The sequence below is a fragment of the Colius striatus genome, chromosome 9, assembly GCF_028858725.1.
Source record: "Colius striatus isolate bColStr4 chromosome 9, bColStr4.1.hap1, whole genome shotgun sequence".
Classification (NCBI taxonomy): domain Eukaryota; kingdom Metazoa; phylum Chordata; class Aves; order Coliiformes; family Coliidae; genus Colius; species Colius striatus.
In genome coordinates, this window is record NC_084767.1 from 19,757,085 (window position 1) to 19,901,263 (window position 144,179).

At 43.7% G+C, this 144,179-nt stretch overlaps 2 protein-coding genes and 2 long non-coding RNA genes across 8 annotated transcripts in view; 1 reads left to right on the forward strand and 3 right to left on the reverse strand.

Annotated features, from left to right (window-relative positions):
* The window catches only part of YIPF5 (Yip1 domain family member 5), a 7,601-nt gene extending 2,923 nt beyond the window's left edge, over positions 1-4,678 (reverse strand). The window contains exons 1-4 of one of the 3 annotated variants that reach the window (XM_062002696.1): positions 4,587-4,678; positions 4,171-4,281; positions 2,274-2,446; positions 884-1,029 (exon numbers count right to left, since the gene is read on the reverse strand). In XM_062002696.1, coding sequence (XP_061858680.1) covers positions 884-1,029; positions 2,274-2,446; positions 4,171-4,271 — 420 coding nt within the window. In that variant the 5' untranslated portion in view covers positions 4,272-4,281; positions 4,587-4,678. The other 2 variants (XM_062002697.1, XM_062002698.1) reach the window with 2 other exon arrangements.
* A 9,785-nt stretch (positions 4,679-14,463) lies between these two features.
* KCTD16 (potassium channel tetramerization domain containing 16) lies at positions 14,464-91,752 on the forward strand. The gene is made up of 2 exons (XM_010196567.2): positions 14,464-15,295; positions 91,301-91,752. Exons 1-2 carry the CDS (start codon positions 14,464-14,466, stop codon positions 91,750-91,752), a joined length of 1,284 nt encoding a protein of 427 aa, XP_010194869.2.
* Positions 91,753-123,732: 31,980 nt separating this feature from the next.
* On the reverse strand, positions 123,733-128,659 carry LOC133626047 (uncharacterized). Its single transcript, XR_009819246.1, has 2 exons — positions 124,893-128,659; positions 123,733-124,426 (listed from the first exon to the last, which is right to left on the reverse strand). It is a non-coding gene; the product is annotated as an uncharacterized LOC133626047 (long non-coding RNA).
* An 8,673-nt stretch (positions 128,660-137,332) lies between these two features.
* Positions 137,333-141,224, reverse strand: LOC133626046 (uncharacterized). Of its 3 annotated transcripts, none has more exons than XR_009819245.1 (4): positions 140,971-141,156; positions 140,500-140,699; positions 138,470-138,606; positions 137,333-137,869 (listed from the first exon to the last, which is right to left on the reverse strand). It is a non-coding gene; the product is annotated as an uncharacterized LOC133626046 (long non-coding RNA). The 3 variants fall into 3 exon arrangements; XR_009819244.1 differs by lacking the exon at positions 137,333-137,869 and adding an exon at positions 141,166-141,224 and having other exon boundaries at positions 137,974-138,606; positions 140,971-141,094; XR_009819243.1 differs by lacking the exon at positions 137,333-137,869 and having other exon boundaries at positions 137,974-138,606.
* Between the last annotated feature and the right edge of the window lie 2,955 nt (positions 141,225-144,179).

The following is a 144,179-nucleotide window of genomic DNA, read 5'->3' on the forward strand; positions in this document are numbered from 1 at the left end:
TGAGCAACGTGAAATTTTAGTGCCTGAAGATATTTAGAGGAAAAAAGATTAAAAATATTGAAGCTCTTGGTGGCAAAGACTGTCTGCTGCTAGTCTGTCATGTCATAATTGACACTTTTGAGTCATTACAGAACAATTTTGTTTCAATTAAGCTCAACTAAAGAAATCACCAGGCTTCAACAGCTGTTGATCTTTTAAGAAGTATGAACAATGTGAAAGCAGGTTGACTTTAGAAGTGTTTTACCAGACCAACTCTTGATACTGAAAGTCGCACCTAATGTGATTTCATAAGAGCTACTACACTTTACACATGAATTCTCAGTATCTTTGTCTCCTGAATATCAAGTGCACGGAGCACAGAAATACAATGAAACAAAACAGAGAAATAGACTAAAATACTAAAAATCACAAGAATAAAAAAAAAATCAACTCTTAAATGAAGAAATAAAATAAATATTAAAATATTTAATATGGCCATTGTCCTGATTCCTGACAAGACACAAGGTAACAGAGATGATGCAAAAACACAAGGTATGATTCTGAAAGCAGAACATATCAGTCTAGACAAAAGATCCAAACTGATAACAATCTGGGAACATGGGTCACACCCATTCCTGCAACAAAAGACAGACATATTCCTCAAAAGCAAAGTATGTAAAGAAATAACTACCATCCAAAAACCAAGCAAAAAGATTTGTCAGACTCCACTGGAGGGAAGTGGCAGTGAACATAGTCACTTCAGTCAGTCATGTGTGTAGCCCAGCTCCTCTTCCTTCAGGCCAAGAAGTCATTTCCAATAAATTTGCAGGCAACTTGGCTTTTTTCCCAATGTTTCCAAGAATATTAATACACAAACAGTAGTATTTTGCAGTCAGTATCTTACCAGTAACAGTGTGGCTCCAAAAGCCAGACAGAAGACCATTGGTCCTGCCAAATCGGTTTCATTCATGATGCTGCCATCTGCTACTTTTAACGGGTGTAGCACTGTTAGTGTCTTCTGCCAGATGTGGTCAAAATTGATCCCCAATTCTACAAATTACAAGAAAAAAAATATGCAGATTGACTTCATTTTATCCCTTCCTGTCACCACCATTTGTTTCACTCTTAGTCTTTTCTGTTTCTGCACTTTTAAATGTCCTCTGGACATAATCCTATGGAGACAAGAGAGCTGAGCCATTGCATCTTTCCTCAAGCTGCAGTATGCTGCTTCCACAGACTCAAACGCTCAGATTGACAAGGTGGTTTCTAAAGGGCCAAGAAAGAGTGTAACCACAGTATTCCGGGTCAGTCAGAATGTTCCTTTAGCCCAGTGCCCTGCCCTTGCTGTAAGTGGCCAAAAGCAGATACATACAAAAGGGTTCAAGCACAGAACATGCAGATACCCCAAGTCTCCAGTGATTAGTGAATCAAGGATTTCTAATTCAAAGTAGTTTCTCTGTATTTAATGGAACTTCTCTTTCATAAACCAGCCACTGAGATCACAAAAAAACCCCAATCCATTCTTTTAATACTCAGTGTCTCATGACAAGGAAATTCACAGCTCAAGACAGGTATGATTTCAAGTCTCCATCCATACAGTTTGACCACAGTTGTGCATCAAAACCTAGTTCTGAACACAGCTCCTGTTGGCCCACCGCAGGCCCTGGAATGCATCTATACAAAACAAGTATGGTTTTTTCTAAGAATTCAAAAAAAGCACAGCAGGGTGGAAGGTGTCACAGATGATAAATACCTGTCTCTAACAACAAATAGTAAAGGTTCCTTCAGTTGTCTGGTCCTGAACAATGATGGATATAAGCTGGAAATTGAAACCATCAATCCAGGCGCTAACTATGTATCTGTTCAGGCACTCTGCACAGGCTGTGCGCTACACAGCCATTTCTGCAGTGCTTAGCATTCCTCATTAGCAACAAAAGATATCAGTGCCAATCAAAGAATTGGCTGAAACTTTTCCAAAAGGTGGGAAATTCTAAGAATTATTTGGAACACCAAAAATATTCAGTGTTTTGTCATGGGTGACATATGAAGTCAAGTTATCCATTTAATTGACTAGGTTTTCCACAGAAGAGCTGGTGCTAAGTAATAAAGCACAAATTTAAAACTGTAATCATAAGAACATGTATTTCATAAACCAAAATACACTTAAACAAATAAAATCATGATAATTTCAAATTCACATGTACTTTCAGAAGTAGGGAATACACACCCCACTACTCAATTTATCTCCAGAGTCGGAAAAGTTTTCGATTTTGGCCATAAATCATAAGTTATACCTTCTAATAAAGGAGGCTCATCCTCAAAATTAGTCCCATAGAAAGACTGTGCTGAAGTTGGAGTGTATGCCTGTGTTGGCTGGTAGATTTGCCCTGTGTAAGGCTGTTGCTGCTGCATCATGTCCGGAGAGATAAATCCACTTTGTTGAGAATAGTCATAGCCTTCATATTGCCTACAAAGAATGAAATTGCATTATGGACAGATACAGACCTTTATTTAAACATCTCCTGGCAGAAGTAAAGCTTTTTTTCAGCACATAATTTGCAGTAAAAAATCCTCCCTTCTTTTTTTTAAAAAAGCCATCTGAGATGAAGTCCTTTCAGGCGTACAGACACACTTGTCAATTCAAATCCTTATAAACAGTACACTGTTACGATAAATAAGTGCGATACACAATAGTATTGCTGTTTGGTTTGAAGTCAGAGGCCTGGAGAAATGAGGGTTATCCACTGATTCAATTACTGCTACAGGCCCTAGACCTATAAAAGAGTTGGACAATTTTACATCTCCAACTTATTCAAGTATTGTCCATTAATTACTACTGGTATCTCATTTGATACCAGCTATTAATATGCTATAAAGGACATCAATTTGCTATAAAGGACGTTTATTTGCGCAGCCGCTATTAGAGAACAAAGTCACTCATATTATCACTTTTGTTAACCTCAACGTTTTAAAAATGAGCTTAGTTTAAAATGAAGCTGTTTTTCTCTTCCCTTGGGCATCATGCACATCAGGAAGCCTTATGACATAAAAGAAGGAACTATGATACATATATTAAACACATATGACACCTACCTACAGGATATGCAGGGGAAAAAGCAAGTGACTTTTCAGTTTCTATTTCACATATTCTCAATTATTTACTAACAACTCAATTTATACTGCCTTTAGAATACTTTCCATTATAGATTTTACATATATAAATATAAAAAAAAAATCAAAGCTATCCTGTGTTCCTAAACAAATTCATTAAGTTACTTGACACTAATCATTTCCAAGTATGATTAGAAAGACTTTAGTAAACATCTCCAAAATATTTAATGACAGAAATATACGTATAAAGACAGAAAACTCTCAATTCTTCCTCTTTCCTTGTGTTGAGTCCGAACTCAACCCAGTACTGTAATCCTTGTCAGGATGCAAAACAGGGATTGACTCCCTCCATCTACTGCAGGGATCACACAGGTCACAAGACTGACCACTCAGCCTGAGGGTAGATCTTCACATTAGACTCTCAAAGGCCCACTTGAGTCATGTCCACCCACTACACTTCCCTGCTAAAATCCAGGAACCACCACTGACATCACAGGCTCATTTATCTGACACCATCTTTGTTACTCCCTGAGCTGGGTATGGACTTACAGAACAATAGTATCTGTTTTCTCAAAGATACTATCCTATAATCCTATAATTCTATATATCCTATAATCAGGATTACCCATACAACCTTTCTTTCAGTTTTATAATCTTTGCTTTAAAATGTAGACGGCAGAGTATTTGACGCTCAACTGCTTCGTACAGGATACAAGTGATGTTCTTCATAAATTAGAGCAACAGAACTGTATTGACAAGCAACACCAGCTGGCTGAAATGGCAATCCTTTTCTGAACAAACTGACTACCCCAGAAGCATCTTCCCTCAAGCTAGGCACCCAAGGAAGAGTGACTGAACAGCTGTATATAAGGCACAACGTTACAGTTAGAATCACAAAATTGTTTTGGTTGGAAAAGATCATCCAACCATTAACCTCGCACTGGCAGGCCCACCTCTAAACCATGTCCCTCAGCATTTCATCTACAAGCCTTTTCAATATCTCCAGGGATGAGGACTCCACCACCTCCCTGGGCAGCCTGTGTCTAACAACAGTTCATGAGGAGAGCATGCACGAGTTACTTGCTGTAGGGTCTTCCACTGTAATCATAGGACTGTGTCTGGTCATCGATGCTGTAACTCGTCTGGTAGAAGTCTGTGCTGAAGTTGTCGAACCCGGACATCTCAAAGTGTCTGAAAGAGAAAAGCAGTGTTTGTCGAGCTCTCCACAACCAGTCCGACAGGCAGAGCCCCGCAAACCGCGCCGCCCTGTCCGCTCGCTGCCGCGCGGAGCCGGGACACTCGGCCGTGCCTCAGGGCCGCCGCGGGCTCCTCAGGCCCCGCCGCCGTCCCGGGAGCTCCCCTCCCACCCTCAGCCCCGCCGTCTTCACGCAGGCCGACTGCGGCCGCGCGACGCACCGATCCCTCCGGCTGCCGGCCTAACTCCTTCCCTCCCCGCAGGGAAGCCGCAGGAGCACGGTCCGGGGACACAAACCCACCTACGACCGCCCCGGGCCCGGCCCCACACCCGCCGCCGCGGCCCCTGCGACGTGTCACCCAGCGGCGCGAGCGCTTCCGGGGCCAACGGGGCCGCGCCTGCGCACAGCGCGCGCGGCGGAGCGCCGCCACCGGGCACGCGCGGGCCCCGGCCCGGCCCGACGCCCAGGGGTTGGCGCGCGTGCGCGGGAGGCGCGGCGGCGGTGCGCGGGCGCAGGGCAGGGTGGCGGCCAGCGGGGGCTGGCGGCAGTGGCTGCGGCTCGGTGCTTGTGCCACGCCGCTGCGGAGTTCGGTGGCTTCGCAGTCGTCCCGCGGGAGGGCTCAGTCACCCTCTCAGCGCTGCGGGCCGCCCGGTGGTCACGTAATCGCCGCGAGGCGGAAGCTGGCCTTTTTCCCTGTTACTGAGCTACAGCTGAGGCTTCGAAGCTTTGTGACTTCTGTCTCTCATTGTTTTGCCTAAAATCTGAAGAAAGAGCAGTTCGTTGGCGTTTAAATACATGTGAAGAATAAACTTAATGACCATATTTCACTGGGCATTAAAGTGTTAGTCGTGAGTGCCTCCTTTTACTGCTTTGCCTTGTGATCCGTGCTGAGTCACATACCCTCACAGTGAAATGGGAAGAGCCTTCTGTGGTGAAGCTGAAGTGCACCCACCGGGTAACCGCTGATTGTTACTTATTTTTACTACTCTATCCTGGTGCAGCCACCAATGGCATGTAACAAAATTAGTTGTGGTTTTAAATCTATCAATATCACCCTGTCTAGGGAAATCCAGTCAGCAAATCCTGCTGTGGACATGTAGAGCAGATAGGATTATGTAGATACATCACAGAAAAACTGACCATTTCCTCAGGAGGCACAGAAATGGAGAAAGACAGGGCTCAGATGACAGCAGTAGCAGTTGCGTTGTCGTTTCTGTGTTTGCAGTTAGTCCTTTATCAGGCTGGAAGGGCTGATGAATTCCTTGGGTACAAGTGGAGCAGGAGCCCAGAAGTGATGCCTACTCTAGTGGCTGAGGCCCATGCTGCAGCCTCATGCCCAGGCTCGGTCCAGCTTACCCCTGTGTCTGCCTCCCATACCACAGCGTCTTCAGAGGACCATACAGGCCATCAGGATGTGCAGCACTGCATCCCTGGTGAATAATGTACTTTATTGTAATGTCGCTTGCTGAAGTAAAGCACAAAGGCTATCATCATGCCTGTGGCACCTGCCACGGTCCCTGTCTTTGTTTATGCTCAGCAGTGTCATCTGCTTTCAACTGTATGCAAAATTTTGGATTCACTACAGTTTATGTCCACAGGGAACATCAAAAAGTTTAAAGTAAGAGTTTAGTATTTGAGGTGACAGAGGAATTTATTACTAAGCAATTTTTTAATTATCAGTTGTCCTCTTTCTTTCCAGGACTTTTTTTTCCCCTATTATTCATGAAAAAAAAGGTATTATGAGCTCTTATGTATGTGGAGCAGAGTAGAGATAAAATGCTGTTTATGTGATTCACATAGAACTCATGTTGACATCAGGAAAGTAAGACAATAAACTTTGGCCCTAGAGATATTATTTTGCATAATGTTCATTTAAGGTGGTGGTGTGGGTTTGTTTTTTTTTTCTCCTCAAGGCCACAGCTTAGTTACACAAAGTGGTTTTGTCTGCAAGTTTAGCACCTTGCCCTGTGATCTGTCTAATCTAAAGGGAACAGGGTGTGCTCTGTTCTCCTGCATGGATGGAAGAGTTCATGTGAAATTGCAGGTGCTGCAGAAAATGGAGTAGGTCCTGCTGCTGCTGAGTGAAAAGTAAATAATTGCTGGCATTGCATAGTAGACCTTCATACCCTTTCACATGACTACATTAAATAAAATTAATATTTTCCTGAGGCCAGACAAAGAATTTTGCTAGAGCCATGAACCTTCTTGTCTTTATCAAAATACCAGTTGTTAGCCTGTCCATCACAAATAAGCTGCAGGAGCTAGGACTACCGTGGAACTGAGAAAAAAGATGTCTGGGACTGTGAAGACACTTTGTGTGAAGAAGCACCTTTCCTTCACAGTCCTTTGCTATTCACTCTGTTTATCCCTCAAGTTTCATCAGTTTGTTTCCTGTTTTTCATGTAGGGGCAGGGGAAAGGCTGTGCTCAGACTATTGACTAGAATCTGTTTAGCTGGCTAAGCTCCTGGCATTGAGTGCAGGAAGAAGTGAGTGTGCCTTCCTGATTCAAGTGGGCTTTGTGGTGGACAGAGTTGGGGAAAACCCCAGCTGAGGTAGTTCAGCTGGAGCTTCCAAATGAAATTAATCCTTATTGCCGCTTCAATGTTGTTGCTGAGTAATGGTAATGAGGTTTAGAGACAGCTGTGCACATATAAGCAGTTGCAATCCCATGCCTGATGTACCCTAACTCCTTATACACATGCTAGAACCAAAGGCTTGCTGCTTGAGCACACACATGCTTCTGCACACTGCTTCTGCAAGTGGGAGTCTCTGTTCTGAGTATGTTTTTCTTTGTTTTTTTAATTCATTTTGGCTCGGGAAACGATTACAGTTATTTTGCTACAAACTCTCGTGTATGTAATCTTCCTGTAGTGAGATTACTGTATTTAAATTACAGTCCTGTAACAAGCCTCTCCAGCAAAACCTATCTTGTGCACTAAACACGGTATCTCCTGAGTACAGCCTCCCAGAAAATATGCATATTTGTAGAACGGCATGAAATAGGGTGGTGGAATTACAGCCACAGACAATAGAGATCAGTAACTGTGGTATAAGCTGCTTCTTGCAGACTTATACTTTAGGTAAATTAGTGTTTGAAGACTGAGAAGATCCCAGCTTTAATGAAAGACCTGTAGAGTGTGAAGGCTACATGTGATGTTGATGACTTAGTGCCACTTTGCTGAACTATGTGACTTTGTTGCAGTTCACTGGACAGTAAAATTAGACCCAAATCCCAGGCAGTGAGCTGTGTAATTGGGCTCTGCTGGTGAAATTCTCTGGCTAGAAATCTATTTGAATTTGCTTAGATTATTAGAACTTAGTGACAGCTGAGGTTGAGCTTTCATTAATTAGTTCTCCCTGCCCTAGGCATCTCAAGATTGTTTTAGGGTATCAGTTGTTTCAGCTTTACAGGACAAATTCATTCTCATCTGTAGTGGTGTGTGGTTTGATACAGGCAGTGGACTCAAGGGAAGGCAAGGCATTGCGGCTACACAACTGCTTCCTTCCTGCATGACTTTTAAGGGGCATTAGACCAAGAGCCTATCTGAGTGTTCCTAGAGGTACAACTTTATAAGGCACTAAATGCTCCCCAGCAACCACCATTCCTTTCTTGAGAAACCAGTTCCAGCTGCCCCCTGTAGTTGTCTGGACAGGGCATCTGGCTTTGCAAGAGGCTTTGAAATGGTTCCAAGACGGGAAGAGTAAAGATACTTGTGAAATTAGTACTTGGGTTATTTAGTGCTGATGCCATAATAATGCTTCTCAGTGCAGACTGTACATTGTACATTTTTTAGCTGTAACATAAAAAACACACTATAATTACACCAGTGTTAGTAACTGGATAATTCGAACCAGACTGAGAATAAAAGTATTAATCAAACAACTTTGGAAATGTTGGGAGAAGGAAAAAGGGAGGAGGGGAAGTAGACTGCTGAAGTAGGCTTTACTATGGCAGAACTTGTAAGAGAGAAAGAAAATCTCTTACAGAAGGGTGACTGAAACCAATGACTTTTGTTTGAGTTTATTCCTGGGGTGCTGATGTGAGTCTACATGAGGTCTCAGTCTGCCTGTACAGTCTGGGTCCAGTGCAGTATAAGAGACAGGATTATCTGTGGAGTGGATTGCTTTGTTGAACAGCATCCATGAAATTGTAAAGGAACTGTCAAGTGTTGGATATATCAATTCTTGGTCAAAATGTTCTCTGGTGTGCGACAATTTTTATCTAAATCAGTGGAACATTATTTCCCCTTTCCATCAGTTTTTGGAAACCTGTAACCTTGTGTGGTACATTTGCTTTGGATTTGATGTTTTTATAGCTTTGGTGTTTTACACTTCCTTTACAGAAGGTGCATACCATTTTCTTTGCAGGAGCTGTGCTCACACTCTGTTACATGATGGAAAAAAAATGTTATCACGTGTCTTCTGTTTGAATTGTCTGCCTTGCACCTTGCCTATGCTCATGTGCTGAGGAGATGTGAAAGCTGCTCTTCCCCTTGCCTTTTTTGATGAAAATACATTATGCACTTGAGTTATGAATAAAAGATCAAGGATAAATCTCTATAATGTTTTACTATGTACTTGCTAATAAACTCTATGAAACTCACACTTTTTTGCTAGCAGATCCTTTTCTTAGGGAGATTCTGCCATTTAGTGGGTTTTTCATGCTTTTTCTTCCAAGTGAAAGATTTGTTAGGGTTTCTTATTCCCACCTACAAGTGGATTTCAGCAGATGAAATCCAGAGATTTTCACTGTGTAATTCATGCTGCTGGATCAGTAGCTAATGTGTTATTTTAGGTCAGTTTCTTGGCAACTCAGTTTCTAGAAATACCTGAATGTTGTGAAGACTACTCTGCTCTAGGAATGTTACACCTGTTTTAGAAAAGTATCTGGGTACAAGATCTGTAACTTTGCAAGAGCCTGGAAGTTATTCCTGATAGGGCTCTATTACAGTTCTTTGCTAACGATTGAGGCTGGAAGTCTTCTCTGGGAGCATTAGCATCAGCCAACAGGATGTGGTGTCTGCTTTGCAGGAAAAGCACTGTCTTTTTAAGTTGCTCTGACAATAAGCCAGAATCAAGACTGTAGGAACATAACGGAAGATTGGTGAGGAGGACTGTAAACATGCTCAAGTCACCTGCAGCTGGAGTGTCGAAAAACATTGATATCAACAATACTAATTGTTGCTTAGCCCTGTGTACTTGGCAAGTAGAACATCCTTGTTTAGATAACGTAGGCCTGTGATGGACCCAGAGGCACCTATCAGACATTTTCAAGATTCCTGCCTTGCTGTGGTAAAGATCAAAGCACAGTGGAAAACTACACCTAAAAACCAATCCCTTAGAGGTGAAAGCAGCAGGTTTCAAGTCTTTGCCTTTTGGCTTTGCTGCTGGCAGGACTGAGCTCCATGGCGCTTCATCCTTTCTCACATACCTCTGCCTGTAGGCTGTTTTAGAGAACCTCTGTATCGTGAGGTAATGAGAATGAATTTGCTTTTGGCATTTTATGCAGTTCTGTGGTTGTTCCTGCACCCTGCCATTGTAAGCTCACACAGGGACCAATGCTTCTGCTGAAACCAGACAACTCTCTCTTCACCATGCCACCCTTCTCAGCAACTGTACTCTTCTCTGTAGCTTGAAGGAGATGTGCCCTGTCAAAATGTTGCATTATCCCGTTATTTAGATTTGAGGCTGCTGAGGAGCACTGAATGTTACAGGATATGTGGCTGAAGGATCCTTAGGTGGCACCTTGAAGTCATTGCTGAATCAAAGCATAAGCCTAGAACTGGAAGTACTTTCTTCCTTTTTTTTTTTTTTTAAACTATTGTGTGTAAAAATCACCCAGAGTGATGAAAGTTCCCATGTGGCTTTTTAGCTGAAATCTTTTCCCCCCTCCCCAGATTTACTCCTTCAGTTTCTGCTGGAAATTATTGCCACTTCTCTGAGCACCTTGAAGTTCTGCACAGTGTTGCTAAATGCTGATAGCAGCTTTTACATTTCTCATTATGTGTGGGTGTCTTCATTCGTATTTATAGCTTATGTTTTCCCACTGCACGGTGTAAGGTAGTGTGTACATATACCTCTGCTACTACAGACCTAGCTGTATGCTGCCCTTTCTTTCTAACATTCATTGCTGCTTCTTTTAAGACACTTGTTTTTTTAGAATCCACAGAAGTTGATGAAGTCAGTTGTCCCATGATTTCCTGAAAGCATGAATACTAGTTTAGCGCTTTGTCATAAGGAATGACCTCAGACTTGTGACTGATGTCACACCGTTGGTATATCAGATGTAAGCATAGCTCTGCTGTGACTCTTGGAACATACGCTCGAAGCTTGGGCTAAATTTTCCTCTAGCTGTATGGAAGGTTATGTAGGCATCTATTCAAAGTAGAACATGTTTCAACCTCCTCCCTTTGACAGATACCGCTTTTCCATCACAGTTGTAGCTGTTCTCCATATAAACTCTGTTGGTTTTGCAGCTGAATAGGTGAAAGCCTCAGCATAGTCCTGACCCATATTTTACATTTAGGTCACCTGTGTATTTGGCCCAGATTCTCAAGTTTCACTCCTCTCAGGCTGCATCTTGACAGATTTGACCAGTGGCTTATATTCAGCTGGGAAACATTCTGTGATGCTCTTACCACTAAGGTAATTTCAACAGGGGAAATTGTGTTACAGTAAAATGATTGGGGCATCCTGTGTAAAGAAATAACGGCTGGTGTTGAATTTCTTTCATTTATTTTTTGAAAAGTGCAGATACATTTCCAAAGGTGTTGTGATTATAATTGTAAGGGTTTTGTTCTTTTCAAAGGGCAATTCTGATTATAGTTTTTCAGACTTAGAGCTTGAATATCTCTATTCACTAATCACCTGGTGTCCATGTCAAAGGAATCACAATTTTTTGTAAGGCTCTTGTGTCACCACACCATTCACCAAGAACCATCACATCGGACTTACTATGTTGTCTCCACATGGGCCCCAAAACTTCTACCTGGATGATCTTTTTCCCCCTGCCTTGGTGGTTTGGATTTTAATCATACTGTGTGATCCCAACCAGTTGAGGTGCTTGTTTGAACAAGATCAGCTTTTACTGGGAAAGGTGAATTGATTCTTCAAGTCCTACCAAAGAAGGCATCACTGGTTTTATGAAAATGGATTTAAATATTATTACAGCATATTAACTAACATTAATAACTAAAATATTTGAAAAAGCTGATGCAATGCTGCTTGCTTTGAGCAGGGGCAGCACTAATAAGCTTAAATCCCAAAGGAAGCTATCATTTCATCTGGCTGGTAGATGTTAAAACCCCTATGCATTGACTGTACAAGACTCTTAAAGTAACAAAGACATTTAAGTTAGTTCTCACATCGCACCTTCATATCCTCCTTGTAAGGGTTATAGAGCACTTGGCAAGTCCTGTTTCAGCCAGCCTATCAGAATTGCAGGGGAAAATGAACGACATGTTGTCTTCAGTTTCTGAGACGCAATAAGCACTCTATGTGGCACCGAGATCGGATGGTCTGAAAATCAGAAATCAAATCCAGAAGTAAGAGACAGAACCTTGCTCAGGAGTCCAGCAGTTTCTTCAGAATTAGTGAATTAAGGTAAAAATTGTGGGTTTGATTAAGTGTTCACCTCTCAGATTTTAATTTGAAAAGTACATCTCTAAGTCTGCAAATTAATGTTTTTCTGCCTTAGCCTTGAAAATTGTACTTTTTACATTAGCATGTTGTTTTGTCTTTGTTGTTGTTTTTTAATTATAAACATTTTCAGAAGAATCTTGCTGAAGCACATACAAGTGTAGTCAGCAAAAACTATCTGTGCATGATGACTTCTTCACACAAAGGCTGCACTCTAAAGCTATGCTTTCACGTTTTAGTTAATGTTTGAGCAAAAGGCTTTATTTATTATAAAGGGTTTATCATGCTGAGTGACCTGTTTCTGCTCAGAGCCGATGTGTGCTGGGCATACAGCTGGACTTCCCTGATGCCGTTGCACGGCCAGTTGCGAACCTGCCGGCAGCGCGCTCGGTGGTCGCGGCTTGGTGCGCTGTTTCATCAGCTTCATAGCTTGATTTCCGCGGACGCGTTGTGCCGCATCTAATTTAACCCGAAGCATGAGCTTGGCGTCAGGCGGAGTGGAGCGGGCCGGGATGTCCGGCTGAGCAGCTCGGAGCCCGCAGGCAGCAGCGACTGCAGGCTGCGCTCTGAGTCCCAGTTTCTCTAGAGTAGTTCATCTCCTTTCCCGCAGCGCTCTTCCAGGTGCGAGCAGCGGGCACCAGCGGGGACGCTCCTGCGCCATCATCGCCGCCGACGCGAGGTGGCGGTGCCGGCGCGCCCACAGCCGCGGGCATCGCGGGGCGGGCGCGGAGCCACGGTCGTTCCCTCCCCCCCTCTCCCCGCCCGTTAAGGACACGGCAAATAAAGTAGGTGCGGGGCCGCTTCTGCCACGCCGAGCCTTCGCTGGGCTCCCACCTCCTCCCTCCAGCGTCCCGCGGCAGTGGCGGATCACCTTCCTGCTGGCTTCTGGCCTTTCTGGGTCGCTGCTGGGGAGATGAGGAGTGCCAGCAGCGTGCCAAAAACACGGTCCTGCCTGAAAGCCACGGGCGGGCGTGCCGGGAGCCCTCACCCGCCGGGCGCTCACAAACTGCCCGCCTGCCTCGCCGGCTGAAACCACCGCCGTGTCTGCGCGGAGCCGGGAAAGGCACGTTTCGGCGACGGGCGGGCAGGGGACGGGCGCTGCCGGCTGGAGGGGGACGGAGAGGAAAGGAGCGGGGCGGAACTTTACCCGAACTCGAGCGGCGCCGGCGGCAGCAGCTCCCGGCCCCGGTCCCGGCAGCGGCGCCGGCGCTGCGGCGCCTGCCCCTGCGCTGGCCGTGGTGCCGGCGGTGCTGGCTCTGTCCACGGTGCTGGCGCTCGCGCTGGCCACGGCGCCGGCCACCGCGCTAGCTCGGTTCTGGCGCGGGGCGCGGACGCCCATCCCGGCCTGACTCCTTTAAGATGATGCAATCGGCATCGCCCTCCACGCTCTTGTCCCCGCGCCGCTGAGTAGAGCAGCGCAGCGCGACTTAGGGACGCGGGAACGGCCCCACGACCCGGCCCGACGCAGCGGGGCGGGGCGGAGAGGAGCGAGAGCGGCCCCGCAGCGCCCCGGCCCCCACGGGGACATGGGCGCGCCGCCGGCCGCGCCACCCGGGTGGCTGCCGCCGCGGAAGCCGCCGGAGCCCGCCAGCCCTTAGCGCAGGCTGCGGGGTTTCTGCAAGTCATCTGAGCCAGCCGAAACGCGCGCCCCGCGCTCCCCTGCCCCTCGCGCCGAGCTCGGCCCGATTTGTTGTGGGTTTTTGTTTGTTTGTTTGTTTGTTTGTTTTTTCTGATCCCCCATCGTGCTGTATGTGTTGGTTTCTCTCGTCACCTGCCACGGTTAACTTTACTGCCACTCAGTTTAACTCTTGAGATCAACATGGATGTTGCTAAGAGCACTTTTCTTGCCTTTGCTGTCCCTTACTGGGATCGGATTTCATACTGACTGGACTCTGTGTGCCTGTATGTGTGCTCGGAGTGTCTTGAGATTTTGCTTTCCTTTACAAGAGCTATGCATTAATTGTAACCAAGGTAAGACTCGTTGTTCTTGTTCCCTCATGTGCATGTCTAAATCAGATGTTTCTTTAAAGATGAAGTATGTATTTTCTTTTAAGCACTGGAGTCGTATGCAGTCCTTCCATTGGTTAGTAGTTGTGAAAACGAAGCATAGAACTTGGAAAAAATTGGACTTATTTAGCAGGAGATCAGGCTTTTTAAGCTGATCTGCTTTTCTCTGTTGCAGCTTCTGTGATGCTTAAAAGAATAATTTGTATCTTTTGTTTTCCCTTTTCACAGACCTGTGAATGACCATAGGCTTGGCTTGACCTTGATTTGGATGGCTTTTTGGAAGATCTAATGATGTGATTGCATTTCATGAAGTGATTGCTCTCCAGCCTCTACGGTTTAGGGTTTAAGCCACATCTGCCGCTCTATCACTTGTGGACAATTCAGATTAATTGTAAACCAACATTTTGGCTGATTTTCTTTCTTTGCTTCCCCTTTCCCCCATTTCTCCTTATTGTTGGGAGCCTTATTCCACTCTTCATTGTGACTGATAGTCCTACTGTTTTGTGCTGCTGATTTCTGTTTTAAAGTACAATGGCTCTAAGTGGAAACTGCAGGACTTACCTTCCTCCTCGAGAGCAGGGGACTGGGCTACACTCTTTCCCGGAGGTAGTGGAGCTGAATGTGGGCGGACAGGTTTACTTCACTCGCCACTCCACCTTGGTTGGCACCCCTCACTCCCTGCTGTGGAAAATGTTCACCCCAAAGAGAGACACAGCCAACGATCTGGCCAAGGACTCCAAGGGAAGATTCTTCATTGACAGAGATGGTTTCCTTTTCCGCTATATTTTAGACTATCTCAGGGATAAGCAGGTGGTTCTGCCTGACCACTTCCCAGAGAAGGGAAGGCTCAAGAGAGAGGCCGAGTACTTCCAGCTCCCAGACTTGGTCAAACTCCTGACTCCTGATGATAACAAGCAAAGCCCCGATGATTATTGCCACAGTGACTATGAAGAGGTCTCCCAAGGCAGTGACACGAGAATATGCCCACCCTCATCACTCCTGCCACCAGATCGGAAGTGGGGATTCATTACCATTGGGTACCGGGGTTCATGTACTATTGGCAGGGAGAGCCAAGCAGATGCCAAATTCAGGAGGGTACCAAGGATTTTGGTTTGTGGAAGGATTGCTCTGGTCAAAGAGGTCTTTGGAGAAAGTTTAAATGAAAGCAGAGACCCAGACAGGGCTCCAGAAAGGTATACCTCCAGGTTTTATCTCAAGTTCAAGCACCTGGAGAGGGCTTTCGACATGTTGTCTGAGTGTGGATTCCACATGGTGGCCTGTAACTCCTCAGTGACAGCTTCCTTTGTCAACCAGTACACAGATGACAAGGTCTGGTCCAGCTACACTGAATATGTCTTCTACCGTAAGTATGAGACATTTCTGAGGGAAATGTAACTACCTGTTTTAAGCTGCTGTCTTCCATTGACTGTACAATTCTCAAGGCACAAAGAGTGCAAATGTCCTTGTGTCTGTCATGGACTCAGGCTTTATTTAGATTGGGGCAGGGTGGGAGGGGGGAGCAGTATGCTTCGGTTTAAGCTTTCCAAATGTAAAGGAAGGCTGAACTCAATGGCATGGTCTTGGCTAGGTGGCAGCACAGACTGCCAAAAACCCCCCATCCCTATGGCTGAAGGATGCTGTGGTCTCCGACTGGGTAGATCAGCCGTCCGACTGCCTCACACGCTTCCCGAGTACATGTGGGATGCAATATAAGCTTTGCAAACACACTGCAGATTTAATTACAGAAAATCTTCAAATGGGATTCAATTTACAATGGTAATAGCTGCTTGATAATAGTCAAGCACAGTCAGCCAAGCCATCTGTCAACAAACCTGACACACTTACACACAGGGAAGGGAAAACAAAATCTTGTCCCCCTGGCTGCTTTTCAACAGGAGGTCTTCTCAAAGCCAGCAATTTGCTCTGAAAGGAGGGCTCAGAGCAGAGAGGCAAGTTGCTGTGCCCTGTTATGCAACATGCCTATGAAAAACAAACTATCCTCATAATGAGAAGTATCTGCCCTGCTTACCGCAATCACATCCGATCACATACTGTTGTGGTAATTTTAGCTGATAGCTCTAGCAGGCTCATTAACTTTCTAAGTTGATATTCAGGTAGAGACACTGTTACCAATGGTAACACGAGGGTAATTTTGATTCTATAATTCTCTATCAGAAAATCATTCCACAACTGCGGTGCTTAAGTATTTGAGAGGTTCATGAGGCTGTTTTCCTCCATTTTCATTCCAAGAGAGTGAAGGATGGAACATTTCCTCAGTGCATTTGTAGAAATGGACTTCAGACAGCTGCTGCTTTGGCCAGTGGGGTTTAGAGAAGATTTGCCAGCAGACCTACTGCACTGCGTGCAGTTCTTAGTTAGCAGGCTTAGTAGCATGGAGAACTGACAAAAGTTTTCAATGAAAGATATATCAGGAAGTGAATAGTTTGTGTGTAATACTGGATTCAGCGCCATCTACTCTTGTGTCTGGACTAAACAGGCAGTCAGCCCTAATCTGCTTATGCAATGATGCTTAAGTTAGCATCGTGAAAAGCCATCTGTAGTTTTGACATGCAAAGATTTACTTAAAATTAGTTTTCTAGATGGATTTCTTAGCAAAATTCTGAGGTCATGAATCTACTTACATTCTATCGGGGATGGGTGATTTCTATTATTAGGCTTCTTCTGTTTGAAATCACGATGTTTCATACAAGTAATAGGAAGACAATTAATATAATTAAAGGAATGGATTGGAATAAATTGTGTTTGCATTTATATTTAAAATCAGGGGGGAAAAGTTCCTCATGGGCACAAAGGTTTGCTAATTTGCTAAATGAAGAGAGGATGAACTTAAATTTTGCATGAATTAGCAAAGTCAGACTCTCGGTTTTCATATAACTCAAATTTTTACCTTCAATGAGTGCTCATTGCTTCCATATCGTTACAGATAGTGTTAGGTACCAAGAAAAGTACCTTAGAAATTTTGGAGAGCAGAAGTCTGTAGCAGGTGTGACAAAATCTTCTCTCACCAGTGCAGGGACAGTCCAATCCAACTAATGTTCCTGGAAAGTTCAGCAGGCTTTGCATTTGGATCATGTTAGTTTTGTGGATTTTTGACATTGATGCAGTTTTAGAGATGGATTTTTTCAAAGTGTCCTTCTTTAGTTAAAAGTGAAAACAATGTCAAATCACTGTCTTTTCTCTCAATCTGATTCATTTGGTTACATTTTGTGCAATTTGCTGCTTGCTGTGACAGAGCTGCTCGTGAGCTGCAGAGGTTCTCTGGCCAAGTGCCTGGGGTCTGGCTGCAGCCACTCAACCTGAAAGCAGGCACAGTATCTACAGAACTGACATGAAGCAAAAGAATCTAATTTCCAAATTTTTCAAAATAATTTCATTTGCAACTTTGAGGACCAATAAAAGTGACATCTGGGTTTCTAGTGGAACATTACGACTTGTCTGCAGCTGCTTAGCCATAATTATTTAATTAGAAGCTGCCAACTGTGTCTATATAAGCATTAATTCATCAAGCTCTTTTGATCAGGTTAATGGGCCTAAACATGGGAGGTGTCTAACACAACAAGTTAGGCAGATACAGAGGTGGTCTTTGTAAAGCTGTTTGGTAGCTCCTGTGAAACACAGTTAGAGGGACCCTTCAGAGCTGAGAAAGGATGATTACTTCCAAAGGAGAAAGAATAGAGGCAGGAATATTTTTTTGATACACCAAATACATTGTATGCTCCAAATATTATTCAGAAGGCAAATGCCTGTGATTGGCATGAAGATAAAAGGCATTCTTCACGTGCAAATCCTTTTGAAAGTAGATCAGGTCAACCAAAGGGTGACGTAAGCTGTGCAGCTACTCACATGGGTACAGTGTGTGCTGTTAACAGAATTGCACAATGAATATTGTATGACGTTTTCTCCCCTTGTTCAAATTTAGGTCCTATTAAGGGTAATGGGAGATTCGTGTTCTCTGTGGAGGAGGTTTTCCCGAAATGCAGGGTACACAAAAAACATCCACTACAGCAAACCTGCAGCTGTTTTGTTGAGTAGGTGGCAGGATGGGCTGCAAAGCCAGCACTCAGGATGACAATGCAATCATTGGAGTGCAGCTGTGCTCCACTCTAGTTTCAAGTAGACTGATGCAAAGGAGGTTTTGGAGACAGGTTGTGTGGATATGTTAGGGTCATAATTAAAGAGTTCTTTGAAATACAGCTCCTGCATGTTGAGTAGATAGGAGTCACAGCCTGACTCTTGCTTATTGGTGGAGCAGGACTTGAGGAAACACAGTGAGGTTCTGCTCATGCGTTTTCTTTCCTTCAGTTTCTCTTATGTCAAATATATTTGCTTAAATTTCATACTGATTGTGTGGATTTCTGATGTGAACCATTTTGTGGGTTCTGCTCTGCCCCCTACCTCCACCGCCCCCACCCTGTTTTGGTGATCTTAAAGAAGAACCTCATCTCCAATTACTCTCATTTTTTAAGAGTGTGATAGCCTATGCTTGGATCTTCATTTTTTACATGTTTTCAACCTTTAAGATGGAATGAATAAAAAATGTGCAATTGAACATCTGGTAAATGTTGTGGTGGTGGGGGGGTGTTAAAGCATATGGGTTGTCTCAACCTTTTGTATCCTGGCCCCATTCCTGACTTCGCAGTGGCAGCAGCACACTCTTTTTCACCACCTCCTATAACCTACAAACCAGCTCTTTTTGCCTTGTTCCAATCTTGCTGCATTGCCAGGACTGTGAGTGACAGTCCTGCATGTAGATGTTGCAGTTGCCAGAAGAGCAAAATAACAGGTTGGAAACAGAGAAAGCTTTAGCTTCAGAGAACAGATCAGCAACAAGGCAAGATGTGTGCATGTGTCTGCTGAGCAGCTGGGGACCGAGAGACATGACAGTGGGGTGGAATGGGGCAAACTGCCTGGCAGGCCTTGTCTGCATATTGCTATTGTCCCCAAAGCCGTCTTGCCACATCCATTCTCTCTGAGCTAGTCAATATTTGACTGCAATAGGTTCTCAGAACTGTTCACAGTACAGAGGAGAGATCTTTGCTCTAATATATCACATCAAACTCTTTACTCTTACTCTTGTGGTTGCCTTCACAACTGTGGGTTGCACTAAGGAGCGCAGTTGGCACCACAATGAGCAGTTTGCCCTCTGCTCAGCTGGAGCAATAAAATGAGGGGAGAGGAGAGCTACTAAGCAAAAAGGAACAAATATAAAAGTACTACAGAAGGATGAAAAGGAGAGAAAATTCACACACAATCTGGAGAAAAAAAAAAACGTAGGGAAAAGATGCAGGTACTGACAACTACACCAAGACACAGTGAAGGAGAATTTGTTAGATATGTCAAGCCTTCCCTTTAACCCAAATGTTTTCTCGCAACAAGCAAGTGGGGAGGGATTGACAAATGCTACTTCAAGTTCACTAGCAGAAAAGAATAGAGGAATTTAGACAGATGGCTGTCCTTGCCCTTCCTAAGGCTGTATTTCAAAGTGTGGGCAAGAATCAGCCACTTGACATTTGCACACATGGAGCACCTCAAGCGCCTGTAGATGTTCAAAGGAAACTGTGAAACGGTCCTGGCGCTGTAGCTCTTAAAGACCCAGATTAATTAACAAGGATTTTACTCCTGAAGAACATGGGCTGCCTCCACTCACTCTAAGGACAGTTGTAAATTTTGACCTTCTCACTCTTTCAAGAAGATGCTGATTGGATGTGCTTTTCACTTGCTGGGTAGGAGGCTGATGTGCAGAGATGTTTGTGAAGCCGATTTCAGATTATCCTAGTATAAACAGATGAATCCTCTGGGGTGGGGTTGTGCAGGAGGGAAGAGAAATGACAAGTGGTACCCTCCACAAGTGTGCTCTGATGGCCATTTGTTGGACATGTATCTCTGGGATAATCGTTGTGTCTTTTATACAAGATGATCCACTTAGGATTAATGCAGTCATCTGTAGCCCATCACTTTGTAGGCATGAACAGAGCTAAAAGGTCCCATACTGATGTTCATACCACTGACTCATAAAGGAATTGTGTGGTAGAAGTCTGACTGACAAAACTGAATGGTCTTGCACAGTGACACGTACAGCTGTGCTGTGTAATGGTTAAATGTAGATGAAGAATACCACCTATTTTCCTCTCTCTTTGAACTAATACTGTCAAATGTTTTAGTAGTTGGTTCTGTCTGATTTTAAAGCAGTGAAGGTCAAAATGACCCAGAAGATAACAAAATAAAGGCTAATTCAATGAATAAAGCAAGCTTCCTTTCCTGTTGACAGGAGATGCTTCTGTTTCCAGGTAATTATTGTCATTGTCAATGACTCTGGTCCATCTTGCCAAACAAAACTCCCTCTCACAAGGATGCTCATCTGCAGGTGGGGGGGCTGTAATCAGCCAAATGTTAGAATATTCATGTCAGAAGGACCTTGCTCTGAGCTTTTTTGCCAGATTTGAGTGACAGCTGATTTTTATCCAGTTTCACATGACAGACTGAAAAGCCTACAGAGTGTTTTATTAGTGTTATTCTAAAGATGAAAAATGCTATTATTTATTGGAAAGCAATAATGTCAAATCTGATTGTTAGATTAGTCTAAGAATCTCCAACTCACTGGATAACTGAAGCAAAACTTGTTAAAAAAAATTTGGTTGGATGGAGGACTTGGAGTTCATTCTAATGATGTATGTTGGAGAATGGCTTTTGGGTACTGGTCTTTGTCTCTACCCAGTTTTCACAGCATAGAAAGTTATTTCATAGCCCTTTGGGTATGATCTTCATCGGCTTGAATGTCTGAGATAGTTGTTTAACATGACTGTACATATCTATTACTTTCCTGCTCCAAAATACCACTTGGTGATGCAAATCGTCCTCCTGTCACTTGCAAAACAGCTAGATAGGTTTCTGGACAGGGAAAATACTTATCCCTCTGTCCTGTGTCTGTGGGGTTTGTGATCTCAGGAGATAAAACTGGCACCGCACAAAGAAGTTGTTGAGTGGGTTTTGATCTGGTGTTTGTATCTTCTCTCTCTTTCAAAGCTGTCAGGGTGACTGTGTGTGCCTTGTGCTGTGTAGGAAGGCAACGGAAATGTTGGCACAGGGTTTGGTGAAGCAGAGGCCTGGCCTTAGGCACAGGCTGCCACCGTGTCCTCACTGCACCTGACCACCATTTCTGCTGCAGCAGGACAACATGTATGAACTGGAGGCAGAACATCACCTGTGAAGCTTGCATTGCTGCTACTGCACTATGATCCCAAAGGAGACTGTAATGACTAAAGGAATAGCCAAGGAAGACTGACATTTAGTGAAAAAAAAACCCCAACAAAACTCAAACAAAAAAATCAATGTATTTTAAACTGCAATCTAGAGATGGATGTTTCCCAGGAACAACACATGAGGTCCCACAGCACCATTTCAGTAGTCTGACTGATCCAAAGAGGGTTTTGCTGTCATAATAGTGTGTCAGTAAGATCTTCCCCCACTGGTGTGCTGGAAGGTGTGGGAACAGGGAACAGCCAGCCTGCTGCCCTGGGATGGCAGCGTTGTGGGTGGGAGAGGCCCAGTGTCCCTGGGCTGATCTCTGTGGAGCGGCATGGAATGGCTCCCACCGGCCGGTTTTCTGCAGCAGCGTTATTCAGCCTGGCGAGGTCTGGCCTTTTTTAAAATTTGCTGAAGTGTAGTTGTGGTTCTTATGAAAACAAAATCTGAAGGAGCAAAGGAGCATAAATAAGAAAACATAACACAGATATTTGCCATTCAATGAGTATCAGCAACATATTGTACACACAGACAAACACTTCTTTGCAGCAGGTTGGTTTTTTTTTTTTCTTTCCAGACATCCTGGATTTGTTTAAAATCATAATCACAACATTTTCTCAGTTTCTTCTCTTTTTTTTTTTCAGCTTTTCAAGTTCAAGGCTAACATACAGTAAATATGGAGACAAGAAGCAAAATCTAAATTAGATCCTTGCAAAGTGCAAGAGTAACCTTTTGTGAAACTTGCTCAAAACCAGATTTTTTTTAAAGGAAGAAAATAGACTGAAGTGAGTTAGTCTTGATGACTAGAGTTGCTTAACTTGTCACTAAAACCTAATGATGAATGAGCTGTCCAGGCCAGAGGATCCTGCTTAATTGATTTCCCCCTGTGACTTTCAAAAGACATGCTCAAATTAACACTGGAATACAGTAAAACCATACTGCCGTTATTGTGACTCCTAAGTGCTTAAGGACATTGGAGCTCAAGCTTTAAATCTGATGCTGTAAAGGGAGTGTGTTATTGTGATGATTTGGGAAGCACTGAACACCTTCAGTGCCTCTTATGTCCACAAAGATCCAGGTCTGAATATGAATATGCAGTAGAAGAGCTTAGTGCACAGGATAGCATCTCCCTTCACTGGTCAGTTGTAGGAGGCTGGTGTTTATTTTTGTGCTAATGGCCCTTCCCAAGAGCTTTGGGCTTTTCTTTTGTGATGAATGTGCCTTGGTTTTATCTCTGCTAGTAGTATCTGAGTAAATAAAACAGAGAAGGAACAGCAGTATCCTGGGCATCAGACTACTGTGTAGGCTGTTTTCCTTAGTTTTCCCAAATTAGCTTGTTATATTAGTTTTCTAGTAACATCTAAAAGAAAGTGAGAAGTCTAGAATTGTGAGAATACTTTTTACGTTTTAATAGCTGTGTATAAGCTTTGTTGAAATACCTATAAATACAAACTGTCCAATTAGAGTGTGATCCCATTGACCTTTTCCCATTGACTATCAGTCATGTAAAATCCCTTTCCATCCATAAGCCAAGTGTTGGTGTGAGCACTCTGCAGCTCTAGTAACCAGTTGGACTTAGGAGGCTGGTTCATAAATCATTAGCGTTAAAAATTTTCCAGTGCTGCTTCTGAATCTGCTAACAAAGTGATTAGCAATTTATAAGAGTTCATTGATTAGCTGCTAAGGCAGCTGAAAAACTTCTACTGAAAATACAATGAAGAAAACCTTTGGCCATTGTGGTTTGCAATCCGTCCCGACAACCTTGAAAACAAACCCCTTGAAGTCCACATGTGAAAATCTCTGTAGTTGCTCTCCAGACACAGAGCTCTGGAGTTCGTTGGAAAAAGACTATAAAATCACCACACCTTTAATCTAAAAGAGGAAAATGGACCCAAGGTTTGGTGTGCATGTATAAAAGAACAGAATTACACTGAAGGAAGCAGCAGCCTGAGGGATGTACTCAGCCTTGCTCCAAGCTCGGATTGCAGGTGGGAGCAGAGATCTGACGCTGCTGTTCCAGCATTAGTCCTTGGCCAGGGCCTGAAAGCCAAATTTCAAGAAAAAAATACCTCTCTGCATATTTTGGAGGAGACTTGTTTCGAGGTTTCAGATTGAATTTCCATCAAACTGAATCAGAGTATGTTTTTACACCAGAATTAAATCAGGTTGAAATAGAACCTGGTAGAACATGCTGATTTTGACTGAATTTTGCACTTTAAATATGCTCAGAGCCAAAAACTCGGCACAAAGCTTGAGTGAACAAAAAGCATGCCATCAGAGGGATTGAAAAACAATGTTTATTTGGATTCTTGCAAAGGGAATTTTACGGAATTTTTCTAAGCTAAGGGTTTTTACTGGGAGTGTGGAGGTCCAACATTTTGTCCCACAAAGGACCAGAAGGATTGCAGAGGCTGATCCCATGACTGGGGAGTGAAGATAGCTTTTTTGCAAATTTACGGTTTGCATACTCATGTGAAAAGGTGCTTACTGATCATTAATTACACTAAATATAACACCTATATCAATAATAGATGCTTTCATATAAAATTGCAACATTTTTCTCTTGCAATGTCATCGCCTTAGTGCGGTATCATATGGCAAATGAACACAGGCTCGGTATCAGAGCAGAAGACTGAGGTTTCTGAAAAAATGAAGATACTGCACTGGAGATCTAAAATCTCCTTGCTTATAACATCCAAAAATCAATACAGACAAATTTGATGAGTTGCTGATTATAAGTATGTTGTCTTTGATTTGCTCTCTTAGTTTTCAGGTGATCATCAAAATCAGTGCAGGGAGCTGGTCCTCAAGAGGGTGCCTGGTTCTTTTTGCTTGGTGTAGCGTAATTGTGGGGGGAAAATAATTACCGCTGTCTTCTTTCAGAATAAAAGAGGGAATTCTGTTTCTGAATTAAGGGCCTAATAGTGATCAGTAGTAATATAATTAGAATGCATAAATAATACTATTTATTATATTTATTACCATTATTTTTAATATTTCTTGTTAGTGTTATATTTATAGACAGGAGACTAATATGAAGAGCTCAGGTTAATGACAAGAGTTCTGCTGAGCCCAGCAGAGCTGCACCAGCTACCATAGGTGAAGATCTGACCAAACATTGGTACAGTGTGTTGCCCCTGTGCTGCTTCTTACCCTGACAAAAGTGTATGCTCACATGTGATTTGATTGACTAGAAAGGTTTGCTATGGAAGTTATCTTATTATTTGACATAGCAGATATATTTAATTAACTTTTCTAAGTACAGACATGCTTTCTTGAGAGGTCACTATAGGAGACATATTGCTGACAATTGTTTCAAAGTTGAGTTCCTTTTGTCTCCTTAGTTTAATTGTGACCTGCTATAACCTGGGCATTTTTCTCTGATTTACCTCTTTGTCATTCCTGCCAGTACTGGATAGAACAACTGTCTCTTAGTCCTGTCATCACCTTATAATCCACAAGACTTGTCAGTTAGTGAGGTTTTGTACCCATGCCTCGATTAAATTCTTTCACTTCCTTGGACATTGTTTAACCTAAACCACATGCAGCCCCAGGGTGTCTTTCCTTGGTGAAGCCTCAATTATCAAGATGAAAAAGCATGTGTTTCCTAGCCAGGGGAAGAGTAGTTTCTATGTATTCTTGATTTCATTCTTTTGTGAGCATTCAAGAGAACAAATCCTCTATTCTCTCAAGTCAATGCACTTATATTATGTGAGGATTAAATAATTCTCTTCCTTTAATTCAGAGTCTGCAGATAGAAAGCTGATCTGCCTTACTTTAAGTAGACAAAGAATATTTAAATAAGGATGCTGATAAAAATACTTTCACCAGTAAAGATTTGATTAAAGAATCTGTTGCTTTCAAGAGTCTTGCAGGTGAAGGTAGATGTCAAAAGATATCATTTCTTGCAGAGGGATTGAAAAGTTTGTTAAAGTTTGGTCTGTGTGAAGAATTCCCACAACTTAGCGACATCTCCACTGCCTGGGAGAGACCAGGCTCCTCCCCACAGGTTCACTGTGCTCCTGTGCTGCAGGCCGTATGAGGGCTTTTAACTAAGGCCAGTTCAAGTGGTGCTTGTGATTTCAGAAATCCATTGAGCATTTTCATTTGTTATTGTAAAGATGAACATTTAGTAGCCATAGTATTTCTTCTGTGCACTGTTTTTTATATCCTTCATTATATAAATAAATATAACATCCCTCCCAGGAGGATAGTATCATCACCCTATTTGCACTTAAAATAGAAATGGATGTCATAACTAGATGTTTTTTTCTGGTTTACATCTGTTAGTTGGTTTAGATTTTGGGTTGGGGTTTTTTTTTGGCTTTCAGAATGGCCAATGAATAAAAATTGTATTGAGCCTACTTCCCATTATAAAGATAAAATAAAATTTCCCAGGTATGGGACTCGGCAGCCCATGGTAATCTGCCAGATCTGTTGGAGGTCATTAATGGGGAGAATCAAACCATGCTCTAACTTCCACTCTTTAAATCTTCAATATATTTGACTTGGACCTAGGAAGCATCAGTATTTATTAAGATTTTCAGAGTTTAAGAAGTCAGAAACACTTTTCCTGTGCCGAAACTCAAAAGACTGGAGAAGATAATCCATTTGAAACTCTTAATAATTGCATCCATTCTTCTTCAGCAGAAGCCCATGTGTTTCCAGTCAGGCTGCTCCAAAGCAGGTGGCACATGAGCAGCCAAATCCTGTTCACATAGGCAGGATGACTGACTCCTCTGCCTTTTCCCAGGAATCTCTGCACCTTCTTTGATTTGAACAGAGAAGCCATGTGTTTCAGACCTCCTGTCTGAGGCTGCACTTTTCCCTGGCCATGTTTCCCATCCTCTCTGACTGGGTGTTGCACACCATACCATGCCCAAATGAATTTACTGCAGCAGCACAGAGGTCTGAGTTGGTGTATTCCAAATCCAGCAACAACAGAACAAGTCTGGATGCAAACCGGTGAAAGCCACGGCTCCCACAGCATTTGAAGCTGCTGGCAGTGAACTGAATTTTGTTCATTTGTACATTTCTTTTCCAACTTTTGCTAGTGGTTTTGGTTACAAATGGCATCGTACTTGAAGTACATCTAAACACAGTAATAGATTTTCTTTGCAAGAAGACAGTCAAGCTACCAGACGGTGAAAGAAGCACTAACCCTCCCACAAACCATTTGGGAAGCAGCCTCTCTACTGCGCACCTGCTAATGAAAATGCAGCAGAAACCAATCATTTTCTGGATGAAAGCTAAAAGCTACATGGCAGATAGTAAATAAATAATTGCAGGGAAACGTTGCACATAATTTCTTGGGGAACAGAACTTAATTAAATTTTGTGAACATGCCTACGTAGTTCCATTGATCAGGAAAGTGGATGTGTGCTATGTCTTAAAGATTTACTCACTTGATGGTGTTTTGCCTTCCTCCCCTCCCTCAGTTTCATTCACTTTATATCCTGCAGCAATAAGGGAACACATTTTTTGTTTCCTTTCTTGAAGAAATTGATCCTAGGAAACACAGGACATGATGTATGGTTTGCAACTCTACAATATTGCTAAGCAAAAAAAAAAAGAAATCTGAAGAGGGCTGGCCAGAGATTATACTAATTTCCATTTCAACATTGATTTTTTTTTTTCCCACTAGTACCAATAAAAAAATATGCAAAGGCTTTCATCAGCCTCTCTAGTAATAATTACTTAAAAGATGGTACAAAACTTGCCAGGCTAATTTTTTTAGACACTTCTCAAGATATTTTTTTTGCCATTGAATCCAAACTCATCCCAGAGCTCCCAGTACTAACCACTCTGGATCTTGCTGGGATCTCATCATCTCCTCAATCATCCATCACAGCAATAGACAGAAGTCATGGAAGTGACTGCAACTGGTGCTGGCAGAAGTGAGGAAGGACCAGACAGTCTAACCAACCTCTGTAGCCCAACAGTGGGCATTGGGGTAGTGTCAGGGGACTTGAATCTCATCATGATGGATCTCTGTTTGTGAAGGGCCACTTTTCTCAAACACACTGCTGCTGTTGAGGACAAAATATATGCCATAAGAAGCCAGAGATTTTTTTTTTTCTGTTTGTTTTTCATTCTTCAGATGTCCTATCCCAACTGCCTGTTTATGTCAGGCTGTGAGAGCAGCTCCCAGAGTGCCACTGATGGCCTGGGCCTGTTTTCCCTACCCCAGGGTGGGCAGCAAGCGCATAGATTCATTTTGCTCCAAGTTGGCTGCTTTTTGTTCCCCATCTCATTAAAGTATGGCAGCAAGTTGTTTGGTAAATGAAGAGGCTGCTGTCCTTGCTAGTATAATTGTGATTTGGCATGTCGGTACAGTATTAAAATTCCAATTGAACAGATGGTGTCAGGATTTTAACTTATGCTTATGAGATGCAGATGGTCCAAGGAGTGAACTTGTACACTAGTTATTTTTATTTTGAATGGGTTAAGAACAAATTACTTTTTGACTATTGTTATTCTTGCTCTACTTGTCATTTTTTCTTACCCTGTGCATGTGTGTGTGCATGTATGTGTCCGTGCACATGTGCAAGCTTTCTTTTTCTCGTGACTTTAAATTGAAGATTGCCCTATTTCTGCCTAAATCTTAATCTCCTTCTTTATTTACTGTTCCCTTCCCAATGGCCCTTTTATTTCCCCTTAGACCTGTTACTGACCTCCTAAGAGAGAGAGGGAAAGGGCCTGCTGGTAGGATTGCAGACTGTGGCTCTGGAGAGGTGCTGGTGCTCTCTGCCCAGCCCAACCTATGCCTACCACAGAGTACTGATTTTCCTGCAAAGATATCAGCCTTTTGCGTTAAGTACCTGCATACGTTTTCTGTGTTGTTTCTCCTGCCCCATGTCACATAGTCAGGAGAAGGACTTGTGAGCATATGTTTCAGCTAAGTCTCTTATATGTGAGCTTTGATTCTCCTTTGGCTTCGTGTCTGCCGAGGGCTGCAGTTGATAGCATCTTCTCAGAGGGGTGAGGTTGTTGATCTTCCTTCTCGGCAGGGGTGTTTGCTATGTGCAGCTGGTGACAGGGAAGCTTGTGCCAGCCTGTGGTGTTGATGTTTAATTTAGAGCCCAATCCAGAAGGGAGAAGAGTCCTAGTGCCTCCCTCATGAGAAACAAGCTGTAGGTACTTGAGATTTTTAATCTGGGGAAAACAATGTTTCCCAAGGGTTAAATCATTGAATAGGTGTCTACTCAGCTTACTCCTAACCAGGGGACCTGTTTCTTAGGTCTGATTGTGATCAAGCAACTGAATAAGCAAAAATAAATCTTATGCTGCTACCTGTGCTTGATGCATTTCACATGTACATCCTGGCAATATCAGCTGGAGGGAAGGTTTCCATGGAAGACGATACAAACATATGGTATAAGGGCAAAGACGCCAGTTGCAGGTGGAGGTATAATCAGGTTCATTTATTCCTCCCTCGTGCCTGCTGCCATTACTCATTCCTCTCGCATGCAAATGCACAAATCTCCCTACTGCTTGTTAAAGCCCACAGTGTTTTATAATACACTGTTCCCATCCTTAAAACACAGTGGGTCTGAGAGCACAGCTCTAATGGGATGGAGGTACTTTGCTGTGTCTGGGACCCAGTACCCAGGCATCCCATCTCTTCATGCCCCAACTCGGGGCCCTTGGTTGCAATTTTTTTTCTGCTTCATGGGAAACTCATGGAGGATGTGAAAGGCTTTGCTGTCAGCTGAGCTGCAGGGTGTGTCAGGGCCTGGCTGGGCTCTGGCTGGTGTGCTGCAGGGACACCTGTGAAGCCTATGGGGCAAGAGTGCTGTTGGAATCCATCTCCAAATGCTGTGAGATGTCTTGTCCCCAGGGAGCTGGCATGTGTCCTCTTATTGGGGCAACTGTGTTGATGCAGAAAGGGCTTTTGGGATTCCCTGGAGCACAGAGAATTGTGCCCTCCCACCTATTTCTGATAATTAGTATTTTCCGTAATTATCCTGGATAAGATGACATTGACCGAGAAGCCTGTGCCCTAGCCAGAGGTGTTTGAGCTAACTTGGTTTTCCTCAGAGCAGCTGGGGAGGGCAGGTTGTGTGCAGCACCAGGGCTGCCCGGCACCACGCTGGTGACCACTGGGACTGCCCGACACCACACGTGCATCAGCCTCTCCTCTGCTCGGATGCTTAAGTACTAATGGGATGAGTGAGGATGAGTAATGAGTATTTCGTGGGAAAACATTATAACATTGTATACGAGAGCAACTGTCTCCATCGCATCCTCACAGCTGCCTCCTTGCTTTAGACAATGCATTTTTTCTCTCTGGTTACCTGGTGGGGAGCGAGGCAGTGACAAGGAAAGGAGTGCACTGATCCAGGCTGCCACCTTCTCCCTCACAACCACAAATATTTAAAAATTTGTGTTGCTGCCTCTGAATGAGGGGATTACAGAGCTCTGAAATATTAACTTCCTGCACTTTATGCTCTCTTTGAAACATTATTTTCAAAACCAAGAGCCCCTTTGGTCTATGGGATGAGGAAGGGTCTCCCTCTGCCGCTGGAGTTCATGGCGGTGGTGACTCCATCCTCAGAGGGGATCTGCAGACTGGTCCTGGCCGCAGGGAGCAGATTGTGGCTTTACACCATCCCTTTACCCCGCTGAGAACCCTGGGGACCATCACCTGCAGCACATCCCCGTGGGACTGAGTGTTGGTGGATACTCTGCCATGGGTGTTTGCTGCCACCCGCTCTTCTCCATGTGGGTGAAGCTGTTACTAAGCTGTCTGCTGGCACAGCTTGGTACCAAGTTGCTTCCTCCTCACTAACAATGTCTCATGTCCCCTCAGCACGCATGTACCACTCCCCTGCCCGCTCCTGGCCAGCCGTGTCTGCAGGATTATCATCCCACGCAGATCTTCCCACACTTTGTTCCACCTACATCTCGATGGTGATCAAACCAGGCCTTGAAATCAGTGTCAATACATCTGCTTGTGTTACACAGCCATAAACCCAAATCTGAACTCCAAGTATCCACTGTGTTGTTTGGTGACATAAAACATTGCCTTGCTGAGAGAGAAATTTTCCTGTACCCACTTGACTCTGCCAGATTTCTCCACTACATGGAGAAACCCAGAAAAAAAAATCAATGATGAAAACAATTGCAAGTTCTATGGCCTGATTTTCAAGATACTCCAAGAAGAGAAAAGTGAAATTGAATAAGTAAGGTATTAGCTAGAATGTGTTTGCTCAGCTGTAGTGATGACTTTCGTCACATGCTGTAGTGTTTTTTTGTTTGCAGATGCAGCTTTTACAGGGCCGTGGCTATAGGACAGATTAAGTATTGTTTGAAAAAATGATCAGAGATTTTGTTTGCAATCATGCCGTAGCTCTTCTCTAAATATTGGAAGCATTTTAAATTGTTTTATATTGATAATGGCATAGTAATGCTTTCTCTTGCTTGTACAGATTGTCAGTGTTTTAATGCGCTTATTCCCAAGGGGTGAAGTAACTGAAGAGACAATATTAAATCTTAAAGAATGTTTCCATAGTGGATGTCATATTTCCTTTAAAATGGCTTTGCATAAGGTTATCAGGTATTTGATTGTTTGTGTCTCCTACCGCTTATGTAAAGTGTGTTCATGGCTAGAGCATGGTTATCAATTTTCTGACTGCAATGCTGCAAGTCCAGATGCATAAATATGCATGACCTGAGTTAGGGATATCTCAAGAGCCTGTTTCAGGGAAGGCAGTTCCCACTATGTCCTGTTCATGGGGTGGGAGGTGTGTGCTGAAAGAGGAGTACCCTGACCTCCTCCATGCCCTTCTGCACTCATCTCCTCCCCTTTCCCTGGCAGATTCTGTGAGTGCCTGTTCCCAGCCCTGCTAGGGCAGAGGGGAGGCAGTCTGGGCCTGTGAACCTTTGCAGACACAATGTTTTCAATCCAGAGCATTTTATTTTACCCCCATCTAAAAATGCAAACCAGGGGATACTTGTATGTATGTTGGATTGCCTGTCATAATTTGCTCCCTCATCTTCTCCACTAACTTGGCGTGCAGTGACACAGCCACTTTGGAAAGACAGGTCAGCTTTGATAAATTCATAAAGACACCGTTTGCCAAAAGCTGTTTGCCTGTACACGAGTCACATTTTTACTGAGCTGTTCTGAACACGTCCACCTGGATATCACCTCCTGCAGAACAATCCCCTTCTGCAGGACAGGGACGTGTCCCATACGTCCCCAGAGGAGACTGAATTCATCTGATGAGCCTGTGCTGACCGGCCCTTTGAGCTGATGTGTACTACCCACAGGGTCCTGAGGAAAAGTACATGAACCCCTTTGTGACTGTGGGATCAGAAGGCATGCTGTGCTTATTCACTAGCATTGCTAAAATTATTTCAGTGAGACCTTTACATTATTTCCAGCCTTTGTAGCTGAAGTTGTGTTTGGTGTATATTGCACATTCAGCCAAATAGTGTGTGCGTTTATTTCATCAGAAATACAGAGCTACTTCTACAGCAGGGAAGAGTTTGTCTGTGCTTGGAACTGTTGTTTAAATATAGGATGATACAAAACCTGTCTTGTCACCATTTTTGTTCCTCAACAACATATTACTGGGCATTAAAGACTCTCCAGTGTGCTTTCTCTAAGAATGCATCACTGGCTACAGAAATAGGAAATATGGAAATAAGATACGGATTAACAGATCTTTAAAACAGTTCAGAAGGATAACTTTCATCTGATACCTCTGTTGGATTTACTGACACTAGTGAGCCATGTGCCCCTATCATTGGGGTAACAGCCTTTTTCTCCTGCGTGATTTACCTTAGCAAAGCAGAAAAAGAGCTAGTGCCTGGGCTTATAAACCCGGTGGCTTGTGAAGCAGCTGCATTGACTTTGACATCATTAAAAAGCCCTCTCCAGTAACCCAGTCCTCAGATGTACCTTACAGGTAGTTCCTGCCACCCAGGGGCGACACTTGCACTGATATAAAACCAAATTCCCCCAAGCTCAGAAACACCTTGGACAGGTGAATGAGGACAGGTGAATGAGGACACACGTGAGCTGTCAAAAAATGCTCAGAAGAACAACAAGTGTTTTCAGTTTTGATGTGTATGTGATATTCTGTTTATGTTTATTGCAATGAAGAATATGATAAAAATCCTAAATAATCAGTATTTCATCTGATCAAAACCTGGCTTATTTGTTAATTTTTATTGATTCTCTGATCTGTGGTGAGAAAATAATTGGCTTAAGCAGCAGAAGCCTATTCCATTTAAAACCGATGACAGCTTTGTTCAGTGGAAGCAGTAGGTGACCCCGTATAGAGTAAACAAACAAAGATTCTTACTTATGTACCAATTATGTGTTAGATAATTTAAACTCTGAAGTATCCAGCTTGCTTTTCACTAATTATTGTGCTGTCTCCTTGCATATGTCTCCACTTGGCTAATTGCAGTTTTTAAACTTTTGATTGCAGTGTAGAATAGCGGCAGGTTTGCAACGCTGTGAGTTGCATGCCCTACAAGGACAGCATCCATGTTCAAGAGCAGCATCTGTATGTGTGTGTATACGTTTAAGTTGCAAATATCTCTGTTGTGCACAGGGTGGGAATGTTCTGTATTTTAGAGGAGGCAGAGAAGACTGGTTCTAAGTCCCTTAGTTCCTCTTTAAGTTAAGAAGGCACTCGCTCTTGCGCCAGTGGTGGGCACAGGAGCAGCTGCTGAGGCGAGGATGGAACAGACTGAGTCACTGGGTACAAGTGAAGTTATGTGAACTGAACAGAGCGTTGTCAGGGAATGAGTCGCCTGCTAAAAATAAGTGTCTTCATTTCCTGGAGTCATTTATTTTTGATAAATGCCTCAGCATTGCATTTGTTTAGCAGCAGGACAGCATTCCTGTATTTCTTTGGCACTGTCTTAGCTGCAAGTAATTTATAAGGCCTAAAAAAAGTTAATTTAATCTTATGATGGTTTCTATGCTCCTCTCCACTTGTTGCTGGTGAGGAGCTTGTCTTCATCTATATATTGGAAACAGTCCCTACAACTGCCCATAGCCCAATGTTTTCCATTTGGCCCAGCTGTGGTTTGAAGTCAAGCACGTTTATCTGCAGGGGTTGAGGTCTGGAGGGGTGATAGAGTGCTGGTGAGGTGTGTGTTGGAATGTGCAAGGAAAGGGTGATGGAAAGTCAGGAAGTGGAGCTGGAATGTGGACTTATCAGCTTCTTTGATTATTTATGCACACATTTTTGGACTAGTTTATATCACACATAAACCAGAGAATATTTTTTCAAAGGCTAGATTCTATGTCAGTTCTTAAAATCTAGAAACATAAAAGCTAACCTAATAAAACTTTAAACTTCTATGTGCGATTTAACTATAGGATGAGATGAGTTATTCTGCATGTTGAATATATTTGGTGCTTAAGTGAGAATATAAAGAACCTGAGCAGTGTAGAAGCCTTATTTTCTGTTAAGATAATCTGCGGGCATGCACAAATGTTTCATAAGAAAGCCCAAGCTAAAGGAACGATTTCCTTAGTGCTATTACAGATGGAAGAAAGAGCTTGTTTTCACATCAGCTTAGAGATTTGCTCTGCTTAGGAATGAGTATAGGATAAGGCCAATGATCAGAAACAGAGATTCTTTCCTTAGCGCTTAAAATAATTCTGCTAGTAATGCTTAATGTAACAAAGATATGTGCTAGTATCCTACTGACTTGTGGAAAAATGTCAGCTAGGGATGTCAAAACATCTGTGCAGTCACCAGGTGGTCCTTCAAATGTAATGGGCAACTACAGTTTTCTTTTGAAGGCTGTAGGACAGGGACTGTGGTGTGAGCCTGTGCCTTTGCAGTGGAAGGCTTGGCTAAGCAAGTGGACTGCAGCGCTGGGGAGGAGACTGTTCTTGGGCTCTGCCTCAGCATAGTGGTTCTGTTTGACTGGAGAGAACTGGGGGTGGGGGGGTATCTTCCTGATTGGGGTTTTTTTTTTTTGTCTTAGCTCATCTTTGTAGTTTTTGTGAAGACTTATTTTCATTATCAGAAACTTTGCTTGGCCTCTCTGCTTCCTTTTCCCAATGGTCTGAAGAATATAAGAGTCACTGGACTGATTAGAGGGGAGGAGTGTTGCCTTATAACCTGAAGGCATAAATGTAGCAGTACAGTTTAGACACTACAACATGCACTAAAGAGATAGGGAGAGTCACAAAGAGGTTAAAATATTCTTTTTATTGCGAACAAGAAAGAAAACACACTTGTTTATCTTCACTTTTGAAGCAGAGGACAAGCTGCTTGTTCCTTAACTTGCAGAATGCATCAAGTCAGACATTACCCAGCTGAATGATTTTTAAAGCTCTAGCAAGCTGTGAGCTCCAGCAAACAGCCCTTTAGAGCTCCCCATCACTCTGTGAGTGTTTGCACCCAGACTCAGGCTTCATCAAAGTGCTATTGGTCATGACAAGGGCTGAGACAGTGGTAGTTTGCTCTTCAGCCTTCTCTGCACTGGCCTGGGCCTCACCACTGCTTCTCCAGCTCTCCTGGCATTCCCTGTAAACCACACCTTCAGTAAGACTTTTTCTTTTCTAAACAAAGTCCAACAAGGCTGGGCTGAAAAGTAGTTTTGTTAGAACTGTACGTAGCAATTCGGCACTCTTGTTCCCTCCTCAAATGTGAACATCACTCAGATAACACTATTCACATGAAAAGATTTCTTGAAATTCTTTAAGTGCACATTAAAATGCAAATTGTTCTTCTTATTAAAGATTGCTGGAATCTCTCTGACAACACATTTAAATGCAAATCACTGAAACATAGACTCAGTATTAAAATCCAAACAATTATTTGATCCACATGCTGAAATTAAAATGGGACCACTTTATATGTCTCCATAAAACCGGAGTCATTTTAGCAGCATATGGGAGGCAGATCTGCATGGAGCTGGTCCTGCCTTTTGGGAGCAAAAGGGGCAGAATAGGATCCGTTGCCTATGCAATGCTGTGCCAGGTGCTGTGTCCATGGGTCATTGATCTCGCGTGTCACACCATGGGGAAGTCACAGGGTCAGAGACAAAAGTTTTTGACAGGGTTCTGGACTAGTGGATTGAAAGTGCCCAACTGGAATTTATAATAAAGTGTCCCTGATGGCACCAAGTCCTCTTTTTTGTCCAGCTTGAAAGTGAAAATCTGCATGTGAAGAGCAAAAGCAGAGCACTTGAGCTCTGCCTGTGCCGATTAGAGCTCATCAATATCCAGGAAATACAAGTGGGAGCATGTGAGGCAGCAGAACAGACTATTAAAATACCCTTAATAAGTAAGAAGCTACAGCTAGATTTTTGAAATTTCCCCCAAATTATGCAGTCTGAGGTTAAAGCTCTACCCTCAACCAAACTGATGGTAATTATTTGATGGAGTTTTAATGGGTGTTCTCTGAGGCCAGCTCTAAAAGCTCCTGGTGTTATCAGATGCAGCTCAGCTGAATGCCTCTGATCTGGGTTATTTTAAAGTATGATAATCCATTAGGAACAACAGACTTTAAATATCTTTAAAACTGAATGAGTTTTGGTTTTTTTTTTTCTTTTGCTCTGCTGTGCTTATGAAGTTCCTTCAGAAAGAGTTGAGAGGAGCAAAAGGTGTGTTTCCATCACTCTTTCTTTTTTTTTTCTTCTCTCTGAATTTATTTAGCTGCTTCCCCTTAGGTTTGGTTTTCACTGTTAAGTAACTTGGAGCAGGGGAGCATGTGCAAGTGCCTTCTCAAAACGCCTAAGATATCTGGGGTTGGTTGTGGTTGCAAAGTGCTGTCTACTACACTAAGGAAGGTGTTTGTGGGGCTTTTCTTCCTCCTACTTTCACTCCTTAGACTGTCCACTTAGAGTATTACAGTTTTGTCTGAAAATGTTACATCTTATTTTAAGACAATGTTGTTTGGAGGACACTGATGATATTAAGGTATGCCAGGAATTTGGGACCAATATACCTGGGGAAAATGCTGCCTGAAGTGCAGGCTTCAGCAAAGCTCTGAGTGTGTGGGCTGAAGGGTACGGTGGGGCAGAACCAGCCCAGCTGTGGGGTGGATGGTGATACAGCCCCTTGCTGGGCTGTATGCTGCTGGGTGTTTAAGGCTGCATCCTCAGAGTGAGCATAGCAAGCACAATGCAGTGAAACCCTGGTGAAGCGGGGCCGTGCCTTGAGGGTCACTGAATGTCTGCAGAACAGCCAGGAAAGCAGCACATCTCTATCCACACCTCTTGCAGCCAGCCCTGGTATTTTCCTTGCTAGTCTTCCAAATGCATATTTGCTTGAGCTTGGATAACCCTGGGAGTGTGATGCCTATACCCCAGTGTTCCCTGTAGCCTGCTGCAAAGAGAGGTCCATGTGTGGAGCCTGCTTCTGCTCGCTGATGGACTCCATGCCAAGCTGGTGGCAAATGAGTCCCTTAGACCTTGGCGAAAATGGACAATGTGATGGAAGGAAGAGCATAACAGTTAAAATGTATGAGGAGTCAGAACAAAGGGGCAGATAGAAATGCTCACATTTCTCCTTGTGAATTAAGGTCTGATTGCAAGGTCTGATGCAACCTCTGTCTTATAAGCTCATTGCTCTTGGTTTGCTCAAAACTCTGTTATTAACTGTTGCTGGACGATGCGTGAGTGTGGTGTTGCTGTGTGTGTTCCTGCATCAGCAACAGCTCATAACCTGGATGCTGTGACTTCTCACTTGGTACTTGCTGTCCAGCTCCTTGGCTGGAGTAGCATATTCCCAGAGCAGATGTACAAAGCATGGATGTCAAACGGAGATTAAAAATTAATCATCTTTCATCATGGATTTGCTAAACATGCAGGTTTCATGGATGTTTTCATCAGCACTGGTCATGGCACGTGAAGGGTCTTTGTGAAAGGAACAGAAGTGCATTGAGTCTGGAGCTGATTATTCACCAATAGGTTGACTTATTTGCATTATTCGGCTTTAGACAGTCTAAAGGGAGAGGAGACAGTGCAGGATTGCTTCTGTCTTAATTGGTCGTGTCAGATTTTATTAGTGGCCGATGTGTAGCTGACATCTGAAGCTTCTCCAAAAGAAAAGGGCAATTCTTTTCTCTCATGAGTTGGATATCCCACAAACAAGCTTTTCCAACACCAAGGCTCTATTTTTTTGAGGTATTTTTATTTGACGGATCTGAAGCTCTGCTTTTGTTTGGCTCTTGTGTGTTATTTCATGTGCTAATAAGGGTTTTTTAACTTGACTCTGTCACTCAAATGCTTCTTGATGATGATAAGCAAAACTAAGCTATTTTACTGCTCAGTGTGTATCATCAGTGAATTTTAATTTTAAAGGGAAAAATGTGGGAGTTTTACCATGTTTTAAGTACGGTTATTTAGAAAAACCCAGGATATTGATGTTGGACAGATAATCTTCTAAGTAAAACTGAATCCAAATTACAACATGAATCTGGTTGTTCCCCTTCCTCCATATACTATTTGTGTTACATGAAAATAAATGTCATGCCCAAGTAATGTTGAGTGATACACAAGGACAAAATGTACTGTAGTTAGTATCTATCAGTATTTGTGAAAGAGGAAGAATGGGAAACATTTCAGCTTGTGATATTCATGGGTTACTTGCCTCTGCCTCACCCTTTATTGCAAATATTTCTGTGTTGGGGAAAATTGAAAATCAGATCATAAACTGTAAAGGACAGAAAATGAATTTTATATGTAAGTGGCTGTGAGCCTCAGGGAAAGGGCAAAAATTATAGGGTATAGAGAGAAATTCCGTTTCTTACATGTGAAACCAAAGTAACCTCATCTGTTTGGATGCAGATTGACCCCTGTGTAGCTCAAAGAGGGGGCAGCAGGTGTGTGGAGGTTGTGCTGGGGTGTGTGGGGAAGCACTTGGTGAGACACAGCGGTTCAAAGTGGTGCAGCCTGCTGTCTGCCTTGGCCTTGCTTGGCATCGGTGCTCATGGCGAGGCAAGCACAAGCCAGACCTGTCTCCATTCGTGCTTGTTTGTCTCAAAGTGAAGAAGGCAGGTACCAACTTCTCCCACATCTCACCCTCACAAGAAGATGGTTCATCTTCAGTGTGAGATTTGGGGGTGATGGGGACAGATCCCTCCTTTCCTCTGCGGCTGGGCTGAGGAGACCAGGACTGTTAATCTCCTCTTTATAACATGATGGATCAAGCCGTTTTCTTCATTCCACTATGTTTTGAAGTGATGTACTGCTCCATGGGCCTTCATTTACAGCACAGGTCCATATTTTCCAGTGACATATACCACAGAAGTGCCTAACTGTGTTTTTAACTTTCTTAGCCAGTGAGAAAGAATAGCTGCTGCCACTGACTGCAGGCAATGAAATCCCTGACATGTGCTCTTTATTATGGGCTTAAGAAGCCTGGAAAATCGGGGAATAGGCAATCCCTCAACATAATACATGTTAGCTGCAGTGTATAGTACAAATTGTATTGGAAAACTGTGTTATTCTTGAGCTATTTGTCCGTGGGTTTTGTTACTAAGTTAGTGCTTTCTCATTCAGAAAGAGACAGAAATGCAAAGTACGTGGCTGCAGTGGGTGCTTAAATTCATGTGGAGAACATCTGGTTTACACTGTGAGACAATTGTTTAACTTTTTTCTTCTCCCCATTCAGACCCCCATATTCTGTATCAGTACTGGAAATGTCTTTTGATGATATTGGGAATTCATAGAAATTCCTAGAAACGGTCACCTTTTGGGGTGCTGCCACTGGACTAGCTCAGCACCCTCCCTTTGAGCATCACCACCTGCCTGAACCCACCCAGAGCAGTGATGGGGGGCGAGCGAGACTCTACAAGATGAGGAGAGCTCTGTCACGGATACAGTCATGCGCTGCTTTATGGGCTTAACATTCAGTTTCTCATCCTCTCAGACTACATTTCTCAGGCTCCTTTTCAAGTGCTGCTTAAGCATTTCTCATTACTTTCCCTGTAAGTGTGCTAGCTGGCTGCGGAGGCAGATGCCATGCACATCGATCAGCGCTTCCCGGACGGGGCTGTGGCGGTGCTGAGGCCTGTGGCGCCCGTCCCTTCGCGGGGGGGAGTGGGGCTGTGCTGGCCTGGGGAGCCAGACCCTGCACCCTGCTCCTGAAGCTGGAGCACAGGCCTCCAAGCCACTTGCTGCAGCATTTTGGATAGATCTTTTTAATGCCTTTGATTTATCCTTTAAAAAAAAATTTAAAAAAACCATATAAAGGAAAACTGAAATTCAAAGTGACGAGCTCCACTGACATGAAAGGTCCCTGAAAGCCAGCCAGAGGCTGGCCTCTGGGAACACCACATGTTGTATACCGTGTAGGGTTTTTTGGTTGGTTTGGGGTATTTTTTTTGTCCTCTTCCTGTGATCTTTTTGGTCTCAAAGCCATCTCTGCATGCGCCTGTTTTCCCCTCCTAGTTGACTTGCTCTTGCTTTCCTTTATGTTGCAGTGGAGGATATTTCAATTTTGCTGTTGCATTTGCACTCTCAGCTTGACTCAGCTCAGGAAACTGCTCTCCTCTGGCTTTATTTGAGATTTCTGCAGGAGAGAAAAAACCCAACAACAAACAATCAGTGACCACTTCCATCTGCCCCACTTCCCCCACTTCCTTACCAGGGTAGAAAAGGCATTTTTCCTAACAGGAATCACTCAGGCTGTTTGACCTGCCCTGGGAAATACTGCCCAAACACAGTTACTCTAATGATCCCGGAGCAGCAGTCAGTATTTAACAGTAGCTCTTTAAATCTGTTTTCTGGGTTCTGAGGAGAATTCCTAAAGAAACAGTTTGTAGGAAATGTATTGGAAAATTAACTTCATGTTCATCAACACATCATTAACGGTTTTCTCACCCTAACAATACAAAATGTCTGTGATTGTTTCCATCTTGGAAAAAGGTGAAGGCGGGCACCAGGCAATATGTTCTCTCATCGTTTACTTATGGCAGGGCTGTTCCCAGAGGGCTGCAGCCTCCTAATGAGTGGGGACAGCAGAGAAAAAGGCATCTGGTGCATTTATGAGCCTGTTTACAACATGGATTCCAAAAACACTCAGCATTGGAAAGGATATTTTTTTTTCCATTTTTTTACAAGAAAGAGGCATCATTCATGAATTCCTTTTGCCATTCTCAGCTTTCCTTCTTTCTCCTTTCTGTTTCCTCAGCCGTCCAGTGCAGCTCATGATATCCTCCTGTGTTTCCTGGCATCGCTTTTCATTCTATGTCAGTCTTCTTTGCAGCACAAAGAACTCTTTTTTTTTTTTTTTTTTCCTTTTTGGATGCTGATCTCTGAATGTATGGTTAATGAAAGATGCCAAAGCTTAGTTGTCCTTGTTCTTGCATGGAATAAACGTGAAGACAAGCTCCCACACACATGCACACAAATTTTGATGAGTTTAAAGTGAGTTGTCTTAGAGTCTGTGATTCTCTCCATTGCTTCCTATGAATAGTGACAACCAGAATTATCTGTTAATTTGGCTGGTGGTCCCCAGAGTGAAACTGCTGAAGTCTGGCAGTCTGGATATTCTCAGGAATAAACACAAGATGTGGAGCTCCCTTTCCAAGACAGGTCACTGCTTTTAGGTGTCAGTATGACGCTGTTCCCCAGTAGCCTTGGGAGGGTCACCCTTCATCTTCCCGTGAGGATCTCTGGAAAGATTACCACGAACCTTGTTTCAGGTGCGAGAAGAAAGGTAAAACAGCAAGTTGCAATGGTGAGGAAGAGGAGGAAGAGAAAAGGTTTACAGGGTGAAATGCCACCTAGGGGCATGACCTTTCCTGGGATCTTCTGGTACCATGTGAACAGCAGGAAGGAAAAACAGCCAAAAATAATTGTGAATGATTTTGTTTAGAAATAGGAGAGAGATTGCATCTTTAATTGTTGAGGTGAAGAACTGGTAAGATGTGGATATAGCAAGAACATGGGAACACAGGGAGACCCACGTCCCAGAGTGTGAATCTGAGTTACTCATGCAATCAAAATTGTCGACCACAGTGATGGAGAAAAAATGTGTGGTGAGTATGGTGAGAGAGAGTGACCTCTTTGGTGTTCACTGACCCTGAAGGACAGACCTCCCCAAAGCTGGGAAGGACAGAGGCTGAAACTGGGGTCTGAACTGAAGAAGTGTCTGGAGCTGAAAGATGCATCTGTGAATCATCAGCACAGAACTGTTAATTAAAGACGTGTTGGTGGATGAAATTATGCAGAAACAAATGAAAAGCAAAGACAAATGAGGCAGTTTGCTGAGAACTGCAAAGAAAAGTAATGAAGGTGTTGAAGAGAATTCTCCAAATGACAGGCTGGAGGAAGGATTTCATGTAAATAGCTGGAGTTGAGAGGATAGGAGCTGTCTGAACCTGTGTTGGAAGAGATGACAGGCATTCAGCCTCTCCTGGGGGCACTAGGGGGGTCAGGAGAGACTCTAGCAAATTGTAGTGGCCAGGACTGAGACTGATAGGTTAGGTGGAAATAAAAGAAGGAGCATCTCACAGTTGAGACAACATCTGTAAGCAGTGCTTTTAATGACCTTTGAGAAGCAGTCAAAAGGTATGTGAGGTGACAGAGGCATTGTTCACTCAACAATGAGTTTGCCAGTCCAGTGGCAGTGGAGAAATGGATTTGTGTTGGAAAACTGATAAGAACAAAAGAGGTGGTATAGGGCTTCAGGTGGATGCCTTCAGTCTGGACATCTAACTGGCTGGCAATGCCATCCATAGGGCTGAGCGGAGCAGCTGCTGTGGACCACACACTCGTCTGTATACAAACCGCGCTTTCCCTTCTGGGTGAACACTGCTAAGTAATCTCCTGTTTCACTTGTTCTGACATTAAAAGGGAACAACAATAGGGTAAAAATTTTTGAGCAGCAATTGCCTTTCTGATGATAATGCTGGCAGCTCCCTACCACCTTCCAATTACAGTGTCTGTGCATCTTCCCTTTGCCTCAGTTCCTGCAGCTGCATGCCTAGAATGAGATCTGCAATGCCAGTCGCCAGCTTTTAATTTGTTGCCATTTCCCCTTGCCTCTTGGGAAAGTGAGTGTGAAAGGGAGTTTGTCGTGGATGAGGAAATCTGTTTTCATTAGTGGTTACCAGCGTTGTTTCCTCTGCCTGCAAACAGCCACATGCTGTGAGTGACACTGCCGAGAGCCCATGCACATGTGTTTCATCTGCTGCCAGCCTTCATGGATTTATTTTTCAGTCCCTTTGCTCCCCCAAGCACCATTCCCTGCAGAGACAGTGCGGGAGAGGACAGCAGGTCCTCAGCAAGTTTTTAATAATGTCCGATACTTTCTGTAATCAGACTTTCCACAGGCTGTCCTAGGGTTGTGCTCTCCTAAATACATGCAGCACTGGCCTGGCTTTGTTTGCAGTCTGTGTTTGGTGCTTGATGGTGTGAGCTACCTTGGCAGCATCCATTGCTCCTCAGTAACACTGAGGGGTACATGCATGGTCTGTGAGGAAATGGCTTTGCCAGATACACTTGAAAAATGCCGTCTGTGGCAGGTCAATGTGCGTTTCATGGACTTGGGGCCCCTGCTGTCCCCCAGGCTCAGGCACTGTGGCAGAGACAGAAGTGCCTGCACCTTGTCTTGCCTGGCATCCCCAAGGACAGGCTGCAGGCATTGTGTTACATCTTAGCTCAGAAATGACGTCTTGAATAAGTCCGGGTCAATACAATCAAGATGAATATGGTCTCAGTTTAACAGCTGTGGAACTGCCTTTCCTTTTATTTCTGTAAATGGTGGATGTCAGGAGGTTGGGGCATCCCTTTTTTCTATAGTAGCTAGCAACAGGACAAAGGGTAATGGGATGAAGCTGGAACACAAAAAGCCCCATTTAAATGTAAGAAAAAACTATTTCACTGTTCAGGTGAGGGAGCCCTGGCACAGGCTGCCCAGAGGGGTTGTGGAGTCTCCTTCCTTGGAGGTCTTCAAGACTTGACTGGAGATGTTCCTGTGCAACCTGATCTAGGTGGTCCTGCTTCTGCAGGGGGATTGGACTAGATGATCTCTAAAGATCCCTCCCAACCCCTACCATTCTATGAAAAAAATGTTCAGGACAAATGGATCTTAAAAAATTAAATCAATAGCTGTTAGTTGTTATTCTAGAAAAGCCTCAAGCAGCACTGTAGACCTGATGCTTAAAAAGATTTTGAGGATGTCAACAGATTTATAATAATGCCTCTTAAATTTTAGGGTCACCTTTTGCATGCATAGCACCCAGCCCTTTGATTCCCTCCTTTGCTTGCATTTTTCAGTTCCTTGAATCCTGACTCTGAACAGGGTCAGGGTGTGCTTCATGGCCTGGCACCCCCATGGTGCAACATTTACCCTAGAAATGCAGAGCCAGGCAAGCACTGATGCAAGCCTTTGTAAAACACAGACTGAAACCCTGACAGTGTTACAAGTTCACACCTAGAAACATCAGTTTCGTATTTGCAGCCAACCCCATTTTCACCATGTGGGCACTGCGCTTTCCCTTGGTCCCACAAATCTGTTGCTGCATTAGTTTCAAATGGATTGTCTTGCCCTGGTGCAGGCAGATGGACAGAGTGAGTTACCCACTATTCACCTCTCCCCAGCACTAGTTGTTTTCTAGATGTGTGTTGTTAATAAGATTTAAAATTGAGTAATTAAATAATAACCATATAATTCATATCCATATGAATAAATTCCTCCGAAACAGGAATATTGTGATAATGTAAATAATTTAGCACTTGCTTGTTTATGCAGCTCAGAACAAATGATCCACGATAACTAGAGTTGCCTGTGAAGAGACTGTGCAAATGCAGGTATAACAGATGAGGAAAAAGACTAGAACAGATAATCTGTGGAATAAGAGAGCGGGGAGTTTGAGCCCTGAATCTGCACCCATGCAGACAGTCATTCTGGTAGTAGATGACCCTGGGGAAAGCCTTTAGCTTTAAGTGGAGCTGAGCTGCCAGTCATCAGTAATTGCATTTCAAGATCTAGAAGCATATTCTGGACAAATTGCACTAATGCCTTCAAGGGGAATGACTTCATCTTCATAGAATCATGGGATCATAGAATGGTAGGGGACCTGTGCAGCTAACAGGCAGCTCTCACCAGAATGGGAGTGTTGTGTGCAGGGTGGTCCATGCACAGTGCATGTGCCTGGCACATTTTCAGGGTGGCTGCAGGTCCTGAAGGCACCAGTGGTACTCAAAGTCCTCAATGTGCCTGGAGATGCCCCATTGGGCAAAGGAGCTCATTATAGTGTGTAGTTATTGCATTTATGTTTATGGACGCCATAATTATACACACAGGCTCTCACACAGATCAGTGATGATCTAGCCCTAAAATGAGAATAGGTTTTCTAAAACATATTTTCTGTTTAAAATGAGGTCATTTCATTCTGGTCCCTGCTTGTGGAAAGTGGTGTGATATACATGCTAAGTGTGAATGATGTACATAATATATTGCCTATGGGAAACACTGCAGGTTATGGCAATGCTGGGATGTATGTGTGAGAGCTGAAAGATGCGCAACAGATATAGGAATGTACTTTGTTGAGTGTAATTAATCCCAGGATAATGCAAGTATATGCATATCGTGGGATTCTCAGCTCCTCTGCTTGGAGGTCTCTGCCTCAGGACGAGGGTTGCACCATTATGCTGCTGTTCCTGCACTCATTACCCACTCATTGCAAGGAGCCCAATTGTGCCATCTCTTTGGCCTGCCTGTTCTCCATAAAGTCACTTTACTGAGATCATATTTCAGCCTGTGATTTATCTGACACCTAGACTAGGTGTTTTGAAGGCTGCAGTTCTGCATGTGAAGACATTTCCAGAACATCTGCAGTTATGTCTCCCAATTTCCACCAGCCTTTTAGCATTTCATTTTTATGGGTGCTCTTCCTGCATGCAAAGGGAAAATAATCTGCTTTTAGGGAAAGAAGAAAGGATGGAGGACCTGGGAGGCAGCAGGGACTTCCACGGGCTGAATGCAAATGCTTCTTTTTCACAGCCCAGTCATTTGGAGGCAGCAAATCCCCTGTGAACCACTGAGCTCCACCAGTACACACCTTCAGTTCCCCCCTGGATATCTGAATGCTTTTTCTGAGTAAAAGACAGCAGCTTTGTACTTCTCCCAGTGTGTTTCATGATGTGGCAAGTTGTCAGCACCACCCCTTGTCCAGTCTACATCTACTGACTCCGCTTTATCTCAATTTTCACTGCAAAACAGAACTTGTGAGGGGGCTGGAGTCACTAGGGAATGATGAACAGTGCCTGAGACTGGTGTGTGCTGCTGAGAGCATTTAGTGGGCCTAGAAAGCTCTCATCTGGAGGCTGCATCAGAAGCTGGGGCAGGGAAGAAGGAGATGTGTGCAAATCGCCCCACAAGCCAAAAAAATCAGATAAAAGCAGCCTTTCAGGAAGGGCTGGGTATGATTTTTGTGGTCAGCATTCACTTATCGCTTTCATCCACCCACCTGTTCTATTGCAGAGATGCTTGCTTGTATCCCCTTAAGTGTTGATATGGATTTATATTTGCACAGGTAAAATCAGAAGTACTTTAAAAGCTGCGTTTAAGTTATATCCGGATGATCAGACACAGTTGCCAGCAGTGTACTTTCTGCTGCTGGGGATTTGAGAGGCTTCCCATCAGCATTGCCCAGGGTCTCCAAACTCCCAGTTTGCTTTTGCTCCAAGTTCTTTTTGGAGCAAAACCAAAACGGTCCATTTACAAATACTTGAGCAGTAAAAACCAGGAGCTAAGGAACTGGAAATGTGAGGTTGTGTTGAGAGCCTGCTCTGAGACTCCAGGTCACTGCACTAATGGTGATGAGCCTGTGAACTCTTCTGCAAGCCCTTGCTGAGTAAGATAGCAGGAAAAGTATATTAAAGTTGAATTATTCTCCTTTTTTTTTTTTTTTTTTTACTTTAATGAGAGCTGGCATGGCCAGGCTGTGCACCTGCTCTCCCTGGAGAGCTGGAAAAGTAGGGGTTTAGGTTTAGTTTCTGTTTATCTTTGAATGCACATTGGTAAATATTTATCCTTTTGGAGGGTCCAAGTCATTCGGGGTGCAATTTTAGGGTCTGAATTCACTATTGACTCAAGCCAATGTGGTAGCACTGATTTTGGAGGAATTTGGTCTGGGCTCTTGAGCTCTGGCTAGGAGGCAGCTGCCAGTACAGGATACCGTGTCTCAGCCTCTTGGTCCTTCATATCATCCCATATGTATGAAGGCTGTATGGATGGTTCTTAGCTTGTCCTACAGTATTTGCCCATGACAGACGGAAAAAAAGCTTGAGGCCTGGATTAAACTTTGAGCAAATACTGGATACCTTCAGATACAGACCCTCAACTTGTTTCATCATTGGCAGCAGGGCTGGATGTGGAGAACTGTCTCTGAGCTGGGGTTTGCTAATCTGAGGAGAGTGTGTTGAGGAGTGCAGGCATTCAGGAGCTAAGGAATGTGCCTGGTATCCATGGTGAGCTCACTGAGCTGCCCATCAGTCCAAGGGCACCCAGCAGCATCTGCCCACTACCCTGGAGCTGATTTTGGGTGGGTACAGCCCCGTGAGGGATGCAGAGGAAGCCCATCCACCCTTCACTCCTGACACCTGCACTCAGAAATGATTTATCTTCTTGTTTTGCGGCGTTTCCTTTCTGAAGAAGCTTCAGTGAAGCGTATCCTAAGATAGCAGCAATCCTTTCTGCTGGGCACTGCAGTGCCGACAGCTGATAGCAGCCCAGCTCCTACCGGCTCCGCTTCGCTGCTTCCTAATGAGCAAAACAAATGGGATGTGGGCACACGCCTGTGTGGAGGAGCAAATGCATAAGAGCAGGCATAAGGGACCCTGAGTGTGTGTTGCTGTATCCAGGCTCGTGCGTCTGTTGGTCTCTTACACTGGAGTTATTGCTCTGCCTATCTAGTTCTGCATACATGTTTTTTCAGAGTGCCAATTACAGTATAAATAATTATTTGATTACACAATTTTTGCTAACTGCTTTGTTCTCTATCTTGTCATTGATTGCTCAGGAGCGTTTCAGGGTGAAATAATTGCATGTTCAGGGAATTTGCTTAGAAGCTGGTAATTATTAATTTCCTCATCAATTCATTTTCCATGTGCATTTGCTGCATGATGGGCTCTGAGAGCAGCAGGTCACGACTGAGAGAGGATAATGGAGATCACAGGCCACTTCTTCCCTAACGCAGAGTCCAATTACAGATAGTGACTTTCCTGCTGCCTCTGAGGAAGGATGCTGACATTTGCTTTGTTTTACTGCAATTACATCATTGTCGTTCCAGTCAGCCTAATCATTTCTTGGTCTTAGCTAATTTTCCGTATATTTCCTGTGCCTTTTCAACTGTATGGTTATGTAATGTAATTATCTTGTATCTTTTATTTGATGACCCTGTTTCATTAGTAACAATGTGCTAATTATTCTGGATTTGTGTGTTGATAATTGCTTCATATTATGATAGTAGTTTAAAGATCATGAATAATACGTAGCACCTCATCTTGGGAGCTGTTATTAACTTGTACTGTAGCCCATTGAGGAATTTAAACTTAGTTTAAAGCTCCCTGAGTTGAGGTAATGTATAGGTGTGATGAATGCGATAAAATCCTCATCTGCACACGCCTCTAGGCTTCACTGCGAATGCTCAATTACTCTTTCCAACAATTAGACCCATCACTGTGACACAAAAGATCTAGTTTCTTAGGTCTCTTAAAAATACAGCAATGAACCTTTCACAGCCGGGTGTGGGACAAGTGCAACAGGGGAGACCAGAGGCTCTGTCCGGGCCTCAACACTGTGTTTTGCTGAAACTTTATGCCATTCTAGAAAACAACAAGGCTGCCCTTACTTCTTTTTTATTTTCATTGAGGTCTTTATCCAAAGAGCACTGAAGTCAACCGGCCTTGAAGAAGACAGTTAGGCTGTTTGTGCGTAGAAAGCAATTCATCATGGTGGAGTGGGGTTACCAAGGGAGAAATCTGTCACGTGGGGTCAGGTCCTTGGCATTTTGTACTTCAGAAGCAGGTTCCTGATGAGAGAGAGAACTAAGTTTCTCCTGATAAGCATCAAGAGATTGTTCTCATGACAATGTATTGCCACAAATTTTCTAATGGTTACTCTGACTGTCAAATGGAGCAAAGAAAAGTTGCACAACAAAATTTATTTACTACATTTTGTGCTTATAACCAAAATTCTGAATTTCACTAAATTTGGATTTAAAAGCTAGCTAAGTCAGTGCCATTGTTGTTTATATTTACTTTCTTCTTGGATGCACTGGTTAGCAAACACTGTGACTGAATTTCCATAACTGTTAGGATTAATTTAAATTTTAAAGAAAGGCCATTGTAATGAAAACATTTTAGAGGAAGATAAATAGTTCTGCTAATGACTGGGAGAAACACATGGCTTCTGGAGCAGAACTGCTAATGGTGCTTTTGAGGGCAGGTACAAGTTGTCTTTTTTCTCATAGGCACTGGTAGAATTGGCTATTCATGGGGACTAGTTTCTATTAGAAGTTTGTCAATGCACTGCTGAAACATGGAATTTTATGTGCTCATTTTATACACCTAAATCCTTTGGTTTTCAAGTTGCACAAATGCAGGAATTGTGAAACATCGTCTTCACAGCTTGTGCCGACTCTGGGCCACAGCGGTGCCTTGTGGCTACTAGTCCCGTGGGAAAGGGCAGGTTTCCTTGGAAAATTGCTTTGGTGTCCCACTAGATTTACAACTTTGTACTTGTGTTCTTTTTCTTTTAGACGAAGATCAGTACCTCTACTTCTGAAAGATATATGGGCAAACACTTACATTCTTTCTCTGGTGTTTCACACAAGTTTGGAAAGACTAAACAAAATCTGACAATAGGAGATGAAGCAATTATGAAAATGTATGTATAATTGTTGAATAAATAGCAGTGGAGGAACATGCTTTGCAATGTGTTCTGTAACAAATAGGAAACAAATAATTGTTTGAGAAGAATTTAATTAACCCAAATGAATTTTGTTAAGCAGGCATTAAACGTTTTACTCAGAGTATACACTGTCTTGTTTTTTCACTTATGTGAAAATGTTCCTTGTGATATTTGTACATACTGCCTTGTTTTTTTATTAACTTCAGAGTTTTCATTAGCTACCTGTAATTAAATATTTATGATACAGTACATTGACATTTCTATAAAATACTGAAAGCAGGAAGGAAATATGTTTTCAGGAAATAGAGAATCAGGTTAATGCAGGTGTAGAGCTCAGTGTAACTCTGGAGGGGGTTGGTTTTGTGCCCCATGAGGATAAGTGGGAGTTGGTGTTCAGCAGCATTATGTTCTGCTCTGTCCAACATTTATATTCGAGCTGAGGACTCTGACCAGCACTGAGGCTGGGACCAACTGGCTCATGACAACACAAGCAGCAGCTACCAGGAAGGGCCAACGGTAGCGCTATTTCACAGCAGCAAACTTGTCTGATGGGATTCTGCTGCTTTTCCTAAATTTATGCCTTCCATCAGGATGTGTGCTAGTTAGTCATGAGTAGTGTAGTGTTTGGCATTTGTCCTCGTAAATCAAGTTGTCAGCATTTGTAATGCAGATTGGTAAAGTAAACATGAAACACTTGTATGGTAGACCTCATAGGACCAGAAAATTTGGGAGGTTTAGTTAGATTTAATTAGTGACATGAAATAGTCTTTGCCAGACCCTCTCCTTGCAGAACCCTGTCTATCTTCCTCGGACACGTTAGCTAACCCAACACAGTCCTATCAGAAGAGTTTCCTTTAGCTGAGGCTCCTATCTCTGAGTCCACATGTTAGTTAGAAAAGGGATTGTTTGGCAAAAAGTGAATCTTCATACATTATTTTGCAAGGCTTCCCAAGAAAAGTATCGAGCCTCTAGCACACTGCAGCGACCTGCCACAGGGGATCTGGGGCCTTGCCATGTGCTGTGCTGACAGCACAGCTTTCATTTACTCCTGCACTGTACCATGTCAGGCAGCACACCTCTCCCAGTGAGGCAGAAACAGTACTGTAACTTTTAGATAATAATTTTTTTAGTTCAAAGGCATAAGTGTGAATTTCTGAGAACAAAGGAAGATTCATCAGAGACCCAAGTAAGATGCATTTTTTCCTTTTTGTTATCGATTTCATTAAGGCTGTGTCAAATGCAGTTGATATTACATAAGGCAAAGAATTTGAAAAACAATTTTGACTTGTTGACTTAAAAAAAAAAGCTGGATCTGTTTAGGAAAAAGTTCAGTAGCTTTTACAGCAAGGGATTTTTCTTTTTAAGCATTTTTTTCTTTTTAAGTAACGCATTTTTGTTTAAATAGAGGAAAGAAATCTGGATGGCATTAGCAGCTGTATAAATTAGTTTAACTTCATTGACTTCCACAGAAGTAAACCAATTCATCTCTGCTGAGAATCTGGTTCCATGGGACTTAATTGATTTTCAACCTGACATTTTTACTAGTAATAACATTTAAGGTTCAAATAATACTCATCAAATCTTTGCTTGCTGGTCTACACAACATCCTTTCTAGATAAATAAGTTTATTGTATTTAAATAAATCTGGATAAATAGGTAATAAATAATAGCCATTATTTTTGTAATTAACCAACAGAGTTGATGTAGAAGGTAAAGTTGCCTGGAATTGTGCAATGACAGCTGAGATTACCCCGAGGAGTGTACAGCTGCCAACACATCTTCAGAATGGGGAGTTGGTGTCATATTGTTACCTGAAATGAGGCAGATTCAGATCTCAGAGATTCAAAAGATGAAGCTGATTTGGTGAACACAAGCACCAAATGGCCTTAGTTTTTAAGTGATGCAGAATGTATGCATATTCTGCAGATGTCTGTTTATGTGTATACATACATAAAATGCATGTTCTTCCATGTAAATAATTTAGAAGAATGTAGTGGTGTTTCTGCTGGTGCCATTGCAAGGAGGTCCTCCCGTGCTACTGTTATCTCTCGCCCTGATTATTTACCTTTTGGGTGGAAGGAAAATGAGAGGTCAGTTACCATCTGGGTTGCTGTGGAGCTGTGCCTTCTTTTGCAAATCCCTACACCCTCTGTCTGACCCAAATCCACTTGCAGCCGCTGGACAGCCCTGGTGTGTCCATATTCCTGTGTCCAACAGGGCTAGGGCTTGCCTTACCTCCTGAGAAGGGAAGGTCAGGAGCAAGATCATTATGTAATTCTAAGCCTTGTTGGCTGTGTTCTTGGTGATGGTGGGATGGTGTGAGATATGAATTCTGGGTCTATTTTGGGCTTTCTTCTTTCAAAAGCTATAATATTTTCCCTTTCAGTGCTGAGGAACTCAGACATTCATGTTCCTGTGAGCACGGTCACTGTACACTCTTGCTCTGGAGGAGCTGTGTTGAGATCATGGCTCTGCCAAGGTTTCCAGTAGCTGAAAATAACACCTGTTTCTTTATTTTACTTAGTAACACCACAGAATGCCTGCTGTGGGCTCTCAGCATAAATGCAAGGATGGTGGCTGCTGTTCCATATAGCAGCACTCAACTTGTTTGACATCAAATTGGTAAACCAGGAGTCTGGCCTTGCCCAAAAGTTGTCCTTAAAGAAAAACATTCTGAATGAATCTCTGTGAAAAAGTGGGCTTTAAAAATCTATGTATGTGTGAACCCATTTATATTATAATAGATACTATAATACATATGTCATATTTATATAATATTACAGTTATATTACTATATTACTACTCCAGATTGTTTAAAGGTGGGAGAGACGGTGAAATTCACCACATGTATTGTCCCTTGCATGTACTGGGGAAGCACAAGCTGGTTTTGTCAGGTCGGTGTGTCTATGAGCACTGACAGGGTTACTCTTTGGACATTCATCTCTCTAGGAGATACTTACCCTGTCGTTAATTCCAGCTGTATATTAGCATGTGACTCAGGGGCTAAAAGAAGTAGGAGGAATGAAGAAAAAGCTCAAAGGAGGAAGGTGTGTCAGATCAGTGCTCATTGACAGTATTTAGTCTTAAACCATAAATTCAGTGGCATATGTAAAATACCAGCCCTGGCAGCAGCAAATTGTTCCTTGAGTAATTGTATTATGTACTTCGGTGCTTCTTTGATAAGATGTAATTGTGTGAGGTGATAGCAAGTCAGTAATCCCTAGTGTTTCAAAATCAATTTACAGGGAAAGTTTCTACTGGTGGAAAGAAAGTTTATACTGTTGGCTGAAACCTGTGAGGGAGAAATGGGCTTGTTTCAAGGGGGATAAGCATAATTTGCAGCTTAATTGAGGTGACTCTTGCATTTGAAACCTGATACACTTAACTTTTTTAAAATGTAAGGAAATGTAGGATTTTTTACTCTTTGAAAAGAGGGAGTAAATGTGTCATCTGCCCAGGGGGAGGAGTTGAGCCACATCAGCAAAAGCAGGGGAAAACAGAAGGAGAAAATGTCACGAAAAATAACAGCATCTCTCCTTGCTTGTTATTGAGAGGTGCGATACGGACCCTTACTTACAATTTCTTGTTTCTGAGAGCATTCTGGTTTTTATTGGAGTCATTTGGCATAGGGAAGATGTGAAGGCTTTGATTTGATTGGTTTTTGTTTTGTTTTGGGTTGGGATTTTTTCCTCATAAACTTCTTCATTTGCCAACAGTAGATATTCCTGGTCCACAGAAAGCAAGGGTGAGAGGGCTCCCTGTCACCCTCCCGGGTCTCTTCCCCAGCAGTTGCAGGTGCAGGGCGTGCAGCAGAGCAAAGGGCTGGACCTGCCTGTTGCCATCAGCCTCCAGATCCAAATGGGTCTATGTAACATCCATCAAAACTGACTCACAGGGAGCAGGCTCTGTGTGTTGTTAATGCAGACCAGTTGGCTTTCTGTAGATCCTGAGCCAAAATATTTTTAATTTTGAAAGACACTTTGAATCACTGGCTTTGATAGCATTATTTCTTTTATTTTAACCATTTTTTTCTCCTAGCTGAGTTGCAGGAGCCAGGTGGCACTTATATTGAGTAACCCATTATACAAAATGACCCCCATGACAACAAGCTGGGAGGCTTGGACATCATGGAAATACTTGTTAAATTTCCCCCCTATTTGATATTTGCCAGGATAGGCAGCCTGAGAACTCTGCAGAGTTGGATTTTGTCTTCAGGTTAGGATCTTAATAGCATCATATGCAGAAATAGCAAAACCAGGCAAATAGAGGTGAATGCCAGGTATTGTTTTCTCCTTTATTGCTACTGTATTAAATGCTGCTACTCTAGCAACAAATGTCTTGTGCGATAGTTTGGTTAAGTGCCAGGAACAGCATCTGCATTTGCATTCTGTGAATTAGAAAGCAATCTGTTGCTAGAGGGGAGCTTGTGTACTCATATCTAGCTCACAGTACTCTTGAGATATTTCACTGAAAATACTGCGTGCCTTTCCTTCCTCACGCCTCAGATAAAAATGTCTGTGCAGGTGCCCCCTTAAAAGAATAATTTTTAGCTTCTTGTGTCACTTGCCTCATATTGCTCTGGAGAAACGACTGTCCTAAGATGATTCCAAGATAAAAACAGATTTATTTTGTGTGTGTGTGTATGAGGCTTTTCTTAGTAAAACTAAATGCTTGTATTGTTTTATCTTTCTGTTAAAAAAATGACAACATTTTTGTTTAGATTCTTAGGAATGTGTGTTACACCAAGTGACCCAATAAGATCAAGCTTGTGTTATTTGTAGCAGCCATGAAGGTATTTATCGCACCTGAGGATGATGACACTGGATAGCTTGGTTTGACACCAGCCTCTTGACTGTTTGATTTAATCTGCTGGATGGACATCCTCAAAGTTTGAAGTTCATTAGGACTGAATTGAATTACAAGCCTGTGGCAGAACTGGGTCTCACCTTCCACCTGCAGGAAGGGGAATTTGGGGTGTTGCTGATGTACAGCTCCTGCATGGCCTAGATTAACTGTAAATGTTATGAGCCTTACCAATCACCATCCTGAATTTCACTCTAGATTTTATGTTGTACAACAATATAGAATTGATTAATTTGTTCTGTGTATGAGGGGTTTGCAGTGAAAGCTTTATTTACATCTGCAATAGTCTGTGGAGGAAATTCTGTTGTGACATCTCCCTATGCCTCGGGTGACACGGGCCAATAGTCCAATGAGCCCTGCCGGCGTCAGCCCATGCACCCTCCTGCAGACGGGCAATACCTTGGGCTAGGCATACACCAGCAGCATACTCTTTTTTTCCATGTGGATGCTTTGAAATGCTGTGGTGATGATAACCTTGTAAAAAGTGCTCAAGCTTTGTTGCCAAGAGCTCAAAATCTGCTGAATTTATGTGAACATATATACTTTGTAAAATGAAAATAAGAGCCTGAACCCGTAAATACTGTCTGGGACAGCAAGTGCCATTTCAGCGGGTTATGCAGATACTCTGTGCTGGAGTAATATCATATGTGACCTAGAAATACGGGTGGTAAGTGGGGACTTTTTAAAAGCCACATGTTACTGTCCTGTCCAGGAATAACCTGTGGTGACGACTTTTCCCTGAGCCTTCAGCTGACCATGGCTGTCACTTCCTACCTTGCTGGCCATGCTGTCACCTAGATGGCATTCTTGGGCAGCCTCAATGAAAAAAAGCAGTAGAGAATCTGGAAGCTGCCACTCTGTTTGATCTAACCTGACCACAGACTTGTGTATAGGAGTGGTTTTTCCTCCCACTCTTTCAAATAAAATAAGCAAACTGTTGTGAGCGACTGAATTCACTGGACCGAAAGGAACTGAGTAACAAAAGGGAATAGTACTCAGTGAAAGCCAGCCCAGGGCAACGGGCACCTTTTAAATCATTTGCCTCTTCTGTGTCCTCTTTCCTGTATCAAAAGATGAAAGCTTTCTATCTCAGCTCAGTCTTACTAATTAAACTGGTCTGTTCAGCTCCCACAGTGGCAGCCGATCAGCCCTACCTCTGCTTTTAGCCTCTCCAGCATGCTGCACTTTAAGATAATACGGACTCCGGAAAGGGTTTTTGAAAGCATGCTACATTAACTTCCTCGGCTTCCCTTGAAGCTGGGGATTAGAGTCAGCCAAGTCCTCGATGCTTTTGAAACATCTCCCTCTGAGCCTGCATGACCTTCAGACAAAGGCAGGGTTAAAACAAGGGGTAAAAGCCTCTGTTTGGGTAAATTGCTGTAGTGTGGCTGAAGGCAGTGGAGCCTCCGTGGTTGGCCAGGAGAGAATTTGGCCCAGAATGAGGAGGCAGTAAAGGGAACGGCCCTCTTGAAGAACATAAAAGTTAATTGTTATGCAAAAGCAGTATGCATTTTTCAGCTCTCAAAGACCCGTGCTCTGAACTTGCCCCAGCTAACTAGTATTTTTCTGCTTTTTCCTGAATGAGTTGAAAATTACGGCATTTTTCACACTCATAGATGAAACTTTGAGAAAGAGCTGTTCTCAACAAAACCTAAGGGCTCTGTGGGAGCTTAGCTGGTGCCTAGACACCCATCAGTTTGACCCACAGCCACGTGCCTCCCTGCCCTGGAGCAGTGGAGGGATACGAGGTTGCTATGCGGATGTCCAGGCACTGGCAGCTGGACTCACCTCTGCTTCTGCTGCTCTTTCAACCAGTTACCCCAAGCTGTTGGGCAGGGGCTTGTGCTCTCCTCCTCCCACTCTCAATGGCAGGGCTTAGATCTTGGCATTGACTTGGCCCCAGCAGGCCTCAGCAGCAGGGAATGTGATCAATGGCTAGACCTTTTGGGTGCCATCCAAAGCCTACTGGAACGAATGGAAGGACTTAAGTGAACTTTAGATCATACTGTAAGTGCTGGATTTCTTTCGTTGTGGAAGAGCAGATCTTGATTTTAATGCCTTTTTTAGTCAGCATCCCTGGAGGTTTTATTTACTTCAGCTGCTTTCTTTGCAAACTGTGCCGATTCATTTAGCTGAATCCTTGTCAAGTTGCTCAAGCTAAAATTGAGATGCAAATGTACAGCAGCTATTCCTACTTTTTTTCAGACGTAGAAAGCAGACATTGGGAAGAAAAATTATTGTAGTTCCCTTTAAGCACATATTGCTGAGAAGCAAACACTAAAACATCAAAATAAAGCCTTTTTTTCCTTCTTCAACTCTTTTATAGCAAGAATATAATTATGCTCTGTGGATCTCACTAACACACAGATCAAAGCAATTAAATAATTGCTCTTGGCTTTTTGGCTGTCATTCTGAGTGGTGCGAACAGTGTTTATACAGATGCCATGGGAAGTAGCTGTCACTGCAGGGACCAGCCCTGGCCCCGAGAGAGGGCTCAGTGGGTGCACAGACACCTCTGCCTGGAGCAACCTGGAGTGCTGAGGGGAAGAGAAGCTGCAGAGATGTGAGGTGGTCCTGCCCTCAGCTGCTGACTGTGTTTTCCAAGGTGAAGGCATGTGGCTGGGGGAATATGCTTGCAGGCTGATGGTAAAATGGATGCTTACATCAGAAGTCGCCTGTAGCTTCCGCAGTTGCTTGGTTTATTGCTCATTTAGGTTAAAAAATCTCTCTCTGAATCTTGGGGGTGTCTAAAATACAAGCTCCGTGACTCATACTTTCCAGGAGGACAAATTGGGTCCTAAATCCAAGTGCAGACAGCCCTCAGTTTAGAATCTGGCAGTGGGAAACGAGTCATTTTTACTAGTACAACAAGGAAACTGAGCAGAGATAAGACTTACCATAATTTTTCACATAGGAAGACTTGGCAAAAAAATGATGTTCCGAAATTGAAAGCATTTTATATTTCCCTACTGAAATATTCCCCTGCTTTAGAAATAAAATAGTTCCTTTCTTGCCTTGCTTCTGAATGCATGGTTCTCTTGCAAGGCAAGTTATAGCAGCATTTTGTTTCTAATTGCAGTGAAAATTCCCATTTCTGATTCACACTCTGGCATGCGATAGGCTTTGTGCAATTGTTCCTTTCATGGTACTCCTGGTACAATCAGTATATTGAACGAGCAGACAATTTATGACAGCAAATTGCAATACAGATGAGCTGTATAATGCAGTTCAGAGGAGGATTCTGTGCTTGGCATTCAGCTGTGGTTGAAGGCACCCACCTGCTAGCCCCAGGTCAGCACCCAAGAGCATGGGACTGGCTGTGGGCAAAGCTCCTGGCTGCATCTCCCCTGTTCTCCCATTGGAAGGCGAAAGGAAGAAGTGGAAGAGAAAAGACAATTCTAAGGAGGAGAAATGAAGACAAAGGATGCCAAGGAAAGCGAATGGTCCAAGTGGGGAAAAAGAAGGTCGCCCTTGCAGGCGCAGGAGCTGTGGTGTCACACAGGTCCTGGCCATACTTAGCTTTAAAAAAACAAATTCTGAGAAACAGACTTGCAGCTGGGTTAAGGCAACACAACATTTGGCCAGAACTGGAACAGCTCCCACATCCACAGGGATCCACTGTGACCCACATGCCACAGATTTGAAAACCATCTTAAAGTATGCTCTGTGGCGTAGTGGTAATGGCAGTGGGTAGGTCTGTGGTTTTACTTGAGATGCCTCTGCAGAAGACTTCTGATAGTTGTCATGGTGACCTCACCAAAAACTGCAAATGGAGTTTTGTTACATCACAAAAAGGGAGCCTTTTGCAAGCAAGGGTGTAAGAAGTGGGTCACTATTTGCTTGGGTTAAATTCAAAATTTGGTTTAATTAATAAAAGGGCAAAAAAAGTTTTCATGGCAGATATTCTTTATCATTTGCACTTTTTCTGAGGCTGTGGGAGGAAAATCTTCAAATTCTGCTATGGGTGCAATTTGATTGACAAAAAAGTAGATTTAAACCCAAAGTTTCTCTGAAAACAATAAGTATATTAATTAAAATATGTAATTGTGGAGCTTCCTTAGAAAGTAATGATAGGATGCATAATTGTTTCTCTGTGATTCTTGTTAATCAAGAAGAGCACCAAAAAACAATGTTAATCACAAAGGTGAAGATTTTGGAACATAATAATTGATAAAGTCCCAACTGCCATTGATTATCACTGAGAGTTTTACACACAACAGTCTTTTGTGCCTTTCAAAATCTGCCTGAAAAACTCTGAATCCTTTCTAAGTCTGGGCAATGAGGAAGGGATAGTAATTTGTCTGCCATAATTGTATGGAGGTTTAGTAATAGGAGGATTTCAGCTTCTATCTGGGCACCTGCAAATCTTGAATTCCTGCCATCTCTACTGGTTTGCTGAAATAAAAAATGCTTGCCAGATAGCTTGGCTGGAAACAGTTTTACCTTAACTAATGTAGGCGATCCTCTGCCTGGTTTAATAAAAAAATCTCCTCAATGGAGTTGAGGATTGTTGCTCAGCCGAGTACCTGCAATAAAAAGTGCATTTCTTCCTGCTTCTGGAGGGGCACATAATACAGCATTTTATATGTCTGCTGAAGACATAGGATTAAATTGAAGGACTTGCACCTAATTTTTGAAGGTTTAAATAACTGCCAGAGTATTTATTAAGATGTAGCTGCAGAGCCTTTACAGGGTTTTGCTCTGCCCCTTGCGTATCTGGAGGAAGGAGGACTCAAGTGCATTGTTTGTCACAGTGGTTTGGCATGTTCACAGTACCGTGCACTTAATTACAGCCCTGTTAACAGACTCAAAGTAAAAGCAGTAACCAGTAAAGAAAAGCAACAAGTAATTGCTTTATAATTATTTTTTAGGAAATATTGTCTCTACAGGAGCAGCTGGAGATGGAGATGAATCTTTAAACTGATAGAGCAAGCCTCAGTTAAATCCCTTTGAGGTGGATCCCTCAGCCTGCTGGGGGTAGGGGTAGTTTGTTTGGGCCTTCGTGGCCTTTGGGACTGCTCAGCTGAGCAGAGGCTAGGGAGCAGCAACATTCCCTCAGAGCAACTCTTTCCTCCAAGGGACAAAGAGCTGCAAATCGTCTGACCAGACTCTACAGCAGCACCTGGTTTCTGTGCAGGATGGTGAATCCTCTCCTGTGTTATCTGAGGCTCTCCTTATCTCTCAGTTTATCTCATCCTGGTTTTACTTCTGGTTTGAAATGTAAAGCAAGAAATCTGTCATTCCAGCAAGTACTTAATTGAGCTATTCAGTCCTGGAAGTCTTTGTTTCCTTTCAGAAGATAAATAAATACCATCTACCAACATATTTCTTCTTCCTTCCCCACTCTGTTTATCTCTTTTTGAAACTAAACATTTCCAGGCAGTGGTATTCTTCATCCGTGTTGCGTTCCTTGTTGGTCATGTGCAGGCTGATGCCCCCGGTAGCACCAGATGTGAATCTCTGTGACAGAGCTGGTGCATCTCCAGCACAGGGTGGGAGCAGAGAGATAGCTCAGGCAGCTCCCATGACCACTGCGCAGCTCCCCTGGTGACTGCTCCAGGTGGCCTAAATTAGAGCAGCCCTAGGCATTATCTGAGGATAATGGTGAAGAAACAAGAGAGTGGGCATGTACTTACATCTCCTCTGCTGGTTGTGTTCCACCTAGTTGCAGCCTGAAATCAAAGCCAGTGTTGTTTAATAAGGCAGTTTCCATAGGAGGGATCAGCTCACAGGCTCCTATGGACCTTGCTCAGAATTGGCCTTTTAGGGCAGACACTCCAGACCCTCAGCTGTGTGCAGTGCTGAACTGTTTCCAGAGCAGCTGGCTGTGAAGGATGCAGATGCTCGGGCTCTGGGGCCAGCTCTGCCTTCTGTCCCCACATGTCTGTGGAGCTAATACAACATTTTAGCTGGCACCTGGAAGCTTCCAACAGACTTTTCTTCTCTTGCTGCTAATTAGATCAATAGGGATCTTATTCACCAGTTACTGAAAGAGACAGTTGTAAACTAATTAGGCACTTGCTGGTTGAGCACTGATGCTTCCTCTCTGGCCCCTTGGTTTCCTATGAGCAGGAGGAATTGCCTGGGTGACTGCAGGCTGGGCAGGGTTTTAAATGCTTATTTTAAATATCTCCAGGGATGGTGACTCTACCACCTCCCTGGGAGCAACTCTTTCAGTGAGAAAGTTCTTCCTAATCTCCAATCTAAACCCCCCCTGGCACAACTTGAGGTCATTTCCTCTGGTCCTATCATTCATTACTGGAGAGAAAAGACCAGCTGTCACCTCGCTACAGCCCTGTTTCAGGTAGTTGTAGGGAGTGATCATATCTCTTCTCAGCCTCTTCTCCGAACACCAGCTCCCTCAGCTGATCCTCATAAGACTTGTTCTCTAGACCCTTCACCAGCTTTGTTGCCCATCTATGGACATGCACCAGCACCTCAGTTGTCCCTCTTGCAGTGAGGGGCCCAGGACTGAGCACAGTATTCAAGGTGTGACCTTGCCAATGCTGAGTACAGTGGAACAATCACTTCCCTGGTCCTGCTGGCCATGCTATTTCTTAAACATGCCAGGATGCCATTGGCCATCTTGGCCACCTGGGCACACTGCTGGCTCGTGTTCAGGCGGCTGTCGATCAATAGCCCCAGGGTATTTTCCACCAGCCAGCTCTTCAGCCACACATCCCCAAGCCTGTAGTGTTGCATGGCGTTGTTGTATTTAGATCTTTGAGGATAATATTGTGGACAGTTGTGAGGGCTGGGATGGAGCAGGCCATTTGGTTCCCCTGAGCCCCCCTCACTACCTATGTGCTGCTCTGCTGCTGGCACTTATGGGCGGTGTAGGCCCACCCAGCCATGCAGCTCCCAGTGAGTACCTGCTGGGACATTTGCCCACACAGTGAGCTATTGCATCTGGCTAATTGGAGAACAACACTATTTGCTGTTACAATAATTTTCAGTGTCAAATATTTTACTGTTAATTTAAGCACATGAGACTCTCTTTAATGCTGTTTAGGGCTTTGAAGTTAAATTGCAGTTTCATCAGTTGCATGATAAATCACTTAATAGAATTTCCCAGATGTTTTGAAATTAAGTTCATATTTTCCTAAAAGAATGTCAGACTCACTGCTGTGATGGGAGCTGGAGCATCTCTCACCATTTACTTGAAATTTAAACTACTTTCAACAGTAGCTCCAAGTCCAGGTCCTGCTTTCTGGGCATTTCAGAGAGGAGGCCTGGGCAAGGTCTGTCCTGAGCTGCGTGCAGTGCCTGCAGAAGCACGAAGCTGTTCTCGGTAGCTGCTGCTGGAGACCAACTGATGCTCTCGGCTCCAAGCGCAACTGATCTAAATTTCAAAGCAGCACGGACTAGAGCTAACGGGGATCCACTTCCAGGGTATTTTTTGCACTGATGAGGAACCTCTTCTTTGACCCGTCTGGTTTGAACATGGCTGAAGCCTCCCATTCCTGCAGAATAATCTCATTGTCTAGGTGATTCAGCTGTCTTCTGAAGGGTCATTGGAGTGATTTTAGAAGCACTTTCAATAATTGCAGCATGAACCTGAAAGAGAAAAAGCTTGCTCGAAGTGAAAATCTCGTTGTTGCCAACCAACTCATCACAAAGAAATTAAAGCAAGTGAAATAAATACTACTGTGAGCTTTTTGATACCCTGGGAGCAAGAGGAGGCAGTTTGTACTGATTTAATGTAGACAAAGTGGAGGGCAGATGCCCACTCGTTCCAGGCAGAGCTGTCAACAGCTACGCAGGGGGCATGTGCTGGAGGATGGGGGCTGCCTTCATTGGGGGATAGGGACTGCCTTCAGCATGTGGACCCCCAGGGACCAGATGTGACCCATGGGTGTCCCCCTCTCCCACTGTGATGGGCAGTGCCTGGCAGCAGCATCGGCATGAAACATCAGGCCCCGAAGAAATTGGTACAGCATACTGCAGGCTGCCATGTACTGTGGAGAGAGCAGGTCAATGAAAACAACTGAGCCTGGTGGCTTTTAATGAAATAGTCACATTGCTTTGGTTTGTTTAAAAGTTGCCTGTTGGCTATGAATGCCTCAAAATGTGATTGCACATAGAGAAGATGTCAGGATTCGGGCAGGGGTTTTCAGGAGATCGATCCAGAGTGGCAGTGCTGGCTGGCTTGGAGCAGGCACGTAGCTTAGATATGCTTATGCATTTGGATGGCTGCTTGATTTGCCCTTGACTTTTGGTCTGGAAGCATGGGTTGAGGGGGGAGCAGGTGTGGCTGCAGCAATCCTGTTTCTAGACATCAGTCTTGCTTTTCCTCTTTGATGTGTTTGATGGAGTTTTTGTCTCCTGCATAACTCGTAGCTGGGTAGGCTGCTGCAGCTGTGACGCAACGAGCTGATGAGGTAGGCACTAGAAGTATGAGTCTTCAGCTACTGAAGTGGTATAGTGAAGTGGATGTACCACAGTAGTATAGGAACCCATTTTAGGGTCATTAAATGGCTGTGCTGGACCCAGCACACAGGGAGAGAGTTGCAGTGTTTCTGCAGGTGTCAAAGAGCAAGCAGAGCTGAGCAACCTGGCTGGTGGCCCAGTGCTTCACTCTCTCCTTCTGCTGGGTGAGCTGACCTGACCCACACTGCTGGGCCAGAGGACATGACCTCTGGTCTCTAATTAAACCCTTTATTAATGATGGAATGAAGGAGGGCTATGTAATGCACTGGGCCAGCTCTCATTTCTTAGCAAGGTACTCCTGATGATCCAAATTCAACTCCTGCTAAGGTTAATCAGGCAATATCAGTCATGTTGCCTTCCTCTAATTATCTTTTTTGCATATTGTACGATTATCAAGTGTGACTATGCAGTTAATACTTCTAAGGCAAAGAGGCAATGCTGGGACTGGAGGAGGAGGAAGCTCATCCCAAGCTGATGACTTGCTTTCTATGTGAATTTTCTTTCCCTAAAAGACACCCAGGTATGTGCTTTCAGACTCATATGGCAGCATATGTCTATCATGGTAGGCATAAGGATGTTATCTGCTTTTAGCTGCCTGCACAAGCTGTTTCCAGCAAAAGACTGAACATTGATCCCTTCGGGCTTGTCTACGTGACATTTCAGATGTGCTATAGGCTCTTGTAAACTTGATATCTGGTGCAGGCTCCAAGCTGACCTTGCTCTTCCCAGGGTGTTAATGACTGCCTAAATCACATGGTTTTTCCTTCAATCCCCCAGCCAAGTGTTTTAGGTGGGGGGTTCCAAGGGAGGACTACCAGTCAATGGGAAGCAAGCAGTGCATTTCTGTTGTGAGCAATGCTTCTCTAAAACCTCAGGGAGTTGTCTGGCTGTGTGATGTGAATATGCTGTTGGCTGACCATCTTCAGATGAGACCTGGCATGGCCCCATGGCCCCCAAGCAGCAAAGCAGAGCAAAACTGAGGATCTCCTGGGGCTGGAGCTGGCCCTGCTCTGAGCTTGCCACTGCTGTGCTGACCAAAGGGAGCCCTGAGATCCGCGCTGCATGTGAGGGAGATGTGCTGAACAGTGCATGGGAGTGGTTGCCCCATGGAAAACCTGAGGGCTCTGTGGTGGCTGAGGCAACTGCTGCCAGGTTCCTGCTTCCTGTCCCAGGAGTGCTTTGTGCCACCAGATCCCCCTCCTCATGCAGAGGCTGAAAGATGCTGGGAGACAAAGACCTTTTGCCACATGTATGTGTACTGCTTCACTGTTTTAATTTCAGCTGTGCTTTCTTGGGCGTATGCAGGTGCAGAGATGAAGGGAGGGGGATCTCTCTCTGCAGGTGGCTCTGGGGTACACAGGGGCACCCAGTGCTGGCAGCAGCACATGTCACACAGCCTTACTGGGATTCCTGCTGCCTCTGCTTCACGTGTTGGGGCTTTAGCATCAGCTCCAGTACTCTGTCCAGTGCTTTCATAACAGTTCCAGAGAAGCCATCAATATTTAAAGAGACTGCAACTGCTCATTTCCAGAGCTCCCCGGACACAGGCAGCAGCATTTTGCCAAGCGTAGCCCTGCATATAAAACTTTTTCTGGGCCCTTCTTTCTTTCTTTTCCTTGGAATGGATTTGACTGCGTATTCTGTATGTATATTCTGAAATGAGGATACCAGAAAACATATATTAGACCAATAACCATATCATAAATATGTATTTGCATTAGAGAAAACAAATATATCTGCTGAATGATTTTTTTAAACAAAATAAATTCACAGGATAAATTATTCAATGATTAATATTTGACCAGTTGCAATGTATGCAGAGTTATCTTAATATGTTTGTAGGCCAAAACCGACTCAGTAGTACAGAGTGTTTGTGCAATATTTTTACAGCTGTTAAATATTAAGGTCATGTACACCGAGGCCCCATAAATCATTTTGGCTCTGTAAAGGGGCCTTGAAGCATAAGTAAATTACATTGCTGCCTATTTTATGGCCCTCATATGCAATGAGAGAGGTATAAAAAGGCTTAATGTGTAAATGAGAATCTGACTCTGCTGGTTTTGGATTTGTGAAGCTTTTCAAATGACAAACTTCCTGCAGTAAGCGAGTGTTAGGCTGGAGGCAGTGTGTACCATGGCAGAGCAGCTCCCTGGGTTATCCCATAGGCCGACAGCGTCCTAGGGCCCTTTCTGCTGGCTTCCCCAGCCTCCCACGGCACCCACTGCACTCCAGTGGCTGTGCTGGGAGGACAGGGTAGCCCGAGGGCTGCTCTCACAGTGATGAGGTGTCTTGGGTGAGCTCATTTGCTGGTTGTCAAACCACATCTTAAAAAAGAGTCAAATTTTGAATGATTTTTAGGCTTGGCAAGTTAGTAGCCTGTGCTCCCTTCAGCCCTTTTTGCCCCCTTCTCAAGGACCTATTATGTAGATTGTTGTAGAATAACCTCAAACAAGGCAAACATAACCCCCTCAACTGTGTTTTGTAAAAAAAATAGTGCCTTCCTCTGGTTTACAGTTTCTCAAATCAGTGCCTGGAGACAGATAACACAGCTCTGTTTTGAATGCCTGAGCTCTGTAGGATCTTTTCAGAAGGGCCTGGTTAATATTGTAAGGCAGGAGACCAAAGAAGATTGACTTGAGCAGTGCAGACGAGGTGGTAGTTCCCTAGGAATGCATTCCTGAGGGGTATGTGCTGATATGGACAGTGCTGCAAGAAAAAACTGTGCTTGCATCATTTTTTTGGGTTCCCACTCAGAGGGCCAGTGCAAGGACAGACCTTGGGAGGACCTGGATGAGGCCTCAATTCTTTGTCTGCTCTCTCTGCCAGTTCAAAGGGCCACATACCAACAGAGGAGCAGAGCATGTCCTGACCATGCATGTCACTGTTTTTATCTGCCTCCAGGCCAGGACTGGTACAAGGAAATCTCTTGCTTGTCGCTATCCTGGGGAATAGCACATCTGGGTCTGCTCCCTCTGTCCCTCCACTCTGCAGCTAAATCACACAGGGTGAGAAGTCTTGGTCGTTTTGGACAGAAACCCCTCCTTTGTAATATTGAAGAGATAAAATAAAATATGTGTGTCTTTCCTGGATACAGGTTATATTACTTTTAATTTTCCTTTCACTTAACATGTGAGAGAAATCCATTAAATTCAATGAAATACAGAGGCTGGCAAAGTAAAAACTCTTTCAGCCAAGATATCGCTGTGATATCATAACTAGTGAATTGATTTGGTGATGACAATGAGACAGATCTTTAGCTTTACATTATTCATGTAAAGGACTAATACAGCAAACATTACAGACCCAAAATATTACTTGGATATTTGTTATGCTTGACTAAAATGTAGACAAATCATTCCATTGTCTTGGGCAGTACTTGGTCATACACTGATCTTCAACTAATGCTTATCATAGCACAAATGCAAGTACCCATGAAATGGAATTTCACTGTATTAATTAAATATCTCAAGTTAGAGATTTATCTCCCACATTGAATATGAGGTTTTTTTATTTTTTTAAGGTAATAGGTTGAACTTTGAAAGTCTGAAATTCAAAATTAAGCCTCAGAGAGTGCATCAATCCTGCTAACCCATGCACCCAGCCACAAGCATTCCACACCCAGGGACCCTGCAACTTTCTCCTCGCTGAAAGCTGCTGAGTTTCTTCTTCCTTTCTCTGAAGAACAGAGCTGGCCATACCCACTGCATTTGCACCTTGATAAGTCAAAGTCCCTGCTCCCTTCACAGGTCTGCTGCTGCTCCCGCTATCACAGCCCTGGGACAGCTGTATGCCTCTCCAGCTGCACTGGAGCCCAGCCTGCATCTCCCGCCTGAGCTGTCAGCTGTGTGAGCTGTGCGTGCAGTGCACCGTGATGTGCGTGCATTATTCTGCATTAATTCAGGTCTAACAGCTCCCTTTAGAAATTACTCACTGGATCTGAAGTTTCTTCTAATCTCTGCAGAGCAGAGCTGTCAGAACATCCTCTGCCCCCAGGAAGCAGGACACGCCTTTGGCCAGATTGGCACCGTCCTGACTGTAGCTTTACAAGGATGCAAAGCCACCAGAGACAGGTCAGGAAGGAGCAGGGCTGCCACAGTGGTGATTTGAGCCTGAGCACCTCACAAGGAAGATGAGAATGGTGTAAGCAATATATTTTGTGAACACGGTAACATATTGACTTCAAGCTGAAAAATTTAGACACTTTAAGAGTTTGGGCCTTTTTTTTCAGCTTAACAATCCTATTTCTATTTGTCTGTACCACTTGAAAACTGGGTTCACTGCTTACTTAATCATATTTTTGGCTGAACACCGATGCTGGAACGAGGCTGATGCAATGCACAGGGCACCAACCCCTGCACAGCCACTGCTGCAGAGGGAGCCTGTGGTGAGCTACTCATCCTGCTGCAGAGCAGTGTTCCTGTCAACTGCCAGCCGAGCTCACATGGCTCTCACTTCCAGATTTGAGTCTACTGGCTGATCAATAAATAAAGACCATAAACCATTAAAACGAGCTTCTGAACAGCAGGTCATATGTGCATTTAGAATGTAATTTATCTTTTCTGAACAATAGAACTAAGTTACAGGGTTTGGTTTTCACCAGGTAAAACTGAAGTAAAGCAGCCAGACCTTCTGTTAGCATTAGTGCCTGATGCAAAAGAACATAACTTCCAAAAACTAGCTCTAAACTACTTCCTCATGTCAGGGAATTAAGAAGAGAGCTGAGGGAGATTCTTTTAAACCATAAACTGATGACACATGAAGGGAGAAGGAGAGAATAACCTTGGGGAAGCAGAGGGAAGACTGGTTTCATTTATCTGTGCTCCCACCAAACCACCCCACCATATCTGGGATGCAGTCAGTTATCCCCACAGCTGGCTCCAGTGATGTGGATCAGGATGTTGGCTGCCCTGGCAAGGGTGTCTGAGGCTGAGCTGGCTCCTGCAGCCCTTCATTGGCAGGATGAGACCCTCCTCCTCCTCCCCTTGACTCAAAGAAAGACCAGTTTATGTCAGTCACTCTCTGTCAGGACATCAAGATGGATGGACCTTTGTGGCAGTGTGTGTTTTTTTTGCGCTGAGCTGCATCATCTGTTAATAAGCTCCTTACTTGACCAAATTACTTTGTTTCTGTAGCTGATTTGGAAGCAAAAGGGCCCAAGAGGTTGGAGGAGGGAAGGGAGAAAGGAAATGTCTCAAGTAATTAGTATGATTAGAGCAGCTGAACACTCTGCTAAAACTGCAATATTTTCTCAGGAGCCTTTTGCTATCTAATAGCCTGTGTGGCTTTGGTGGGAATGCTTCCCAGTCAGGGGAGGCTGGGAGTTTCTGTGGCGAGGCCAGACTGGTACTTCTGCCTGCCAGTGCAGCCCGCTGTTCTTACACGGTGCCCTCTCTGTGGGTAGCAAGAAAGGCCTTTTCGAGGTCATCTTATTCCTTGGACATTATTTGATTTTTGTAATTACTTTTCATTTTAATTTTGTATGAGAGAATGCCTCTGCAGGAGATGCCTCCTGGGCTCTGTGGCAGGAGAGTGCTGAGTGCCCCACGCTGCTGTGGACCCAAGCCTTTGCCAGCACCTTTCCTCCCAGATACACTCATTTTCCATCTAGAAACTGTAAAACACCTCAAAACAAAACTGTCAGTGCTGATACACCCGGGTTATCACCCACTTGTGCTGCTTCCCACTGCATGGCATTGCCCACTGTGCCAAGGGGATGTGTCCTGGGCCTGAATGTGCAGCCAAGGCAACATGTACCTGTAAAGAGTTAAAATAGAAACTCTTGCACTAAAGCAGAATTGATGGGAGGTGCAAGTGTATCAAAAAAGCAACATCTGATGAAGTCTCAGTTTGGTCACAGGCTGGCGCAGGGTCAAGAGTTTGGGATTTTGTATTTCAGGAAAGTAGGGCCTTGCTGGCTGTGGGGCCAAGCTGCTCCTTCTTGGGGCCTAGGCAGTGAGCCATAGCCTGCCCTTGCCTTGCAGCAGGCCCATGTCAGGATTTACACCTCTTTTGTATCACTACTTTACTCCTTCTTAGCTTCACCTAGAAAACAAGTCCTCATCCTGGTGGATAGGGTTGGCTGGTTGAGTCTCTTCCCACTGTGAGACAACTGGACAAAGCAAAGGAATACATTTCTGTTCTTCAAAGAAGAAATACAGACTTAGATATTATAACTCCTGTGTATTTCTTACATCCAAACATTCAGTCTTTCCCCTCTGGTAGTGACAGAGCTGGGTGCAGGGAGGTTTCCTGTGCCCTGGAGGGCTGAGGGTCTGTCTTGCCCATGCAAATCCTAATAGGCAGTGTGCAAGTGCAGATTGCTTCCAAAGAACGAAGCAGAAGAGAATGCAGTTGGTTTCTTCCTCATCATATCTGCTAAACTACTCTTCATCTGAACCAAAGGATGACAACTGAAGGAACAGCTTTGGTCAAGGTGGAGTTTTATAGGTGCTTTTTGTTTTCCTGTTGCAAGCCCCACATGAAACTCCCAGTGGCATTTTTTTTTCCCAGACTACTTGTCTAATTAATGCTATTGCATTAATTTTGCACCCATAGCCAATATAAAAAAATGCCCTATGTGAATTAATGAATGACATTTCCAGACTCTAACAACAGGTGAAATGATTTTCACTGTGCCAGAAGGAAATATGTGGGAAAAAAATATGTAAAACCACTCATAATGTGCCTATTGTATTCTGAATCTTTCAGGCACACGTGCCAAAGTATGTTTTCCTCCAATATGAAATATTTAGAAAACATGGCAAGGTGTTTAGTGGAACTCCAAGTGAAATAGCCTGCCTACTCTAGCAGACATAAGGAGGTATATGGTTTCTGCTAAATCTTTGTGCTGCCCATTCAACTAAGCAGTTACATGTGTTTTAATATTTCAGGTAGCCTTTATGTACATGGGCATGGCAGTCTCTCAGCCAGTATCAGTCCCCACCTACACGAGGGTCCTGCTTGGGACACTGGTTTGTCACCTACCAGACATGCTGGGGAAATGAGTACATGGAAATTCCCCTGTAAGAGGCAAACTGAGCCACACTCCATATCTCGAGACAACTCCTGGTGCAACCCTCCCTCCAGCCCTTCTTGGCTCTGACTGGATCAGTGACATGATGGAATTCTTGCCACCTGCAGGGCACCTTCCTGACTGCAATTTTTGAAGAGTGTATGTCTGGTGCAGATGTTACCCCACACTACTCAGGATCAGTTGCCCATGACATAGATTGAGGTGCTGCAGCACAGTGTGACTTTCTGTAAGTACAGGCAATGTCTCTCAAGTGAAGAGGACCACCTAATGGTGATGAGAGCAGTATAGGACCTCCAAATGGTGCTCTGTGAACTGCTGGAAAGAGCAAGATGTTATGTGGCCACTGTCTCTTGGCCTTGGCATGTGCCCCCCTGGCCTGGGCCTCCTCCTCACCAGGACTGCAGAACCACACAAGTCTCAACCTGGCTCCTGAGGACACTCATCCAGCAAGAAGCTGTCCTGCTGCTTCTCCAGTTTGTGACCTGTGGCTCCTGACATGGCTCAGATCTGTATGTGACAGAGCAAATGTTCCTAAAGAGCAGCAAAACACAGTGCAAGGAGTGGAGGTGTGATGAGAGGAGTGACTAATGCTCTCCTCTTTAATGACTGTTTTTATTAACAGTGTTGCCTGTAAAACTGGGATAAAATACATTTCCACTTCATAGAAAGCACGTTTCTCCTTCCATTTGTTTCCTTTTGTGACATCAGATAGAAGGAGAAAAAAAATTCTTATGTGATTCCTTTCTGGGCAGAGAGGAACCTCATGAGGTTCAACAAAGGCAACTGCAGAGTCCTGAACCTGGGGTGGAACAACCCCATGCACCAGTACAGGCTGGGGATTGACTTGCTTGAGAGCAGGTCCCAGACAGGTTCCCGGGAGTCCTGGATGGTAACAAACTAAACATGAGCCAGCAATGTGGCCACATGGCCAAGAAGGCCAATGGCATCCTGGGATGCATCAAGAAGAGTGTAGCCAGCAGATCGAGGGAGGTTCTCCTCCCCCTCTACTCTGCCCTGGTGAGGCCTCATCTGGAGTCCTGTGTCCAGTTCTGGGCTCCTCAGCTCAAGAGAGATGGAACTGCTGAAAAGAGTTCAGTGGAGGACCATCAAGATGATAAGAGACTGGAACATCTTTCTTATGAGGAATGACTGTGAGACCTGGGGCTGTTTAGCATAGAAAAGAGAACACTGAGGAGGGATCTCATCAACATTTCTAACTTCCTAAAGGGTAGATGTCACACAGGCTGTCCAGGGAGATTATGGATTCTCCTTCTCTGGAGGTTTTCAAAACCCAACTGGACGTGTTCCTGTGTGACCTGATCTAGGTGGATCTGCTTCTGCAGGGGGATTGGACTAGATCTCTAAAGGTCCCTTCCAAACCCTACCATTCTGTGATTCTGTTATTCTGTGACATAGCTGGGGGTAAATAATCACCTAAAATTGCAGTGCAACAGCTATTTTCTTAATTTTTCCATGAATGGAAACTTCTAAATTAGAATAGACACTTCTCAATTCAATGCAAAATTAACTCAGGACAAACGTTTTTTCCTCCAGACTTGACTTTATATTGATTGTTCTCTTTGAAATGCAATAAAAAATCAATACAAAGTTTTTTCATTAGAACAAAGATTTTATATTTAAAGAAATGTATTTATATTGGTTACTTTTATTTTACTGACAAGTGTATGTGATCCAGTGCCAGGACATTATAGAACAGAGTCAAGAAAACCTGTCTACAATTCAGTCTGAATTCCTGCATCCTAAATCCCCACCTGCCTCTACTTTCTGTCTTCTAAATAGCTGCTTTTCAAATATAAGGTCCATGGGTTTAATTAGAAAAACAACCCATAAATATGACTGTCTGTGCAAACATCACAGAAAGAAATACACCTCCATGGAGGAGAATTAAGGCATGGTAATTTGGCAGGTGGGAAGGGTGGTGTCAGCACACGTAGCAGTATAGAAGGAGTCACAATGTTCATGGAGAGAAAAAAGAAACTGGAGCCACAGGCAGATGAGGAAAAAATGTTCTTGGAAATTTTGTGGAATCTCAGCTGTTGTTTAGTAAATTCCTTTTTCTTTTCTTGGGAAGAAAGTATTAAGGGAAACCAGTATGGAAAACCTCAGTGAAGGATATACCTCACGTCTTATTGCATGTCAGAAAACACATGAGTTTCAGACCTGCAGAAGCTATGGCTCTTTTTGTTGTTACTCCTTGTCGTGGTTTGGCCCAGCTAGCACAACAGCACCACGACAGTTTCTCGCTCGATGCCCCCATTCACCCCCACCCTCATTAAGATGGCGGAGGACCCAGTGAAATGGGAGTAAAAAGATAAGCAAGATTGTTGTGGATTGAGACAAGGGCAGGGAGGGCTCACTGCCAATTATGGTTCTGGGCAAAACAGACTCCAGTACTCGACTTAGAGAGGAAAGTAGGAAAGTTTATTCTACAAGAAACAGAACGGAATAAAAGCAAAAAGGGAGTAGGATGATGAGAAAATAGCAACCAGCACTTTAAGATCTCCCTCCTCCATCCCTCCTTTCTTCCCGGGCCCAGCTCACTGCTCCCGATATCTCTACCTCCTCCCCCCACAACAGCTTAGGGGGCAGGGAGTGGGGGATGTGGTCAGTCTCTCACAGATGGGCTTTGCTGCTTCTGTCTTCTCAGATGAGGATGACTCCTGGCATTCTTCCCCTGCTCCAACATGGGGTTCCTCCCCCAGGACACAGTCCTTAACGAACTTCTCTGGTGTGGGTTGTTCCCAGCAGCTGCGGCTTCTGCCAATACAGGTTCCCTCACACGGGACACAGTCCTTGGTGAATATCTCTGACATGGATTCTTCACCGCGGTTGCAGTTTCTGCAGTTGCAAGGTCCCTCTCTCGGGACAAGGCCTCTTCTGGGCATAAGTTTAATGAGCTGCTTTGTCGTGGGTTCCTCCCCACAGTTGCAGCTGTGGATATTGGGTCCCTTCCTCGGGACAGGGCCTGCTCCGGCCATAGTGATAAAGGGCCCCTCCTTCGGGACAAGGCCTCCTCCGGCCAAAATCACTGTCCCTGGCTCAGGGCCTTTAATGAAGTGAATCACTGCCCCTGGTCCGGGGTCAGCTTTAGCAAAATGAGTCTCTGCCCCTGATGCGGGCTCATTATCAAAATGAGTCTCTCCTGCTGATGTGGGGTCTTTAAAGAAATGAAAATAAATCTCAGCTTCACCAGTTCTCTCCATAGAATGCAGGGGAGTCTCTGCTACAGTACACCTCCTCCCTTTCATCACTGACCTTGGAGTCCGCATGGTTGTTTCTCTCACCGTTCCTACTCCTTACACCACCACCAGCCAGAAGAAGAAGAAGGGGCAGAAGCAAGAAAGAAGATGGAGGAAAACACCTCCCCTTCCGGCTTCTTCTTAAAAAGTGATCGTGGAGGCGTCTAATTGGCTCAGCCCCAGAAGTGAGCCTTTTCTGAGCTGGGGAGAGTTGTGAGCAACTTCTTGCAGGAGCCATCTTTGCAGCCCCTTCCCCCATACCAGAAAAGGCTGTCATGTCAAACCATGACACTCCTCAGGTCCACCACTTCAAGCAGACAGAGGCAACACCGGCTCCTCTTCTAGGGCTTCTCTGAAGCCTGCCGTCCCATCAATTTAACTGCTGAACCTGATTGTCATGTATTCTTGCCCGTGTCCTGTTTCCTGCAGATGAAGGTTTGCTCTGCAGTATCTGTAGGTCATGTGCAAACAGATTGGTTACCTGAGTGGCCATTGCCAGGTCACTACTACCCATGACCTGCTCCTACTCCACTGCTGACCTATGTTCTTTGTTCAGGAGTGATTGCTAAAATGCCCTGGGAAGCCTGACACACCAATCCTGAAATTAACTCTGTATATTTATTTTAATTTTGTTTTCCTCTGAAAATGTTTTTAAACTCATCCTGCCTTTACAGTCTACCTTATTAGCTTTTGGATAGCTGTGAGATGTAGTGATTTCTTAAGAAATAAAGGTAAAAAGTATGAGAGTACATAGCGATGCTACATCTGGTGTGCTCTTTTGAAGTCTTTGTCAGTCAGTGGAAATGCTCTGACTATTTCCAGAAGGATTAGGATCAGGTCTTTATGTGGCTGAGAGCTTACTTAAATTTTCAACATTTCTTCTAGGTCAAAGGACAGTTAGTCCAATTTTCCCATGTTTGACGCATTTCCACACTACAGCTTGTAGAAAAATCCTTCCATTATTGTTATTTTGGATACATCTCTGTAATACTCTGAGATTTCCTGTGAATGTGTTTTTCATCCACTGGACTCATAACTGTTGAGATTTTCTGCATTGCTATGGAGAAGTTATATGGAATTTAATAATGCTGATAACAGCAGAGTTTCTGTAAACAACACTAAAACCCTACTGAGTATAATAGGAACCACTAACACCTCTAAAGACTTTTTGCATCCTTCTTTAGAAAAATATGGAAGAAAGTATCTAATAATCTGTTAGTTGGCAGGGAAAAAAAAGTGTGTTCTATAAATGCAGGGCAGAGCTATACATTAGTTAACGAAATCCAGTTTAGTTTCCCCAAACTGATCCAACCCGGTGTGCTCACCTCAAAAAAAGAAAAAAAAAAGAAGAAAAAAAAAAAATCAAATTATCCTTTAGCCCCATTATGGAAAGCCCTCTGGAATGCAGTATGAAAACCTCTCTGTAAAGGTGTGGGCAGCTGCTTGTGCAGCTGTCACTGCCTCAGCTTTTGTGGGTTGACTTTCTGGTTGCTGGGGTTAAAGGATGCCATTGTCCCTACCTGCCTCTCTTGGTACCTGTCTCCCTCTCATTTTCCAGTAAGAGATTTTTCTGGGTTGCTGTGTTCTAACATATCCCCTCTGTTACCTAGGCACAGGTGCAGTGTTTTGTTTCCCATCTCTAAATGTCACGGACTTCAGATTACACTTGGATTTACTCCCATGGAGCAGGTTCACAAATGTTATTGATTCATCTCCTGGAATTACTAGTCTGAAGACCACATCTCCTGCACAGTGTCTTGCTTGGAGTCAGAAGTGATGGGGCAGGTTAGGCTTTGGTTGTTTTTTACATTTATTTTTTATGCATTGCAAACCCAGTAATAGCCAGGTATTTCATTCATGCTAACACTGTGTGCTAGAGAGCTTCAGAGTGACCTACATAGAGGCCTTGCGATGAGAGATGAGCCCAGCTGCAGTGTTTGGTGTCCCTGTCAGGCTGATGCTGCACCTCAGCACCCATCTCACCCCTCTCAAGGCTCTCTACTTCATGGAAGAGAAAATCTTGTGATCTCAGAGCATTTAGGGTTGCCCAGGCATGGGCAACTTAATTGGTCTTGAAGCTGGTGCTAAAAATGTCTGGAATAAACTGCTGAATATTTTAAAGCAGTATCTGGAGGGTCTCCCACTGTCTCCATTTATTTGAGGCAAAAGTACTTTGGTCTAGATGTTAAAACTGATAAACCAAACCATTCATTTCTTAAAGTTCAATTCACCACTTAGAGGATAGAAAATAAACCAAGCTAAGCCAGAGCAAGATTAAACAGCAAGATACAGGATTTAAGGCAAAGCCCACTGTGGCTGGGAATGTTTCTCTCACATAAACCAAATTTATCTCTATAGAGCAGGAGGCTATTTTATGAGGTTCAGATGGGAAAAAAAATGAAAACTTCCAGAGAGAGTGTCTTAAATAGCTCATAAAAAACCATGCATCTGCCCCCTTAGAAAGGGATATCTGATACTCTCGGAAAAGCAACAGTCCCATCTCAGAGGTCTTGTACCTCTGAGATGCCCCTGGCTGCAGGTTCAGACTTCCCTCCTTTGTTCTGGCAGCAGCTGCCTTTGGAGCATGACAAACAATTAATACACAACAGCCCTGCAGGACTGCCTTCTTATCTAGTAGCCCCTCAATTTCTGATTTTCTGTGCAGCCACAGTGTTTACTCCAACACAGCTAAACCACACTGGTAGGGAGCATGACCCATTGGTGCTGAGCAGGGTGAGGCTGAGCAGCAGGACCAGCGCTGGAAGGGCAATGAGCCATCACCGCTCAAGCTACTCCTAGGGGCAGGACTCTCTTGAGGCTGGGACCCACTGCCCCATGTGGGTAATCCATCTCCTGGAGCATCAGTGTTGCTCCTGGAGCAACTACACAGTGTTGTTTTAAAAAGCCGTTTGTGAAAAATGAGGCTTGGGTCAGTGCTTTTGAAAATGAGCTGCTACAGCAAAGAGCAAGAGTTATTTGTTAGTGCCTGTTGTCAGAGTGAAAATACCACTGTGACCCTAAGCAATAAATAAGCACGGAATGCACTGCAAACTCTGCAGGCCAGGTACCGCAGCCAGCTGCTCTTCTGTTGCAACATTAATTCCTGTTAACTAGGGAAGCAATTTGTTACTTCGTTTAGGGATGTGTCCTTACACTGGAGGAATTGTGCCGTGCATCAACTCAGCATCTCCCCACATGCATCCCTCTGGGCCTGGGGGTGCCTCAGCCACTGGGTACCAGGCTCTGCAGCTGCTGTCCCCATGTGGGGTATGCATGGATGTTCTGTACAACGCTAAACAATAAGTGGAGAATGTTAGACTGTTTCAAACAAGAAACAAGAATGAAAAGAAAAAACATATCATGGCAATGAGGAGATTAGTAATGGCTTTAAGGAAGGAAGAAGAAAGTGATTTTCCAAGGAATTGTTTTCAATAAGCATTTTATTCAGCTGGATCTCTCAGTAGGAGAACCATTTCTGACTGCTTAGCTGGTTGTCTACCCTCTTGCTGCCACCTCGTGCAGGTGCACAAGCCATGGTTCATCACACTCTGTAGTAACGACATACATCACGTCACTCTCTGCCATCCAGAAAGCAGCTGTTCCTCTCAGTTCTGCTGGTGCCATCCAGACTTGGCGGGGTTACAGCAAACAGGGCTAAACTAGGTAGAAAAGAAATGCTGCTAGTAAACTCGTTGTGGGTTGATAAGTCTGTGCTGATGAGCTGGGCAGCTGCCCCCAGTGCCGGTGCTGGTGATGCTCAGCAGTACTTAATAGGCAGCTTTGGCCTATCCGAATGGTTGCGACTACCCTCCAGGCAGACAAGTACTGCTGGTGGCACTGTAGGAGCAAGCATTAAAGAGCTAGTTTCCTTCATCACCTGCCCTTTGCACCTATCCAACATGGCCATTGAGTTTTACTGTCATACTGGGCAGGTGTACTGGGAAAGGGGAGTGCCCTGGAGCCCCTTCCCTGGGGAAATGGGAGACAGGCTCACTGAAACAGCCCACTGCAATCCTAGGAAATGGCAGTGACTACTTCTCACCTCCCTGGAAGGCTGTTTAGCCATCCTGGCTCTTCAAGGATGAGCAGCATGGCTTTATGAACTAACTTTTAGTAACAATTTTAAAGTCAAAGTGTCTCCCGCTTACCCCTGAGTAAACTAAGTAATTTCAACTATGAGTTACAACAGCTTACTGCCTGTTACTACAGCTTAATAAGTAATTTATAGCATCATAACCCTCCTAATGCTGCATATGTTTAAAGCGAAGGAAAGGGACTAGCAAAGCAGAGACAAGAAGTCGATAACCCCAGGGAAAAGGCAAACTGGACTGCAGAATCTAGCAAGAGATTTGACTGAGGAGCCCTGTAAACAGTTCATGGAAAGGGTGACTTTTGAGAACAGTACTGGAGTGGAGACAAAGAAGCAATGGGAGAGTACTCCCAGAATAGCAAATCACTTGATACTAAGAGTAAAAGATAAGAGAGAAGAAACTAGAGCAACAGAGAGACTGCAAGAACAGAATAAATGAGAGGTGAGAGGGAATGAATTTATCCATGGGATGATGGCAAGCATAGTTGTCCACAGAAACCACCAACAAGATCCAAGGAAATATATATTTTTATATAGTATATATTTATACCTGAGAATCAGTTAGAAAATGAAGGCAGTATGTGACAATAATCAGGTGAAAAAAGTTTTTATATGAGGCTGAGGTGGAAAATTAAGGAGAAGACAGTATGTGACAATAATCAGGTCTGTTAAAAGGAGAGCTGAGATCCAACTATAAGCATAATAAAATGCAATGAAAAGACAGCAGAACTGTAGATTGATTACAAATATATCCTACTGGTTGGTTGAAACCAGCACTGTTAGCAGAAACTCCTCATTTAAGAATTAGTTATCTCTTTGCCTGGGGATTTTTCTACTTGACATCATGAAATAGCTTGTCAAGCTGGTGCGTGTCTGAATGTAGATGTTGAATGACAGACTTGCTGTCTTTGAGCACACTGGTCTTATTCATAAATGCCTCTTTCCTCTGAGAGTTATTTCCCTGTTGGATTTGCCTGCTCCACCAGCTTTTGCAGTAAGCGTCCAGCCTGTTGCTGAACACTGTACAGTTATTTAGGTCATTTGATTTTTATGTCAAAAAAACCTGTCAGGACTTGGGACCTCTCTTGTAAAGTCAGACAAGCTAAAGACACAAACCAAACTACTATGTTGTCCAGTAAACCATTTCCAGACAGGGCTTCAGACTGGAAGAGTATAGATTTAGATGAGATATTAGGAAGAAGTTCTTTCCTATGAGGGTGCTGAGGCCCTGGCACAGGTTGCCCAGAGAAGCAGTGACTGCCCCATCCCTGAAATGTTTGAAGTCAGGCTGGGTGAGTCTTGGAGAAACCTGGTCTAGTGGAAGGTGTCCCTGCTCATGGCAAGGGGTTGGAATGCAATGAGCTTTAAGGTCCCTTCCATCCCAATCCATTTTGTGACTTTATGATTCCTTTCCCTGTGAGTGTATGCACTTGGTTTTAATATATAGGCATGTTAACATATGAAGCATGAGTGTAGATTTTGTGGTGGTGACTTTGGACAGGGCTGCTAGGACCACACTCCTCTGTGCCTCTTGGTTTCATCTCTGGAGCATCATGCACTTAGTTTGTAGATACATCTTTCCTGCTGCCATCATTAAATCAGAGCATCTCTCAGCTTTCACCATTGGTTTCATCTTTATATTTAGAAATCACAATTGGTTCATAACGTTTTTATTGCATATGTCAGTTGCTTAGAAATAGGCCTTTCTTATGCCCAGTGTGGATGAGAGGAAGCTGGTGCCTCTCTGGGATGATGGGTGTGTGTCTACCCTCCCACCTGCATCCCTGCTGTGCCGCGCCCACTCTCCTCCCTGCCATGCACCAAGGTGGGCACTGCCTTCATCCTAGCAGCTACCCAGGCTGCTGGCTCCTGTCAGGAATCAGGCTTCTATAACTCTTTTCTACTGTTTCCTGAGATTTCTTTGCACTGATGTCATTTGTGGTGGAGAAATTATTCTACATTGTGTTCAGAGTAATGGCGAGTCTTAAAATAGCTCTCAATTAGCAATTGATTACAATTAATTGGAACAACATAGACTGACATGATAGCTTCATATCTCCAGAGTATTTTTGAGTTCACGAGTTCTAATTCTCAAAAATTCAAAACTTGTGACTCTCATATTACCACAACCATCTGTTGGCAATTTATAATTTATATCTTCAAGAAGCAGGACCAATACCCACTTTGGATTTGCTAATTAGAACAGGTGTCCACAACAGGGCTCAAGTTTGAATGTGAACTGTGTTTTTTACATATATGTATGCACATACATATATATGTGTATGTATCTCAAGGTCTTTCATGCTAGATTATAGCTGTGTGCAGTCATGGATACCAAGTGTTGGGGTGGGCTGAGGGTAGCACAGCTGTGCTGGGGAAACTGCCCGAGCTTTGCACGTAGGTGTTGATGCCTTGTTGACACTCATCCAGTTCTGAACTTCTTGTTTTAGCTCTGAGGAGACTGCAGTAATGTTCATATGGGCAATTCTAAAATTAGGGTGCTGGGAGGAGACATGTTTCCTGATTTTACTAGATACTACTGTATAGACTAATTTGATTTCAATTAATAGATGATTGGAATTTCTTTCTTAATAAACGTCAGGAATATGTCAGTACAAAACAGCAGTAGGATTTCAGTCCATGACCTGCCTGCATTGCCTCTCTGGTGTCTGGCTGCTCGATGTGATGTCCTACCAGAGGGCTTCAGGGTTTTTGCTATCAGAGGGCACTGCCAGTCAGTCCTGGGTTTAACGGGGATGGGGCTAATTTTCACAAGACACCATGAGAAGTGTGGCCAGGCTAATCTTTACCATGCTAATATTATACTCACTTTGTGGCTTCCTTTACTCTTGTTATGGCTGTTCCTTCTCTCCTTGTGCTGTTCCATTAAACTGTCCTTATCTCAACCCATCAGGTTTTAGCTTTTCTTTCCAGTTCCTCTCTCCATCCTGCCAAGGTGGGGAGGAGTGAGCAAGTGGCTACGTGGTTGGTTGTTCTTGGTTGCAGCTTTATGCCTGGGTTAACTGTAGGGATTGCTCAGAGAAGGCAAGGAAAGCCCTCTCTATCTCGGGCTGACTTAGTTCAATCCAATTTCTTTTCTAGTTCTTGAGCATAAATTTAAGGCAACAGAAGGTAAAAGGAAAGATCGGATTAAGATAAAGTATCAATACAGCAATAATAAATGAAAAGAGATACAGAAAAGTCTGAAATCTGAGGGGGCAAGGCTGGACTTGGCTTTGTCCAAGCTGCCTGGGCTTTGTCCAAGCCTGACAAGAGCCTGTATGTAGTCACGCTGGGCTGAGTCTTCGCGACGTGTTTTGCCAATGGGAGCAGCACAGCCCTCACACTCCTTGGGAAGGAGGCTGGTGTGCTGGTTGAGCCACGCAGCCCTTGCAGCAGGGGTGGGCACTGGCACCAGCCACTGGCCTCACTAGGAGATGCCGTGAACGAAAGGATCCTCACAGAATGTATTTGCTGGTTTAGATGAGTTCTGGGTAACCCAGGAATGGGCTGTGTCCCAGGCCCGGCCAGCATGGGGGAATCCACATAGAGTAAAAAATGTTTGTTGCACAAAAATGTGTTGCCCAAAAGAATAAACTGTCAGCAGACGTAGTTTTCCTCTGATAAAAAGGCTTTTGATATGAAGTACAAGGAGGAGTCTGCGACTTGTGGTACATCACAACTTTCAGAAATGGTCTGACAAATGGCAACGACCACAGCTGACTGATTTCTCTAAATGCTTTCTGGTTCTTATCATACTGCTGCTTACATCTTGTGTTTCTCTTTCTACTCAGAATGTTAGCTTTATCACATGCTACTTCGAGAAAGATACATATATAAATATTTTGGCTCATTTAATATGCCTTCTGGTATTTTAACACCAGGTCTCATATTTTTTCCACCATTTGGGGAACTTATTTTTATTTTCAAACAAATTTGACAGTCTTACAGAAGTTCATTTCCAGAACTGAGTGTTTTAGGAAAGATCGCAAGAATGACAAAGTGCTGGGAGACTCCTGATAAAAGTGTATTTGCTGGCTAGAGACTAGCAGAGTTACCCTTGCGTGAGTTGTAGATCTCCCCAGACAGAGAGACCATGGGTGAACAATTCTGGGTTTTACACTGGGTTGGCAAGTTCAGAAAATGTGAATGGAAAAAACTGTAAAATAGAAAAATTAGATTAGTAGAATGGGCTAGAAAGACAGGAACCAGGTGTCTGGGGAGAGCAGCTTAGATCCTGGCCATGGCAGCACCTGGGAGTCCGCAGCTGCTCCTAGAAGGGTACAAAATTGCATTAGCTGGCTAACTGTGCCTGCAGCAGCCACTGCCTGCACCGCTTCCCTTTCTCCCCCTTCTCTGCTGTCTTTGAACATATGGGAGAGTTCAAAGCAATAACAGTACTGTCAAGTCCTTCCCTGGTTTTGTTTGCTTGCTGAAATTTTGCTGGAGATACTTGATCCTAAATGCAAATAAAGCTACCACAGGTCCATCCTGCTGCCAACATGGATCTCAGAGCCAATTACTTGCATGGCATTTGTCATTGTTCCTAAGCTTTACCTTCGTAATTTTATTTAGACAGGGGCATTTTCTGCTGATAAATCTAGCTCGATTACCAAGTCAGAATGTATTTATTAAAACACCAATTAGACCTTGGTCTCTCATCAATCACACCACCTTTAATTCATGCATGGATGCAAACCTGTTTGGGGCGTTGTGCATGCATGAATGAGTGATCTAAATCAAATTGTCACCTCACCCACATTACCTTATCTTCAGACCTACAGGCAATCAATTTTTTGTTTACCGGATGAATAGTGTGTGATATTTTTAAGAGCTTCAACACCTCATTCTTTTTTTTTGTGTGGAAAGACAATACTTGCTTCACAAGTTTGGAAACAATGGTGAGTGTGGGGGTGACAGCAGCAGCACCTCAGGCATTCAGGTGATGGAAATGATGTGGAACTGGCCAGGGGGTGGCTCTGGAGGCTGCCTGGCTCATGGTGGGGGCTACCCTGTTCCCACGTGCTGATGGTCCTGGCTACCTGGGCTGTGTCATCAATTACTGCTCTGATGGGGATCAGCTGCTGCAATTAGCCCCAGCAGAAGAGATGAAGTGTGGAACAGACTACAAAAACTGAGTTGAGAGGCTGAAGTCATGGGGAAAAGGATGAAGAAAAGGAAAGTGAAATAAAGATAAAACCCCAAAACCAACAACAAAGCCCTAAAGCAGAAAGAAGAATAAAAGGTAAAAGGATGACATAAATGGAGAAGAGCAGATTGAGAGCAGTGGGATAGGAAAATGGCTCCAATTAGGATCATCACAGACTGAAAGGCTGGTACAGCCCACACATGTAGATGTAATGAATGTCTGAAAATATCTCTTCCTGTCTCAAAAAGTGTATGATGCACAACCTCTGTACCCTGCCTGAAGACATTGTCAATTCCCAGCTATGTCTGCTGAAAGGTGCTCTCGGGGCTGCTGTGATGTTTGTCTCTGGGACCTGCCTCTCTGTGGAGCCAGCTGCTGGGGTTGCCTGGTCTAAGGGGGCAGGTGACCCAGCAGCTGCTTCCATCCTGCAGGGTGGTGTCCAGCCCTGGGGCAGTTGGTCAGGTTATACTGGCAGCCAGATTGTCCCACTGATGGTGAGATGCATTTTTGTGAGCAAGGAAATTCACTCATGCCTTTTGATTAGTAATTCATTGCAATCTCCATAGCTGTAGCAACAAACCTGCCATGCATTATTTTCTAAGACAGGCTCAGCCATCCCTCTTCCCTTAGGGGAAAAAAAACCAAACAAACACAAAACCCCAAACCTCAGGAAAAAGCACAGTGAAAATTGTAGAAACTGAGTAAAAGGAATACAATTCTGAGAACAACGAGCTCTTCTGCCTGTAAAATCAGAGCTTCATAAGGAAGCAGTCTCTGTCCCATCACATGGTCTCACACATCAACATGTACTTTCATTCCAAATTAGGCAGGGAAGAAAATTCCCAAATTTTTTAAATTTCTTGTAGAATAATAATTTATAGCATTCATGCTGAAATATCACAACATTGCATTCTTATAAGTCTGAAGCATTATAACAGAGAATTAACTATATGTAGTGTGATATTGAAATTATTGTTATAGATGTCAAAATGAAAGGCGTTGAAGTGATCTAGCTGAGCACTTTCATAGTGCAAATGTAATGAAAATCACCTGTCAGAGGTTTCACACGTTTGATTATGCTCCCTCTGCATTTCCAGGTGGGTGTGGAGAGCAAGACGGGACAATTTCCTTCCAGTGTGATAGCTGAATAACGTGTTAGCAGGATTCAATCTGGGATGATTCTTGGGACAGGCAGCGCCTGAGACATGCCAGTCCCCTATATGGATGCAGCTACACAATAAAATAGCACATTCTTGGAAGTTACTTATGAATAGCATTTGAATTTGAGTAGAATTAAATTTTCAGCTAGCCTTTTTCTGGTTGAACCAGTGCAAAAAACTACTTTTCAAAGTTCCTAGAGTGAAGGACAGGGAGATGTCCTGGCTGCAGCAGTGGCCTCTGGGGTAGTTTTAGGTGTCTCAAAGTGATTCTGGGACCCCTCTGCAATTGGACCATCACTGCTGGCCTAGGGGGGAGCATGCAGAAGGATAGGGAAGAGGGGAAAGCATTGCCCTGCAAGACCTAGCTCTGTCTCTGCTGGGCTATTTATCCCAGGCTTAGTAATACAAAATAGAAACAGCATCCTGTCTGAGATGGATTTCATGACAGCTAGTGTTAGCATCTGTATGCCATTTCTCACAGTAAAAACTCTTCATAGAGTTTGGTTTGATGGTCCTCTGCTAATTTTATTTTATATCATAACTTCTGTCTCCTGTCTAGTTTTCTGCACACCAACCATCCCTCTTTGTGGATATTTCCTGTTACCTGTTTTCAGTGTGTTTATTGTGAAAGAGGAAGAGGGGGAAGAGAAAAATTAGATGGCTGATAGTTTGTGTGTCAGTTATACATCAGAGGTTTGCTGCTTCTTCAGAAGCTTCTAATAATAATAATTATAATTAGGACATTGGGAGAGAAATGTGCTGAGATCAGGAAGAAAAGCAGGAAAGACAGGCCAGAATTAATTAACTCCTTTTATCTAAGAATCTCAAAGCATTTAGGCATTAATTAATGAATCCTGTGGTTAAAGCAGAGTGATATTTCGTTTACTGACTGGGCTCAGGGCTCAGCAGTCGTCCTTGCTTAGCCATGGATCCTGCATGGATTAATGCTGCTGCAAATACTTTCCTCTCACTGCAAAACACAGAGAGATTTGCTCCTTGGCTCTGTTTGTCACCCTGACAGCAGCCAAAAGCACGATGAGGAGACCCATCCTCTGTGTGACAATGCAACTTACACTGCTGGGAACTGCACAAATCATCACAAGCCCATGAGATGTATGTCCCCTTCACACTGAGAGCTGATGTCTTCCCATGGTAAATAAAGGCTGTCCACTGACCCGGACCCAAACTCAATGAAATCTCTCATCTGTGATACTCAGCAAAACTGAAACTCCAGCAAAACTGTTTATTGCAAGGCAAAGTAGTGCCCAAAAAATAAAATTGATCCTGGTAGCAGTTTTTCTCTGATAGAAAGGCTTCTGGTATGCAGTGGAAGGAAGTAGCTTGGCTTGTAGGATGTTTGTCTCTCCTAGCCTTCTAAGTATGTATATTTTTGTTTTGAAGAGGTTTTAGTAAGAGAGCCAACTGTTCTCCAGTTCAGAGATACTCCTGCACCAAAGACTGTGCTCATCTATGTGTCACATGGCAGTGTGCAGCCAAGGTAGCAATGCCATTTAGCAGGTTGTAGCAGTCCTGGTTGGGAGCAGCAGGGAAGGTGAGTGCATCTCTACAGCTGTACACTCTGTCCTCGTGTAAGCACGTGTCTGTACATGCTGGCGGGATGTCCTCTGCCACCGCACAGCTGGGGCCAGACACTGAGCTGCCTTGCGAGGGTGTTGGCATGGGAACTCTAGGCTGAAACTCATGAACTTTTCTCCCAGAATCACATTCCAAGATGTGGATAGGTGGGTTAAATGTCCTTTAAAAGAGATCTGGAAAACACAAGGAAAAGGACTTGAAGAGTATCGGTGGTGTCCTGGCACAGAGATGAATAACTTTCCTTAGCTCTTCTTTTTACTGTCTGTGATAGTTCTTATTTTTTAATTTATTTCAGTTCCGTTTGCAGCCATTGCTTTTAGTTAGCATCAATCTATATTCTTTTCAGTAGCGTTTATTGATTTCCTTTTATGTGTGGTTCCTTCACAGCACATATGGCTGTCAAAAACTCTGCTTCCAGTCTGGAGAAGCTAACATAGCCCCTAGCCTAAACCTGTGGCCAATGCTGCTCTCCACACAGGCTGAGTTCACTGGGAGGGTTTGCAGTTTGAGCACTGCTTCTGCCAGCAGTCACCTTCACCCCATACAGTTCTCACTGCTGAAAGCTTACGGTATCCAGCAAAATGTGTAATGTGTGCACATAGGTGTGAAGTGCACTGCTCTGCCCATTATATTACATTGTAATATAGAACCATTTTCTCATGCAGCCTGATATTTGTCATCAGCTTCTAATTCTACTCAGATATGGAAGAGTTTACAGGGAGGTGACACATGGCACAGCTTTGCATCAGTAGCCCTTTGGGTTGCAGGGGGCTGAAGTGTTGGGGTTTAAGGTTGGTAAGAAAAAAAATAATCAGTGTGAGGCAAACAGCAGTCATTTTTTTTCTCTCTAAGTCAGTCTCTAAGCTCTTTCATATCTCTCCTTGCTAAGGGAGATGGCAACGACGCCTGCTAATGCACATCAGCTCCTTCTCACCTCTGACCAGCTTGGGACTGACTGTGCTATGTTGGTGATCATGCAGGTCTGAAACCTGCTGCCCATCTCCCCAGTCACTGAAAGGCATTTTCCTCGCTAATGATGGTGCTGAGGATTTTATTTCTGCCAGGTTGCACTGCAGTGCATGCAGTTCTCTAATTCATCTGGTCCATGTCTCTAGTCCACTAAACCTTTTCCCTCACTCTGTGTCATATAGTTACTTAAAATGATAACATTAAATCTTGTATGATGTGTCTAGAATCTCCGACTTCCTTTCCTCATTAGAATTCTCCTGTTGTATTTTCTTACTTTATAGTCTCTGAAACTCTATGGGCAGAACGAGTGTGTCCTTTGATAAGTCCACTTGGCTGGCAAATCCATGTGGCTGACAGCTGGCTTTAGATTTAGGCTTTCAAATGTATTTTGGCAAGCCTGCCTCTGGAACACCCTGGCATCATTTAGCTCCCAAGGAGGTGACAGAAGCCATTTCACTGAACTGATGGCTGGAGTTGTTTGTCAAAACGTGTAGGGATCAGAGGTTTCCTGACTGAGTCAAAATTAGGCAAAGGGAGTTTGCAAAGCAGTAAATTAGACAGCTATGCCTGCACTATTCATTGTGCACCTGCAACAGAGTGGAGCTCAGCTTGCTTGACTTGAGATCAGGTAATTTTAGTGTATTTTTTAAACTAACAAAGCCAACTTCCTAGCATGGTAATTATTTCAATCCTGGCTGGCACAAATGTGTTTTTCATGTATTATTGCTTAATGCTGGAATCTTTTTCTTTTTTTTTTTCTTCCTCTGCTATCTGAAAGTAGCCTAATGAAAATTCTTTTTTTCCCCTACTTCATGAAATGCTAAAGGGCAATTCCATTTTCTCCGTAGCTTTCTCTCCCTAGATTTTCTTAATGTACAGCTCTGGCTAACCTGAAATGTTGTTCTTGTAATGATTATATCAAGGTCTTTTAGTGTAAAACTTAAGCTCATTTTGTAGCTGAAAGCCAAAGTACACGTCTGGCGATGCCCACTCCCTATGTGCCCAGGGGATTCTGGCTGTTGGATGCTGGGCTGAGGCCAGCATGGCAGAGATGCCGGCAAGGCTGGAAACCAGACTGGCCTAATGCTTTTTGAGAGTGTGGTTAACTGCACACAGACTGCCCCATCATGTAAAGGTGTCAAAAATTATTTAGCAAAATTAAATCAGTTCAACTTTGACACCTCTTTTTCTGCGGAGTGGAGCAGTTGTTCAGCTTGCAGAAGGGAGCCTGCTGGCTTCAGCTCTCCCTGCATGGCTGCTGCTGCTCGCCTTTCCCCAGGGTTTTGGAGATCTCCTCCTGTAGCTGCTGCAGAGGTGCTCAGCATCCCCAGACACCTGCTGCTGGAGACCGCCTCTCCAACCAAACCCCACTCCCAGTGAGCCAGCCCAGCACAGCTCACTGGACACTGGTGCTGGCTGGAGGTCTTTGCCCAGGGAACCTCTCCAAACCCTGCAACTGTTTCCAGCACCTAGATCTTGCCTTGTTTTTGCTGGTTTGCCTCTTGAATAGATGAATTTCTGCCTCCTGGCATGCCCATCATTGGTGAATATTCATTAAGTGAAATTAGCATCTATTATGTCTTAATTAACTTATAAAAGGCTTGTTTCGAGTAATGAAGTATATGCTCCAGATGTGCCTGATTGCAGCTGGTGGGTCCCCATGCCCATGCAGAGTCTGGTCCTTCTGGAAGCGGCCTGGTGGACTGGACACCTTCTTCTTCCCCATAGCTACAAAGTTACAGCTATGAGGAGGTGTGAATGTTAGCTCAGGCTTGCAAAATTTCATGTCAAATTTGGGGTGTTTGCTGTTTGGTACTTGATGTTTGGTGTCTCATGTTCAGTGATGTTCACTCTCTGGGCTGTTTGAACACTTGAGGCACATGCTGGAGTTTTGTTCTTTGGCCAGGCAAGTGCAGCCCTTTGATTTGAGTTTCATGGGCTGTCCTGCTGCTGTGGGATGTGGATGGGCTTTAGCTGACTGACAGAGAATTTGCTTAGAAACTGTTAGGGAGGTACCAAAAACTGCCATGCTCAGAGACAGCAATAGGATATAGGAGGAGGTTGAAGGATGTAGGTGGAGGAGGTTGCATGGTACACTAATGGGAATGAGCCTGAACAGTAACCTTTTCCCTCTCAACTTATTTTTCATAGCTTTTCAGACTTCACTGAGTTCAGCGTGGGGTGGGGACTGGCAAAGGCACTGGGGGAAAATCATCGTGCCTAGGAGCAGGTGAGCATCCCCAGTGCTACCCGCCAGGAGCTTGGCCCCACAGTCCTCTGGAGCTGTGACAGGGATGAAACCTGGGGTCTAGAGAAATTAAAGCATGTTGGGAAAGAGCTGGTGGCAGTACTGGTGCTCGTCCAGTGTACTTCCTCCCTTAGGATTCACTGTTGTCCTTAAATGCACACAAGCAGCACAGGGAAAACAACTGACTTCTCAGGTGAGGAAAAAATGTAATTACAGATGAGTGTAGAGCAACCACTGAAAAGAAAGCAGGAGCTGCCCTCCGCCAGCCAGGAGAGCTATGATAGGCATGCATTCCAGGTCCTCCAGGCCAGCCAGAAATGCCTTCACTGGCTCTCTTCCTCCTGATTAATTTTTGCCCTTCAAGCGCTGGATGTTGTTTGCTGGAATAAATGATTCTGTGTTTAGGAAGGACAGTGGCTCTGGAGCAGTCCCTTGCGGGAAGGAGTCAGGAGCTGCAGCCCAGGAAAACCCTCACTGAGCTGTAATGTCAACTGCAATAAGGACCTGCAAATCAATACAGTTCGTGGGTGTGTGTTTCAGGAGCTCACCTGACCAGGGCTTGACAAAGGCTCAGTACATAATGCTGCTAAAGATGAGCAAGTTATAAAAAAATCACTTGAGCCTTTATTGACTCTTTTTCAGACAAGATACAAAACAGATCTTGAAGCAAGGCTATACATTCAATTTAGCCACACAGTTCACACACTGAAACACTTCATTGTTCACAAGGAAGAGGAGGATGTTCTTGACATTTGGTTTTCCACCTGTTTCTGTGAATTACATGCATTGTGTTCATGGCTGTGAAAAAGATGGAGAAATGGTAAGGCAGGGCAGTGACTATCAGCAGCACAGCTTTTGAACATTTGCTGCTATGAGTTTGCAAACCCTCTTCCTCCAGAGTGTGCTCACATGATATGGAGATTTGAAATGGGCAGCAACATTTGTTTTTCTCTTTCTTGTTTTGCCCCATTTTTGATGGGAAGCTGTTTCTGGAGTGGTGATAGCAAATGATCACCTTGAACCCTGGCATGGGAAGAGATTCCCCATCGCCCTTATCCCCTCTCTGCCTTTCTCCTCACAGTCATGCGGGAGATGCTGACACAACTGTGTTTGCAGCACCAGGTGTTGCCTGGCATTGCTGCAAGCCAAATGCCAGGCCAATGCTGTGGCTCTAACCTGAGTATTCCTCCTCTCCACTCCCTTCTCTGTCCCTTGCACCTTGGTGAGAAGTGCCACAACTGCTGAGGAACCCCTGGTTCCTTTTCACATGTGACACCAGGGGCTGTATCACTGCTCTGAAGCTGCAAAGCTAAATTATGCTTTTCTTGATCTGGATGATGTTACCAATCTGCATGAGTTGGAAATTATAATTACATTTTAGCGGGAAGATGGATGCTTCCAAATGACATTTAAATCCATGATTACTGCGGTGGTTTGGTGAGGGAACAGTTGTTATCAATGCCAGCCCTTCCCCTTTGCCATGGATTACTGGGCTTGGGCAGGCCTCCAGCTGAAAAACAAAACATCAAGCCATGTGCTACATGAATCAGGAAATAAATTAAATACTATTCAAGGGTTCCCATCACCGATGGGTTATTTAAATTAAGGACTGTGATTCACACCAGCCTCTGATCTGTGTGTGAGTGAGCCCTTGAGCATGGGGAGGCTGCCCTGGGAGGAGGGCCAGTTGCTGTGTGGGCAGGGGACTGCAGAGGTGTGATGCCAACTGGATGGGAGGCTGGTGGCTCTGGCTGCACCATCTTACACCAAGGCTGGTTGTGCTATTTGGCCTCAGAGAAGAAAAGATGCTTAGAGAAATTAGGGGTGCTATAGCAGTCGGTAGTGGAAATGACAATTTCCCAAACACCATTCCATGAAGCCTGGGGAAGCTGAGCACCTTCTGATACCCAGTCCTGAATCTTGTAACAGGCTGCGTGTATTGTTTTTGTTGTGGAAGATGTTTATTGACATAAATAGCCAATGCTCACCTGAATACTGTTTGATTTCTTACTTTGAAAAAGAACCAATAGTCATGTTTCATCAACTGAAGATATAAAGACCATGCTGATTACAGACCAGAATAATAACCAACATTTGAGCAGTGAGAGCGGCATTGTCTGAAAGCTTTGTTTAGACAAGAAGAGCATCTTGTTTTGTTGTGTTTTGTTTCATGCTGTTGGAAAAGCATGTGGTTTCCAGACTGTGTGTCTGTGCATCCATGGCAGGTTCTGGGTCCCAGCTTGCTGCTGCCACAAGGGCTGCCCATGCTGATGTGCCTCCCACAGCCTCCCCACTCACTTGCCATGGCTGGGGGCTAGACCAAGATCACTAACACTGATTGTGACTGTCAGGATTTTACCTGTAAGATCTGGCAAAAGATCAATGTGAGCTGCCTGTACCCAGGATCTGTGTATTTTTCTTTTTGTACATATTCCTCTGCCATTCACTTCTCATGTCCTCAAAGGGACCACACTGGGCTGCAGTGTGTGGCATGATGGCAGGAGACAGGGGAACAAGTCTGGTACAGCCTGTCTGTTGACAAACCCATGGGTGGGCTGGTTCCCTTGGGAATGTTAATTATCAGCCAGCATGCTGCAGGGCTGCAGGGAAAGGCCATGATGTGGCCTCTGCAGAGTGTGATGGTGCCTGTTCAACAGCGGGGCTGGGATTTAATCTCTGTTTTGTAGGAGAGCTGCTGGCCCATGCCATGTTGCTTATGCCAGTCTGTTCTGGAGAAGAACCCACAGTGGGGCATTTGCCTCTGCTGGTTTGTTACATACAGTTGCTAATGAGGGGTAGAATTCTGCAGTTGTGTGCAGTTGTGCACAGATCATTGCAGAATCCTCAGGTCTTTGTTTTTAACCTGAACACAGCAACCAGGGGAAAAAGAGGATAGGTTGGATTTGATAGTGTATTTGATACTGTCCTTTCAAAGGTAGAAGAATGATGAGGGTAGGATGACTTGAGGGATTGAAGCAGCCTTGCACTCCCAGATAAGACCTGTCAGTCTCTGCAGCCACCACAGGTACATCCTTGACTTCTCCACACACCAGCATAGGCAGACCCTTCTTATGCAAAGAAGTTTTATTTCATTCTGTCCAGCTTCACCTTTACTAAACATAAACTCAGGGAAGGCCAGCGCCAACACGGGCTGTGGTACCCAGCGGAGTCAGCAGCTGGCATGAGAAGGGGTGGCAGGTTTGGCCATGTCCTGCCTCCTAGACACTGCATTCCTCTGGCAGCCAAAAATTCATCATTTGTTTGTCTATTTTGAATGGACAACTTTAGTCTTGGGAATCAATCGCTCCTTGAGACCAGGTGATGGTTTTGCTGCCAGTCTGTGGTGACATTCAGGAAAGCTCCCTGAGGCCACTGAGCATGGCCTGTGTCTGGGTGCGGGCCAGGGTCAGAGCTGTCGGTAACCCCAGGCCGCTCTCTGTTCCTCTTGCAGGTGAGCCCTCCCGCTGGTCCTCCTCCCACTGCGACTGCTGCTGCAAGAATGGCAAAGGCGACAAGGAGGGAGAGAGTGGCACGTCGTGCAACGAGCTGTCGACATCGAGCTGTGACAGCCAGTCGGAGGCCAGCTCCCCCCAGGAGACGGTCATCTGTGGCCCCGTCACCCGCCAACCCAACATACAGACTCTGGACCGACCAGCCAAGAAGGGGCCCGTGCAGCTGCTACAGCAGTCTGAGATCCGCAGGAAGAGTGATCTGCTCCGAACTCTCACATCTGGCTCCAGGGAGTCCAACTCCAGCAAGAAAAAAGCAATGAAGGAGAAGCTCTCCATTGAGGAGGAGCTGGAAAAATGTATCCAGGATTTCCTTAAAATCAAAATCCCAGACAGGTTTCCAGAGCGGAAACATCCCTGGCAATCTGAACTGCTGCGGAAATACCACCTATAGGCTCAGGGTGGGGAAAGCACACAACCTTATTACCAATAGAACAAGATTCTAAGTGATACGAAAATAATTCCCAGTATTTGTTAGGTCACAAAAAAAAAAAAAAAATCCATCTCTATAGTACTGCCTAATTTGCCTATTTCACCTTTATAGTCATAGGGTAACGATATTTTTCCAGTTGTGGAAGCACAATGACAAATGCTGTTATTTGTAAACTCTGAGTCTTACACAAGCTGAATACCTTAAGGGCACAACCGTAGCGAAGAGAGATGTCGTGTGCGGGTGCTGCAGGTGCCGGTGGGGCTGTGGCTCATGAGCAGGCAGTGTTGGGCTGTCAGTAGGCTCCATGCCTGCTGCCTCCTCCTTGTTGTGCACTCATTTGGAGGGACAGACACAGCTCAAAGAAACAAGCTATGCCATGACAGTTCACCTTAAGCATGTGTATATATATGTGCATATATATATGTGTGTATATATATCGGTATATATATATATGTGTATATATATATCAATATATATTGCTTAAAGATTTTCTGGCTCTCTCCTTATAACTGCACTTTCTCAGAAAACAACATTTTTTAGCAGTCTGTGGGTGTTCCATTCCTTCTTCAGGTCTTGGAGGGCTGAGCAGGAGAAAACCCATCGTACTGTCTCTCCCTTCTCCCTCTCTCTATCTTTCCCTCCTTCTCTGAGACTCTGTAAATGCATTTCAGTGGAGACCAGGGATGCTGTCATTGCTGTCAGCAGAATATTCCATTTGATTTTGATGACCTTCTTCCCTCTCTGTCCTCCCTGTGCATCTTGTTGCACTTCTCGAGGCTCTCCGGTGCCAGTAGGTTAAATGTGTAATGATCCTGGTTGGAAAGCTGTAGGAGTTCTTCTAGGGTTGAGTGTGGTGGCAGGTGGGGTGGCCGTGCTGTGAGGATGGCTGATTTCTGCAGGTGCCAGGCACGTGTGCTAGGAGCATTTGGCCCTAGCTGGCAGGGCAAGCAGGTGCTGGTTCCTCTCCGACACAAGAGCAAACACCAGAAATTTTCCTTCTAACAAGCTGTGGTTAGTACTTTGAATGGCAGAGATTGATCACTGGAGGGCAGGAGCAGTGCCCTAAGAGAACACACAACCCCAGAAGGAGGAACTCATATTCCCTCCCCTAAATGCCTGTCTTGGTGTCAGTCCCATCAGCAGGTGGTGAGAGGGTGTTTGCCCGCAAACCACACCGTGTGTCCCATGATACACATCGTGTACCAGCCAGGGAGCTGTGGCACAGGTTGGGCCTGTGCTGGTCACAGTGGAGGTCTCACAGTCCCCGGGGCAAGGGGAATGGGTCAGTCTTACAGGGTGCAATAGGCTGTTGTTGCCCTGTGATGCATGAGCGTAGCAGCAAGGGCCAGGAAGCACCCTGGAATTGGATGTTAGCAAGTGGTCAAAGGCATAAGGCCAGCAAAACCTGGAGCAGGGTTGACTTGGCTCAGGGGTCTTGGCCTGGCGGGGCAGGTGAGCCAGAGAGAGTGATGGAAAAATCAATTGCTCTAGCTACCCTATTTTGGCCATAGCTGGGAACGAACCAGCTGGAGTATTTGAGATAAGTTATTCACTTTCTGAAGGTACATGAAGAAGGAGATTTTATACATATATATATGAAAAAAAGATATAAACTGATAGTGCTGGTAACACAAAGCACTTTGATTCTGATTTATTTAATGTCCTGCAGGTTCCAGGGCTTTCCCCCTCTTTAATTTCAGACTGCTATAGGAAATGATGTCAAGTATTCACGGATTATCTGTCGATCTTCATGCAGTTTCAGCAAGATGGTATCTCTGTGCTTGCAGGGCTCCATTGTGCCCACACGCCTGGCTGTTACATTTGTGTTTGGCCAGAAGAACTATAAGGTCTCCATGACCACAGAGATGGGGAGGTTCATACCCCCATCGCTCAGCTGCAGATGCTATGCAGGTGTTTATTGGTGAGGACTCAAATTTTACCAGCAAAATAGAAGCAATACTTGTCCATAAGCATGAGATGGCTGTAGGGAGGGGGAAAATCTCTCCCAGCAATACATCTCTCGATCTTTGGAGAAGAGGGCTTGGATGTGGCAGCTTGGCATCATGTCTGCTGAGGTTTTGCACCTGAGAAAAGTGTTATTTCTTATGGTGAACACGCAGCGTTGGCAACACAGAGTGAGGAGAGTGAAAGTGAGCGTTTGGCCTGAGAAATGCTGGGCTCAGTGAGAAAACTCAGCACTTCCTGGGATCAGGCTCTAGAACTCATTCAGTTTTTAATATAGTCACTCACACTAGAGTTTAGGCATGGTAGTATTGCAGCCCTTCACTTACCTGCTCAAAAAGGACGTTTTCACATGGAAATCAGTGAAAATGGGTGGGTGGTTTATAACATTTTTCTTTTCCTGCTCAACATTTCCTGCATCTTGGCCCCTGCTCTGGCATGAAGCAAACAAAACTGGACAATAGATAGGGCTCTTCCTCAGGATTCCCAGCTGAGAATGCAGATTGGGATGGATCACCCCTCTTCCTTGGCAGCAGACTACAACTAAAAACTTGTCCTTCCCATCACTTCAGGTCATACCCTCACTCTTTTAATATCAAAAATATTTAGACAGAGTGTGTGTGTGTGTGTGTGTGTGTGTGTGTGTGTGTGCACGCATGCATTTGTGTGTGTGTGTTCCCAGACTGATGTTCAGGGTGCACAGGATTGCACAACGATTAACTGTAGAAAAATTAGACCAAATGAAATGCGCCTGAATGGGCTTGATTTATGTGGCCTTCACTCTTCAGTTTTAGATGAAATGATTATTACTCTCCAGTGCTACAGAAATAAAGGTCTTCAACTTCAGTAAACACAGGCAAGCCAAGACTACTAAGAAACTGCTTATTGCTGTTGAGGATGGGGCAGGAGGAGAGCAGGTGCCTGGGCCTATCTATGGCTACACACTTGTGTGTGTATGTGTGTGCGCGTGTGTGTGTGTGTGTGTGCGCGTGTGTGTGTGTGAGTGGTACACTTTCTGCTGCCTTACTGCAAGGATCCAAATCTGGCGTAACTTCACATTGCAATTGTTTAACAGAGTGATTTGGTATTGAAGTAAGTTGGGGTCTGTGCTTCCAGACTTTCTGCTGTTAAGACTGACTGGCAAGCCGCAGGTACCATGGCCTCTGCTGTATATGAGTGCCTGGGCTCTGATGGGAGCTGTCTTCCCCATCAATGGGATTAGCCTAAGTGCTGGGTGCTGTGTAGCATCCATTACTGCTGCTCAAAGGTCTCCTTTCCCTCCTTGCCTCACTGGTTTTCTCTGGAGCACCAACAGCCGACCAAAGAGCCATGCTTTGGGCACCATGTTCTGCTGCTGTCAGGTGGCCTGGCACAGGACCCTGCCACGGCAAGCCCTGCTGCTGGCTCTGCTGCTGCGGCAGGGACAGAGGGTGGGGACATGCACGATGATGTGGAGAAACGATGGGCAAGCAGACATGGACACTGGTCCATGCTGCTCCACGATGGCACCGTAGTTCATGGTGGCAGCAGGTTGGGAAGGAGCAACCAAATCTTATCATAGAATCACAGAATGGTTTGGGTTGGAAGGGACCTTAAAGATCGCCTTGTTCCACCTCTCCTGTCATGGACAAGGACACCTTCTACTAGACCACGTTACTCCAAGTTCCATCCAACCTGCCCTTGAACATTTCATCGATGGGTCATTTGCAGCCTCTCTGGGAAATTTGTGCCAGGGCCTCCCCACCCTTACAGGGAAGAACTTCTTTCTACTGTCTGATCTAAATCTCTCCTCTTTCAATTCTTCTTCTCCTCCTTTCTCCTGATGATGGTGTCCTCCTTGTACAGGCACTGAGTTGGTGATTTTTCTTATCCCAGGAGGATGACATTTTAACTCTGGAGGATCTCTTTCCCAAAAATAATGTCGTGCACACATACATATATACATATATAGAAGTACCCATACATATATATACCTAGCTACATATATACATACACCTTGTATAAGGAGGAAAGGCATATACTTGTGCCTTTTGGCAAGGCTGTTCACTTCTGTCTGCAGGACATGACACCACTCACTGTTAGAACGGGCAGGAGAAGTTCCACAATAGGTGGATATGAAAACGGTACCTCAAACCAAACCACCAGCTCAGCAGAAGTAGGGAACTGCGGTCGGTGCTCAGCACGTTTGGCAACTTCCTTCCCTCTGGGCCTCTCCCTGGGGCTTGCAGGGATGGTGGACTGCGGCCCTCTTCTGCTCACCTGCTGAAACGACTCAATGAGAGAGAGAAGGGGGATGGATGCAATGCAGCAGGGGAAAATGCAACTGGAATAACAGATTGTCTAAAAGGCAGATGGGTTTTGAGCTCTAAAAATATCCATCTCTATTCTACTTTGTTTCAGTGAGAAAACCTGTGTCTATCCCTAGGACATTTTTAGTCATTGGTCGCAAGCCAAAATGAAACTCAGTTAACAGAGTATTTTATTCTTTCTAAAATATCTGGGGAGCAAACTGAGCTTTGAGCTACTTTCCACACATAACAAATACCAAATATAAGGTTTTGTTGAAACTAATTTGAAAATTTGCATTGACTTCAGTGGGTCTGAGACTGCTGAAATACCTTTTCTCAAGAAAACTGAGTACTTGTGTCAGTGAGGATGAGAGACAGACATTAGCAGTAATAAACCCCATATCCACTGGTGTTGCTGGAGGTGTTCATCACTTCTATGTACAGCAAACAGGTCTGGTCATTTGGTGATGGTATTGCACAGCCAGTCTGTAATTATTGTGGTCTGTTTAGTCATCCTCCTTAAGCTTAGCTGTGGGCACTGGGCTGGGGGAGCATACGTACCCCTGCCCGAGTGCACTGCGGGACCTTGCAGGTGGGTGCCACAGCTGCTGGGTGCATGGGGTGACCCAGACACTGTCCAGACCCCAAGTCCAGCTGGTGATGGTCTCAAATGGGCTCAGCTCAGCTGGGCTCAGGTTCTATCGTGGCCACATGCATCCCACCAGCCTCGGCACCTTGCTCCTGCTTGCACCTCTCACGGTCAGAAATACCATTTTCCCGAGGGCCTTGTTACATGCCCAGATGCCTTGGGACAAATGCCTGAGCAGGGCTCGGCATCAGGGAGAGACAAAGGGAGAATATGTGAGTTTACAGAGACCCATGGGGACCAAATTGTTTCAATTTTTTTTTCCCTGAATCATCTGCATGCACCATATAGAGGCTTCACAGCACTCTGGAGAGCATGTTTTGGGTTTTTAATTCCAGTTTTGTGAGTCTATTTATTCTATTTGCAGAGCTGTGGGCTGAAGGAGAAAAGAAGGTTGATCTTTATTGGCTATGACCATAATGTAACAGAGACCTTCAGCCATATCTCGCACTGCTTTCCCAGCCCTAGAAAGGCTGAAGGAAACTTCCCAACTCTTTACCCTGCCCTGAAGCCCCTTCCACCATTGCAAGTATGCACGTGGACTTGACTTTCAGAGTACTTGATGCATAAGGCCCCATGTATATCATGGTACAAAATAATTGTCCAGTCTTATGGATAGTTTATGCCCCAACGGGGTTTTGTAGATTAATAGTAAAAGATCAGAAGAGCACTTTTAAATTATTTATATTATAAAAAAAGACATCCTTTATTTTTCTTGACATCGATATCACTTAGGTAAAAAATCAGTTTATAAGTATGATATTACAGATTTTAAACTATAGCAATGATAAAGCTAACACAAAAAAAAAGCAGAATTCAGAACTAAACCAACAAAACTTGCCGACGTGAAGCAGAAGGATTGCAGGGCCCATCTGGCTGAAGGGGAGCTGCTGGGCTTCAGTGGGGGTGGGTGCCCTCCCTGCCCACCCCGTGCCCAGCTCCTGTGCTGTGCCACCCTGGCCCTGCCGCTGGGCATGCGGGGAAGCGGGGGGGCTGGCCCCATCCCATGTCTGAAGGATATGATCCAACCCAGGCGACTGGGTCTCTACAGACATACCCGCGTTAGAGCAGCGAGTGACGCCAGTGCAATATTCTCCCGGCCAACACGGGATTCAGAGGGGAGTTTGGTGATTTTGTGATCTATTCGGGGCCTTGCTCATGTTGCGTTTTCGGACCTCATAAAAGCACTTAATGACTTTGCCAAGGCTGAGTCAGTCTGTTGCACATTGATGTAGATTAAGTGGCACCCACTGAATTACCTCTCTACTTTCCAACGTGGTTCACTTGTACATAAGTGTAATGTCAGATTGTTTACAGCTTATTTTGTGCGTAATTGTGGAAAAAACAAACAAGTTTTACCTACGAATTTAAAGGAATCGATTTTACTTGGAAGGTGTTTAAAAAAAATGAATGTGCTTAATACAGTATAGACATCATTGGTTATGGTCTCACATGAATGCATGTATCTCCGTGTTGTCAGTCCCCACCAGTGAGGTTATTGGCAATATTCTGCAGTCTGTGAATAGCAAATATGCATAAACTACTGTGACTCTGACAAATATAACTCGGTAACTGTTTCTACTGTGGTATGTAAAAAAAAAATCAACAAAACAAAACAAAAAAAACCCAAGTAGCTTTTAGCCTGCTGTATTTCCCTGGTGCAAATAACACCATGAAAGCAAGAGAGAGACACCTCAGAAAAAAAACAAAACCCAAACAAGTCATAGCTGTGACCTGTGTGGAGTCATTCGTGCAATGGCATCTGCCAGGTAGCTGTGGTGCAACTGTGAAAAAAAATACCTGTTTTGAGAGGCTCCGAGGTGGCAAGGGAAGATGTTGCTATTGCCTTCTGCTCTGGCATCACTGCTGGCGGAAGAGATGACGTTGTGTTTAGGATGACGACAAACGAAGAGACGCTCCATGTTAATCTTCCCGTGTGCAGACAGATGTTACCCAGTGTGCTGGTGAACGCTCCAGCTGTCAGTGTTGTGGCGTTGGCTGGCTGGAAACTGCAGCTGATTTGTTGTCTTGCCGTTCAAATAAATCAGTACATGTACACTGTAAAAGCACAGACAAGAATAAATAAGTTGGTATCCTTCAACTGTCATCTATATATACGTGCACATAAATATATAGATAGAGACCTACATCCTTTCTTGTCCTCTGTGATTTAGCATTGGCTCCGGTTAACCATTTCCCTGCAGATTGGGGATTATTCTCTCTTGAAGGTGGTGGGGTATTTTTCTCCTCATTTATTTCTGCTTTGGGCTGAAAATAACAGTTCAGTAGCCACAGGGTGAGGGGCTTCTGCTTCTCTGTCTTTAACAGAGATTTTCCAGTGCTGTGATTTGAAAGTGCTGTCACTAGTGATGCTTCTGGAAAAGCATCAGGAGTTACCTGTGGAGCATTTCCAAGAAGAGTAAGGTATAGCTTTGTTACAGCCAGTAAGTCACAAATGGGAGAAGCACAGGGCCTGGCAGGAGGAGGAGGGTACAGAGAGAAAGGCAAGATCTGTCTTCTGGACTTGAAGGGCAGCCAGCTGTGACCCTTCTTGACATGGGTCCCAGATGGTCACAGGGCACACAGGTGGTACCCAGCCATGAGACTTCATGTTCCTCCAGGAGCTGCCCCAAAAATAAGTGAGAAAGGCTGCCAGGGTGGGAGGGAACCGTTTGCAATCCACTCTCCCAGCAGTGCTGTTCTTGGGATGACAGATTCATCATTTGGGTTTATTGTCATATCTTATTCCTTTCTGCACAACTCTCCTGGGGGTAACTCTTGGTGCTGCTGTTATCATCACCCTGGGTGGCCCAGCTCTCATTGCTCCTCCGGCCATGCAGGCACAGTAATGTAATTGGGAAGCATCGCTGTAGGCAAGCTGGGTCTGAAAGAGCCCAAAAAACATGCAATTGCTCACTGTGGGGCTGAGTGTCCTGGTATGATTCTTTTTAATTATTATTCTTAATCTATAGTACTTGGCTGTTCTTCAGAAGAAGCCCTTTCCAATGATTCCTCCCTGGGATAGGTGAAAGGTCCCATCTTTGCAGATCTTCCCCCATATGGTGCTTCCTTAGAGCAAGGATTGGGATGTTACAGTATCTGCACAAGCATATGGAAGGCAGAGCATTTCTGGAAGTTATGTCTCCTCAGATGGCGAGGCAGGATGCTCGCCAGGTGCCACTCGGCATCGCAGCCCACTGCCCCAGCTCCCAGTGCTGCAATAACCATGAACCAGAGACAAGGCAGTTCCCATCCCAGCAGGGGATTCTGCAGAAGCCACCTGTTTCTGTGTCAGTGCCAGCACGACAACACCTGCAGAGCCTGCAGTGATGGCCCTGTGATGCTTAAACTGCCAACATGGTGCTGGGGTGAGCTTCTCCCAAATTAAATACCCCTTGTCTGGAGCCAAGGAGAGGCGGAGAAAGGCAGGGATGAAATGAGGAGACAGACCACTTTGGGCAATGCAGCTTGGAGGATGCCAGTGAAGATCAGCTCCACATGGTAGTGCACTCATTTTTGTACAAATAAGATGAGTAGTGATGGCGTTGTCACCAAATTTTTGTTAGAAGTGACACGGGTTCCTTCCCCAGGTAGACTTTTTTATCCTAATGTCATGCATTGAAATTACTGTAGGTGTTCAGTGCTGGTGACATGACCAGCAACTGCAAGCAGCTGGAGCCCAAATGTCTACGGAGCTGTTGTGCTTGTGTGGGGACAAGATCTTTGTGTCTGATGGATTGTGACTTTGCTGACCAATTCTGGTTTTTTAAGTGACAGTCTGGAATAAACAAAAAAATGAAGTTTTTCTTTTGTGAAGCTACAAATATAATTTTGTCTATTCTGAAATGAAAGAAATATTTCATTTCAAACAAAAAAAGAAATTAATAATGCTCTATTTTTGTCTAATTAGGTCAGTTCTGAACTTTGCACTTCTACAAACACAAGTTGAAATCCTTTGCATTTAGAATGGCAATGGATGTGGTTTTGCCCACTTCAGTGTGTCCCCCTTCCACACATTTTTCCCTTCCCTGTTTCCTAGACTTTTTGTTCATTTCTGAATAATCTCATTTCCATGAACCTGTTGGCCACCTGTCCCCTGTCCTGGCCACCTGCTGTGGCCCCAGGTGGTCCCTGGCATTCAGCGAGTAGCTCACTGTGAGCCCCACGAGCACAGTGCTGCTCACAAACCTTAGCATCCCTTAGTGGAAACCAGCTCCTCTTCTTTCAACTAATGTATGCCTTTGTAATACACCAGGGCTTTTGCCAAACAGCTTTTTTTGCTGAAAATATTTTAAGTAGCTCTACTTGTTTGCACCTCTGGATTTAAGGCACACTCTGGAGTTGGAGTGGGATGTGAAGGATGCACAGAGCTGGTTCAGGGAGCAACGTGTCTCCTCTGAGACCTCTGAGGATGAGCACAAGCATCTGACCCAGGAAAATAAGTTCTTTAAGACCTCCTGAGCTTTTGAGAGATACAGTTAGATGTCCTAAACTATTTCTATTGCCTGGGCAGACAAATAAAAATGAAAGAAGTAAATTTAAGATCAAAGTTTGTTTTATAAAAATGATTGCTTTCCTTTAGTGGCTCAAGAGACCACAAGCAGGCTAGTAGTGCTGTACCTGTTCTTGCACTTCTTTTAGCTTGTTTTAATGACAATAATGCTTGTTATGTCTTATGCAATGTTGTGGTAGTTCTTGAGAAGCTGTGCTCTGGAAACATACCCTGTTACTGAGGTGTCAGGGCTGCAGGGCCTGAGTTGGGAGGTGTGAGCAGGCTCTCCTCACCAGTGCGAGCACCTGCAGCGCTGCCTCAGCCCAATGCCAATTAGCAAGGTTCTGGCCAGCTCCCTAATAATAAACCCTAAGGAAAGCGGAACCATTACGGAATGTATTATTGTCCTCATGCCGTTTCATTTGAAGAGAAAAAAATCCATTATTTTCTTCTTTGCTGAGGTGAAGACAAATTCCAGCAGTCAGGGTGAAGAAGAAATGTTCAGAGCATTGGTCTGACTCAGCCCAGGCTTGGACTCCAGCTCCCCACTGTGCTCTGTCTGGGATTGGGTCTCACTCTCCATCCTTCTCAGTCCTTCCAGTTTGCCAAGGAGAAGAACATACCAGAAGCAGCTGAGATCTCTGCTGCAGTGGCCAGGTCTCCAACAGGTCACTATGCTCTGCAGCTTCCCACACGTTTTCTAGGGCAGGAAGCTGACTTTCACTATTCCTAGCACTCCTGAGTACTGTCTTGTCTTCTCCTCATGTCAGGGCAGGTGTGAGAGCGCAATGGATGTTCAGAAACCTGTGTGATAATTACTGAGGGTTTCATTACCTTCCCTACACAGCACAGTATGATGTGCATGGAAAGCAGGAGAGATTCGCTTTGATACCAGGTGATATCAGAATTTTAAGAATTTTAATCTGCCTTACAACTGTATAATTAAAGGATCTTATCTATAGAAATATATGTATCTATATGTCTATTTCTGTTTCTCGCTGATGGAGTCACAATCGTTCTGGCCTGTGATCAGGATAAGCAGCACCAGGCTGGATCTGGGCTTCCCTGTGCCTGGAGGGTGCATGTGCCTGTAAGGCATAAGGGTAAGTGGTGGTGGGAGGAATGGACTAACTCACCCCTTGTTCAAACCCTTGTTAGAGGAGAGTACACCTCTCCCCAGGTGTAACCCCTAACCCCCTAAATGACACACTGTCCAGGCACACAGTATACAGAGGGGAGATCTGGGATGGAAAGGCTGCTGGTTAATACCATATCACTCTCTCTGCTTCTTGACCTCAGCAGTCCCCACAAGATCCACTATTCAAGTGGGACCGTGAAAGTCATCCATGGGCTTGACAGGAATGGGGATAAATTGCTACCATGGCCCAAAACCAGAGCAAATGAGCACAGTAAGTTGCTCAATGGCAGGCAGTGGAGAAGGAAGATCCTTTCCACTGCTGGGCAGGATTTGGGGGGGGGGGGGGTGGCAGCATTTGAGACACAGACACAGATGTCAGTAACAGCCTCTCCCATCTGCACTGAGGACAGGGCAAAGAGGAAACCTACAGCAGGGAGCTGAGACAAGAAGATTGTCTCATGTGAGAGCAGAAAACGGCGGTTATACTTGCTTCTTGCTCAACTCCACTATCATTGCTGCTGCGGAGTGCCAAGGGGCTGGTGCTGGCAGCAACCACCCTCGGGCTCCTGCTGCCAGAAAGTCTGTAGGGGAGAACTCTGTAAATACAGCAGGTTAAAAACTGGAAAAGTAACAGCAGATCTGTATTTAATGCAGATGTTTTCCATGTTTTGTAGTATTGCTTTACTGATAAATAAAAATCAACCAAAGACAAAAAAGGCATTTGGTGTTGTATGTGTGACCTGGACCAAGCCACTGGCATGCCCTTGCTTATAGAAAGGGGCTGCCCCCTGTCCCGGGAGGAGCTGCAAAGCCCTCTGCCTCTTACTCCCATCTCCCCTTACTCCAGTGGGGCTTGGCAGGGAGTGGCCGCATGAGACCCATCCTTGGCTGCTGGTTACACCATGGTCAGTCCTCACAGAGTCACTGAGTGCTGGAACCAGTGCTGGTCTGGTGAGCAATAGCCATCGGGCTGATGGCTTAAATTAAAATTTTGGGACATAGCTTTTTCAAAGCTATTTGTTGAACATATGCTATTGAACAGCTGAATACACATTACGTGTCCAGCCACAAGCCCATGGAATGAATAAGGAATTCTGCATCAAAGCCATGAAGATGTCTTGTGATCATCTCCGTGTTTCTTCCCTGACCTCTCTTCTGTTTCCAATACAGGAGCTGCAAGGGTGGAGGAGGCTCTGTGCAGGGAGGGCGCTGAGACCGCCCCTTTTCACTCCTGACAGCCCACACCATCTCTGCTATGATCAATCTATATCTCACTCCTAGATCAAAAGTATGATACAGAAGTTGAATTTCAAGACAAACCAGAGTTTTCTGTTGCATGAGAAAGAAATAAATAGGATTAAAAATCAAAAAGTACAGATTAGAAATGTAAATCTGAACAAAAGTATTTCTAAATTTGGGGAGGTGAAGGGCTTGGTTTCAAGGATACTTATTAAAACCAAAATCAATTCTAGATCTCAAAGCCATTTCAGACTCCTTTTTAAAGCAAGGTAATTAAAACAGGGGTGTACCTCTACACTGGCACTCCTGCTAAGGCTGGAGGCTGTGGGAACCTTCCCTGGCAGGAGGAGCCCTGTCCCCCCAGAAAGGACATGCAGGTGGGCTGAAGGTTGATGTGTGAGATTTGCTTGCTTCCAATTTTTTGGCTCAGCATCTTTTGCACACTCTGCAAATAGATAATCTTAAATCTTAAAAACAGAATATCTCTTGCAGAGAACTGTGATGCGATTAATTAATTCAGGGCTTGAAAGATAAGAACAATTCTTGAAAAATAATAATGTTTTCAACACTAGTCACTTCTTGGCCACCCTACTTTGCCCTTTATGTTTATGCCTAGATATATATAAGCTTTAGTAGAATTTTAACAAAGGAAAAAAAAAATCTCAATTTGGCAATTTGGTTTCTCAAAATTAGGGGAGGCAGGGCCTAAGTGTGATTTTGAACAAGTCCACTCCCTGTCAGAGAGAAAACACTGCGTATATTAAAAAATAGCCCTCCTGCTGTCACATGGTCTCTGAGAGCAAGGTTTGTACAGCTGAGAGGAGAATGACAAAGCAGCAGCTCAGATGTTTGTGGAGGTGGGTGTGAAACTGGAGGGGAAATTTATCTTCTGAGAGCTGGAGGCTGGACCAGGTGACCTCTGGAGGCATCTTCCATCTTGGCTTATTGTGTTGGGAGAACTTGCCAGAGAAAAGGCAGATTCATTTAGGGATAGGCAGAGTGGAGGTTTACAAGATAGGGAGCAAAGAAGGAATAGACATAATGAAGGATAGGAGATGAGAGTAGTCCTTCAGCTGGAGAAGACAGAGACAGGACTGTGAAAGAGTGATGGAGAGCAGCATGAGGGGAGGGCAGCTTCCCCTTGAGAGGCATCCAAGGGTCAAGACCTTTGTGAATAGCACCAAAATTATTAATCTTGCAACTGGCTCCACTGAATTGTTTGGCACAGACTTAACCCTGGAATCTGTGTATTGTTTGCTCCACATTATCAAGCACTGAAGCCACAGCCCTCCAAAGAGAAGGACAAAACTCTCTGAGCCAGGAGAGGTGGATAGTTCATCTGCAAGCTGATTGATCCCCATCTTTTGTCAAACTGCTCTGCTGAGGGTGACTCCAGGGGGCTCTCGCAGCCTTGTGTCCAATGTGTACAGAAACAATAACTCCAGTACATGTCTTTGTGGGCAAATGATGTTTGGAGCCACCTATGAGACTTGCACAGCCCCTTTGGCAGTCTGACTGGGCTGCAGCACTGGGTAAACCTTGAGTATCACTGTGTCCTTGTGGTTCGGCCCAGCTAGCACAGAAGCACCAAACAGTCTCTCACTTGGTGTCCCCCATTCAGCCCCACCCTTGTTAGGATGGCAGAGGCCCCAGTGAAATGGGAGAAAAAAAGATAAGCAAGGTTGTTGTGGATTAAGACAAGGACAGGGAGGGCTCACTGTCAATTATGGTTCTGGGCAAAACAGACTCCAGTACCCAGAGAGGAAAGTAGGAAAGTTTATTCTACTACCTACAAGAAATAGAACAGAACAAAAAGCAAAAAGAGAGTAAGATGATTGAGAAAATTACAACCAGCACTTTAAAATCTCCCTCCTCCATCCCTTCTTTCTTCCCAGCTCACTGCTCCTGATATCTCTACCTCCTCCCCGCTCAATGGCTCAGGGGGGCAGGGAACGGGAGATGTGGTCAGTCTCTCACAGATGGGCTCTGACACTTTGCTCTTCTCAGATCAGGACAACTCCTGGCATTCTTCCTCTGCTCTGATACAGGGTCCCTCCCATGGGACACAGTCCTTAACAAACTTCTCTGGTGTGGGTTGTTCCCAACAGCTGTGGCTTCTGCCGATACAGGGTCCCTCACATGGGACGCAGTCCTTGGTGAATATCTCGGGCGTGGGTTCTTCCCCAGAGCTGCAGTTTCTGCAGGGTCCCTCCCTCAGGACAAGGCCTCTTCTGGGCATAAGTTTAATGAGCTGCTTTGCATGGATTCCTTCCCACAGTTATAGCTTCTGTGAATGTGGGATCCCTTTCACAGGACACAGCCTCCTCCAGCCATAGTGATACAGGGTCCCTCCCTTGGGACATGGCCTTCTCCAGTCATGGTTTTAATGAAGAGAATCACTACCTCTGGCTTGGGGTCTGTAATGAAGTGATTGGGTCGCTTCCACAGGACAACGGCCTCCTCCGGCCATGGTTGCTGCTTAGCAAAACAAGTCGCTGCCCCTGGTCCGGGGTCAGCTTTGGCAAAATTAGTCTCTGCCTTTGATGTGATGTCTTTAAAAAAATGCAAACAAGTCTCAGCTTCACCAGTCCTCTCTGTAGAATGCAGGGGAGTCTCTGCCCCAGCACACCTCCTCCTGTCTTTCCTCACTGACCTTGGAGTCCACATGGTTGCTTCTCTCACTCTTCCTAGTCCTTGCACCACCACCAGACAGAAGAAAGAAGAAGAGACAGAAGAAGGAAGAAACAGGAAGAAAAAGGAGGAAGGAGTTTCCTCTTCTGACTTCTTAAAAGGTGATCATGGAGGCGTCTAATTGGCTCAACCCCAGAAGTGGGTCTGGCTCAGAGCTGGGGAGAGTTTTGAGCAACTTCTTACAGGACTCATCTTTACAGCCCCTATCCCCCTTACCAGAAAAGGCTGTCATGTCAAACCATGACAGTCTTGTGTCTGGAAGGCAAAGCCACGACAGATTGAAAGGAAATGAGATTTTTTCTCTTTTTTTAAGCATTTTCCTATCTCAAGGAAAGTACTGACCACAGGGCACCTCATATCCTTTGGCCCATCCACTTAATGAGCATTGGTGCCTACATCAACTCTGGCATTTATTTCTTAAACACTACTCAAGACAAGCAAGGAATAGCAAGGCACCCATCCCTCTGAAACTGAGTTATCACAGAAAACACCTTGCTGAGTACAACGGGCTCTGGGTGAGGATGTCACTGCTGTCTCTGGAGCACTGCAGCTTGACACAGTTCACATTTATCCCCGCCAAGCCCCACAAGAGCACAGGTCCCCTCCAGCTTCAGGTGTGCTGCGATAGGCACTCAAGTAGGGGTCTGGGCCAAATTACTCTCTTAAAGCCACATGGGTAGTTGGCAATGGAGGCAGAAATAGAAGGGCAGATCACCGGAGACCAGTTGCACCCCTTGAACCACAAACACATCCATCCTTCCCCCTTGGCACACCGATCAGCTGGCTGAGCCTTCAGACATGCAGCATGTCCCTGTATCCTGGTTTTGGCTGGGATAGATTTAATTTTTTCTCTAGCAGCTGGGACAGGACTGCGTTTTTGATTTAGTGTGAGAATAATGTTGATAATACAAGAATGTTTTAGTTGTTGCTAAGGAGCATTTAGTGACGGTCTTTTCAGCTTCAATGAGGAAAGGCACAAGGAACATAGCCAGGAGAACTGACCCCAAGTAGTCGAAAGGCTATTCCATACCATATGACATCATACCCAGTGTAGAAACGGGGGAGTTGTTGAGGAAGTGTGGATCACTGCTCAGGCATCAGCCAGAGGGTGATGAGCAATTGCACTGGGCATCACTCAGGGTTTTGGGATTTTATTTCTCTCTTTCCTTGTTATATTCATTTTCATTAGAATCGTTATTATTGTGTGTTTATTATCATTGCTATAATATTTTGCTTCATTTCAGTTATTAAATTGTTCTTATCTCAACCCATGAGTACTTATGTTGTCTTTTTTCCCCAGTTCTCAATCTCACCCTACTGGCAGGAGGAGGAAGTGAGTGGCTGCCTGGGGTCACCCCATGGCATGACCCAGTCAGCATAGCCCTGGGTGAGAGGAGCAGTGCTGGAGCAAGGGGATGGTTGGTGCCTGCTGTAGGGATCCCTCCAAACAGAGACCATCAGCCTTGGTCCTTGGCCCTGTCCTGTTGCCAGGAAGGATGCAGCATATCAGCCCCAGTAATTCCACCTCAGCCTTACTCTGCTCAAGGCTTTCTCCAAACACAAGGATCAGTTTTCCTTCTCCATCTGAAACAGAAGAACTCAAATGCAAACCTTGCCCTGCAAACTCGTGCAGCATGGGCAGATGAACTGCTGAGCAGCTGGTAACATTACCACCAAAACCTGCTCCTACATCCATTTAAACTGAGGAGAAAACATCTATGTAGCTTAGCGGGAAGAAGAGCCATGTGCTCCTCGTCAGCTGTGCAGGCATCCTGCTCTGCAACGGGCTGGTGGGTGCAGCACTGAGTCACGAAGCAGGGCTGTGATGACAAAAATACCACTAATGGCTGACAAATTACCCCAAAATGTCCAGGATTTTTAAAGCCCTGCAAGACAAACAAAACTTGAAGCAATTTAACTTCATGTAAATGAGCTGCCTCCCAAAGAAAACCTGGAGAAAAATGGTTTAATCAGAGGCTTGTTAAAAATCACTAAAAACATTAATACTATAAACATCCTCTCTGTGGCATAAATATTGCATCTTTCCAGATGTATTTTTAGTATTATGCCAATTTTACAGGTGGAGAAAGTGAGGAGCAGCTATTAGGATTATTTTGCCCCAGAGATCACAGCAAACAGTAACCAAGAGCTGCTAAACTGTCTCAACTTACCCAATTCCCAGTCAGGTGTGCTTGTGTTGCACCAAGCTGACGAATCTAAAACCCTTTATCAGATTTTATTTAGTCTTTACTGAAGCAAAACATTCCCCAACTTCACGATTTCGAGCTGATGGAACCGGGAAGCCAATCCCTGTGATTCCTGTGGATGTCCATTTACCCATGAAATAGAGCTGGGCAAGGCGAGTGTGTGGAAAGAAACTGCTTGAGATTTAACTCCTTGAACTGCCTGGGAAGTACTCACAGAGGTATTCAAGCTTTAGATAGTATTGGACTGTAAAAAATTTAGTGCATTTCAATGTAAACATGCTTTAGGCTCTGGATTTGCTGAGCTGCCTAACTGAAGGTGATGGGCCGTTCCTGCATTTGCTCAGTCTTCCCAGATCTCATCTGAAATCCCAGAGGTCAGAGCACTGACTACCAACAGCTCTACATACTACAGATGGATAGGGCAGTGACCCAAAGAGGTCTGATCTCTCCCAGGGCAGGAGGACCGTCAGGAAGAGAGACAGGTGCCAGCTTCTCCAGCAGGAAGGGCAGGAGAGACCCTCCATCCCTCCCAAACTGTGCTCTGCCTCCAGCCTCTCGCTGACGGCTGGGGAGGAGTGCTGGGCTGACCGAACACCACAGGCCTAGCATGGAACTGGAGTTATTTCAGTTCATCTGACTCCAACATCACCATTAACTTTACTCCCCCTGTCCCTTATTCCCTCTTTATGAGCTGATCTGAAATGAAGACAAGCTACAGCAACAGATGAGCAGTGGCAGATAAAGGGCTCCAAGCGGGCAACAGACTATACACATTGATGGCAGCAGGGATGACTTTGGCTGTACGTCTGAAGAGGAATCTGCCGTTTCCTTTTCTATTTAGTCACAAACATTAACTCCCAAGTTAAATTTGCAGCCTACTGTGACACAGGTCCTTCCAGGACATCTGAAATGGTGCAGACATTCACGAACACATAGCGAAAATGTAATCTCTGATTTCTCTGTGATCTTGCCTGTGTTAGTTGAAGTTGTTATTAAGCTACTCTAATTATTTTTTAAAATCCAATAAAGACATCTAATACGGGTAATTTTAACATAATGTGTTGGGAATAGTTTAGTGTAGTTCAGTGATATCACCAGTGCTAAAATAAATGGTGCTACTCATGTAGCTATGAGCTTTTATTTTCATCATTAGCCCAAAAGAACAGGTCTTGACCTATTGATAATTGTTCATTAGGATGATAACATCTGACTCCCTTCTTTGCTTTGCCTTAAGATGCTCTCTGCCTTATTGTGAGCGTTGTGAGCAACCCCGGAATTTTGATGATGTTGTGCCCATGATGGTGACACGATGTAGAGATCAACAGGTAAAAATAGGCAACCCATGGTGTGTGGCTAGGATGTCCATTTGTAACTGAGCCATGTGAAAGAGAAACATTTCTCTGTTGCCAACAGGTCTGTCTCTGGCCTTTTGCATTAATGAATTGATCCAGTCTAAACCTGTGAGAGCTGAAGAAAGCATGGGCTGAAATAGCATGACTTTAGGCAAAATGATAATTATTACAAAGGATGCAGGCAAGGCTGCAGCTTTTTAGTAATGATAACACAAGACTGATTGCCAACACCGAGTGCAGTTGGGCTGCCAGGCTGTTAAATTACATGGTTAGACTGTGACGTATGGCTTGGGATGGGTGACAGTGAAGGTCAATACCCACACATGCAGCAGTAGAGAGATTAAAAATATGTCTCAACTCTAATAACCCTCAATTAACAGCAGTATTAGCGTGGACACATCTGCCCATACTTTCAAGCCAGATAAATGACTGTGAGCCCCTTGCCCTGGTTCCTGGAACAGGCAGTGCTGCTGCCACCGGCTACTGCTCCAGTACTCACAGTGATGACCATGCTGCATGACGGGTTGCACCTAGCCCTGGAATACAGCATCCACTGGTTCCCAGTGCCAAATGTGGGTGTGCAGTCACTCGACTTGCCCAGGTTTCAGTGTGTGGGTAGCTCACTCCGTGCCACTGTGTACTAACCACGGGGACATTGTCAGCCCTGTCTTCTGTACCTCAGCACCTGGATGCTCTGGCTGAAGGGGTAGTTAATTGGGAAAAGAAGAACCTCATGAGGTTCAACAAGAGCAAGTCCTGCATCTGGGGAGGAACAACTCCATGCACCAGTACAGGCTGGGGATTGACCTACTGGAGAGCAACTCTGCAGAGAGACCTGGGAGTGCTGGTTGATAATAAACTAACCATGAGCCAGCAATGTGCCCTCATGGCCAAGAAGGCCAATGGCATCCTGGGATGCATCAAGAAGAGTGTGGCCAGTAGATCAAGGGAGGTTCTCCTCCCCCTCTACTCTGCCCTGGTGAGGCCTCATCTGGAGTACTGTGTCCAGTTCTGGGCTCCTCAGCTCAAGAGGGACAGAGAACTTATGGAGAGAGTCCAGTGCAGGGCCACCAAGATGATCAGGGGACTGGAACATCTTCCTTATGAGGCAATATCTAAATGGTGGGTGTCAGGAGGTTGAGGCATCCCTTTTTTCTGTTGTATCCAGCAACAGGACAAGGGGTAATGGGATGAAGCTGGAACACAAAAAGTTCCATTTAAACATAAGAAGAAACTATTTCACTGTTCAGGTGAGGGAGCAGTGGAATAGGCTGCCCAGAGGGGTTGTGGAGTCTCCTTCCATGGAGGTCTTCAAGACTCACCCAGACATGTTCCTGTGTAACCTGATCTAGGTGACCCTGCTTCTGCAGGGGAGTTGGACTAGATGATCTCTAAAGGTCCCTCCCAACCCCTACCATTCTATGATTCTATGATAAGGGATAAAGGAGAGGAGTAGCTCTCAACGCTGGCAAATCTCCAGCCTGGGAGAACAGAAACCAAAATTCACTCCCATGACCAGAAACTTGTCTGTATCTCCTGAGCGCTGACAGCTGTTGCAGGAGAGACATGGTATCCTCCTGCCATTGCTTTAGGCAGTTAAACCTCACACAATGTATCCCACACTCCCTGTGAAGTTATCCTTGGTTTGTCACTGATGTCCACACTTGTAGGAAGAAAACAAAAAAAATAATACAAACCAAAATAAGCAAAAGCCAACTGAAAAAAAAAAAAAAAGTCTCAAACCAAACAATGCTTTCTTCTTTCATGGTAAAATTGTTATTTAAGGGAAAACCTGTCCCTAACTACAGCAGCAACAAGATCATCCTCTAAAATGCACAAGTATTTCCTCTGCCCTCATCTTTCCCTACAGCTTTACATCCTGCTTGGGACTGTTCTCACTTGAATTATCCTCCATACAGCCACTGCCACATTTGTCACTGCGTTACAATTTAGATCTTGAAGTTGTCCACAAATCAAATATATTGATCTAATTACCTACAGAAATCATTCAGCTCTTCCCCAGCCTCTTCATGCATTTTTGTAGTTTTTAGCCAACACAAAAGACTAAAGATTTTTCCTCATAATTTCATTTATTTTTAATCACTCACATCTTTCTGTCATATCTAATACATTCTTTCATGTCTAGGGCAAGTCACACTGAACAGAAAACCTTCTCCAACTTTTCACCTATGCTCCTGCTCCATGCTGCATGTCGTGCTCTGCGTTGCATTGCAGTATTAATTCTTATCTCTAACTCACAAGCATGTTTATTTTCCCTGCATTATGGATGAGAAATAAATTCAGCTAACAATGCAGAACTAAAAACCAGCAGTTTCCTTGTACAATATGCCTCCCCAGAAAAACAAAACATGAGTTAGAACATTTCCTTTTCCTCTTCCCTGGTGTACCAGGTAATTGTTACTGAGGCTGCATACTCTGTACTACAGAGACCTGATGTGGAGAGGAGTGACAACGTTTCATCTACTTTGAGCTTCTAGCAATGCATACAGCCACATCTGCAGCATTCTTACCTCTCCTGTTGATCTCCTCGGGCCGATAGGACAGCTAAAGCATTCTGGATGGCCAGCTAAAGCATCCCAGGGAGATATATCACTTACACCACCCTGGGCACCTGGCTGAAAGCATGGCAGGCGCCCTGCTCTGGCACTGAAGTGGGCCGGCAGAAGCTGGATCTGTACCAGGTACCACACCAGAGCCAACTAGGAAGGCGCATTGTAGATTTCTGACTTCAACATACACAGGTTGATACTTTAGCATAACAGAAGTATCCTCTTTTTTTTTCCATCAATATATAAAGCTGTGAAGACTCACCTGTCACTATGGTGTCTGCACTGCCAATGGCTCCCCCACATTTAAAGTTAATGAACTACTGTTGCATCAATGCCTGGATTCTGAATCCAGCTTCAATAAATTAAACTAAATTGGCTCTTTTGGGTGGTCTCTTTTACCAATAAATGGTGGAGTCACCATTTGGATGGTCAAATATTATTTGGTAACATTAGCTGTAGTGACACGTCAATCTGCTCTGGCTTGTGGGGCAACAAGCTGCTCCCTGTGCTCAGAGTCACAGCGAGCCTCCAGCTCTTCCAGACAGAGCTGAAATCAAGGGCACTGGAGTGAAGGAGCAGTCAAAGCCCTTTGTAATTCCTTCCAACCACTAATCCATGCCCTGAAACAGGAAAATTGATATTCCCTTTGGATCTACCTGCTAGGAATACAAATGATATTCTGCTCTTTATAAATGTCCAAATACTGAACTGAAGTTCTTTGTAAAAGGACAAAACAGGTGAGCTCTGTTTTCCAGCAATCATTTCTCCAGACAGGCCAAATTTTCATTTCACAGTTGTATTTTAGCACTGTTATAACTAATCATCTCCTCCAGGTTAAACCTGCAAAGGCATCCCAAATCATGTATTTAAATGATAGCAAAAAAAATTCCCCTAACTCCTTAAAGTTAATGATCTTCATTTTCATTTTCCACATATTTCTCTCCTTGTAATAGCCATGTGCTAAATCTTCATGAGATTTTTATAGTTTCACTGAAGGAATATTTGCATAATTATTAGTGCATAATCTGCTTTAATGGTCCCACTGATTTTACTATTATAGATAAATGTATGCGGTGTCAAATTTAAGCATATTAAGTTCAGGACAGTTCTTGGGCAAAGATTGTGTCTGCTGGAAGTTGGATCAAATGTCATCTGCATCCCCTCTTATGTGGTTCACCAGTGCTGCAGAAGTTGGGCCCTGCATGATGGGGTACAGAGCTGAGGGGCTGCAGAAAGGAAACTATGCACTGTCATTCACCTTTGCTGTACTACACTGCAGGATAAAAGCCCCAGCAGAGCCTGACAGCCACTGGTACCACTGAGAAATGCAGGACCTCTACCTGGTGGCTGCTGCCACAGCACATGGGCAACACTGGGAGGGAATGAAGGGCCCTGAGGCAGCACCAGGAATCTCCCTCATCCCACCTACATAGGGCTGCCCAGTGGGACCCACATATCTTCCACAGCCCACATGCCCTGAGCCCTTTGTGCCAGGAGAACTCGTGGGAGCGGTGCTGCAGGGATGGGTAGCAAGGGTGATGTTGAGGAAGTGCCCTGGGCAAATACGTGTTTGTTGAAAGGAAGATTTGGATAAGCAGTTGTTGCTTTGCTACTATGAGAAGGGTATTACACTCTGCCGGACACAATTGCCTCAAACGCTTGCATCAGATGTTGCTGAGCACTTGGCTTTGGGGATTTAGGAGCAGGAGCAAACGGAAAATTGTAGGCTCAGTGTTTGCGTAGATTATGTGCCAGATGAATTGAGTCTGGCCTCCTGCTCTCCCATTTTGGAATCTTCCCCCATGGGATTGACGTGAAAATGTATTATAAAAAGGATCTCCTAAAATAAGAGGAGTGAGGTGTGTGAATGCTGTGATGACAGCAACTATATAAGGAGGCGGAATTTTTGAGGCAAAGCATCAAGATTCTCCTGTTTTCCAACCAGATCATACTCTCTCTGTAAAATGTCATTTCTAGAATTCTTTTTTTAGACTGTTCTAATAGATACTGATAAATGTTCTTCTCCTTAGGTCTTGTCAAGAACAGAGGTGATTGATACTATCGTCAGAAGTAGACAAAAATATTCCATATGGTATCTTCCAATATGATAGATAAAAATAAACAATGACATAAAGCTAATCTGTGTGAAACTTTTTTAAAAAAACATTTACATTTCCTACAACAGCAATTTAGGTTTAAACCATACCTCTTTATGAAAGCCATTGACTTGTAAAATCTGGGAAATAAGTAGACAGACATTTCCAAAAAAATGTAGGCGACAGTGTGGTGTGAGTACAATTTTGGGTCAAAAAGTTTTTTCTGTGGTGTTTTTCAAAAATGTATGTATTCAGTTCATGTTATTCAGTAGAAAGACTAATATGCTGCAACTGAGAGATTCCTCAGGCCTCAGCTGCAAGGCTAACAGTGCCTCTTCTCTCCCAGATCTGAGCTAAAGCCTGAAATTAAGCTCTTAATGCCTTATTAAGAGTAAAGAGTTTTGCGTGTAAAACGATCTATTCTTCAAATGACATATTAAAGTAACTTCCCTTATGCATTTTCAGGTGGAAATTAAGTATTTCCACATAGCTACAGACAGCAAAAGATAATCAAGTGAGACTAGCTAGATGTTTTCTTCTCAGTTAAATGAGAAGCCCAGAGCTTAGCGGAGCTGGCGTTGTGCACTCAGCCCCAGCACAAAGCGTTTCTTTCACGGAAAATCTCCAATGAAATCCAGGAGGATTACTTCTCTGATGGGCACTTTTGCTTGGTTGAAGCCATACTGATAATGAGCATCCTCCTGTTTGTCATATTACCTTTGCTGCTCTGGGGATTTCAGCTTTCTGAGACGCTGTACACTCTTCCAAATTTGCTCTTCTCTAACGGCTGACAAATACCATTAATTGTTGTCATCCCAGCTCTGTGCAGGCACCAACAGTAGAAGTTTGTGATTTTGGGTTTTTTTTCAACAGAACCTGTCAGAATAACATGATTAAATGTTGCTGTCATATCTCCAAATTGTGCATACTGTAATCTTCAAGTTTTTTCAACAGTTTTGATGGCACCTTATTTCCATAATAGCACATAAACAACCATGTAGTACAAGGCTATAATTTCATTGATTGTTCCTGGCAACCTTGTATATCATGACAGCTCCTACAGCTCAAGTGATTTGTCACTTGGAGCTCAAGATGCAACTCTTCTGTCTGACATAGGCTCATGTTTTACATATAATCCAATTACATTTTAAATTCCCCAAAAATAAGCATATAAAGATTATACAGGAATCTGATAGTTCATTTTGCTTCATCTACAAGGGGTCAATTATGTGCCTCATCAGACATTTTGGATGTCAAACTGTACTCAGAACACCCAAGTGGAGCAGGAGGTTTTTTACTGTCAGCTCCCTTCCCACCTAGGCACCCAGCTGGGACTGGGGCACCTTCTTTGTGATGTCAAGCCACATTTGAGGCATAGGAGAGAAAAATAGCCCCTCCAAAAGGGAGCCTGACCTGAAGCTGGAAAACCTTTGCAGTCATTTCCATCTGTGCTGCCTCTGAGGGTTGTCTCCCTGTGGGACAATCAGACTCAAAGGCCAATGGGAGAATGTGTGCTTTGCAACTTGGGAGTGTTTGTGGAAACCACCACTACCGTAGGGGTGTGGAAAATTCATCCCTTTTGTCTCTTTGATAGACAAATGATCAGCGTCCTCCTTTGTAAATGATGCAGCTGTAAGAAATTAGGAAATAACTTCTGCATAAATAGATTTATGGGTGCAATTTGGTTTTCCATGGCTAGAACGGTGTGTTTATAAAATATTTATAGAGTTTTCCTTTGCAGTAATGGCACAAGAACCAGTTAACCAACGTGTGGGTCTTCATTAGTGTTATTTCACACGCAGGTTTGTTTTCTGTCTTGTCCCTTTATTAAGTTGGCCATCATGATAAATAGGCCAAGATCATTAATTAATAATTACCTCTTCTATGTAAAATCAGATTCCTTGAGTTAGCACTACTGGTTATGAATTTAAGATTATGCATGAACCCGTATGTATTTCTCTGCTCCCTATTTAAGTCATCCCACTGTTCATCCAGAACCTCATCAGAACAGATAATAAACCACTTCATGAACAGATGTGCCACTTATTCATCTAGTTCTATAAAGATAATGAAGAAAATTTAATCTGGAGTGTCTATGGAAGATGATCTAAAAGACAGATTGGTATGAATAATGAAGACACTACACAAATTTAAAAACTGACATGAAAAGGCAATCATTAACTACTCTACAATGCTGCCTTTGATATAGTCCAATAATGTATAAAAACAAGCACCTCTTGGGTGTTGGACTCCACAAGGAGCTACTGTTTCTGCAGATGTAAACGCTCTAAATTGCTTTTACTTTAAAGAAGTATAAAAGATAATTTCTTTTACAGCTGGAAGCAACATCTGACATTGCAAAATGCTGGAAACACATTGAAGAGAGGTTGGAGATTTCAGATATATTCAAGGTGAGCAGAGCTGAATATTTATCCAAAAAATAAGAAAATGCAGAGACAAGTGGAAATTTGTGAAGCTAACTTGCTCTGAAGAGCCATTTACCTCTCATTAGCTAGTTATATATTTATCTATTTCCTTATATATGGCACTATTGATTCCTGTCAATAGAAAAAAAAATCAGGAATGTGGTAGAGGCAGGAGGCGTTGTAGTTGAATATTTGCAAAGCCTTTAACTGAGCTGCATAGCTCCACGATTTCTGTTAGCAGTCAAAAAACTCCTTTTAAATCTCCAAAGAGTCTTTGAAGAAAAAAAATAAAGCCATTGCATTCAATAGTGAAAAAGTGTCCTAGATTGACAGCTGTCATCTATTTACTCCCAAAGCAGGAAAAGCACAAACTATGCAGTATAAACACTACTGAAAGAAAAAGAACAAAAAAAGAGAGAAACTGCTTGGAGGAGAGGGGCATGGGACATCCTTAGGATGCCCATGAAGTGGCTCTAACTTGGGGGTTAATGGCTGGCACATGCATCCTCCATATCACTCCTCCAGCCTGCCGGCTGGGTACCAAGCCCACAGAAATGAACATGCCCCATAGCTCATTGTTATCCCACTGACCATCACGCCAGTAGCCACCGGCGCTGGTGGTGAGGCCATTCCACCTGCCTCAAGACACCGGGCTGTAGGAGGAGGAGGAGAAGCTGGTTGCTCCCACTCATGCCGGTCAGTGCTCTTTCCTGCTCTGCCTCACTGGGACTGGCTCTTGGACACTGCTATACCTCTCAGTAAGAGTGAGACAGAGCAGAATCTCATTAGCCAGGAAAACTGCAAAGCACCTTGGTGTGAATAGGTATTCACATTAAAAGCTGCTGCTTTGAATGACTTGCATAAGCACAGGAGACACAGTCCTTCCCTGAGGGCCCTGATGCCTGTGTCCCCTGGTGCTGTGTCCCCATAGGTCCTCAAATGACAGACCCAAAATTATTCCCTTGAGAACATGACCCTGAAGGGAAACAGTTCCATAACAGTATATCTTTTTTTTAACAGTTTGTCAACAAAGAAGTATTGCTTTTAACACCAAATATATTGCCTGCTTCTTGAAGCAGCTGTCAGAACAGCAGCAGCTGACATTGCCACAAATTCTGTGTTAAGAAGGGGAATAAAATGGGTTTGAGAGGGCAATATGGAAACCAGATTTGTCTTGAAACTGGGGTGTGCTACAGCAGAGTTTCTTCACTCTACTGCTTCCTTACCAAGTTTGGGGTCAAATCTTGGTTTGTGAGGTTTTCATTATTTCTGCTGTTTATTTTGTTGTACCTGGGATTTGCTTTAATCCACAGAGTTCTTATCTTAGCAGAAACATTTTATATTCAGAGTGTCCTCCTTACCTCTCACTGTTTACCAAAATGGAGGACATGCAGCCATATCTGTATGGGCTCAGGCCAGCATGTAGGAGCATGAATAAAGTGTGGCTACCGACTTTAGGACATATTTTCTGTGGCAGCACCCAAAGATATCAGCCAGACTAGAATCCCATTTGCTAGATACTGTCTGTACCTGTGCCTGTTTCTTGGCCAGGAAAAGACATTGGGGTTCCTGATCTGCGTCCTCTAGCCCCAGGTTGGTTGTGGTGGATGTCATCTAGCAACAGCTGTTGTCAGAGATCACAGAGGAGGCTTGAGATGACTTTAAGCTCAAGAGAGACACAAGAACGAGTGCCATTACCTGGCAGCATTTGATGCTTCTTGTCCTTGACCCAAGTGAAGCATTTTGAGCACCTAACTCAACTTTGCTGAAGATGTGAAGAACCATCAGCACGTTTCCTTGGTGATCACTGTCAGATCTAAAACACAAAAATGAAACAAAAATAGAAATGTATCAGAATTAGTCATACACATCTATATTAATGATATACCTTCTCTAACAGCTAACCTTTCATGGAGCAGATTTTAGCACTTTTTCTGGATCTCTGCTTCTCAAGGACTAGCATGAACTGGTCAAAAGGGTAAGTATTTAATCTTCTAATGATAGGACAGGCATTTTAATAATGAGATTGTTTTATTCTTAGAATACCTTCAGTAAAGGATATATGTCTTCCCAAGGACGAATAATTATTTAAGTGGCCTACAGCAATTTGTCAATGAGAATGACCCTGAAACTAGTTGAAGTTCAAAAGGTGCAACATGAGTCACAATTAGAAAATTGCAGAACAATTTCTCTCAGTGACACAAGGTGAAAATGCAATAGCAGATTGATATGAAATGTTATGACCCAAACTAAATCAGAGACAAGGAGATGAAGAATTACAGTAGTTGCTCATTTGGGAAGCATATTTTTGGGACTGCATATTTTGAGTGGTTGAAAGGAACTTTGGTATCTTGGGTAACATAGATATAAAGATATAAAAGATGAACATCCAAATGGTTTTCATTTATTACTGTAGTCATGGAACTTGAAAAGGCAATGAATAATCCCAGAAGGCATTTTAAGGACTACACTCTGAAGTGCTGGTGTCTCAAGAGCAAACGGTCCAGTGCTTCAGTAGTTTCACAGATGGTACAACACTGCGAAGTGTGTAACACCAGAGGAGAAGCTGTAGAAAGTGGATGTGAGTGTACAGAATTATTTATCCTGTCTATTCATCTGCCTGATGTATCCTCTATGCTGTTGAATATCCACATCAACTCACATTGTGGCAGAGCTCAGGATCCTCCCTCCTGATGCAAGTCCTTGGTAGGCACAGCCTTGGCAGCGTGCTCTGCTGCTCATCCCACAGCCTCGCTGCCTGATGACTGACCTATGGCTCCTACTCTCCTCCACCTTCATTTGTCACCAAGGGGAAATAGCAAGGATAGGCAGGTGTGAAGCAAGTGTCTCCTTTAGGCTTTTTTTCCCAGCTCTGTCCTGGCAGCAGCACAGTCCCTGATAATTTGGTGCAGGACAAATGGATCTGCTGTGGTGTGGCTTGCTCCTTTCCCAAACATCTGGACAGAGTTTTGCCCAGGAGGAGCATGAGCCCAGCTGGGGAGCCATGGGGAATGAGGCTTTGCTCACTACCACTGCCAAGGGCAGAACTGCAGTGTAAAACCTGATGGTGCAGCAACAGAGCAAGCGGATATGGCCACCGATCAAATGTGTTTTCTGATAGATTACACACAATCTTAAATATTATAGGAGAACGTATTTCATCTAGACAGGAAACTTTAAGCAGGACGCCACCGACATTTTTCTTACAATATTAACAATTTACCATCTGAACTTTATCTTCTGCTTGGATAATAACCACTAGGCACTGGGTAGAGGAACAATTGATTTAAGATCACAATCAAAAGAAAGCATTTCTCTTATCTGTAGAGCCAAGCAATGAAGTAACAGTCATCTGGGGTTATTGTACATTTGTGAGTCCATTAAAAGCATAGACTCAAGATCTATATATGGAACGTAAGACATTTGCGGAAATGACTCTTAAAAAATCTTTAGTGGTTAAGAGCTTGCAAACTACACATTTCCCTTCACTTCCATAACATTTACTAAAAAAAAAGAAAAAAGCAAGGGAAAATAATTATTTCCTATACTCAAACATTCTTCCCTCTCTTCACCTGCTTTTACCTGATGATTTAATTGCTGTTCTGACAAGGAGGCATGTGATGCGCAAAGTATACTTCCATCCTCCTGTATCTGGTCACGGTGTCCTCACCCACTTTGGTGCAAACACAGGAGACTCCTTTCCTGAGTCTGGAATAAGACCACAGCACCTTAGTAGCAATTTATATTTTGTGTTCTGAAATGTTTGCCACTGTGAATTTATCAGTGACTTATTCCTCACAAAGCACAGTAGCCCAATACACTGGGCTTGAAAATAAAATTGGAGGAGTATCTGATGTGGCTCTTTTCAACCCTACTCATCTGCTGAAGACAGAGGACGAATGCATCACTATGTCACAAATGAGGAAAGCACATTACATAAATATTGCATGCCTAATACTGAACATGAATGCAGTCTGAAATGAACAGCTGACGATGAATGGCTGATTTCAAACAAGACCAATTTGATTATGATTTTTCCTCACATTCTGCTGTCTCTTGTAGAGTATATACTGATGTGAGGCGGAGATGTCAAATCCAAACTATTCTGAGTTTTAAACCACAGTACATTGATTTGCAAACTGACATATCCAAATCCCTTTTTTCCCTAAACTTATTTCTGGAAATTGTTTTAAGACATGACTTACAATCTGTGCACCCTCAATTGATCTTACCTAGAATACCCAAAGCAAGACCCTTGCTGTCCAAGGTTTGCTCTATTGTCAATAGATGATGTACTTTTATCAGTCAAATCTGAATTATTACTGATCTAGGTCAACAGTTATTAGAGCAAACATTTATTCCTGATGTTTTAGCATGACAATACATATCCTATATTAAATGTAGTAATTCCTGCTAAAACACTGTGTTCTTTAAAAGCTATATTGAGTGAAAAAATAGCTGTGCCTTGTAGGCAAATGTCTTGATGTATCAATAAATTCAGTGAATGCTAAGGATTTCTCCAACTAACAAGAATGAAATAAACCCAGAAATAAACATTAAAAGAAAGATCCTGATGTACCTCAGTGTGCTTAACACTTACCATCAAGATACCTTGTGGATGTGGTGGACTGCAAGGCTAAAGCTGCAGGGCTAAAATGAATGAAAACATGTCCACAACCCTCATTACATTGGGATTAACTTCAATAAAATTTATGCTGCCATAAAATAGTCCTAAAGGTGGATGCTCACCAAACACACACACAGACACACACACACTCCTTACCTTCTCCTAGGCATGTGGAAGCTTCTGCTGCCCCATCACCCTACAGATGCTGATGTCTCCCAGCTGAGGAAGCACATGTCCACACAGAAGGCTTTTCAATCTTTTATACAGTCCTCATAAAAGTGGACAAGGAGGCCTCAATGAGGTCATCTTCTTCTTCCCCAGATGCAGCTCAAGGAGGAATGATCATGATGGGCAGACATGCTAGCAGCAACACCAACCAATTGCACAGGCCTCAATATGCAACATACTTGTCCAAACTGCACCAAACTTTCATCAGGTCTCCTGCACAGCACAGGGTGAAGTAGCTGAGGAGTCTGGTGCAAGTTGTGTTTATTTTTAACGTGACTGTTCTGCAAAGATAATTGTGTCAAGCTGAATGTGCAGCTCACTGGTTATGTTTCTTTTCCAGTTACCATGGTTGCTAATACTTAAAAACTGCCTGAGAAAGGAATTGTTCTCTTCATGCTGGGAAATGTCTCCCTGTCTCATTCTTCCCCACATAGTGCAGCAATGCCACTGGTCTCCACTTCAGATGTGAAAGCTGGTGGAGATCTGCTTAGCTGGGTCTGGCAGATGGAGCTTGATTTCTCATGGTTTGTCACCACACTGGCAGAACAAATCTCACCTCTACTTTGGTTTTATATAGGGATAAATCTTTCTTACTATTGCTGCCAGTAGGCATCTGTGGGAGAAATGAAAAGTGCACTTCCATTCCAAAGACTATTCTGGCATATTTGGTTTGAGCCAGTAATGATGTGCAGTGGACAAGAACAAGACAAAAGTCTAGAAGAGCAAACCAAGCACAGATAAAATCCATGCTCCCATAAACACAAGGCTCCCCTATGATAAGGAAATAACTCTCCAAGAATTATTAAAAAAAAAAAAGATTGGACAGAGAATGGGTATTTACAAATATGACATATTTGAGCATAATAAATGAGCCATTTAATAGCACAAGCTTTTACTTTAGTCCTGTTGCTAAGCTGGGGAGGCTCAGCAGCAGCATCTCACTTCCTGGCAGCAGATTCAGCTGCACCTACAGCCAAGAAAGCTGTGTGGGTGCAGGGTGCCAGGACAGACCACCAACTTCGCTGTGCTGTGCTGTGACCCCCCCCAGTCATCGTCAGCCTGGGCCTCCACTCACCTCTGCTGTGGTCCGTGTGGTGGATGGACCTGACCCACAGCACTCACAGCAGGCACTAGTGACAGCATATATGAAATCCTTCCGCATGCCAGTTCCTTTTAGTATTCTCTGTAGTTCAGAGCAATAAAACAATATTGACTCTGTAAGGACTTGGAAAGTCTTCTGACTCTGGGTCTGCTGCAAATCCTCCAGCAGGCTGATTTCCCTCTGGCTGTCTATTTCCCTGTATCCGTGTGATGATTCCCTACATATAAAGACCTAAATCAAAATATCACACCAAAAAAAATACCTGAACTCTGTGAAGTTTAAATTCATGATGAATTATGCATTATCAATCAAGCAAAACAATTACCTGAATCATTTAATGTCTAAAATGATTTTAGAATGAAAAGTATCTTGGTTACCTTCATTTGGAAGACTCAAAATAGGATTTAGTGCCAGTTTAGCTGTATTCACATCTTTATTCACTTGGATTCATTTCTCTGAGAATTTCTACAAAGAGGTTTCCATTCATCCAGATGGTGTCTTTCCTGGGAAGTAAAACCAGGGAGATTGCACCATCAGCACCAGTTTCTCCTTCCTGCTGGTTTGAGTGAGGTCTTTCAGCAGAAGGCTGCTTTGAGAAGCCTCACTCTTCATGGGGGGTGGGGTATAGCAGCACTGGTAGCACAGTGATACTGCCCTGAGGACGACCTAGGAGGTGCAATCCTGCTTGGGAGCTATACTGCTGAGAAGGAGCTGCTGCTGCTGATAGAGGCTCACAGGAAGGTTCTGCTGCAAATTGCATGGAGCAGGGTCCTAGAGGCTCTTGCTGAGCCACCAGTAAGAGACAGGAATGGAATGAGCAACTAGAAACTGAGAAAGTCATAAAAACAAATAAATGTTTATTGTCCACCCAATCATCTGGTGAATTCCACCATGGGAATTTTTAATTTTATTGGTAACATTTCAAAGAAAATTATTAAACATATCCAGGAAAAAAAAAATTATTCTGCAATAGATTTTGCATGGTTTCTTAAAAAAAATGTTTTGCCCAGCTCTTCCTAGGCACCTCAGTATGCCATTCCATGCTCTAATTCTTAGACCTAATTATTTAAATGTCTAAGCAATCATTTGGAAACCACCGTTCTGCAAGCACTGTTATTTCTCCTCTATTTTCTGGCACATGGCTGACCAGAAGGCATCATTGCATGTGGTAAGCTGCACCCACACCTGTGTTTAGACACTTGAATCCTTCTGTCACAAAACAATACCTTGGAAAAAGTCTCCAAATACATCCAAGACATTATCACACATCTGTGCCGCTCTCTGAGCCTCTGCAATGGATACTTCTTAATATTCTTGTCCATCTGTCCTCAGACATCACATTCTTCTACTTTTTTTTTTTTTTACTGAAACTCATAATGATAAACAGTATATGTTTGCATACTGTAGTGTCACCTAGTGCTCGGAGATGACAGACAGATCTCCTTCCGTCAGACCCTGTAGCTCTGCAGCACATCATTCAATACACAGTGGATTTGGCTGGCAAGTATTTTGTCCCTGTGCTCTCAAGAGGTCAGCTGAGACTTTGCAGAGGTTTCTTTTGGCTTCTGAGCCTGTCAACAGAAGAAAAGCAATAAAAATATTTGGATCATTGACAGTTCAGTGAAAAAGAGTCATGGAATTAAGGTTTACCTGGCTCAACTGTCTCCTATTAAATATCTGGTTTATTGCAAGCTATTCATAAAGTTATCCATCATTCCTCACAAAATTTGTTACGACTTCATGTGAAAAGTCATTACATTATTCACTGTTCATTATTCTCCAGTCTTTACACCCATTCAACCCAGCTGCAGAAATAACACCGCATGACTCAAGTGCCAGTGAACCGGCACAGTTGTGGGATGAGGCGTCCGTGGCTGCAGCCACTGTCAGAGGACACATACCAGAAGGTCTGGGGGAAGGCAAGGACATGAGGCAACATCTCATGTGTAGACATAATCTGGTCTGTCTCAATTACACAGTTCACAAGCAACTAATAGCCTAGTAATAGCATGCTGAAAAGAACTAGTGAATACTTACAGAGTACTACACCAACAGAATATCAAGATAAAGCAGGGAGCTGCTGGCCATTGAAGGTCTGAGACTCCAGTGGGGGGCTTTGTCCCTGTTGGTTTTCAGTTAGAAGTGCTCCACGCTGATGTCAGTCATGAAAAACCCAAGAACTATAGAAATAGGCAGAGGCAATGCCATTTCGTCCCTCCCAATACTGTCACAGTTGAGAGCATCAAATCCTCAGACTTGAGCCCATGCTGGAGGCAGGGCATTCCCTCAGCTGCCTGCCAGCATTTGTAGATCTGCTTGTTTAATTATTATTTTTAAGCTTGCTTGAGCAGAAGCTCTTTTTTAGAGATCAGTACTCCCTGGCCAGATATGGGAAGAAAAGGGACACTGACATCTCTGTTCAGGTGCTTTGAGATATAAAAACCAAGTTATTAATAATACGAAATTCCAGTGGCAATGTGCATAATGTACACAAGAAGCATGAGAAAAGGGATGGCACTTGAGAGCCAGGCCACAGAAAGGGCTCCACGTGCAGCATAGCTCATGAGCAGATGAAAAAGAGCTTTAGTGAGGACTTATAAATATTAATACAGCACCTGTTTCAATTACTTTCAACTAGCAGGAGCAGTCATGCCTAGTGTGCCTGGTGACATGGGAAAGGAGAAGTTCGTGATGAGTTTCCCATGTTTACTTTCATGCTCTTTTATAGGATAGCACAGGCTTCTTGTTTAATTGTCACTCTAGGGTAAAAGCAAAGAATCTAATCACAGGCTGAAGAAGGCAAAGCTTCATAATTTAGTAGGAGTGCACAAAATCCTCACAAAAACAAGAAGCAAGTACCAGAACTGATGGAGGAGATCTTAGGAAGGGATGCAGGTTTGAAGTACATATGCCTGTATCTAGAAGTGCCTTTGGCTACTTGAATTATTCAAAATTGCCAACATATTACCCTGCAGTAAGTATCCTCCTACATAAAGGAAAATGCAGCAGATATTAAATTTTCTTCAGTGTCAATATAGAATTTATTGCTGCCTTCATAACCCATGAAACACTGCTTTGTTACTGACCAGAGACTGCACGCAGAGGCTACTTCAGTTGAAGCTCTTTACAAATGCTACTCTTCTGTAATAGAGAAATTACATTTTGGGGTAAAGGGCAATCCGTTCAGTTCTGCCCACCTGAAAATTTACAATGCTTGAAAGCGAGCTACTATATTTCACCTGACCCTGAAACCTTCCTTCACACAGGGTGTCCAAATTGAATTCTGCCACAGAATGTGAAATCAGCCAGGGCTGCTCAAGCTTGGCAGAGCAGCATCAAACCCACACTCCCTGGGCAAGGTACAGGTCTGTACACTGTGCTGGAGTTCACGTGCTCATAAATAATGATGATACAACTCAGGAGCTCAAAATACGAGAGGAAGAAATACAGAATAGCCACGAAACATTTACCATTCAAAAAGCTCCCAGTGCCTTTACAGTTGTTACTCACATCTTGAGATACTGCTATGATACAGTGATAAACACATCCAACCATAAAAAATATTATGCATTTGTTTTTTAAGTCACCTCTAGGTATTTCAGTGCGGGAAACTTTAATATACTATGATGGCACTGCACTGCATGTGAACACCTGCACCTCCTGAGTGTTTTCGGACCCAGAGCAGAAGGAAGCAAGGTGCTACTGGCATGTAACAGATGAAGAACAGTCACATGAAGAAACTTGTCAAGGCCACAGAGACAAGCTGAGTGGGATGGAGACTTCTTCCAGCTTCCCTTGACTCCAGAGGAAACCCAGATATGCTAGTTATTTCATCTTGAAGATATTGGAGCATTTTAATGAGGCACCAGTGGAATAGATTCAGAATAACCTGAGTAAGGCATGGGGAAAGAAGATACTGTAGAAAACAAGTTTCTGGATGGTAACCTGATGTTAGTTAATACTCTGTATAATCCCTACTTATTCTCTTTATTTTCAGCAAGAACTCACATGCACCAGGGTGAATAAGAATGCAGTTGGTTAGGTACTTCAGTACTTCAGTCTGTTACATGGACAACTTGGGACCAAAATCCAGATGTTTGCACTCTGATCTTCCCCTTTTTGTTTCTGCCTCCTGTTTTAGCCAGATGGACCTTAGCTATTCCTTGAAGTTGTATTCAATATCTTATGTATTTTCCATGAGCAAAGGGGAAACTTTTTTTTCTTCCATCAGCAATTTTCTACAGTAAATAAGAAAAGGAAATGGAAAATCTCATAGGAAGTCCCAGGCTACTGAGGCTTTTTAAATGGGCTCCAAGCTCAGGCACAAGGCATATTAATCATAAAACAGACATATTGAACTGGTGCAGAAGATGATATTTCAAGGGTTAGCATAAGGAAGAAGGAATAACTGAGTGACAGGACTCGAAACAATCAAAGCGTGGGCATGAACCACTAGGTACAGGAGAGTCAGGATGTGACAGAACTGAGATTATTCCACAAAGTTAAGCATGGCCGTGGGAAAGATTTCCTTTGCATAAACACTGTGATCTCATCCTAATGTGCCTTCAAGAAATCATAGATGAATAGTTGGACTATTTCCATATCCTGCTACTAAGTGAGATACTTAAAGGAAACTTTGTTTCTGTTGCTGCCTGACCTACAAAGAGATAGTGTCAGCTACTCCAGAGAAGCTTCAGGGTAAAAAAGAATGGAGTGATGAGCAGTATGTATTAAAGAGATGGGCAAAACAGGCAATAGCCCCTGTGTGCCATGAAATATACCCCATTCCTCAGGTTAAGACCTGAAACATACATTGCATAGAAATGTACTCCTCATTTAACAAAGACAAATAACTGAAGTCAAATAACAGGTTTCTGCCAACAGAAATCACCTCTTGTCAAATATAACGATGCCTTTTCATGCAGTGTTAGTGCTCCAGAATGGTTAATCTTTGCTCAATGGTCCTTTTACCCTAAAAATACGAGATACATTGCAGTGCTTTCTCCAATGAGAAATATACACATAATACTACAGACAACAGAAACAAGACTCAAATCCCTTTGTTGTTTGTCCCTTCTCATTTACTTACAAGTGCTGCAAGCTAGATCCAAAAAAAGAAAAGAAGGAATAGAAAAGCTTCTGTTGCCTTGGGCGCAGCCATGCTCCTGATGGATGGTGCAGCTCTGCTCACCAAACAGCTGTTTCCTTCATGATTCTTCATTTACTCCTGATTATCAATGGTGTATCTCCTTTGTATAGCTTCAGCCCAAATATTTTGTTTTCTTGGGGCTGGAAGTTGGCTCTCAGAGCACCTAAAAACTGTTTTTTCTCATATTGTGTTTCTACATAATTATATTATTAATGAATAAGCAAAAGGAGGGGTTTACTCCTATCTAAAACCAGGAAGATAAGCAAACATTTCATATTGCCCATGGAGACAAGCCATAAGTAAGATTTCATTTGAGGCTGGAAAATCTGGAGTGTGCTTAAATAGCTACTGAATTGTACAGTAGAGTACAGAGTATAGCTGCCTTCTCAGGAAGCTTTGTCAATTCTATGAGTCAGTTGGGGAAGTATTAGTTTCTCAGAGACAAATGTCCAGAGATCTGAACTAAAAAGTTGCAGTCTCAACTTATGTGTCATTCTGAAAACCTTCCCATCAATCCATGACTTCATTTCAGTTTCTCAGCATTGCTAACATGTTCTGAAGCTGCCATTGATTTGATGCTCAATTTCTGAGTGTTTTTCCTCATCATAAACACCACTTCTTTGAAGTAGAAATTGAATATGATGGGAAAACTTGTTTCAATTTCCAAAACCAGAGAAGATTAAAAGGGGTGGAGAAGAAATCTCCTCAAACTTCCAACCAACAATTTTTGACATAGCAATGTACAATAGCAGTACTGATTTAAAATAAAAACCATGCCTTTTCAATCCTTGCGTTATTGAAACATGTAGAAAGGACTTCCCAAATCCTCCTCTGTGCAGAGGACTGGTCTGACTCAGGAAGTTTGCAAGGCAAGTGCTGACACAGGAGGCTACATCTCACTTGTGGGCTGGTACTACGGTTGGTTCTGTGTGTTTGCAGTGCACAATTTGAAACAAACCTATGAAGACATTAGAATGCTTTACAGATATCACAGAAGTAAACCTAAACACCATCTCCTCTTTTTGCCCTCCTGTGTGTGATTAGAGGCAGCTGAGCACTAGCCACCTAAGCACAATGGGAGAGAGCGAAAGGCTCTGCATCCTGCTCCACGACACCTCCAGTGAGAAGGAGCAGGTTACAGATCTCCAGAGCTGTGACCTCAAGTCATGCTTTAAACCATCAACCCAAAGCTGTGCTCCACATCGGCCCCAGCATTTCCAAACCCTCTCTTGCCATGTGTTGCTGCTACTGTACTGCGCAGTTTCTGTGAGGATGGCACACACTTTCAGAACAAATTCCGCCGTTACCACGTGAAGTAGCACTGTTATCAAAATATAGTAATGAACTAGCTCTGAAAAGAACTAATGTAGTTCTCTGAAGTGTGCAGAGATGCCTTACTATGTCATTTTCCACGAAATACACAGTGTTTATCTTTGCTGAATTTGACATTTACCCGTCTCTGTACATTTGCATGTGTTGCTGTTACATTATGTTTGTAATGAATTTTCATTTGTACGTTGTAGACAAATCTCTCTTTCAGTCATCACACAAATGTTGCTTCTTTTTTCCTCATCCAATAACTCAAAAGAAGAGACTGTAATTTTCAAGTGTAAAGAAAAATGATGTTTTTGAAGGTTGTTTTCTGTGCAGAGTAATTCAAAGTACGTCACACTTCTTCCACTGTGAGGTTCTTGATCATCCCTTTCTCTTAATAAGCTGTTACCAGTAACACTGAAATTTAGATTCCCAGGTGAGCGTTACAAATCTAGAAGGGAAATATCTTGAACTGCTGTTTTCTGGAGCTCCCCATTGCCTGCTTTTCTCTGAGAAGGACACGGGCACTGCAGTCGTATGCCTGGCCTGGGTAGAGCAGAGCTGGGCTGGTGGAGCAGGGGGCTGGTACAGGAGGAGCTGGTGTAAGTTAGCAAGAGGTGTGATGAGCGCGTAAGGGATGCAGCTGCAGGCACAGACCTGGCAGCCAGTGAGCAGTTGTGTCTCCTGCTGTGCTGCATATTGTGATGGCTCACTGTTCCGGAGCTAAAATTGATGTTTTGGAAATCGCTAGCCTCCAGAGTTCAAGATAGGACTAATTATGAATAACAGACTGAACTGTTCTTTTATCACAGGTTTTTGATTAACATGAGACGTTGTCTTTGGATATTATCCGTTCAATTACTGAAGCCTGTATCCCAAGTATATACAACTGGTTGTTCTCGTCAGAGGAAAGGATAAAAAATAAAATTTAGCTCCCCTTGTACTCCAACACTCCTGCTGGCACCATTCAAGCCTTGTCTGTACCTACCCTGGGAAGTGAAAACGCTTGATTTTTTATTACAGCTTTTCGTCTTTTATGCCAAGCTCAAAGTGGGGCTCTGACCTTCACAACATATGACTGAATGTTAAAGCAAGACACTCTTAAAGTCAAATAAATAACATGGCTGTGCAACAGAAGAGAGAGGAGGTGGCAAAGGGACACAGGGGCCATGAACGGGGTTTTTGCAAAGCACGATGCATGGGCCTGGCATGCAGCTGTCAACTCTGCAGCAAGACCCAGCAGTGATTTGAGAGACTTTGGGTAGGATCTGAGCAGCCAAAATTTGCTTTCTGCACATCCTCCCCCACCCCTATCTCTGGCTTTTGAGCTTACCTCACACCAGCACTGGCAGTTGCATCTCTGCGCCATCACAGACCCGTGGCCACAGGAATCCCCCACACCATGCACCCCTATCACCCACACTCAGTCCCTGACGTGGAAGTAGCCTCATGTCACCACTTCAGAGGACTGAAAGTAGGTTAGATTGAATCTGGTGGACCAGATTTTGGTCACCTTAAAAACAACATCAACCCTCCCTTTTCCCTCACAGCTCTCCCACACACACATCTGCTATGCTTAAACTGGAAAATTAAATCACTTTTCCACTCAGCTGGCAGTAGTCAGCCGATAACTCATGAGAACTCGTGTTTTGAAACAAATTAACCACTTCAGCAAAGCGGCTGGAGGCAGAGGCAGGGAGGGCTGGAGGCTCTGCTCAGCGGGTGGGTGGTCGCAGCCGGATCTGCCTCCAAGTTGGGGCATGGTGACTGTGGGGGAGGGTTTGGCCAGCGTGGAACAAGACAAATAGCCAAGCCAAAACAGAGCAGAGCCCTCTCACAAGGACAGCACTCTTGTCAAGCATGGCGGGGAGGAAGGGCAGAGATGCTCCTGCTGTGTGTCGAGGAATTGCTCAGGGCCAGGCAGATCCGTCACCTTGTTGTCATTCTCAATTGCCCCACTCTGGATTAAAAAAAAATTAGCTTAAGCTTAGCACTTTATAGTGCATTTTGTGGCAATAGATTAAAGATCTTGCAGGGGACTACAAATATTAATTATTCTCAACCTTCAAGCAATGCTTTCTCTGTCATTCAGAAATATAAGGCTACAGTGCTCACTTACAAACGCCTTGACTTTATCTGTAATTCACATATCCAAGTGACATCCAAAGCGAGTGGTCTGCCTGTCTCATTTGAAATTAAATGTCTCCTGTCACATGCTAGATGAGACTTTTATCTTTCTGGAGATGCACCTAAATGCAAGATTACGTGTCACTTGTCAGCTGAATTGGCAATTAGATGCATTTCCAGAAGGATAACACTCCCTCGCCAAAATTAAAGTTATTCTATCTTATTTAATTAATTAAGGGATTTTGCTGACCTCCTCTCTGCATTGTATTTCCACTTACCTTGTGCTTCATTAAACTTGCATGAAGCTATCCAGCCATCAGTGGCTTGCACTTAGGTTGCCAGGAAGTAATCTGACAACAGATTGGAAATCACCATGTAAAATAATAAGCAGCTTTTACTGGAGTTATGAAAATACCAATGTCGTGTAAGGCAGTGCAGTTAGCAGTGAAGCAGCCAAGGTCCTAATAGCAAGAGAGAGAAGATGATGACAGACGAAAGGAGAGTTAAATCTGCTCAGAGGAGAAATGAGCTGGCAGCCCTGGGACTGGACGGAAAGGGAAGAAACTGAGTGGAGCACAGAAGCATCCAAGAACTGTGGCATGATCACAGTAGGTTTCACTACTGCACTTTTTTAAAGTCTCTATATTGAATTGCAGTCTAGACAGCACAAAACATTTACAGAAGTGCCCTACCTCACCTGTGACATCCTGAGAAAACAAGGCTTTTTGCAGGTGTCCACACACAAACCAATTCCACTTGTCAGTATCCACCTGAAATCATTACTTGGATAAAATCACAGGATGAGCATACCCAGAGGCCTCTACAGCCCATTCCTGCCAGGGACCCCACATGTGCCAGCATCTGGAACAAGGACTTAAAGAACCCATCACAGCTGGCTCCATGAAAGGTAGGCATTAGCGTCTGGCAAACGTTCACCTGTAGACCCAACCGTTACCTGGAACAGGGATGTTTCTAATCTATGAGTTATGCTGCAGGCATTCCCTTGGGGGACAGGAAATGATGGGAAGTGTGGGACACTGAGTAGCATCTAGCTACCCACTTTTGCAAAAAACCCAATTATTATTGGGTGACATAAGCTCAGTAAGCCATGACTGGTGGGATAAAGGTTTAGCTTTGACAAGCCCCTCACTTCTCTAATTTTTTGGAAAACACGTTTTCTGATTTGAAACGACTTCACATTTTAGAAATTGTTGATCACTTCTGGTTTAAAGAAATTCCAAGAACAAACACAGAAGGAATTACAGTGTGATAAAATCTAAATGTGATGCTCTGATTGAGAACTCAAACTGGTAATACCAAATATTGTTTCAGAAAAATTTTTAGAATTTAAATTTTTCAACTCAATTGACTGAGAAAAGAGTTGACGTCTCAAAATTGTCCTACCCATCTCTCCCACCCACACATAACAGTGTTGCTTTCAGGAATCTCTAAAGGTTTATTTTTAGCTGCCTGTTTTCAGATAAGATTTAAGTCCAAAGCATTCAAGCTTACTCTCATTTTAACAAAACAAGTTTAGTATTCAGTGCTGAACTGGAGGGCACAGAACAGCAGGCATTTAACCAGATCTCTTTGCAAAGCTTCCTAGCAGAAGGTGGCTTTCCCTGAGAGAGCCTTGGTGCATTTTCGGAAGTTTAGAGTAGGTGTCACTCCCCCAAAGACATCAACTGGCAGAAATGGCTTAAGAACAAAGGTATTGCAATCTTGGATGAAAGCCTGGTTCACATGAAGCCAAAGGAAGCTTCCCAAGACCAGTGATTTTAAAAGTGCCTGGGATTTTGTTTTTCACAGTAGCATGAGAAAATTAATTTTAACATGTAGATGGGAATACTCAAAATAGGGATGACTCTTTTTAAGCCCTCCCTTAAAGCATTTTAAATGATGAAATGAGCACGCAGGCAAATGCTCCCTGGTGTATTTGCACCCAGCAAAACATGACAGAGGATCAGCAACCAGCACAAGAACAAATGAGTACCAAATTATCATCATTAATAGATATCAAGCATGCAGACCAGAAGCAAATAGTGCCAGGAATGCAGAACGACAGATGAGTCCAACCCTGCTGCTGTTGGACCAGGAAAGGATTAAATTTCCACCTGCAAGGTGAGCAGGACCATGCCTTCAGAGAAGTGTCTCAAAGTTGATAGTGTCTGGGGTGCTTCCCCCTACATGATGCACTTTTATGTATATCAGGCAGTACTTGTTTAGAGATTTGATCTTTTCCTTTAATCTAAATATAGTGAGGAGCAACCACAGAGTACCTCTTGCTGCATCAGCTAACTCAGGCTGTTTATTTGAAACAACAGCGTGTGGCATTTCTTTTTGTTTAGCATTAATCATGGCACACAGCAGACTTTGTGTGGCACCACCTTCCTCTGCATGGCATACTTCATATTCATAATATTCCCAAGTTCTTGCAAATCACTAAGATTTGAGCTCTGTTATTCACACTCACGGTGAAATCAGCAAACATCAAGGTACTTGAGAGACCAATCAAGACACTGTGAGCTTTGAGAAGGCAGACAGTGTTTAATGCTACACCTGGAAAAAGTGCTTTTTGTGAAGCAACAGTTCCCCACAGTGCAGCCATTAGCTCCTGGGAGGATCGACAGTCACAGCAGTTGAGCTCGAGCATTTTGTGAGTCGCTGCTACCAGTGCAAAATACCACACTCGAAAGAGATGAGAAATGCCACAGCTGCGAGATGCACTGATCTGCATCTGTCCTCATGTGTCCTTGGACACGATGCTGACCATACCCCAGTACAGATGCCTCTGAACATTCTTCTAGAGGAGTCAATGCTTCAAGCCACCTCTTTTTAGCTCAAACTCTATCATAATGGTTTTTTGTGTTTTTTTAAAATTAAGTTTAAAAATTTACACAATTCATTCAAGTAAGTCCTTATGCAAGAACTGAGACCCCATACAAACATCTGCAAATCTACCTGAGATATTTTTCACGCATGGAGCAGCAAGTATTGCTGTAATAGGGCCACAAAGACGATTGGAGCATCTCCTGTATGATGAAAGGCTGAGGAAGCTGGGACTCTTTAGCTTGGAGAAGAGGGAACTTGGAGCCAGTCCTTGGAGACTGAAGGGTGAGCCCATTAATGTTTACAAATATGTAAAGGGCAGGTGTCAGGATGATGGAGCCAGGCTCTTCTCAATGATGTCCAATGATAGGACAAGGGGCAACGGGTGGAAGTTGGAACATAAGAGGTTCCAAAGAAACATAAGGAAAAACTTCTTCACTGTGAAGGTGACAGAGCACTGGCACAGGCTGCCCAGATGGGTTGTGGAGTCTCCTTCTCTGGAGACATTCAAAACCTGCCTGGATGACTTCCTGTGTGACCTACTGTAGGAAGTCCTGCTCTGGCAGAGGGAGTTGGACTAGATGATCTTTCAAGGTCTCTTCCAACCCTTAAGATTCTGTTATTCTGTAATGCCAGTCAGCCATAGTGGCAAGTGTTGCAGTCTTGCTATCAGCCACTGCAGCCGTGGATGCCACTGCACTGCATCGCCACCTATGAGCATGGCAGAGGATTGATTCGGTGCCATGAGAATCCAGTGCATTATTCAGCAGAGCTCGTGATGGCTTTCCATTTAATCTATGTGAAAATTGGATTTATGGTATAGGAGTAAGAGCTATCTGAACATGGCCCATAAAACTGGAAGAATCATATTTTTCTCTTCAGCAAGCAACTTTTAACAGCTCTGCTGGGTGCTTATTTGCAGTCACCAGGCAAAAATTTTCTCTCTGCTGTTTACGACCCTTTTACTCATTTCTGTGACAGAGGGGGGTGGTTTTGAGTATGGAGCCAGTGATGCTGTAGTTCCTGGGTGTTATTTGCTCCAGGGTCTCTTTTGATATGTAGTCCTCTTCTGTACTAATGTTCCCATTAGTCCTGATTGCCTCTGCAGGGGGTGGTAGAGACTTCTGTAACAAAGTGCCTAGGAAAATCCTTCTTGAGCCTTTGATATTTGCTTTGTAACATTTTCCTCGTCTTTCACAAGGTATCAGTTTGACTTTGAAGTTATTTCCAGTTCTGTTGTTGTCACTACTTTATATTTCTATCAGGTAGTAGGATGCTTCTCATTGGGGAGCAAGGACCCACCAAACAGTCCCCCTTTCTGTGTTCCTCGTATGGTCCTGATCTCTTGAGTGAAGCTTATAGTTATTGAAAGTGTAGAATCTAAAACCACAAGGTACTAAAATGTAGACATCAAATGCCGTGAGGTATTGCTCAAAGTTACAGCAAGGAAAAGCAAGATCAAAAATATATATGTGGAAGATCATATCCATAAACCACCACAATGAGAAAATGGTTGGGGACCAAAGCTGTTTAACAGTCACAAAGCATAAATTAATAAATATAGAAATATAAATAAATAAAATGAGATATTGGCCTAAAATATTCAGAAGTCTGGTTGTTTATTCATACCATGGAAGTGTGGTAGGTTTAGGAGGCTGAGATGAAATGAATGGAGGTTTTCTGGTGAAATTTCATATAATTCCTGCTCATGGGTAGACTGAGAAACAACGTAGGATTTGAAAAAACTGAAAATGAGGAGTTAGGGGTTCTTCTCACACCTCTGCTACCTGGAGAGAACAGCCCCTTTGTAAAAGTGCTTTATATCCCCAGTGATAACTTTTGCTGCATAAGTAGGTCATAATTGTGGTAATTTTCATTGCAATTAGCAATAGAAAGTATATTTAAAAATATGCAACAATGAAAGAAAACTTAAATGAACTTTTAAAACTTTGAAGATTACTGTGAAAGCCCGGGAGAATTCCAAGATTATTCAGAAAAGCTATACTGAGGCTTCTACTGCTTTGTCACCAAGAAATGGATAGACCTCCCTGCAACATTAAAACATGCCAGAAAAGAGTCACTCTGGGTTTGCATTTGATCTTTTCAGTTCTATTGTACACCAAGTCCTGAGCTGTGATTCAGGCACATTTCTGCAACATGCAATTCATGGAGCCAGACATCAATTTGCTGTCATTATCTGCAGTTCCTTTGGTTCAAGGACCATAAAGACGTCACTTCCAATTACAACTCATGCCTTGAAAATACAAAGCAAGTGCAAGAGCAGAGCTGGAAAAAATCACCACCAAGGAAAGTGCAGCAGTAACAACATACAACCCAACAAAGTGCACAGAAACAAAAACAAGCAGAGGGTCTTCTCCGTCATTAGTAATTTACATATAACCCAAGGGCATTGGTCTTGAGCCCATGTGGCTTCTCCTTATCATCTGCAAGAAGTCCCATCTCTCCATCACACCATGACCTTTTCCATGCTGCGAACACACTTGGTGTCGTGAGAGAGGACACAGACAGGTACAATGGGGTGGTGGACCTGCACTTTGCTGCAAGTTAAGCCTGTGGGCAGGTCCCAGGGTAAGAGGAAAAAACTATTTTACTATGAGGGTGAGGGAGCCCTAGCACAGGCTGCCCAGGGGAGTTGTGGAGTCTCCTCCTCTGGAGGTCTTCAAAATTTGCCTGGACGTGTCCCTCTGTGACCTGATCTAGGTGGATCTGCTTTGGCAGGGGGGGTGGACTAAATGATATCTAAAGATTCCTTCCAACCCCTACCAGTCTATGATTCTATGATTCTAAGATGCTTTTCATGTATGGATCTCCTGTGCTGGTTTTGTGCATTTGGAGGATGCAGATAAGAAGGGCATTGAATTTGAATGTTATGCTAATAAGAACATCTGTGTACTTAAATCAGCATTGAGCAGCTGGTACATTTAAAACAGCCCCCAGCATGTCTAAACACTCTGTAAATACAGAGTTAATATCTCCTGAGATCAATTCATCATTAATAAGTTATAAAAACAGGATTTGATGTACACTGAAATAAAAGTAGTACGAAAAAAGTCTGTCCTTTATTTCTATTTTTTCCTTCATAAAATTTAGTAGAGTGTTTCTTGTGTTACCAAATCTATTCAGAGAAAGTAATTATTATAGTTAAGATGTATTAGGCTGCAGTCCAAGCAATAGCTTGAAATGTGTTTTTCACTATTTTTTGTTCTAAGTTGAGCATATTAAGACTTGATTGTAACTCATATAACAACAATTTTCATGAATAAAAGTGTGTATTTAAAACTGGCAGTCACTGACATTTTAACTAAAGATTTCAGTAAGTATTTGTTTCAGTTCTGGGCAGCTATTATCATCTGTCAACAGATGCCATTCTGGTTAGAAATTTTTAACAATTAGAGAAAATAGATTCAAATTGAACCAAAATGTTTCATGAATGTGTAGTCCACCATGATCCCAAGCAAATGTGGGTGCTGAGCTGAGACGGCCAGAGCTCTGGATAGAGAAGATAGTACATCATCATCTGCTTCTCCCTGCCTCAGACTGCCCTGAGGATCCCAGCATCAGGCTTTCATGAGCTCTGAAAATGAAAGACGCACTTTTAAATAAAATTTTCTCAAAATTTGGAGGGATCCTGAAATCCCAAACATATACTCTCTTAGTCTCAATATACAGATCAGGACCTTGTTTTCCACCAATGAATGATTCATCTTTATTGAGCATGACTGACACTACAAAATATGCTACAAGAACCTACACGTGCCTGAAAGACTCCATATTTTGGACACTTTGGGACTCCACTTACCAAATCATAAAAATTAAAGATAGTTACTATGACAAAATGGATCCCATTTCCTCTTTTGCTCTCAAATAATCAGCTATGAACAGGCATTGGGCACATATATTCTGTACTCCACTTCTTAAGCTTCCTGAATCCAAAAACTATTTAGTGACTGTTTCACTAAATACATATTTTTTACGTCCTATAAACTCAGAGAAACTGTTTAACTCAGGGTACCAGCCAGAGTGTACAGGTGGCATTTTGATCAATGCTATGTGCATCTGTTAAACTAAAATACTCCTCTACATATTTGGAGGCTGTTGTGGGTGGTTTTATTCTCCAGTTCTTCTCTTCCTGGAACACTTCTTTCTCCCTCAAATAATTGCCAGAGAAACTCACAAACAGTAAATTCAGTGAGTAAACAGTCTCATAGCACTCCGCTTCCCATGGACCACGTCTTGAAAGATAAGCACTACTGTCACAGGCAGAGGTAGTCATGAGTGTCCTTGTACCATAGGACTGGTGTGGTGGAGACACTGCAAAAGAGTTCCCAGAAAGACAAAGCTTTTATTTATTATTGGTTTATTATGGCCCTAACCTCTGTATGCAAGATTTTCTGCTATAAAAGGCAAATGCACACCCTTTTCTGTCCTGCTCCGGTGCTTTTGTGATTCTGGGGCTATTCTCTTCCATTCATTTTATGTTTATCATGATGGTCTTTCTCTTTCCTATATCAATACTAATCTGTCTTTACAAAAGCTGTTTAAATTTATGTATGTCCATAACTACCTCTTTATTGCTATTCTGCAAACATTGAGGTACAGCATGCATATTTGTAGATGCTTTGGGATTTTCATACTCTACCCTTACAAGTTTTTTATCAGATCGATGATATATTCTTACAGATAAAATATGTCTCTATCTATAGTGCAATAACTCTGTATCATCTTTCTTCCCTAATATATAATACACTTTTTAAAAAACCTTCCAACTGCTCTGGTCTATTCTTTTTAGTCAGTAAGTGGGTTTATTCTTTTAAAATGTTTGGTTTATAGATTTTTTGGAAGAATTAACTGAGCTCTTTATGATAAGTTCCAATGTAATTCCAGATGTTTTACTTGTTTTTACACCAAAGTATGAAAGCACAGTTTCACTTTCACAGGAAAAACTTCTCTTTTTCCTAGGGGACTATATTGCTGAGGAGAAACTTTTATCTATTTTCTTTCCTTTCATCCAGGATTGACAGCAATTTTTTTTTTAAGTTTCTTAAATTATCACAGAATGTGGGAGGGCTAAATTCTGATTTGCATATCCTTACTTGGATGTTCTTCAGGGCAGTATGTGAAGGTTTTCTGCCTTGCTCAGGATTCTGTGTGTGACTTCGGGAAGGGTTTTCAAGTAGCTCTTCAACTCTCTTGTTCAATTGTTTAATCCTGAAGGCAGAATGTGGATCATACCCTCCCCTTCTAAGAGAGGTGGTGGTGCTGATGTGCCCCCTGTCCCTCCTCACAGTACTGCAGAAAGGAACCTGCACACAGCTGTGAAACTCACACTAAAGGTTTCAAAGCTGCCTTCACTCTTCCCAGCTCGGCAAATGGGCTGCTGGGCGAGCGTGTGGGTTGGCTGGCAGATGGAGGGAGGCGTGGGAGGTGCAGTGCTTAGCACTCGAGGGCACCATGCCAGCCTCCAGTCTGTTCTTCTACAACCTCATTTGCAAGAGAAGAAAAATAAGAAGCATCTTGATTCAAATGTCTATGTTTTGAACAGTTTTGGGTTTGGGCTTTTTTCTCGTTAATATAGGTGTGTCTGGGAAGGAGAAATATTTTTGTCTTGCATTGCTCAGGCTGGGCTCTTCTTTGGTTATGAGATCCTGCAGGAACTCATCCCCCCAACAGGTACATTATTGTTGATATTGAAATAGCAGGAACTCTTCAAAGAACTATGTAAGAGAATGGTGGAAAATCAGCCTGTTTCTATGTAAATAAACATGAGCAATGTCATTATTTTTCCAAGCAATATGAACAGGGCCTTTTTCTGGCCAGAATCAAGCAACAATTCTCAATGTACTGGGATGCTTTATGCCGAAAGTTTGTTGTGTATTACATTGCATTTAACATTTATTCTCACTCCTGCTCTGTCAGCTGAGCAGTGCAGCATTAGGTCATCATCTGGATTTTGTGCATTTCCTTAATCGTATTTGTAAAAGACCTTACCCATTGCTCAACCTTTCAATTAAAAAAAATAGACTAAGCCAGTCACCAGGTAAATATCAAATTAAAGAGGTTAGCTGAAGTGATTAATGAAAAATTACTATAAAATTAAAAGTTGTTTTTCTTCTATGCACCACACAGTTTCCTGCCAACACTCCACTTTACCCGCTATTTCTGCTAGAGATGTAAGAGTTACTGCAAGGTTAGGAGATGGTTTACCTTGACAACAGATGGGAAAGTGTCCAAAGCCCCCAAATGGTAACCTTGCCCTTATCCCTTCTGTCCACAGGATATTTCTGAGCTGCTCCTCAGTAATGTCTGGCTGAACTTATTTCCATGCTTCTGGAGAAAGTCCAGGAGGACAGAGAGCTCCTGGGGATGGGTACCAGCAGGTTGCTGTGATCTAGGTACCGCCTGTCCTAGGAAGAAAATGGTTAATCAAAAATCACACCTTGTGCTTCACAACAGTTTTGCTTGAGTGAAAGACATGTCTCAAATGATAATGAAAACTAGTCAAAAAACATTATGTTTCATATTTCCTATTGGGTATAAAACAATTTTCTGTTTATAAATAAATATATCTTTCAGTAAAACAAGCAAACAAAGGATTGCTAGTAACTCTTTTATGAGAGAACCATTATTTTGACTTTTAATGCCATTTTTACAAATGCTTTAAGCTTAAGAACTTACTTGTGTGTTGTCCATGAGGAAATGGTTTTGTGCTGTTACTGACCATGTAGTTACTTCTCTCACTTCCTAGGCACCAGTTAGGACTCTGGACACTATCATTCTGCAGCAGCTATCGTCTGCAATTCTGCAATTACCAAGATGTTTAAGTCTAGGAAACAAAAACATTACATGTGTAAATAACAGAGAGTCACTAACCCTCTTTAATTTATCTGCTGCAGGAAAACACCGTGCAGGCTGCAAAGCAAGATAATGTTCCCTGCCCCAGAGCAGATAGTGCTGGGTGGCAGCTTGTCCTTTTCTGAGAGGAACAAGGATGAACGAAAATCCACCATGTGAGTTATCTGAGAAATGCTGGTAACATTGTCTTGATCTGAAAGAAAACAGTGCTTTTCCAGCTTTCCCTGGTGGTATTTTTGGCTGCTTGTGATTCTTTTCTGCTTCTGAGGAATTTTGTGCTTTGCCAACTGCAACTCATCCTCCTTGCACAGCTGCTGCTGTGGCACTTGTCTTTTTCATTTAGATTCCTGGCACAAGGAAAGGAATACTGTCTATTGTCACTTGTCCTCTATTGTGATAGTCTGCTTATTACAAGAGTGATTTACACTTTAAATTCTCTAACAGAAATACAGAAAGTGTCTACTAAATGCCGACTGACAAGTAACTGTGTCAGCTGCACATCTTGGTCTTTGTTTATCCAGATCTTTATCTTTTCAGCCCTGGCATTCAGTAGCTTTCTGCTGCTTTGCCTGAGCACAGTGGACTAAAGAAAGAATGAGCAAGAAATACACAGGGTTATGTACAGTATATGTATATATTTAGGGACATGGTTTATGGCGGCAGTGGCAGTGGTGGGTTAATGGTTGGACTCGATAATCTTAAATGTGTTTTCCAACCTAAACAATCCTGTGATTCTGTATAATCCAGTTGAAGGATAGGAAAATACTCTGTCAGACACAGAAGACTCACTCTACATCACCATCACCACTCTATACCATATTTCATAAAAACAGAAAATGGATTTCTGAAGCTCAGTGGCAGGAACCAACTGATGCCAACAGAGACTCAAATGATGACCAGCCACCAAGCACTGACAGTTTATAGCACAGAGATAGCCCTGCACAAATCCTCTGTGGGTCCATAATCCCATCTCTCATAACCCAATTTCCCCATCCCAGCCTCTTCCAAATGAGCAGATGAAATTCAACTTTCGAGATTACTTTGTTCTGCAGAACTGGGGCAAATGCACAGCTTGAGGCCCTGCCCTGCTCTGCCTCCAGCCAAATCCTGCTCTACCCAAGTACTCATTCTCTTCCCGGATAAATTCACTGTGCTTTTAAAGTTCTCCAGATTTAACTCAATCACATTCCCAGGGGCTGTAAGGAGAGAACAGAAATAAAGAAATCAATCATTCGGTGAGAGACAGGCTTGAACCAGTGCCAGAACTAATAACTCCCAAATTCTGGGAAGGGTGTATTTCAATATTTATTAGAAAGGCATGTTTTTGTCAGATGTTTACAAGTCTGTTTTTCCGAGCTCTGTCTTCAGAAGGCTCACACACATTTCCCAAGGCACAGAGGGCTTTCCTTTGCAAAGCTATCTCTATGAATATCATAGAGGATTGTCATCTTCATTTCTGCAGCGAGAATATCCTTTGTGACCTGGGGCAGCAGCAGCTGGTGACTGGAGACACGCTGCCCATGGTGACACTCAGCCCATTTAAACCTTTTAAGCTTCTTTTTGCCCCTCATGGACTTTGGGGCTCCACTCACTCATTCTTCTTCACAGCTGAATACGTTTCCAGACTGTTGGACTGTACTCAGTAACTTAAGAGTAATTGAGGGCAACAGGTAACAACTTATTACCATAGGAACAGAGGTTCCCTGAGCAGCAATAATTATTTCAGTGTGTCAGATTAAGGTATTTAATGTTGAAATACACAGGCCAGGCTTCAGAAGGCTGAACTGAGAGTACAACATTGCTTCTCTTCCTTTCACTCCTCTGCCAATCACTTAATTTACTCCCAACAGCAATAAATATAACTTAAAAATACTCTGTTGTTTATTTAATCTAGTATCTTCAGTCTCCAGTTCAATTGTTAACCATCCAAATTACTGAAACAAGCAGTTCAGACTCATACAGAAATGAATTTTTCGATCCAATCTTAGTTATATCTTTGATGCTATTTTAAGTATCAATTAAAATCCATACACCAGAGCCACCATTTCCCCACTAAAAGCAACATCAATGTAAATAAAATAAGTATTCCCCACCTTTCCAGCACCATATTGAACAGATTGATTCATGTAAGCCAATTTAAGAATAATTTAATTCACCCATCTGAATGGGAACAATCATCAAATAAAACCCTTCTAATTGCAGTGGAAGTACAGTGGGAGCCAGTGCCCACTATGGCCATGGGCTGGCACAGCACGGTGATGCTCCCCACTGCCCACACTCCATCCCATTCTCACATCAGGTACCTTCAGGCTTGTGCAACACTCTCAGCCACCATCTTGAGTGTGCCTGATGTGTCCTAACACCAACACAAGAGAACAGACACACCTCAACGTGAGGCCACCAGAGCACATCAAGCCAGTCCTGGGTGTGGCAACTGTGTCCCCTGGTAACACAGCCTCAGCACAGCAGGTGAAACAGACATAAACCTACAGCTAGATAACCTTTTATAGGACTAAGCATACCCATCAGAAATCCATTTTGAACAAAAAGTGCACACATATGAAGAGGAAAGAAGCTCCACAGAGGAACATCAGGGTGGCTTACAGTTTTAGGTATGGTACTGGGAAGCACTGAGTGCTGGCGTTAGTTCCCCCTTATCTCAGGTGCTCAGTTTGTTTTTCACCCTGACCTCCAGATAAAAGCAAAGTAATTTGATAAACAGAAGCACACTGCTTTGTTTACAATTGACCAGAATAAACTCTGTTGTTAGCTTTTGGCTCAGAAAAATAGCCAGAATAATGACTCAGATCAAGAAAAGATAGCTGAAACAGCTTTTAAGCATTTAATCCACTGCTACTCTGTTTTAAGTCAAGAAAATGATTTGGCCTCATGGAGAAGACAAATAGCAATATGTATAAGCTGCACTGGGAGAAGTTTCATCTGAATGTAAGAAAGAATATTTTTTACCATTAATACAATCAGTATTAATACAACCTTTCCAGGGATGTGGTGGAGCCTGCAGCCAGAGGATC

Excerpts from the sequence above, each read along its gene's own strand:
- KCTD16 (XM_010196567.2), top strand. The coding sequence starts at position 14,464 with ATGGCTCTAAGTGGAAACTGCAGGACTTACCTTCCTCCTCGAGAGCAG. Across the intron at positions 15,296-91,300 it reads CACTGAATATGTCTTCTACC|GTGAGCCCTCCCGCTGGTCC; the intron begins GTAAGTATGAGA and ends TTCCTCTTGCAG.